General features: G+C 33.1%; 10 protein-coding genes and 3 pseudogenes across 21 annotated transcripts; 7 read left to right on the top strand and 6 right to left on the bottom strand.

Moving 5' to 3' along the window:
• Window positions 1-5,300: 5,300 nt before the first annotated feature.
• LOC146933111 (Remorin family protein) lies at window positions 5,301-9,448 on the bottom strand. Of its 3 annotated transcripts, none has more exons than XM_085704846.1 (4): window positions 8,772-9,448; window positions 7,372-8,197; window positions 6,880-6,961; window positions 5,301-5,640 (listed from the first exon to the last, which is right to left on the bottom strand). In XM_085704846.1, the coding sequence occupies exons 2-4, from the start codon at window positions 8,175-8,177 to the stop codon at window positions 5,425-5,427; spliced, it is 1,104 nt and encodes a 367-aa protein (XP_085560972.1). In that variant the 5' UTR covers window positions 8,178-8,197; window positions 8,772-9,448; the 3' UTR covers window positions 5,301-5,424. The 3 variants fall into 3 exon arrangements, with proteins under 3 accessions (XP_085560972.1, XP_085560974.1, XP_085560973.1); XM_085704848.1 differs by having other exon boundaries at window positions 8,580-8,835; XM_085704847.1 differs by lacking the exon at window positions 8,772-9,448 and having other exon boundaries at window positions 7,372-8,438.
• Window positions 9,449-12,160: 2,712 nt separating this feature from the next.
• LOC146933110 (DEAD/DEAH box RNA helicase family protein) lies at window positions 12,161-20,316 on the bottom strand. 4 transcript variants are annotated; one of them, XR_015007338.1, is made up of 20 exons: window positions 19,244-20,316; window positions 19,103-19,156; window positions 18,781-18,893; window positions 18,451-18,663; window positions 18,282-18,360; window positions 17,959-18,012; window positions 17,788-17,862; window positions 17,611-17,664; window positions 17,151-17,195; window positions 16,970-17,064; window positions 16,753-16,882; window positions 16,067-16,165; window positions 15,781-15,836; window positions 15,396-15,498; window positions 14,240-14,368; window positions 13,955-14,018; window positions 13,657-13,826; window positions 13,385-13,409; window positions 13,165-13,280; window positions 12,161-12,840 (listed from the first exon to the last, which is right to left on the bottom strand). XR_015007338.1 is itself a non-coding variant. In XM_085704845.1 (19 exons), exons 1-19 carry the CDS (start codon window positions 20,291-20,293, stop codon window positions 12,753-12,755), a joined length of 2,748 nt encoding a protein of 915 aa, XP_085560971.1. In that variant the 5' UTR covers window positions 20,294-20,316; the 3' UTR covers window positions 12,161-12,752. The 4 variants fall into 4 exon arrangements, 1 of the variants encoding a protein (XP_085560971.1); XR_015007337.1 differs by lacking the exon at window positions 13,955-14,018 and having other exon boundaries at window positions 12,161-12,345; window positions 12,430-12,840; XR_015007339.1 differs by lacking the exon at window positions 13,955-14,018 and having other exon boundaries at window positions 13,657-13,722.
• Window positions 20,317-21,681: 1,365 nt separating this feature from the next.
• Window positions 21,682-25,974, top strand: LOC146933109 (polynucleotide 5'-hydroxyl-kinase NOL9-like). Its single transcript, XM_085708384.1, has 8 exons — window positions 21,682-22,114; window positions 22,542-22,575; window positions 23,221-23,390; window positions 23,504-23,687; window positions 23,799-23,979; window positions 24,068-24,167; window positions 25,005-25,132; window positions 25,761-25,974. The coding sequence occupies exons 1-8, from the start codon at window positions 21,847-21,849 to the stop codon at window positions 25,764-25,766; spliced, it is 1,071 nt and encodes a 356-aa protein (XP_085564510.1). The 5' UTR covers window positions 21,682-21,846; the 3' UTR covers window positions 25,767-25,974.
• Window positions 25,975-31,855: 5,881 nt separating this feature from the next.
• Window positions 31,856-38,839, top strand: LOC146933108 (polynucleotide 5'-hydroxyl-kinase NOL9-like). 2 transcript variants are annotated; one of them, XM_085704843.1, is made up of 9 exons: window positions 31,856-32,161; window positions 32,296-32,574; window positions 32,678-32,711; window positions 33,334-33,503; window positions 33,651-33,831; window positions 33,939-34,119; window positions 34,504-34,603; window positions 36,539-36,666; window positions 38,562-38,839. In XM_085704843.1, the coding sequence occupies exons 2-9, from the start codon at window positions 32,310-32,312 to the stop codon at window positions 38,613-38,615; spliced, it is 1,113 nt and encodes a 370-aa protein (XP_085560969.1). In that variant the 5' UTR covers window positions 31,856-32,161; window positions 32,296-32,309; the 3' UTR covers window positions 38,616-38,839. The 2 variants fall into 2 exon arrangements, with proteins under 2 accessions (XP_085560969.1, XP_085560970.1); XM_085704844.1 differs by having other exon boundaries at window positions 32,024-32,161; window positions 32,300-32,574.
• Window positions 38,840-42,316: 3,477 nt separating this feature from the next.
• On the bottom strand, window positions 42,317-45,842 carry LOC146933107 (lysine histidine transporter 2-like). The gene is made up of 7 exons (XM_085704842.1): window positions 45,527-45,842; window positions 44,528-44,911; window positions 43,291-43,684; window positions 43,108-43,213; window positions 42,842-42,933; window positions 42,694-42,762; window positions 42,317-42,552 (listed from the first exon to the last, which is right to left on the bottom strand). The coding sequence occupies exons 1-7, from the start codon at window positions 45,691-45,693 to the stop codon at window positions 42,454-42,456; spliced, it is 1,311 nt and encodes a 436-aa protein (XP_085560968.1). The 5' UTR covers window positions 45,694-45,842; the 3' UTR covers window positions 42,317-42,453.
• Window positions 45,843-51,058: 5,216 nt separating this feature from the next.
• Window positions 51,059-54,730, bottom strand: LOC146933106 (uncharacterized; annotated as a pseudogene). The gene is made up of 2 exons (XR_015007336.1): window positions 53,838-54,730; window positions 51,059-51,341 (listed from the first exon to the last, which is right to left on the bottom strand). The product of XR_015007336.1 is annotated as an uncharacterized LOC146933106 (transcript).
• Window positions 54,731-62,632: 7,902 nt separating this feature from the next.
• LOC146933105 (uncharacterized) lies at window positions 62,633-66,243 on the bottom strand. The gene is made up of 2 exons (XM_085707810.1): window positions 63,234-66,243; window positions 62,633-62,955 (listed from the first exon to the last, which is right to left on the bottom strand). Exons 1-2 carry the CDS (start codon window positions 66,241-66,243, stop codon window positions 62,633-62,635), a joined length of 3,333 nt encoding a protein of 1,110 aa, XP_085563936.1.
• Window positions 66,244-68,488: 2,245 nt separating this feature from the next.
• LOC146933104 (akuammiline synthase 1-like) lies at window positions 68,489-70,105 on the top strand (annotated as a pseudogene). The gene has a single exon (XR_015007335.1). The product of XR_015007335.1 is annotated as an akuammiline synthase 1-like (transcript).
• Window positions 70,106-77,060: 6,955 nt separating this feature from the next.
• Window positions 77,061-78,621, top strand: LOC146933103 (akuammiline synthase 1-like). Its single transcript, XM_085704840.1, has one exon. It carries the CDS (start codon window positions 77,174-77,176, stop codon window positions 78,482-78,484), a length of 1,311 nt encoding a protein of 436 aa, XP_085560966.1. The 5' UTR covers window positions 77,061-77,173; the 3' UTR covers window positions 78,485-78,621.
• Window positions 78,622-96,918: 18,297 nt separating this feature from the next.
• Window positions 96,919-101,007, top strand: LOC146933102 (uncharacterized). The gene is made up of 6 exons (XM_085704839.1): window positions 96,919-97,149; window positions 97,241-97,377; window positions 98,340-98,692; window positions 99,240-99,336; window positions 99,427-99,708; window positions 99,856-101,007. Exons 1-6 carry the CDS (start codon window positions 97,020-97,022, stop codon window positions 100,849-100,851), a joined length of 1,995 nt encoding a protein of 664 aa, XP_085560965.1. The 5' UTR covers window positions 96,919-97,019; the 3' UTR covers window positions 100,852-101,007.
• Window positions 101,008-106,844: 5,837 nt separating this feature from the next.
• LOC146933101 (Ribonuclease inhibitor) lies at window positions 106,845-110,783 on the top strand. The gene is made up of 2 exons (XM_085704834.1): window positions 106,845-108,700; window positions 109,572-110,783. The coding sequence occupies exons 1-2, from the start codon at window positions 107,588-107,590 to the stop codon at window positions 110,184-110,186; spliced, it is 1,728 nt and encodes a 575-aa protein (XP_085560960.1). The 5' UTR covers window positions 106,845-107,587; the 3' UTR covers window positions 110,187-110,783.
• A 1,595-nt stretch (window positions 110,784-112,378) lies between these two features.
• Window positions 112,379-113,097, top strand: LOC146933100 (uncharacterized; annotated as a pseudogene).
• Window positions 113,098-116,103: 3,006 nt separating this feature from the next.
• LOC146933099 (Restriction endonuclease, type II-like superfamily protein) lies at window positions 116,104-117,606 on the bottom strand. 4 transcript variants are annotated; one of them, XM_085704836.1, is made up of 3 exons: window positions 117,445-117,595; window positions 117,307-117,360; window positions 116,104-117,200 (listed from the first exon to the last, which is right to left on the bottom strand). In XM_085704836.1, the coding sequence occupies exon 3, from the start codon at window positions 117,181-117,183 to the stop codon at window positions 116,251-116,253; it is 933 nt and encodes a 310-aa protein (XP_085560962.1). In that variant the 5' UTR covers window positions 117,184-117,200; window positions 117,307-117,360; window positions 117,445-117,595; the 3' UTR covers window positions 116,104-116,250. The 4 variants fall into 4 exon arrangements, with proteins under 4 accessions (XP_085560962.1, XP_085560963.1, XP_085560961.1 ...); XM_085704837.1 differs by having other exon boundaries at window positions 117,307-117,336; window positions 117,445-117,563; XM_085704835.1 differs by lacking the exon at window positions 117,307-117,360 and having other exon boundaries at window positions 117,445-117,606.
• Between the last annotated feature and the right edge of the window lie 3,957 nt (window positions 117,607-121,563).

The following is a 121,563-nucleotide window of genomic DNA, read 5'->3' as shown; positions in this document are numbered from 1 at the left end:
GAAAAAAAAATTAAAACACGCTAAAGTCAATAACTTTTTGCGGCTGAAGTTTTAAATTATCTGTCAATAATATTTTGCGGCTGAAGTTTTAAATTATCTCCTTGCATCATATTAGTTGAAGTTGTAACCAAAAAAAATATTAGTTGAAGTTTAGATGAGTTGAGTGTATGTGTTTAATAGGATCGAGACAAACTTATAACCTAAGAGAGTGCTAACAAATAACCTCTGTGTATCATATATTTTGTTGGACATGAACCAACTATTTACCAACACGATCAACATTTGTTGACTAAAGAGAGAATATGTTTGCAAAATTAGAAGTTTAACAATTAAATTAGAAGTTCTTAATATATGGAGTTGCGTGGATGATTTTGCAACATATGACATGGTCGTGAAGATAGGTAGCGATGGGATGACGTGGCTGATGGTGGTGTTGGGATGACGGTGGTCAGAGGCAGGTGTCAAAACGGAGGATGAAGGACGCAGAGTTTCGTTGTTTGATGTTTATACTCGTGTTTTGTTCTAATTCTCAATAAAAAAATTACAAGAATTGCCACATGTCACCATGTAATTATTTTAATTGATTGATATGATATAACAGGAAGCCTATCAACTATCATTAGGAACAGGAAGCCTATCAACTATCATATTTCTTCTTCAATCTGAAGAAGTGCTAAACACAAGCTTCCCATCATTCTTGACAACACATCTTGGCAGCTAGGTAATGGGGAGATGATCAACTTTTGGTGTGATACTTGGTGTGGAGATCCATTCACTTTTACCTTCAACATTCCTACTCATCTTCACAACTCTCTAAATTCACCAGTTTCTCAACTCATCATTAACAACAAGTGGTGTGTGCCTCAAGATGTTCTTCAGGCTTTTCCTAATATGCAACAAAAATTGAATTTGGTCACTATACCTTTGATTCACAAAGAGGACAGGTTGATTTGGAAAAAATCCCATGATGAGAATTGTAACACCCCAAACTGCTTTCAGGATTGCCGACTGACCCTACAAACCAACACGAGTCTTTTCTTGACAACACATCTTGGCAGCTAGGTAATGGGGAGATGATCAACTTTTGGTGTGATACTTGGTGTGGAGATCCATTCACTTCTACCTTCAACATTCCTACTCATCTTCACAACTCTCTAAATTCACCAGTTTCTCAATTCATCATTAACAACAAGTGGTGTGTGCCTCAAGATGTTCTTCAGGCTTTTCCTAATATGCAACAAAAATTGAATTTGGTCACTATACCTTTGATTCACAAAGAGGACAGGTTGATTTGGAAAAAATCCCATGATGAGAATTGTAACACCCCAAACTGCTTTCAGGATTGCCGACTGACCCTACAAACCAACACGAGTCTTTCCTTGACAACACATCTTGGCAGCTAGGTAATGGGGAGATGATCAACTTTTGGTGTGATACTTGGTGTGGAGATCCATTCACTTCTACCTTCAACATTCCTACTCATCTTCACAACTCTCTAAATTCACCAGTTTCTCAATTCATCATTAACAACAAGTGGTGTGTGCCTCAAGATGTTCTTCAGGCTTTTCCTAATATGCAACAAAAATTGAATTTGGTCACTATACCTTTGATTCACAAAGAGGATAGGTTGATTTGGAAAAAATCCCATGATGAGAATTGTAACACCCCAAACTGCTTTCAGGATTGCCGACTGACCCTACAAACCAACACGAGTCTTTTCAGCGTGTTTTGTCCTCACTCGCACGCTTATGCACGCTTATCGGGAAACTTCCCGGTAGGTCACCCATCCTAAAATTGCTCCAAGTCAATTTATTTTAACTGTGGAGTTCTAATGGAATGAGCTACCAAAAAGAAGATGCATCTTGTTGATATAGGTAGTACCAAACAATTCTTATAAGCCTTCCTTCAACCATGCAGTCCCATACCTGCACGACCTCAGGATCCCTCTCATTTCGATGTGATTCAATTTTGCCTAGAAGCATGCCAGGAGCCAGACCACTCCCCGCCCTCATCAGCCTCGGGCGTTACATGCCCACCAAGCGGAGGCGTCATAGGAATCTTTCTTTCAAAGATGCCTATCTTTTTCAAAGTGCTTCTTCTCATCAAAATCCGAGCTGGTCCAAATGTATCTGGAATGCAGCTATACCTCCTTCAAAATCTCTTCTCACATGGAGAATTCTTCATGAAAAGATGCCAACAGATAAGCACCTCATCCAAAGAGGTTGTCAAATCACGTCTATATGCAACCTTTGCTCTATGGCTGCTGAATCTTCTGTCCACCTCTTTTTGGAATGCAATTTTGCTCAACAAATTTGGAACTGGCTCCTTTCCATTCTCAATATCAATTTCAGTATTGCTACCTTTCTGGATCCTCTGAAAATTATTGAGAGAAGCTGGTATCCACAGTGTAAGGTAGTTCTTCTTGCTGCTATTATTAACTACTACAACACCATTTGGTTTTGCAGAAACCAAAGAAGATTTTAGGACAAGATCATTGACTTTAGAACAACAAAGAGTTTGATTATCTCCAACACTAGCTTATCTGGTAACATCACCACTCTCACCTCTAGATCCTCCATCTCTGAATTTGTCATTTTAAAGCACTTTGATGTTAAAATTAAACCGCCTAAGCTACAAATCATCAAAGAAATTATTTGGGCACCCCCCTTTGCAAACTGGGTGAAGTGTAACACTGATGGAGCTTCTTTAGGTAATCCAGGAACGGCAGCCCGTGGAGGGGTTTTTCGAAACTCCAGGTTAGATTTTTTGGGAGCTTTCGCTATTAATTTAGGTTTCTCTAATGCTTTATGTTCTGAACTTATTGGCGCTATGGTGGCCATTGAGATTGCGCACAAGAAGGATTGGCGCTACTTTTGGTTAGAAACGGATTCAATGCTTGTTTCTTTGGCTTTCAAATCTTCCAAAGTTGTGCCATGGCATCTTCAAAATAGATGGAACAACTGCATTCATCTCACTGCTTCCATGAATTTCTTTGTTACACATATTTATAGGGAAGGAAACAAATCTGTTGACACCCTTGCAAACACTGGATTACACCTTGCTTCTCATGTTTGGTTTTCTCAACCTCCTGATAGTATCAAGGCAGACTTAGTGCACAACAAACTAGGATTACCTAATTTCAGAATTTATTAACCTTGAGGGTTTTGGTTTTATGTCCCCCCCTCTTTTTTTGCTTTGTACCTTTCTTATCTTTATATATAGATATATTTTGGGATTAAAAAAAAAAGATTGATATGATATAACAAACAAATAATGATTGAATGGTAGAGCATCGTTCTCGACATATGTTGTTTAAGTGATAAGAGGTTAGCCTTATAATCTCGAGAGACATCGAAATTCAAATTCTCGTGATAACAGGTCTAAAATATTCATCAGCACCACTTTAATTTATAATAATTTTCTCCTTCCCTGTTTTTTTTTTTAAAAGAAATCAATTCATATATTGAAAATGTAAGTAAATGTGTACTTTTAATTTACACAACCATGAATATCTAAATTATCTAAAAAAAAGTCGGTGTTAATCCTCATGTTTCTAAAAGAAGAGTCATGATAACTCAGAGTTTGATCTAAAAATGAGTAAAGTTTGACTGAAAATTATTTCACTCAGAAATCGAACTCGACGGATAAATAGATATGGGGTCAATAATATCTATTTTATAATACATACTTTAGTCATCATTATAAACAAACAATCATTTTTGTATTCATTAAACAATTGTTGTATTTGATCAATATTAATAAACAAACAATCATTTTTGTATTCATTAAACAATTTGTTGTATTTGATCAAATATTATAGAACATATACAAAAGTTAATCAATGAATCTACAAACTTTATAACCGTGAATATAGAGGATATATTAAAGGATAGATCCATGGAAGCACCCATGGACTCCGGCCCCTCCTTCGTCCCACATACAATGCATACCGAAATAATTAAACCGTAGCATTCAGTCTTTTTGTTAATTATTGAGCATGTTAGATACAAAGGTTATGGCTATGGTTTAAAGGAATAACATTGACAATATTTTAATGCTATAACTATTGTTTCATGAAGAGCTGGAATGGAGATATGTATTATTTATATTTAATAAAAGTTTGAGTAATTATTTTGGTTCTTGAATGTACGAAACATCGTCACTATAGTTTTTAAATGTATTAAATTTGCAAAAACATCTTTAGTGCAAAAACATCGTCACTATAGTTTTTTTTTTTTGTAGTTTTCTTCTTGGGCTTTTGCCCTCTTTTGTACCACTATAGTTTTTAAATGTATTCAATTTGAAAAAACAAAAACATCTTTTTAAACATCGGCAGTCTTTTTAGAAAGATACACATTTATTTCCGTTAAAATCTCTCACCTACCTCATTCACTTGCTTATTTAAATGTTGAGATGTTTGCATGTACAACATCCTTCTATGAGAATCATCACTGCCTTCCTCCATCATGCTTCCATTAATTAATACAATACCTAACCTAGCTTGAGCTTATAGTTTGGTTCTCCATGTATATAATTTTGTTCGTATGGAAGACTATCCTCTAATTCTAAGCTCAAAGAATGATGCACATACCTACATCAATTTCAATTAAAAACAAATACTCCATCCGGTCCTATTTATAAGAGAAATTTGGGTCAACAAAAGTTAATGTATCTGGTTAAAAATTCAGTCCAGATACATTAAATTTTGTTGACCTAACTTTCTCTTATAAATAGGACCGGAGGGAGTAGTATTTTTAAAAGTGTCTTATTTTTTATTTTTTTTTTATCATAGGTTTACCTCTACCGATTGATTTTTTTTTTAACGATACTCTTTAAACAAAATTATATTATCCTACAAAAATCATATTAGGTGACTCTTTTTTTCCTTGTATTTTCGGTATGCCAGTATCAAATTTAGGTCAACAAGGTTGAAGAGTAAATTTTTAACCGTTTTAAAAACACAAGAGACAATTATTTAACTCCGACAATCAATTTATGAATGTGGTTAACATGGACCATCACGATAAGAGGTTCATAGTGGATAGTTTTGTTTTTGTTAGTATTTGCATAAATTAGTTATAGAGTACCACAAATCTTATCATACACCATCAAAATCAAACTTTATTCCCTTTCTTATGTAGCCGCCGGAAGTTGTTGACCGTTTTCTTGCTCAAGACCACCACGGCGCGCGCCAAAAGTGATAAATTTTCACTAACTACAAATGCTAAGAATGGCTATTACACGTTGAAAGTTAAAACTACTAATGAAAAAGAGTAATAATTTTGTTAAGACATACCAAGAGACCAAATATAAGCATCATATAATTTGCAAAACCATTTAGAAGTAGCATAAATATAATGGACTAGATTCAAAAGGTTTTATATTTCATACAACATATAAATTAAACATATGGATTGGTACTTTCTACCAGCAAATGGAAGGCAGCTTAAAAGTGAAAGAGAATGAAGAAGGCACATGCCCTGTCCTTCTTATATAGTCTACCCTTTCAGTAGTCCTCAAAGCATTGTCATTCAGCTTCACTTGTGCATTAGCCCTCTTCTCTTCAGCTATTCTCCTTGTTGCAGCCAGTTTATTTGTTAACTTTTCTTGTGCCGTAGCTTTCATTCTTTCAGCTTTCACCTTGTAACAATTAAATCAAATCCATTTATTTGATAGAGCTTTGATAACTTGAATTCAAAAAATATATTGATTTTGTTTTGTAATTTTTTTAAGCCTTAGATAAACAAACATACTTAAATAAAACTCTAACAACATACTCAAATAACTTTATTAGGAGCATCTATCAATTCAAAAAAAAAAAAATCTATGTTGCATAATCCTTCATTTCTACTTGCACAAAAGCTCTGCTGCTGAAAACTGTATTATATGCACGCACACTTTTCAAATTAGGACACATATAATTATACTAAATTATGTTATATTTTTAAATTATTATTGATGTTAGCGAGTCGGTGTTTGTGTCGGGCATCCGTGTCAGTGCTTCATCTATGCTAGTACGATTGTAGGTAATGTAAAGAAACTAGTACTCATTAAATTGAGCACCTGGTGCCAACTCATGAAAGCAACGCATGTCTGTTGATTAGGCTAGATTCTCACATAGGATAGAGTATCACTATGAAATATGAATCAGTAATGTACTGTTATGGAGCTATCAAATAGGTTCTCTTGTTGTGACTGCATATTTCATTGGATTCATGATATCTATCTAAAGTGCTTTCCAAATATAAATAGTACTCCCTCCGTTCCGGAATAACTGACCCATTTTCTAAAAAAAAGTGTCCCAAAATAACTGACTCATTTCAATTTTCAATACAACTTTCATCATTCCCAATACAATATAACACTAAATAATACTACTTTTATCATTCCCAATACAATATATTCCACTTTCCCCTTTATTTATACATTTTTCTTAATATGTGTGAAAAACAAAATTGTGTCAATTAAATTGGGACGGAGGTAGTACTGTTTTGTATGCAGTACGTTGGGAAAGGTGCCTGCCATGTCTTAGAACTTTTCAGGAATAATTCTCTTTGTCAGTGTATTTTCACAGAACTTTCAACTCTATCCTTATGAACTCTGTCATCATAACATGAAAAGATGAGCCACCATCCAATGCCTTAGAAAAGGTTGGTATCATTGGCAATAATTGAAGGGAAACAATTGCACCACAAAAGCTACCACATGGATGTTTGGAAGAAATGGTGGTCACACCGTAATTTTGTTGAAGTTTTAAAGTGTAGTTTTTATCAAAATTACAGTGATACGTCGTGATTATGCTAAATTAACTGTGAATCCAAACTGTCGAGAATGTGAATTTCTTAACAATATATGTTGCTAAAAGAATCACAATAGTACCTCCATTTTCTTCATTTCCATTTCAGCTTTTCTTATCTGATGATTTTCCCAGGCTTGAATCTTCATTTCTTCACGCTTAAACCTATAAAATAAAGTTTTAACAAACAAATTTAATCAACAGTTTACATTTATTCAACGGCTTCTAAACATACGAGTACATCTTACCTAACATGAAATAAACTAACAAGTAACAAAATCTTTAATTAAGGTCATGTTTGAATAAACAACTTAATTAAGCGTTTATTACTTAAGTGCTTATGTATAAACCATATATTTACATAAAAAAAAAAGTTAAAACAAAGTCAAAATGTTTTCAAATAAGCTATAAGTTGTTTTTACAATGTATTATGAAGAGCTTACAGAAATAAGCTGAAAACAACTAATAGCATGTCATAAAGAAGCTGTTTTCATAAGCTCTTCCAAAGAGTATCGCAGGTGTTTCCATCAGCAAATAAGTCAATCCAAACATACACTAAGTATCAAGTTGATTACCTGGCCATATATTTGGCACGTTCTGCTTCATCCCAAGCCATTGCTCTAGATTCTAGAGGACTCAACTTTCTAGCTTGATCTTCAATCTTGTTCTTCTCAACCATCTTACAAGGGCTTGATTCGTCTCCACATTGTCTAGTTGTGCTGCCATTATTACCCGACGCAGCTTCCATTTGCAACAAACCATTTTGATTCCTCATTGGAGTTGAAGTTCCTGAATGAATTGGACTTCTAGTAGTAGGAGTTGTTGCTCTAATAGGTGTAGCAGTTCTTGAAGGCTCTTGACTTGCAATAGGTGTCATCTCAGTTCCCATGTCTCTAAAACATATTGATTGAACATGGATTGTGTTTTTGTTTTCTGCTAAAACCTTACTATTATTATTCATTCTCCAAATCGATTCATCGTCACATTCTACCTTCTTAGACTCTTCTGCTTCATATTCACTACTAGTTGTTGTCATGAAGTCGCGGCATCCATCATCGTCGTGTTCTTCCTCTTTTTGTGGCACAGGAGCTATCAATCTTAAATCATCTGCATTTGAGTTTCTTGGTTTGCTTTTTGACTGGCTTTTCTCTCCACCTTTTGATAAACCAACAAGCCATTTTTGCGCGTCGTCCCACTTAGAAGGTGTTGGTTTTCCCATATTTATTCGATGATGATTCGAAACACGAGTAGTAGCAGTAGTACTAGTAGTAGTATCTTTTCCTTTGTGAAACTCTGAATACATTATGGCACTGCTATTTGGAGTATCTTGTGCTGCTGATCCATTGTTACTATAGCATCCTTTGTCTTCCACAAATTTCATTCTCAAAGTTTTGCTTGTAACTAAGGAAAGGAGAGAGAAACAACAATGAAAATTTCAGGGTCTGTAAATTTTTGCTCCAGATCCTATCTATTCAAAGTCACTATGCTCTATTTTGTATATTGAAATCTTAGTTAACTTTCTATGTATTTTTTTTTGTCTGGGAAAAAGCCTTATCTAGATTGAAGTAATTTTTTTCAAATTGAGATCCTTACTTGCATGTAATGTAAATAGAACTTGTTTTTCTTTACATATATGAGAAACATAACAGAACTACAAAAACAGATGTATATATCAAAGGAGGAAGGAAGACATATATTAGATGAACACAGAATTAAACACTAAGTTCACAGAGTATATATTGCTTAATGCTTACTATTTAAGAGAATGAATGATGTGATGTACCTTATTAATACTTGAAAACCATGAAATTCTGAGAGTTGCAGAGAAATGAGTGAAATTGAGATCCATTCAATATTAAAATATACTACTAATAATTAAGAAAATATACTATGCATGGGTTCACAAAAAGGGAGGGGGGCCATTTAGGACAAGAATAGATAGATAAAAAAGAAGAAACATAGAATAACAATTTACCTTGGAAATTGATGAGATTTTTTATTACTAATATTATTACTACTAAGCAAGTAATGCAGGTGCCATGTGGGTTGGAATTGGAATCCACATTTCATATCTTCACTCTATAGAGTTAGCAAACAAAGGAATCATGGTGGAATTGAATTGGTTTATTGATTTATGTGTCAGAGACAAGTCCACTAGGTAGGAAAATACTAGTTAATAGTAACCATAGTACTACTGTTATATTTCTACTGTCTCCAATCCAAAGAGAAAAAAATGAGTTAAAAACTATGTTTGTACTTGTAACGGTTATACTAGATCTAGTGTAGATAAAATAGTATAACATGAGGTGTGATGGAAGGACACGTGGACGGTGGAAGATTAAGAAGAGCATAGAGGATCTGTGATACTTCTGAGCTGAGGGGTATGATAATGGAGGTTTCTTCTGACTTTTTCACGTGGCCATAAGATGCTCCAATCCAAGTTTGTGAATGATACAGACAGTTTCATAAATTTGATTGTTTTGTTTGGGGCCCAAATTGACCAAAACTGATACAATTGGACATTGATGAACTTAGGTACAGAATAAAGAGACTAGTTTCTCAACTCAAAAAAACTATAAGATATCAGTTCTAAAGTACTCCATAATTAGTTGCACTTTTTAAATAATCTGTATGATTCAGATACACACTTTCAAAAACTATAAAATGTATTTTTGTTTCTTATAAGTTTCTTCCGCAAGAAGTAATCTTACTTAAGACATTGTTCTCTATTAAATATAGACACCTCTCACAACCAAATATAAACATTAATTTGTTAAATTGTAAGAGACTAACTATTTCCGTTAGATCTAATATCCGCAGTAACACTATAAATATATATTTTGAATACTCCCTCAATCCTTAAGTATAATCACCAATAACAATTTTCACTATTATTAAGAAAAATAGATAGTGTAGTTAATGTATCTATTTTACTAGTAGACTTTTTATATTCCAAAACACTTTTTGTAAGGGATATTCCAAAACACTTGGTGATAGGATATTCCAAAACACTTGTATGAAATAGAAGTACTATTAAGTATGTTGTAATTTGAAAAATGACTTATATTTGGGAACACCTTTTTCATCAAATGACTGTTTATATTTATGTTTAGGGACAAATAGAGTAATAATGACAGAGAAAGGCGCGGCTACATAATAACATGTGAGAGTGATAAGTATTAAATGACATGGTACAGTGTTACTACTTAAGACATAAAAATGCATGGGGCCATCAATCTGAAAGACATTTGCCATACTGTGCCAAAAGCCAACTGACACAAATTGGCATACAGACAAATAATTGTTTCAAGCCAGAAGGGAAAAAAACAAGTTGGCATTGTTTTGTTCTTTACTTTGCTTGATTTATCTCCCAACCACCATCCCCACCAAAAAAGAACACTCACTCACCGGATAAAATTAGGTAAATGACTTTCCAAATCCTCATCTTGACTATTATTTTTTTTGTTTAATCGTAGTAATTTCATTGTTAAATTAGTTATTTATCTTTGTAAATGTTTACCTCAATAGGTTTAACTTTACTTGTTATCTAATGTCGTCAGTAACATGTTGATGTGTTTGTTAACTGTAGATGTTATACGCGACTGATAATATGATTGTTGTTGAGTTTTAAGAATCAAATTGAAACAAAATATTTTTTTTTGTCAAGTAGCTAGAAATTCACCTGTTAAGTGAATAAATATCATCTTTGATGTAAGGAACACTCACGTTTAGTATCCGAAGGTGTCTCGAATAGAATCATCTCTCGTGGAAGGAACCTATGAAAAATCAGCAAGCAATACTCATCATGATTATTCTAATCGTATTACTCTGAATTATAGATACCACTAGACACCATGTATTTGTAATACTAAAACTAAGTTGGGGCTAGGGCTGGCAATGAACCGAACCAACTCGAAAATAGTTCGATATTCGATTCGATAATTGGTTCGTTGAACTTGGTTCACGAACCTAATGAGTCGAACTTGAGTTGAAAATTAAACTCGTTAAATAAATGAGTTGAACTTGAACTAAGAATGGTTCCGATATATATATATATATATATATATATATATATATATATATATATATATATATATATATATATATATATATATAGGGTTTTGCTATAAGCCACCCATGAAGGTGTCTTTTAGCAACCCACACCTCAAGGTGTGATTTTCAATTTTTAGTTATAACTTTGCTAAAAGACACCTTCATAAAAGGTGTCTTCTAGCAAAACCCATATATATATATATATATATATATATATATATATATATATATATATATATATATATATAATTTATTACAAGCTTCTTCTAGTAATTATGCACTTCTTTCACAGGAGTTATTACTAATTTGAATAAAAATCAACGATAATTGTAATACTAGAAAGTGGAAAATTTACAAGGCTTTTTAAACAAACATATGCATAAAAATTGTCCCACATCGGGTAGTTTTGAAAGTACTGAGAGGAGGAGTGTATATATGAGCAGCGCATTTCGTTCACGATGTAAAACCTACAGTGGTAGTATATGCTACAATAGTAAATACAAAGTGCTACCTTACTAGTAGTTTTATTTAAATTATATTTTTGTTTTTGTAATGGTCAAAGACATATATTTTTGACACAAAAAAAGGACTTTTCAAAAAAAAAAAAAAAGCTCTTAAAATATGCATTTCGAGAAAACAAGTTCGAGCAAACTAGTTGAACCTAACGAGCCGAACCGAGTTGTTCGTGAACTTTAAACGAGCCGAACTCGAGTTAAAGAAAAAGTTCGTTTCGAACTCGAGTCGAGTTTCGAGCCGAACTAATTCTTATTGAGTCGAGTCGAGCTCAGACAGGTTCGACTCGACTCGACTCATTTTCAGCCCTAGTTGGGGCAGATGCCTACATACCTTTGTACATTGATCTGTTCATGCTTACATGACAATTGACTGAAATGATTATGCAATATATTTGAGAATAGAGAGACTAATTGATGACGCTTGCATTATTATCTGCCTTCAATTTCAAGCATGTCGGATGTGGTGATAATGTTTGGGGACGTAAGATTAATGATAGAAGAACTTTAAGAGTACATTTTTTTTATTGGTGACTTTGATTTTACTTGGAGTTCAAATATGCTACCCATTGCTACTCTTTCTACATTTGAAACTGAATAAGTTGCTGCTAGTTCTTGTCTCAAGTAAGTAGCGAGGAAAAGACTTGATGATGATAGGATAGTAATTAATACAGTTGTTATTTGAACATCAAAGTATAGACATCATATGCGACATTGTATGTGTTTATCTACATATTTGTCCTACGTTTTATCATCTAGAGCTTACATTTTAAAAATACACAGACAAAATAACACAATATTTTGATGTTCAAAAATCATTTCTCTAACTAATAAGTACAAATGTTTTCAACTTTGCAACACATCACTTTTCAACTCAAGTAAAATTTACACTTTAATCATGCACCTTATACTAACTGTTTTGCACATGGAAAAAATCTTCATACACTATACATCTGAGCTTGTTAATAAGTAGAATTATTCTCCCTAAAAAAAAAAAAGTAGAATCATTCATTATTGTATATGGGGAAAAATAAAAGAGGGGAAAATCATAAAGTTGAGTTCATCAACCTTTTCCTTTTGACCTGAGGGATTAGTTTCTACAACAAGGAGATAACAACAAAAATATACGACATAAAGATTGTAAATCCTTGATTCCTTCCATCTAGGTCGCACATATAATGAGGGAGAGCATTGAATTTTACTTTTGCTTGTCTTGACCTGGAGTAACAGACAGGCAGCGGCGGCACAATTTCAACAGTGAATAACATGGCGCGAAACAACTGCAGGTCACAAAAATTGAGCAACCCCCGCCCCACCTTCAATCAATGCACAGATGTCTTTACTGGTAAGGGACTCGGTGCAAATTTGGCAGATGGTAAAATCAATCATAATTAGAGTAAATCTTTTCCAATAAATTTTTTAAGTTCTTCCTTAGCTGCTTCCATCACCACCTTAAAGTCTATCTTGGTATACCTTCCCCTGCAATCCACAATTTAAATCTCAGTTTTAGCAACTTGCCTAGATGAATGATATAAAATATGTAGACAAATAACATCCAATAATACACATTCAATGTTAAACAAAAGTAGGAGTGGAAAAAAATGAAATGAATGGAAATACTAGAGTTTCCTCCCTTTGTTTCTCAAATCAAAGCTAAAACTTATGAAATAGAAAATCTGGAAAAGGTTTACTTATTGATATTATTGATGGAAGGTTTACTTATTGATATTACCTAAAAGTCACCCAATTTATTTCATACCAACAAGTATTTAAGGACATGGAATCAAAAGTTTTTCAACGTACCAGAAATGGGTTTTACCCCATATTGTATAAGGGTAGGCTGGGCTTGCAATTCCGTGCATTACCCTCGCAACAGCTCTTGGTGTAAAGCGAGCATGCGAATTGCTCTGTAGAAAAACCTGGTAATCCCCAGAGAAACAGGTAATTTTCAGAATTTCCTCTTCCAAACATGATATGCATCAAGTTAATATTAGATTCTCAGAATGCCTGTGTAACGACTCACCTTTATATCTGCCCGCAGGAAACGACTGCATATGTAAATAACAGCTATTTTAGTACAAGATCATGGCAGCATATAACATAAATATATCCTTATCATCATATAAGTAGGTTGCACTTACAATAATAATTTTGGGGCATAAACTAGGACAAATATATTTTCCAATTTTCAATACCCAAAAAAATTTAAGATCATATAGTTTGAAGTCATTTTAGAAGTCATTGATTAAATGTGTTATTTAGTACAGAACTTAGGTGACAGAAACTAGCAAGGACCTGCTTTGATCAATTTTCTTGCAGAAATCAGCATTATCAACTCCAGCAAAGTAATCCAATATTATCCTTTGCAAGCATGAAGTGTGATCAGAACTACTGCAACCGTTCATCTTATCACATAGATTTACTGCAAAATATGCAGCATTAAACATTGCATCCATTTTTCGTACCTACACAAGAAGCGGAACCATGAGAAAATAACACACAAAAATGCAATGAATTATCCACCCGGTTATAGTTCCTGATACAGAGTCAGGACTTATGAGTTGTGATGATTGAGAGAAATATGAGACAATACCATAATAACTACTTTTCAATCTTTGAATACCGTAAAAGGAAAACTGTTCATAGGATACAACGTCCTGAGTAAATATAAGAGAAATGGTAAGAACACTGACTTTCTAACACCCACTCCTTTATTGGGTGAAACCCATGTGGATCTCACCACTTTATATGGGATCCATTTCCAAGGTGTGGGACTCACATAGGACTTTCATCCAATAAGAGAGTGAATGTTAGAGAAAGTGTTATAGAGTATCCACAGCACTCCTCTAAATATAAATACTACAATGAACAAATATACCTTACAACTTTCAACTTCCGATAACCATCGTGTAATATCTGCTGATAGAGAAAAAAAGTCTGTCGGGACTTCCAGAATCCTATAACAGTAGGCCATGTCCTTCATTTCATAAGTTATTTCTCCCTTAAACTGAGAATTTTTCACAAATAACAAGGTTAGATTGCTTAGTCCAGAACACAATTATACTGTTTCCGATACCATACACAAGGGCAGAGTAGGCCAAATTGGCCAGGTGTCCCAAACTAGAAAGTCAAAATAGAAATATTTAATTCAAAAAATATCTCGCACTGCAAGGTTCTAACATGAGGGGTAACCTTGGCGCAACTGGTAAAGTTGTTGTCATGTGACTGAAAGGTCACGGGTTCAAGTCCTGGAAACAGCCTCTTGTGTAAAACAGGGTAAGGCTGCGTACAATACACCAAATGGTGGGACCCCTTCCCGGACCCTGCATATGCGGGGGCTCTAGTGCACCGGGTTGCCCTTTGCAAGGTTCTAACTCAATGCATGCAGACACACAAACACTACATACTTGGTTAAAAAAAAAATATACATCTTTAGTTTAACGATTATATGAAACTATTACCTATGATGCCAAAGATTTTAAGACAAGGAAATGCAGAAAAGTTTTATAAGATAACTACAACAATAAAGAGATAAGCCATGTTGCAAGTATTTATGGCTAAAGTTATAATGTAAATCTACAATGTTATCAATTCATTTTCTTTCAAACACGTAAATCAGTATTTTTAACAGGAGTAGTGAAGGCTAATCAGAGATTTGATGCAGGGTAACAAAGGGAAGCCCCTGTCGTTTGAATTACTATCAACAATCTAAATTAGTTAACAACCATGAATCAATAGCTTTATCCATTCTTAGTTTAATTTGAAAATTTTAAGGGTGACAAAGTGATATTAATTGTGTTAAGTCTAAAATTTTGAATGAATCTGCTAAACTATCTTCAGGCATGTATTATGTAAACCATGCGCTTAAACAAGCTGGATAGTATTTCTCTCACACTTCATTATTGGGAAGTAGTGAACTTAAATTAGTTAAAAATTAAGTTACTCAGAAGAAAAAAGACATCTCATCTGAGCATATTTTGTTAAGTCCACATACAAGCTTGAGAAAAAAAATCCAGTTATCGACTAATCCAAACCTTTAGGGCATACAACTGATTTGTTAATTCAACTGGTGTGACCCCCATGTCATTTGCCACAGTTGGAATATCAAAAGTATATTGTCCGTGCTTATTTTCAGATCTGAAAACACGTAACGATGGTTCAGTTAAACAAGAGATGCATGAGCATAAGTAAAATTGAACTGCTATTCTAGTGTGATCACGATAAGGAAGTCATGAAAAATGAAAAGAAGAAAAAGTGCCATTAGACGGTATGCGTTCCCTTTGTAGAAACAGAAAATTTGGATCAGATTCCATCTTGAGGTTGACAACATTAAAATAACTAATAACACAATAACCATCCATTTCAGGGGAAAATGGTTTGAACGAAAAGCCAAGAAATTTAATATATGTTTATTATTACCTTTTCAGAATCACAGCAATAGCAGAAACCTTTTGGGCAAGGGACACAGCCGGAGTCTGCATTAGTGCCAAAAATTAAAAATATAAGCCACTGAATAATCTCTCAAACAACATTTATCTTTCTAACTTTCAGTTAAAAATTAACAAACACAAGATGGGATTGTCGTATCTGAATCTCTTCAATCCGTAAATTATACTATGGTTTAAGCATACAGTTTAGATAAGTAGGTTACTGAATTTATCTTGTACGATATTGTACATGCAATTGAAGGTCTGTTTGCACGCACCATATGAAAACTCAGAACACACGTTGCATTTGTCTGTGGAAGCAAATGTAAGTACTGCACGTCACCCAGCTCCAAGCGTGTCAAAACTGTGAGAATCACCTAGTAAAGGAAATATTGGAGAAAAGTTTTAATCTGTAGACCTAGTCTGGAAAAGGTAACACGTGATTATCTAGAGTTTCCTTACAAGAGAAAGTTTTGTTACTAGCATGTGCATATTTATTTCATAAATGGATAAATGACTGGTGCCTATAAGTAGATGGTTGTCCATAAAAAATAAAACTCTATCACTTCCTAGAAACTGCAACTTAGCTTTATTTGGTCTCAAGTTAATCTGGACATGGGTTTTAAGCACTAAACAAGGAGATAGATTAGCCAAAAACCACATTTTTGTACAAAAACAAGGATCAATTACAAATTCCTAAAAATGGCTTTTAGTCAAAGTATGCATGCTGCACAGATAACTATGCTAATGATTTTCTATTCATTGAACTATATGCAAAATCTTTAAAGCTCCTGAGATGGTTATCATAAATTTGCACTTTTCCCCCTTCACCATCAATGTATCAGCATGGCCAACTCCCAACAGGATGTTATGAAAGTCTAATTTGTAACTGAAAACCACTCATCTGGTTTATCAAAGTCGATATAAATAAATGTATAGTGTATATTAGAATTGAGTAAAGGACCTCTTCTTTCATATCAAACCTGCGTGAAGCAGGTTCTTTGATTAACGAACATATTTTCCCACAGGAGCTTTTGTCAGCAGGAAACACTTCAGACAGAAATTTATTCACTGCATATTCATCGATTCCTTCACTGCGGATGAAAAATTGCACATACTGAAGAACAATTTGAAAGTTTGAAAGATAAAAGAAAAAGAATTATGTTAGTGTGTTATGTTACCTGTACATTAGACTACGAAGTTTGAAATACATCTCATCATCATAAAATAGGTGACAATAGGACAACCTCCCATCCCTTCCGGCACGTCCTATCTCCTACAATGCCCATTCTATTTAATAAGAAAAACAATTGAAAGAACATCTTGCAGTGCTACTATTAGAATTTAGAAGAAATCAAATACCTGTACATACTCTTCCAGACTTCCAGGTAAACTGTAATGAATTACCTAAACACAGTTATGACAATGGAGTTCAAAAATGTTACTGTAACATACAAGATCATTTATATTCCAAAGCAAATAAGTAGTGCGAATAACAAGATAAAAGTAACTATCGGAACATTATGCATGAACAGAGACCAAGTAAAGAGCTCAATTCTCCAATACCATTTACCCCCATTTTGCAATTTAAAATTTGTAACCATAAGTAAAATCTTTTGAGAGAAAAAATCAATTATTTCTGAATCAGCTAGTGCTCAAAACTCAAAAGTCTAAAACATAAGGCACAAGGAAAAGTGGATAACCATGCAACTAGAGCCCAATTAGAATCGGTGAATCACTTTTGAGATCATAGAGAACTTTTTTTATCAGAAACCAGTTCATGCAAATTAATGCAGAAAACAAAACATAGTATAAGCCTTACTGCTCCAACATCTCTTTTATCTAGTCCCATGCCAAATGCCACAGTTGCAACAACCTTCATAAAAAATTGCAAGGTATCAGTTGGACAAGACATGCTGTATTTTTCTTTTTATAAGCCCAGCAATGTTGTATTAGACGCATTGCATCATAAAATTCATAAATTGAGTGATTATCTCACCACTCTGATCTTGTTTGAACCAAACAACTCCTGTACGTAGCCACGTTCCTTTGCAGAAATACCACTATGATAACTCTAAATGATGATCATGTCAATTGAAAGATTTAACATTCAGTGTCAAGGGTTACACACAATGTCATGCAATGTCAAAAAGAGAAATATGAAGCTAACCTTTGCCTTGATGTTGTTATCATTCAAATATCTGCTAATTTGATCAGTTTCAGACTGAAAAGAAGAAGAAAAAAAAACACAATCAATTCCCACATATATATAAATATAGATATCCACTGCAGAATACAACATCACTTGCAAATTAAGTAATTAGCCACATACTAAACCTGAAACACATAATTTAATAACTTTTACTTTGCAAACAAGATTTTATTTCAAATACTGTAGGCAAGAAAAGAGAATTTAATGCAGATGACTATATGAAATCACATAACACCGAGACCCAATACCTTAAAATTGAAAAATGAAGTCCATATACGCACCTGAAATTTGCAGTATACTATGATGCTTTTAACTTCCGCAAAAGGAGAAGACTTCATAAGCACCAGTAGGTCTTTCATTCTATAATTGATGTATACATTAAAAAACTCAGATAAGGATAGTTAGAGGGGAATACAGTCAGAATCAGTAAAATAGAAGCTTCTAACTTGCCTATTTTTTATCAAAGACGCAGACAAACGCAAATTGTCCCTTAAGTGCGCATTTAGAATAAGATTTGTGCAAGGAATATCCAGGGCAGACATAATGGCATCTAAAGTCATGGTTGTAGCAGTTGCTGTCATTGCAAGAATAGAACCTACATTAAGACTCTTATGAAGTAGTGACGCTCTGAGTCTCATGAATGAAGGTCGGAAATTGTGAGACCTGTAAGAATTTCAAAATATAAAGATCAACACGGAGGCAGAAGCATATAGAGTGAGATATCCTTATTAACTCACAGAAATAATACACTTCATCAATTTGACATTGACATTCCCTCACCATTCAGATATACAATGTGCTTCATCAATAACAACAAGTGAGACGGCTAACCCACCAGAGATAACAGACAGAAATTCTTCATTCAAGAATCGCTCTGGTGAAACAAAAAGCACCTGTAAGAATTATAATTGCAATCAGTATCTTCACGTGAGAGTTCTAACATCATCGATACAATAAATTAACTCGCAATTCAAATGTGATATGTGAAAATGGCCTATAAATAATCAACATTCTCATGCATGCAATCAATCAGCAAGATTGCTACACATTTCTACAAAAGAAGATCCAAGGCAAAGCTGAATTCAGTTGTCGAAATTCTCACCTTTATTGTGCCTTGACGAAGCTGGTTGAGTGTTTCAGAGGATTCTTCAAATGACTAATACAATAAACAAAAAATGAGAAAGATTTGTAATTAAATGATCTATCATTAGACATAATTCGCATAAAAGACCGTAAAATCAACCTGAGCACTGCTTAGAAGAGCGCCCGAAATGAGCGGAGGCAATTGTCGAAGCTGATCAATCATCAAAGCTACCAAAGGACTAACAACAAGCGTAATCCCAGGCAAAATCAACGCACTCAACTGATAACACAACGACTTCCCAGCACCCGTCGGCAAAATAAGCATCGTCGATTTCCCAGCAAGCACATTCTTAATCGCCTCAAGCTGCCCCTCTCGAAAAGAATCAAAACCATGAATCAATTTCAACAACTTCACCAAATTCTCATCAGAAGCTTCATCTCTTGCTGCTAACACAGCCTCCTCCAACACTTTGCATTCATTTTCCCAACCATTCTTCTTTTCCTGTTGCTTTGCATTCTCAACACCCATACCATCCTCCTCCTCATCATCATCATCGCCTTCTTTGTGTTCCGATTTTATACGTTTACTTCTACTACTTCTACCACTATTGCTGCCATTACTATTTCTAAAATACCTTTTACCACTACCAAATTTTCCATTTTTCTTCCACCCTTTATTCAAAAACTTTTTCCTCTTCCCATTCAAATTCAATTTCACAAAATTTCCTTCTCTGGCGCCTTTTAGTGCCTTGACTATCGGCGTTACCACACTAGCACCTATCAAATTAGGATGTTTCTTCACAGATTTCGCTACAGTTTTTGCAGAATCAACAACCGGTTCGGCTTCGGAAGTTTCTAGATTGAGTAAGGGTTTACGAATTTTGGAGAATGAAATTGATTTGGAGAAGAATCCGGCAGGGAGGGTTTCGATAGAGTGAGAAGATGAAGTTGAAGGAGCGTCAGACGTTCGTTGTCGGATGTTGAAAGGAAGTGAGGGGATGGAAGGGAAGGGGAAAGATTCTTGTTCGGGAATAATTTCGGGGGGTTTAGGAAGGGGTTTATTGGATTTTGAGGGTTTGGTTTTGGATTTCCATTTTTTGTTTGAAACTGGAAGAGGTGGTTTTGGCGGTGATGGTGAACTTGGTTGTTGTCTTGGCGGAGTTGAAGAAATGTGAGATCCGTCGGAGTCTGAATCGGAATCAAACTGCATTTTTTGGATCGGAGAAGAAGAACAAAGGGAAAGGGTGGTTCTGAATTCTCAATTATGATGATGCAACACGTTCCCGCCAAATGTTTTCTTTTTTTTGCTTTTCGCGTTTGAGGATTGGGCTTCACTAAGCTTTCTCAACATCGTAGGTTACTATTTGCACCCTAAGTTTCTATTTGCACCCTGTTTCAATAAATCTCATCGTATTCCATTTAATATAATGGCTAGATTTATTGATCCAATGGTGAAAACTAAAAACAAACCGGTCCCATGGTGCAAAACTAATTATAATTCTACACCTTAGACTTGACCATAGATAAATAAAACTGTTTGTGTCTTGTTAACTTTGCCCTAAAGAGATGTGTAGAGAAAACCCCAAAGCAAAAAAAAATTCATGGAAGAAACAGTATTTTAACTTTTTAAAAGTTGAATGCAAGATTTTAAGACAATTTTTTTACATTTGGTTCTTTAACATGTTTTCAATTTTATAATATTTATGTTATCTAAACTTATTATTTTAATCTTTATGATATGTATATTTTTGTATTTAAATTTATAAAATAATTGTTGTTAAAGGTAAATTTATACAACAATTATCATATTTAAATTTATTTATTATTAAAAATCATTGTTAAGCATAAATGATGAATGTTTAAATAAAATTATTAATTATTAGTAATTAATTTTGAAAATTATATCATCAATACCATGCAATTTTGAAGATAACTACCGTGCAACTATTTTTTGGTAAGATAATTTTATGTATAAAATTATTCTTAGCTGTTAACCTGTTTTGCTAATTTAAATTTGAACTTACACAAAAATTATAAAAAAAAAAAAAATCAAAAACTAACTATTTTTTAATTAAATATCTTTTACTACCACAAATTTCACCTTGATAATAAATAAATTAAATTAAATTAAAATAATGTTTTACAATAAAATATAGTAGAAAAATACGGCCAGACCGACACATTTTTGCTAGTATTATTAATTTATTATGGTATGATCTAAATGGTAGAGAGATTGAAACAAAAAAAAAATATGGTTGACATGTACTTTTTATTTTTTTCGTTACTACGATACTAGTGCAAAGTTTTTATTGTCGTTTATCCGTAATTATTCTTGAGTCATAAATCGAACTCTAATCACAAGTTTAACATACTTAAATCTCTTACCGATTGGAACAATTCACTATTGGTGCCTATGATGTACTTATACCGAAAAATACCTATAATTGGTTTGAGATCATAATAATAAAGAAATTGATTTGAGATTGAAAAAAGAACAAACACTATACTAGAGAGTCCTCTAGTCAAAGAAGCAAAAAAACAAAATACTCAAACCATGTGGAGTTGGTTACAACTTACAAGGACACTCATCATATTTTTGGCTGCTACTCTGCTCTTGTAGTGCAGCAGAGCAAAACGTGACTGGAGTTGTACTTCTCACACTCTTTGAATGAACACTAACTGTTTACAAATATGAATGACTAAAAAGATTTGTAATTAAAGTGTATCGGTTTTGCAATTTCACATACAGAAAAAGAAAGAGCAATGGGTTCATCTGGTTTTGTCCTTCCAGACATTTACATCCCACAACAATGGTCACAAGCTGCTAACTCCATTACATCCAGTCCAACTCCTCCCATCACATTTGTTTGTGGAGCAAGTAACTGCGGCAAATCAACCTTCTCGCGAAATCTCCTCAATGTCCTATTAACTAGATGCGACCGAGTTGCTTATCTTGAAACTGATGTTGGCCAACCTGAGTTTACTCCTCCTGGTTTTATCTCTCTTACCATTGTTAATAAAGTTACTCCAGGTAGGTTTTCTAACATATACCTATTCTAACATTTACATGTAATAGAATCACAAGTTAAATAAGTTTTTCGTCGTACATAATTATCAGCTTTCGTTTTAATGTTCTCGTAAAAATTGTTGCATGTTTGTGTCTAATAAAATTCCCACATTTAGTTTTACTACGTGCTAAATTCAAATTTGTTTTTTAAATTTAAAAGTTTAAGGAAAATTAAACAAATTTGAATTTAACATGAATTGAAACCACGTGCTTGAAAATTTTAAACAGACGCAAACTTGTCACTTTTGTCATGGGAGGAAGAAACGAGATTTGATAATTATGTTGGGACAACAATCATATTTAACCCTATATTCATTGATTCAATAATTTTCTATAAAAATGTTCATTATGGATATTGACACGAGTTTTTTTTGTGTTTTTACTATGTTAGATTTGACGATTCCATGCCTGAAAACACCAGAGAGGTATAAACTATGAAATGTTATCTCATATCTTGATTAACTTTGTACTAATGATTAGTTAACTTTATACTAATGATGTAAATCAAATATTTTGAAACCACGAGAGATGTATAAACTATGAAATTTGATGTTGCCTCAACCTTAACTATTGTATCTTGTTAAATAATCAATTCTTGACTTGACCAATGGTCTCAGACTCAATTACTAGTTTAGATATTGTCAGATTCTTAATAGCATAGATTTGAGGCTTTTGCCACTCACATAGATAAAAGAATTGTGAATAGTTTACATGCCTTAAGATACTTTCGATCAGAAATTTTCGCAACAGTGCTAGTTTCAGTATCAATACCAGTTTGTATCAATGTCATTAACATGTGATACTGGCACTCATGATATCTCATCTCAATAATTTGGGAACTGAGACTGTCTTTTTGGTTTTTTATTTGTTGCTTTGAATTTGAGGTCCTATTTTGTCACATTGTTATGCAGTCTTCTACAAACAGTGAGTTGGATGAAATTTTGTCTGTTTGTAGTTTGTAGGATATATTTGATTCTTTTAGTGTCGGCCAATCCATGTCTTATTTGAATGAATGCGCTCACTTGTAATGGAGTTGCTTGACTCACTTTCTGTCGTTTATTGCGTAACAGATCCCTTTTTTTTGGTGATGTTTCTTCTCAGAAAGATCCGTCAACATACTTAAAATACATATGTTCTATTTATGATTATTATCATAAGGAGTATTGCACCTTTGATAAGAGACAAAATTCTTCTAAGATTCACTTGCCTCTTGTAGTGAATACCTCTGGCTGGGTTAAAGGTAAACTCGTATATTTTGTATTTTTACTCCAAATAAACTACTGCTTTTCTCGACCAATAACAATATATCAATTATTATGTTACTCACTCAATGTGTTTTGTCTTGCATTTCAGGTGATGGTTATAAGGTATTAGTGAACATGCTAAAATATATTGGTCCCACTCATATAGTTAAGATAGGCATATCCACTGATCTGAAGAATTTACCTGTTGGAAAGTTCGGGTCAAATGGGAAGAATAACAGAAGAGTTAAATTGATTGAGATATATCCAGCTCGTCAGGACTCATTAAATAAATCGTAAGCACAAATAATATAAGTTACCATTTTCAGCTGCTAGTTTAGTTCATTATATTTTAGACTTAATTTAAGTATTATAGAATAACAGAATATCCCTATTTGTTTCCCCAGGGTGCCTGCTCAAAAGGATGCTCGTCTTGTGCGCGATTCACGAATAATAGCTTATTTCAGACAGTGCTTTCCTAGTGATTCAGATATTTCAACAATCAAGGATCTTGCAAATTCCTTGACCTCTCACTGTCCTTATAATGTTCCCATCGCAAGCATAAAGATTCGACGTGTTCTTCACGAGGTTAGTTCTAATGCTACTTATCATCTCTTCTGGTTCTGTCTCATTCATTGATCAAAACATTTTACATGACTTATGAATATTTTTGTAGGTCCCAATCTCTGAAATACTCTCCAGCCTGAATGCTAGTATTGTTGGCTTAGCAGTTGAATCTGAAGGACCTAAAAAGTTACCCTGGTGCCTTGGTCTTGGTAGGTAACTTGGTTGACTTCCAAATTCCAAAATGTCTCGTCATAGGTTGATTTCTCAAAATTTAAAAGAATATGAATTATTTATTCATCCTAAACAAAACACCAATGAGTGTTCTATGTACATGAGACCCTAAGGCAGAACAAGAAACTAATTAATGAATAATGACTAAATCCGATGATGTTTGAGATTCCCTAAGCCACTAACGAGTCCTCCAAATGATTCAACTCTATGAATAAAGTTACAAAATAAAGGATATTAGTTACATACACAGGACTATATCTGTTATAGAAACAAACATGCTGACGATCCCCCTCAAGCTGATTAATAGGTATTTACTTTTCCCAGCTTGTATACAATATTCTGGAACATGGTCCTGCTTGGCCCTTTGGCAGTAATGTGGTCAACTAGTTGAAGGCCCCCTATTTTGCGGCCTTCGTGTAGAAGGCTTCCAATGCCTGTAAACAAAAAACAACATTTGGATTATAATGAAAAGATAAATTTAAATTTTGAACTTGATATCATTCAAACTTATGGTAGCAGTGAGGTACACTAAAAGGAATTTGCATTTGTAGGTTGACTTCATTATATCTCATATTTCTGTTGGCTGTAACAGGAGTATCATGAGTTGCAACACATCTTAATGGATAATTACCTTTTTAATGTATCAAACATCCACAAATAGAAAAGATAAAGAATAAATTCATATTCCTCTGGTCTTCTGATCTTGTAATGACGAGCACATGGATCATACAGCCATCTAATTTTCTGGCTGTCATGCATTTGAGTAATTCTTAGCATCATTACTGTTAAAGGCGTTTTGATTTCTTGTGATTCAGGTATTGTGAGGGGCATTGACACAGTTAAAGGCATGCTCTATCTGATTACACCTGTGCCATTTGGTTCTCTGAAAAAAGTCAACCTCTTGCTTCAGGGTAATATCCAAATTCCTACAAGTTTATTGCAGGTAAGAAATTGTTTTATGTACTTGCTCTTTCTTCTGAACATTAACTTGTAGAAATAATTCTTGTAAAAAAAGTTAACTTTATTACTTTGAGCTACCAAAGGAAAACTTTCTGTTGGTTTTTCCTTAGGTTACATGAGAGAAAAGAGAATAATTCTTGGGTGGATACAAGAATTTGGAAACTCTATTTGGTCACACACACAAAAGTGGACATGTTATAATCATTTAAAAATTAATGATTATTAATTGTTATTTTTTCTACTTTTTTCTTTTTATGTGTGTATGACTAAATAGAGGGTCCAAACTCTTGTGTCCACCCAAGAGTTGCTCGAGAAAAGAAACATAAAAGAAAACAAAGGAAAACTATGCCCTTAAAAAGGATACCTCTAAGGCATCAACTACTAACTGATGATAAGTTAGGAAGAGACTCGTAAACCATATATCAAGAGTTTCCAAATTATCTGTTCCCAATTTGCATGAGTCCATACCTTTATTTCTTAGCATCAATCTTATTAAAGTGTCATGAAATGATCAATTGTCAACCATGTTTCAAAACTTCAATCTGTTTTATGGATCATGATTAACAAATATATGTGCTAATGTAAAAAAAAAAAAAAAAACTTATTTTCAGGTCTAGGGCTGCATATCAGCTTACATGTCAGAGAATATATTGACTACAGCCAGTTATTTTCCATGAGTTAGCAAAAGAGAATACCTTTAATCTTTATAGTAACAGATTAAGACAGGGTAGGAAGCAACTCTATTGACAGTTTACTATTATGATACTTCCCTTTCATGGAAGCAGCAGCACATGGATTGTAATTTATATAGTATGCTTGATTGTATTTTTTTTTTTTCTCCTTTCTATATATGATTTGCGAATTTTCTCCCTAAATTTTACGGGTTATTACAAATTGGGTTGACTAGTAGTTATGTATTTTTCCCTGGCTGAAAATGGTATAAATACAACTTACAATAGCCATCAATCATCAATCTAATTCCTAATTCAAATTAGACATGGTGATTTTGTTTGTTTTTTAGGATGCGTTTGACCGAACTTTTTTCAGATATAGAAGCAGTTTTAAACTTAAAGTTAAAATTATGAGCTTTAAAAATGAAGTTAAAAGTTGTTTGGCAAATGTTTCTTTTTATTTCAAAAATTTTTTTTATGTTAAAGTGTTTGATACTGATAGTATTCTTTTTAAAGCAATAAGTTTTATGATTTATACCAAATGTGTTTGATAATATTTTCAAATAAAATGAAATTATTTAAGAAAGTTCATATATTTTTTTTTGTCAAGTAGTCTAGTGACTAGAATTCACATCTTTTAAGGTAAATAAGTGGGGTGTTCGGGGTTCAAAGTTCAAACCCCGGGCCCCTGCATATAATAATGCATGTCCTTGCCAACTAAGATATATGCTCACGGGGACATAAAGTTCATATTTTATTATATAGTAAAACAAATAAATACTTTTAAAATGAAACAGAATTTAGAAAAGAGAAATCATAATGAGAATGTAAATTATATCAAAAAGCCTGAATAAATAATTATTATTTACCTTAAAAAAAATTGAATAAGTATATAAATAATGGACCTTTAAATTTATATCATACTTTTTTTTTAAAAGTAATAATCAAATGTTAGTGACTGTGATAAAATCATTAGAAAATATGAGTCCAGGTATGCTCAATTTAGCATATGGTCCATTTAGTTCATTTAGTGTTTGGATGAAAGACATGTGGCAAAATAATAATTATGGGCTGAGATTTAAAACTTGAAAAGGAAAACACCGTAACAAATCTTTTTCTTCTTCACCTTGCCTCTCCCTGTCCACTACATCTCAATCTTCTTCTTCACTCTCCTCTTGTCGCCGCCCACTGCCACGGCGCCACCACCACCTTTGCCTGTCGCCGCGCTCTCTTCAATTACAACACCGTAACTTTTCTCCATTCCTCTCTTCTCTGTCTCGCCGCCGCCGTCATTAACAAATCCACCACCACTGTTATGGGTCACGAATACAAGAAACAAAAAGGCTCAAAGATGTATCATGCACCAGTAACAAAGCAATCGCTAGATCAATGCTAAAATTAACAAACAACTTTTATGTTCAAAGTGCTTGCTTCATACATAGAAGGGAGAGAAAAAGAAAATCAGGTCTTGGAAAAATTAGGCACTCTTGTAGCTTCTTCATGCATTTAACAATCAAATTGTTACTGATTAAGAGGTTAGGGACGGCCGGTGGTGGAGTCAGCGGCGAAGCTAGGAAATTTTTTACGCAGAGGCCAACTATAAAAAAAATAATTAAAACCAACGTATTAAATTTAAAGATAAAATATATTTTTAGTCTTATAAATTATAATTTTTTAGGTTTGGACCTTGCAAACAAATTTATTCAATTTTTGTCTCGATTTTTTAAATTTTACAAAAAAAAAAGGTGTTTTTAGTCATCGATTTCATCTTTATAACAAAAAATTAAAGACTAAAATTAAACAAAATTTTAGGAACTTAACTAAAAAAATCGCAAGTTTTGTAGATTAAAATCAAAATAATCTGAAAATTAACCAATACATTTTTTTTTTAAAGGAAAATTAACCAATACATGAAAGTTAACTCAAATGATAAAAATTGACAATAGCTATTTAAAAAGTTGGACAAAATGTGTTTCAAGAAGCCAATTTTATCTATAAATGACTATTTACAAAATAGATTAATAATATATTTTCCAATGTACACAAATAGGTTATGTTTAATTATGACTATTGTTGTGCTAGTTTTTTTTATTGTTGAAAAGGTTCTCTCTATAATTGTTATTGAGAGCGAAAGTACCAAACCGATACAAATAAATCTATCAATCATATAATAATTTTTTTTACTTTTTTATTTATGTTATTTTTCGGTAACTAAACTTGTTTGGGGTAGCTCAATGTTTATTATTTAGGGTAGCCGGATATAAATACATACAGGCTAATTAAAGAATAATAATTTTTTTGGGGTAGCCGAGGCTACCCCTTCATAATGAAAGGATACGCCCCTGGGTGAAGTGACGGTGGGCGGCGGTGGGAGAGAAGAGATCGTAACACTGTAACATGTAACAGGAGAGGGAAGGAGAATCACGGCAGAGAGATTTTTTTTATTATACAAATACTTATTTTTTTTAATTTTAAATCTGAACCCTTAATTGTTTTTTTGACACATGTCTTGCATCCAAACACTAAATGGATTAAATGGAGCATACCCGGACTCAGAAAATATTATTTAAATACTAATATAGCATTGCCAGTAAAAAGTACCAGGATACCAAATTTGAATAGTATTCTTTAGATGTTTAATAAAAAGATAACCAATTTTTTAAATAAACAAATTATAGAGATTAATTAATAAAAAATACGGTAAAAAAAGCAATACGTACATGTCAATGACATCAGCAAAACCAATTTAACAGCAAGAAACAACGTCAGAAAAATTGCTCTCAAAATAAAAAACGTCAGAAAAATTAAAATGAAACATATAATATATGCTCATTGGGATTCGAAGGGTGGAGCAGGGAAAATAAGTTGCGCGTGCCTGGTAGAAGTAGGTCTCATCAACTTATTTCAAAAGTCCTATTTTCTTATTTTTCTTCTTTATAAATAAGTCACTTTTTAATTGAGGAGCTTAATATAAATATTGTTTGGCCCTGCTTCTACTTTGAAGTATAAGATAAGTCAATAAAAAGGCAGGCCAAACGGGACCTAGTCTAACAAATTTCACCGGATAGAGGTATCCATATTTTGTGTCTGGAATAGAATTATCTCTAGTCAAATAGCATGAAAAACCTAAACATATGTTGTACCATTCGACTAAAAATATATAATTTCTTCGAGTTTATGTGATATTATAGCACCTACAAAAAAATATATTAATTTTCCTTGACATATTCTTATATACTTTTTTGGGGGAATTTTTTTTGTATACTTACAATGCAAACTATTCACCCACTTTCATATAATCCTCCTATTTTTAATCAATTCACCTACATTCAAATAATCGTCTTATTTTTTATCAACGAAAAACAATCTCCTATTTTTAAATGAATCAACAATATTAAACATATTAACATCACTATTTTTTAAAGGAAATTGCTACTTCTAGCGAAAATAATTTCCACAAAAACATCATCAAAGTTGATTTGCAACTACGCGGACCCCTTTACCATTTGTACTCTACCCTTGCCTCCCGGATCTAAATAGATCTAACGCTCCTCGATGCTTCACGTTGTGTTTGTGGTGATATTATTTGTGTTTATAGCATCACCGTTTTTAAAAACACGACCTGTCATTTTTTCCTCGATCCTTTGACATATGGATCAGGTTGAAAATGGGAGAGTGACCATGTTATCGTAACACTCAACTCGCATACAATGTGAGCTCCAATCACTCCTAATATCTCAAAAATTGCATGAAAGATCACAACCTACATGAAAATATACATATAAAAGTCATTATTTTCTCATGAACATAAATGTCATAAGCACATTAGCGTTGGGCGCTCCGTACCTGTCTGTTTGATCTTTTTATTGTGCTAGTGTGTATAAATTATGAACAATAATTTTTATGAAATTTTGATTTTGATTAATATTATAAGTATTTTGCACTTTTATATTGTAACAACCACTATGATTTTTCAATAGCTCTTACCATTTTTATTCTCTTCCTCATCCAACCTTCTGCCCAATTCCCCTTTTAATCTTCAACCTTCTAAGGTAACTCCCATGGTCTTTTTACTAACTGGCCTAGATTTTTTTTTAATTTTGGCGAGAACAAGCTAGAGTTGAAGATAGATGTGCAAATCTATCTCAACTCTATTTCATTTATGCTGTCATACTCCAATTTTATTTAATGTTGTTAGTTTTATGTGAGTATGTGTCCAAAATTGAAGTGTTCGGTATGTGCCCAACCAAGACTTTCTTCAAGCACGGTTAGCCATTTAAGTTTAAATCGACACTATAGATGCATGTGTTAGAAATCAAAACCATTAAATATGTTGTGCCTATATTGAGAAGACATAGAATTCACCGACAATTTTCTGGCTTGTGCTACAGATTTAGGATGAAATTATCGAGGTTCAAATATTTTGATTGTCAAGATATTTCCATTTTGGTTCAAAAATTCTAAAAATTAGGAAATTTATGGTATTTAAATTGTGTGATAAAAGTCACGGTTGATACCAACAAATAGAATGTTCAGTATTGAAAAATCAAAGGCTAAATACCTCCCTGCGTCCTTTAAGTTTCACGTTTGTAACAGATAGGTCATTTAAGTTTCAAAGGTTACAGATAGGTCCTTTAAGTTTCTAAGGTTTCAGATAGGTCCTTAACGGAGGTTGATAGAAAGGACCTATCTGAAACAAACTCGAAACTTAAAGGACCTATCTGAAACCTTAGAAACTTAAAGGATCTATCTGTAACCTTTGAAACTTAAAGGACCTATCTATTACAAACGTGAAACTTAAAAACCTATATGGAGGTATTTGGCCAAAATCAAACTATCATCAAGTTCTATCTTTACAATGCATGAACATTCTATGGACTAACCAATAGCGATGAAAAGGTTGCCGACTCATATATTGATGCAACTCTTATGAAATTCCTATGTAAAATTTAATTTTATCAACTTCATATTCAATTATAATAAAATATATATTGATTGTTATTTACTTCCAATGACAGCAACAAGCAGTGATAATTTTTGTACAAAAAACAATGATAATTTTGTGTGAAGACAAACTCGGGATATATGGATACCCTAATCATCAACAAAAAACTAAAACATGTAATTTAGTCTCGAGTTGACGTGATGAGAACCCACACAGTAAGTAACTTCTTTTTGGTGACTTTAACATTGTATCAATCAATCTGAAAAATTGGGTGAAAATCGATTTTGATTTTAATATTTCTTATCAATTTCAAAATAGTCTTAATTGTGACTTAAATGACCTGGGCTATCAAAGCTTTACTAACTTGGACTAATAACCAATCTAATTATAATTCCATTACCTCTAAAGTTAACAGGTTCTTTGCTAGTATAGGTTGGAAAAACCGGCTACTCCATTACAAAAACTCATGCATCCCCTTTTAAGAAAAAGTAAGTATAAATTTCTTTTTACTAAATCTTTTGGCAAGTTATTCGTTTATTGTCAATGAAAGTGGGTGATATGTAACTAAGAGTGAAAATAGGTCGGACTAAGTCGGATTTGTAAAGTTTAAGTGTGGCCTGTTGCAAGAAGTATAGGTCAGAGCCTGACCTATATATCATCCGTTACTGACTCGTTTTGAAGGTTTGACATGACATTTTTAAAGGTTTGGTTAAACATATTTAAAAGCCTATTTTATATTAAGGTCTAGCAACATCAATATATTCGCTAGTCAAATCTTATGAATGCCCATACACACTAACAAACCTCCTACTCAATAACTAAATTTTATGAAAGTCTAATCAGATCAATATGCCTCATACTAAATAACTAACCCTAATCATATCAATATGTCTCATACTAAATAACTAAATCATATGAAGACATGAATTTATAAAGAAAACTTCAACAATAATGGAAGATCCCTTAAAAAAACAATAATGAAAAATATCTTATATATAAATAGGCTGGTATAATAAACCTTGACCTAAATCTTTTCATTAACGAGCTATAGTGAATTAGATTTTAAATAGTTCAGGTCATAGACTCTTGCCTCTTCTCACTTGTAATGAAAATTCAAATTTTTTTGAACTCTCAGTTATGCTTTTACCATAGTGAACTTGGAAAGCCAACTCATCTCATCTTTTAGATTTTTTTTTTGAGGAAATTAGAAAAAAAATGTTAATTGTTTATTTAGGTTAACATTTTCCTTTATTTATTTATACAGTTTAACTAAGCAAAGTTGAAAACAAAAATTGAACCTAGCCTCGCCGTCATTAGTGTCCCTCACCGCCGTTGCTCCGCTGCCTACAGCTTCCCTCATCGCTGCCGCGCGCCGTCTCATCACCGTTCATCTGAGGTATACTCCTCTTCTTTTTCTTCACTTTGTTCGTATCTTTCATGTTTCTACTTTCTCTCATTCAACTCACTCTTTGATTGCACACCAACTGTTTGCAAATATGCCTAACTAAACTAGAAACCTTTTTTTGACAGACAGAGAGACAGCAATGGGTTCATTCCCTTCACCAGATATTTTCATCCCAGATGAATGGTCACAAGCTGCAAATTCCATTGTATCCAGTTCAACGCCTCCCGTCGTACTCGTTTGTGGACCTGGAAGTGTTGGCAAATCAACCTTCGCCCGCTATCTCCTTAATCTCCTATTAGCAACCAGATGCAAGAAAGTAGCTTATCTTGATACCGACGTTGGCCAAACTGAGTTTACTCCTCTTGGTTTAATCTCTCTAACTGTTGTTCACGAAGTTACTCCAGGTAGGTTTTCTAGCCATTACCTATCTTAATCTTCATTTTTACATGTAATGTAATAATGTATTCATTATTGATTCAAACTTTTTAATTTTTTTTGTTGTGTTAGATTTGAAGACTAAGTACTTGAAACCATCAAAAAGGTATAGACTATGAATTGATATCTCATCTCAATACTTTTATGTAGCTTTGAATTTGAAATATTTGACAAGGTTGCTCTACTTGTTAAGTTGTGATGGCACATAATCACTATTCATTAGGTACATGTAAAGTTTGGCATATTGTGTTATTCAATTGCTAGTTAGGTTAAGATAGTTGGTTACTATTGGGGGGTGTGTTTTTGGATTAAGTCGAACTGTCAAAACATTAGGGTATGTTATATATTTGAAATTTCAAAAGAACGGAAATGTTTTGCAGCTTTAATTTAGAAAAGAAAAATAAGTCATCCCCTCGCTCTGAAGTCTTCCATCCAAACATACCATAAATAACCAATCATTAAGAATGTCATATATCTTGACATTTTCATCTGATCTTGTTCTATACTTTGTTATTACTTGTTTTTGAAGATGCTGTAAGACTCTAAGGTCCTAGTCTATTTCATTGTTATTAAGTTTTCTATATACAGTGAAGTGGATGGTATTTATTGTCTGTTTGCAGGATATATTTGACTCTGTTAGGGTCGCCTGATCCAAGTCTTATTTGAACGAACATGTTTACTTGTTATGGAGTTGTTTGATTCATTTTCTGTCATTTATTCCATAACAGGTCTCTTTTCTTTGGTGATATTTCTCCTAAGATAGATCCATCAGTGTTTTTAGAGTATGTATGTTCCATTTATGATCATTATCAAAAGAAGTATCGCACCTTTGATAAGCGAAAAAATGCTTCTAAAATTCAGACGCCTCTTATAGTGAATACTTCTGGCTGGGTTAAAGGTGAGCTTGTGTCTTTTCAGTCACTAATTTGATTCCTTTTGAATCATACATTTTGTATTTTGACTTCACATAAACTACTGCTTTCCTGGACTAACAACATATCAATTATTATGTTACTCATTCAGTTGGTTTTGTCTTGCATTTCAGGTGTTGGTTATGAAGTATTAGTGGACATGCTAAAATATATTGGTCCCACACATGTTGTTAAGATAGGCTTATCCACTGAATTTTATAAATTTAAGAATTTACCTGCTGGAAAATTCTGGTTAGATGGGGAAGATGATGGAACAATTAAACTGATCGAGATAGATTCAGTTCTTAAGGACCGGTAAGCCCAAATCTTACGCGTTACCATCTTTAACTGCTAATTTGGTTCATTGTTTTTTATTTTTTAGACATAAAGTATTATAGAATAATAGAATATTGTTTCCCCAGGGAGTTTGTTCAAAAGGAGGCTCGTCTCCTGCGTGGCGAACGGATAGTGGCTTATTTCGAGCAGTGCTTTCCTAGTGATTCAGATATGTCATCGGACAAGGAAATTACACATTCCTTGACATCTCACTGTCCTTATCAAGTTCCCATTGCAAGCATAAAGATTCGACATGTTCATCGTGAGGTTGGTTCTCATGTTACTTATTATCTCTTCTAATTCTTTCTCATGACAACGAGTAAAAATAAAGTTGATGCTTGTAACTTGATGGTCACAGTTGTATCTACCTAAACAGCCTTATCACTCGAAAGTTGTGTGTGTCAAAGTCTATCCTTTCCTAAGTTCTCCACAGCGGAGTCTTGTGACTGAGCTACCCTTTATATGCTTGGTTTTATTGCATTTCATCCACTTTGAATTTCAAATATTTTTATTATAAATTTAAATATTGAATATATTATATTTTTCAATATAAATTTGAGTATTGAAATATACATTTCAAAATATTTCTTGTGTTTATTTTTATATAAAGGTGATTAAAACATCTTATATGACCTATGAATATTTTTGTAGGTCCCAAGCTCTGAAATATTCTACGGCCTGAATGCTAGTATTGTTGGCTTAGCAGTTGAATCTGAAGTACCTGGAGATTTACCCTGGTGCCTTGGTCTTGGTAGGTAACTTGACTGATTTCCAAATTCCAAAATGTGTCGTCATATCTTGCTCTCAAATAGAGGTTCATTTCTCAACATTGAAAAGATTAGGATCCAAAACAGAACACCTATGGGTTTTCTATATATACACAAGAATAAGGTAGAACTAGAAATTAGTTAACGAATAATGACTAAATCCGATGATGTTTGGGATTTACTAACTGACTAAGGAATACTCCAAACGAATTTAACTCAATGAATGAAGTCTGCATCATTTACAAAATAAGGTATATTAGTTACATGTACAGACTGTATCTGTTACAGAAACAAACATTCTTATGCTCCCCCTCAAGCTGATGAAGGTATTTACCATTCCCAGCATGTATACAATATTCCAGAACATGGTACTGCTTGGCCCTTTGGTAAGTACATCAGCAAGTTGACCCTGTGTGTTTACATAGGGAGTACAGACCAGTCCACTTTCCAAGTTTTCTTTGATAAAACGTTTATCAGCTTCAAAATGATTTGTTCTGTGACGCTGCATTGGATTATGAGCAATATTGTTTGTAGATTTGTTATCACGACAAAGTCTCATTGGCCCATCCTATGTGATCTTCCAATCTTCACGGATGATCTTTAGCCAAAGTAGTCCACATAGGCATTTTGTGCTGCGGTAGGTGCCCATGAATAGTCGGTACACGCGAGAGCCTAAGGCAGAACATGAAATTAATTAAAGACTTACTGACTTGTGATTATGTCTAAATGGATTTAGTTATACGAATACATTCTGTATCTGTTATAGAATAAACATTCTGACATCATTTTACTAAGATGCAAATACCGTTTGTATCTGTTACAAGTAAAGATTCTAACATTATCTACCAAAAATAAAAAGATAAAAATTCTAGCGCTCTGACATCATTTTACTAATTCCGTGGCAGTAGTGTTGCGAACTAGTTGAAGACCCTCTATTTTGTGGTTTTCGTGCCTAAAAGGCTTCCAATGCCTCGTAAACAAAAATCGACATTTGGATTCTAATAAAAGGATTCCTTACGCATGGTCTGGGAAGGGGTCCCACCATTTGGTGTATTGTACGCAGCCTTACCCTGTTTTTACACAAGAGGCTGTTTCCAGGACTTGAACCCGTGACCTTACAGTCACATGACAACAACTTTACCAGTTGCGCCAAGGTTACCCCTCCGACATTTGGATTCTAATGAAAAAATAAATTTAAACTTCGATCTGGATATCATTCAAACTCTCGGTATCATTGAGGCACACAAAAAACACCAAAAGGAATATACATTTGTGGGTTGGCTTCACTGTATCTCATACGTTTGTTGGCTTCACTGTATCTCATACGTTTGGATTCTAATGAAAAAATAAATTTAAACTTCGATCTGGATATCATTAAACACCAAAAGGAATATACATTTGTGGGTTGGCTTCACTGTATCTCATACTTTTGTTGGCTTTAACGGGTTTACAGAATTTCTTAGTTTTGCAATATCTTAAGTTGTAACACATCTTAAGGCATCACTACCTTTGCAAGGTATCAAACGTCCACAGATACAGAAGATAAAGAATAAAATGTCATATTCATCTGATCTTCCAATCTTTAAAGCCGATCACACAGATCATACAGCCATCTGATCTTCTAGTTATGCATTTGGGAAATTCTAAGTGTTGGAAATTCCGCCTTAATTGCGGTCTGCCCCTAGTCGCCTAAATTGCGACCTTTGGTTAGCCTTCATTGCAACCTCCAACACCTTCATTGTGTTGGCTTTGAGGGGGTGGATTTAGTCCCACATCGGATAGATAACACTCTTGAGAAGAGTTCATAAAGAGGAGGCACTCCTAACCTTACAAGCCGGTTTTGTAAGGATGAGTTAGGCCCCAAATTTCAACACTAAGCATCATTACTGATACAGACATCTTGATTTCTTGTGACACAGGAATTGTGAGGGGCATTGACACGGTCAAAGGCATGCTCTATGTGATTACACCTGTGCCATTTGTTTCTCTGAAAAAAGTCAACCTCTTGCTACAGGGTGATATCCAAATTCCTACTTGTTTATTGCAGGTAAGAAATTGTTTTTTTTTGTATCTGTTCCTTCTTCTCAACATTAACTTGTAGAAACAAAATGATACCTTGTTAAAAAAGTGTTACCAAACAGCTTTATTATGTTGTCTTGCAAATTTGATAATTTGTCATAAAATGCGTGGTGTCAAACATTAGAAAAGGATGTTAACATGTATGTGTGTTTGCGCGACTGCACATGAAAAAATCTATAATTTCATGTCATCTGCCATGGGTCTGTTGTTGGGACTACCTGCCCCTTTATAATTTTAGAGAATTCATCAGTGTTAGAGAATGTTTAAGACATATTTATATTTCTTTGAATATCTTTTTGATCTATTTCTTGATTTCAATAGGTTTTATCTTATTATTAGTGTGTTTGGGGTTTGTGTTAGAAGGAGTGGCACTTGACTTGATTATAGTATATATATGAGTATCAGGTCGAGGTATTGTAACACTATCTATCAATAAAATTCAGTTTATTACCTTGAGATGTCTTTGTTTCCTCTTCTCTAAGCCCAAAGATTATAACTCTTGATTGGGTATGTAAAATCTCAGCCATACAGAGACCACAATAGAATAGCGTTGACCACCACTACGCCGTTCACTTAATTTGGGCACTCTTTCCCTTCTATCAGTTCTGTTCATTCTTCTTGATGTGGTGTTAGCTAGAGTTACAGTCTTTGTGCATTATGTTACGTTTGAATCAGGAGAAAGGTCTGACTATGTTAGAGGCTAGTCTTTGTGTATTTGCATTATGATATTTTTAGCTAGTAGAGAAGGGCTGGCTATGTGAGAGGCTAGTTGCTCCGGTTGAACAGAGCTGTCCTGGTCGTTCGTTCATCTTAAGATTCTGATGAAGGTTGCTAGGTTCTTTACTATATGGGTGGTTTTTTTTTTTTAATTGAAGGAAGCACTGGTTGTTTAAGTTATCTGTCAGGTTAGACTATTGTTCTTTTTCTTATGCTCTTGGCTTATTACTTGTAATAAGGAAGGGGAGTCTTGGAGGATATTTGATGCAAAAGAATAGAGGGGTTTTAATTTGATATTTTTTTTTTGTTTTGTTTTTTGTTACAATATTTTATTTGATTAAGAGGGGGGGGGGGGGGGGGTTGAGTAAAGGGGAAATAACTTTTTATATGACAATTTATGGGTATATTTAGGAATAATATTTCAGTCAATGTATTTAAAATGTTTTAAACACATTTTTCCTCGAGTCAAAATTGAGTCAGGAGAGATTTTGGTGAGTTAGGATCCTTTCCATTTTCCCTCTCCATTACTATTACTATAGTTTTAAAGAATTTTGAAATGTACATTTAATAATTCGACCCACCAAAACTTGCATAATTGTGTTTATATTCTCAAAACATGGAGAAGGTTAAAAAATGAAGAGGATCTTAACTTGATCTTGGTCCCCCCTCTTTTCATTTTTTCTCAACCATACCCTATGCAGGACATAATTAGATTAGTTTAGAATATTTTGTCAGTTTGTTTATTTTTATACGTTTTAGTCTTACTTCTATTTGGTTTAGGTTTTTGCTAGTACCGGTAGTACTAATTATCAGTATAAGCATTAGCATTGAATAAGATTCTGTTGCACGTCACATAATTTTTTACTAATAATAAATTCAAGTTATTACCTTGAGTTGCACGTCTATTCTTCATTTCCTTCGTCTGTTACCCTAAACCTATACTTCTTAACATCAATCTTGTTCAATTGTCTTGAAATCAATCGAATCACCCATGTTTCAAACTTTCAATGTAATGTTCATTTTCTTATTTCATTTTTTAATCCAAGTAGGGAAAGGTAATGGTTTATTATTATTGTCTATGTTTTATAAATAATATCATGATTAACGAATGCATGTTCTCATGTAAAAAACATTACTTCTTTTCAGGTCCAAGGACGCTTATCACCTTACATATCAGAGAATGTATTGAGTATAACCTAGTTTTTTCTTTTTCATGGAAGCAGTAGCACATGGATTATAATTTATATATGCCTAATACTATTTTTATTTTCGTATTTATGATTATGCAAATTTGCCTCTGTATTGTTGCGGGTTTGTTACAAATTGGGTTTTGTGACTAGTAGCAGTTATGTATATTCTACTTCCTGCAAATGGTTCAAATACAACGTACAAGCTATCATCAATCTAATTCCTAATTTAAATTAGACACGGTGATTTGGTTCTTTCTTTTTGGTTACAGATATAGTGATTTGGTTTATTTTCAGTTTAATGGCTATGTGCTGTTAATATTAAAAGATATGCTTGTGCATCCAATATACTTCGTCAATGCGTCATGTCATAATATTTCATTCCATAGACATATGTACAAATGCTTTCAGTTTATATGTTGAGATTTATTTTTTTTATAAAAGTATGTTGAGATATAATTGAATCTTTGTATAAAACTCTTATTGCAAATGATTTAACAACTAAATTTTCCGTTAAAAAAGACTAATAACTGAATTTTAGTTATATACATTTGCACTTGTTTTTGCATACTCACGATTTTTTTTTTTGTGTGGAAACATACTCACGATGTGGTTGTGATGCATTACTGAAGTTCACGATGTTTTACTTAAGTTCACGATGTTTTTATTTCTTGGGAAATAGTTGTTAAAATAATAGAACAAATTGGTTATGTTTTTGAGGGAATAGAACAAATTAGTTATTATAAAAAGTTTTAACAAGTTTTTTTAGAGAGAGAAACTTCACATTCGCTGTAAATTTTCTTTTGGGTCATTTTTTGACTTATAATCATCTATCTTCATCTTTTTCTCTCTCATTATTTTAATCTAAATAAGTGATATCCACGTATATAAGTTTTTTTTTTTAGTTTTTTTTTCTTCTCTTGATTTCGTCTTCTCAGTGCGATGGTGTTGTGTTGTTTTTTGTCTTGTGCATCATTGTTTGATTTTCCGTCTTGTTGTGGTGTTCTTTTGATTTCTATTGAACGGAATGATTCTCTCATTTGAAATTCTCTTAATTTCTCTCAATTGTTGCATCTTAACCATCAATCATGAAAGGGAAAATGAGAAAAAATAATAAAGAAATGATTCATTTAATTTGATGGTTTAGATGTAACAATTAAGAAAAATTGAGAGGATACAAATTTAGAGATTTCATTCACCCTATTGATATATCGACTTCAGTCAATTACAAATTTAATCAATGATCTGAGCGTTGACGTTATAGATTCGGAGACACGAGTATTATGATCGCTTTGATTTTATCATATTATTTGTAAGCATTTTATAGTTGTATGCTATTAACTTAGGTGATGTATGTTTGGTTGTGAATTTATCTTTTACGATTTTAAGAATGTTAAATATAGGATAAATATATGGTTTCATTTGATGTACTAGTCTATCAATTTAAATGAATGAAATATGCAAGGTCCGGGGTTCAAACCCCGGCCACTACAAAAAAAAAAGAATGAATATCGTTTTGTTTTCGTAGAAAAATAAAAATAATTGTTGGACCATTCGAGTAAAATAATGACACATTTCTTCAATAGTGATATTATATGACCCCACAAAAAATAATTAATTTTCTTTGACATGTTTTTGCATACTCACAGCGCAAACAAATACCAATTCGCCTTCTTTCTTGGAAATTTATTTCAAATCCGAACGTGTTAATCATTCCACTACTCAAAGTTAAATATTTTTCTTTAGGTGATTATTTTAGTACAGGTCTTTGTCACAATCCAAGTTATGTTTGGCGTGGTCTCTGGGGTGTGAAGGATTATCTTCTGTGTGGATTTAAATCGAGCAAAAGTTCGGGTGAGAATATACCAATGTGGAATCAGCCATGGTTGCCTGATGCGGGGTCGTATATTTCCGGTTTCCCAACAACAATTAACATGGCCTAATATTACCTTGTCAGAGCTATTAGCATCACATGCTAAGCAATGAAATGTGGGGTTCGTCAATATTTTCTTTGATTATGTTATAGCTAACCGAATCCTCCAAACCCCTTTGTTTGAATGTGTTTTGTCTGATGCTCCAACTTGGAAGTTTGAAAAGGATGGTGATTATACAATGCGCAAAGTTTATCGTTAGACAATGAATGCAAATAATGATGCAATGCAACATAGGGTGGCATGACATTGGAATCTCGTATGAAATCTTAAGCTACCTCCTAAAGGTTAAGAATTTTCTGTGACTAGTCTGTCGCAGTTGTGTCCCTACACGGTTAAGATTGCAAAGTTGATGTGTTCCTTGTCAAGGTTCTTGTGTGAATCACTAATTAGACTCAACTTATTAGGATTTCTATCCCTAATTAGACTCATCACACTAAGATAGTTGCTAGCGCAAACCAAGTGCGAATCGCTTTAAATGTAATGTTGATGTCTCTTTTCTCTCATGCATTAAACAAAGATGACCCTCTTTCTCTCATGCGTTAAACAAAGTTGACATTCGTATGTGTATTCGGGATATGAAGGTTATTGTATCTCTCTTATTATGAAATGGATTAAATTTTATCTTGTAAAAAATAAAAACACTATCAGTCACATTTTTTCCTTATCCTTCGACATTAAGATGGGAGAGTGCATGCCCAGATCCGTAGACATTTTCTCTTTATCCTTATACAGACACTTGAGTTTCGTCGACTAACATAAAACGTGATATCCAACCACTAATGAAGGATCATAACAAACTAACGAAATTATACTTATTAAAGTCATTGTTTTCTACTTCCTAGAAAAAAAATCATTATTTTCTCATGAAAAAAAATAACATATGTATGTATCAAAATCATTATCTTATCATGACTTTTTCTTTTCTTCCAAACACACCTTTCATTGATCCGGTTTCAGTTTTATCCTTCTTTAATAATCTAACTTTCGATTTTCACATCGCTTTTACCCTTTTTACTCTCTTTCTCATCTCCTCTCCTTCCCAATTTCTCTCTTCTCTTCAAACTCCCATAATCTTTTTACTCATCAATCCATACACTTTTTTTGAGTTTCTAGCAAGAATGAGCTAGAGTTAAACATGAATGTGCATATTCATTTCCTAGATTTTTCTTCTTCTCTTAGTTTGTGATGTAAGTAGATCACCAATTGTAACAGCTTTTTTTATTTCACACTTACTTTCTTACATTTCAAATTTTAACAAGTTACATTTAAAGATTTCTTTTAGAAGCTTTCCTTTAAAGAATTATGTCATTATGATTGCCACTTGTTTTTTATTATTAATTTTTTTATATATATTCACCCATATCAAATATTTTGCATATGTTTGCTCATATTATTCGGATGATAATATGCACAATCTCTCTGATCTTGCTTGCCTCATAAATTTGTTTGATCGTGCACATATATGCTTTACAAAATTGTTTAGTTGTTCTTTCAAAAAAAAAAAAATTGTTTAGTTGTACTGTCCTAAAAAAAATTGTTCCATTTTCTTTAAAATCAACAACCTTATTAGCATCATTGGTTGTTCATGGTTGTAAAATATATATGTTAGAACTTTGATAATGTTTTTTGCTTCAATAAACTTAAAATACCAGCAACCCTGGTTGGCAATCTTTATGTCAATTATATATTATAAAATTCAGTCATGCATGACAAATTAAACATATAACCTTTTTTTTTTTTGGAGAATCTTAACAATAAATTATATGAAAAGAGAATAAAATATCTAAGCTTCTTTTAACTAAATTTAATTATAGTGTAACAAAATGCTGCATAATGACAGAGTTTCTTCCACATTTGCTGAGGCAAACAAAACTAGAAACTATGACTAACTATCGACTAATAACTTGAATTGATAGTTTATGAGAAGAACTTGTAATCCTTGAATTGAAGAATAATTTGTCTCAAAGAACCTATGGGGGCTAGTACCATCAACAAGACGCCAAGCACAATGCAGATCTGTAATGCAATAAAACGAGTTAAAACCTCAATAAATTACTTAAATATAAAAAAAGTAATCAAAGAACTTTCTCAATAAATTATTTAAATAGAAAAAGAGTAATCAAAGAACTTCCATGATATCAATTCACAATACCATACCCAATTTATTGTCCAAGACAAGCCAAATCTCTTAGGTTTGTAAAGTTTAAGCCATATGATACACGGAATCTGCAATCATAACAATACAAGGTTAAGCAACTTTATGCTCGTTAACTTGGTAAATAAATCAATCATTGCTTTTACTTACAAAATATGATGTTGGTGCAAAGGCAAAACCTCCTAGAAATCCTAGAAGAGAACCAAAGAATGGTATGCATATTCCAACCACCATGGTAAACGCTGAACCAATATATAGGATAAAAAAATCGGTGAATTGAACTATAAAGCAACTTACAATCCATAAGCATAAATAAAAGTTATATTTATTTTATTTTGTTCTGTGCATGTATCTTTCTAAACGAAAGTGTTCATTAAATGGACAAAATCTCAACTCAACCAAATATAATCACCTACCAACAAATGTGGTGCGAGCAACAAAGCGGAGTGTAAAACAAGGGGGAAAATTTAACTTCTTCACTAAAAAAGTTTCAAGCATATCAAAAACAGGCATCGAGAATACCTGTTGTTTCCAAAATATAACACATTAGACATGAAAAAAAATTCACACCGACATGAATTAAAAATTGAAATAGTCACCTGATAGCCACCAATAACATGAACAATAACAAAGATGTTAGCAGTAACAATGAGCCAAGTAGGGCGTTGTAGTGTGATTAAAATGTTATCATCAACTGTGTTTCCGAATATATAGTATCCAACAAATGCAACTGGAAGGTAGCAAAAGGCCACTCCTAAATATGCAACAACGACTCCTTTCCACATTGCTATCTTGGAAGGCTTCTCAGGAGTAGAAGGTATTGTTGCTTGGATTTCGAGAACTACATTGTGACCTGCATAAGAAAATGCTACTTCTCCCATTGCTAGCATGAAGTTGAACATACCATCTGGAATGCTATGAGCCTTGTAGCTATAGTCTACATTTGGTTGACGTCCTTTTTGAAGGGAAGCAACCCAAGCAATTGTTGAATATCTGTATTATATATTATCATGTCAACTACTTACTACTTATAAAAGGGTTGATTGCAATTAATGAGAGGTTGATTTATATACATAAAGTAAGTAATGACTATATAATATCATATCAAATTGTGCTCTACATATACAATAATCTAATTGGCTTGGCTAAAAATATATCTAATCTAATTGAGTAGAAAGAATAATTTTGGTGTGCATGTAAGAGTTTATTTACGCTTTAGCTGAATTTATCTAATGTTAGAAGCACTTAAATAAGTGTTTGAAGAAACTTATGAAAATAGTTTTTTTCAAGTGTGTAAAAATAGCTTATAACACATCAATAAATTGATATAATATTTATTTCAATTCTTTCTTTGATTGTAGAAATAGAGATATCTTTTATCACCAAAAATATAAAAGATATAGAAATAGCTTATATATAATTGATTTTAATTATAATAAACACCTAATCAAATTGTTAACTCAATCACAACGTTAGATATGTGAATTTATAATACAAAAATGGTTTAAATATTTTTTTGGGTCTTAAAATAATTGTTTTTAGTCTCTCCAATAAATATTTTTGTTTTTGATCCTTGCATATATATATATATATATATATATATATCCAATTTTTGTCTTGTTTTTCGTAATTGTAGTTTCTTTTTTTTTATTCTTCTCACATTCTCATACTCTCTTTTGATTCCTAATTGTAGTTTCCTTTACTCCTAAAAATTGTAAATTAAAAAAAAAAAGGTTAAATATGTTTTTAGTCCCTCCAAAATATATTTAACAGATAAAAAATACATCATTAGATATGTATATAACTTGTAATAGAAAGATAAATGAGATGAATTACGCAATAGACATGACAGCAGCAGCAAGAGAGACAGCAGAAATAGAGTTGAAGCTGGGGCACTGACAGAGAACAAAGTTTACAGATGCAAAGATAACAATCCAATATGAAGTTCTAATTTTTGTACATGTTGGGCATATAGTTTCTTGAACCTTCTTCAATGATTTGCCTCCAGTAACCATATAAGCAATACACGTACCAACCTCAACGAGTAGTTGTTGTGGAACAATGATATATAGACCCAATTTTGGTCCAAAAGCATGTTGACCAAGCTCATGATACCTGTCAAATCTTGTTCCTGGCACCATTTCATGCATTTCAACCATTTGCCATAGAGTGAACAACGTGATTATCCATGACAATATCAGGATAACTGAACCCGGACCCCTATTTTCCATATAGTCCAATAAGAGAAAAAATAGTAAACAAAATTTATCATCGTACATAACCGTCAACAAAATGTGCATCAGATTTCAAATATATAAACTATAAGGATTAATTGGACTTTTGGTCCCTCACACTAGTATTTGAACCCAAAAGTGGCAACATGACAAGTTTTTTCATTAACGTGGTATATGTATGTTTTATTTCACGTCAATAGTAAATTTGTCACATCACTACTTTTAGATCTCAACATTTGAATGAAGACATATAAAATGAATTTTAGAAAAAGGGATCAATTATGCGACGAATTAAAAATAGAGAATCAAAACTACACAGTCTACACTTAAACCAAATAAATATGAACATTATTTTCATTTCTTTTGATTGCATGAACTTATTCCAAAAACTGAATTTAACTTCTATAACTCATCCATTTTCTTGTAAAAAAAAAAATCATCTATCTTTGTAGTGTAACATATATGATTACAAGACATGCGTACATTCATGTCACACCAATTGCTACTTATATAATTAACATCGATCTATAGGTTAATTTCAAGACACACTCTCACACACAAATTTTTATAAATAAGCTAGCAAAAATAGATAAAAATGTACCATCCCATCTTAGACATGGCGTAAGGAAGGGTGAGAACACCAGCGCCAACCATAGCCGTGATATTGTGAAAAGCAGAGTACCACCATTTGGCTTTCCTCGAGGCAGTGACGGGAAGCCAATCATCGATGGCCTTCTGCCGGGCTGCAACATCATCCGACGACGACATGTTTCCGATCAATATATATTAATTTTTCCAATATGATATATCTTTGCTATGCAACAATGTGATGTAACCAATTACAACTTCTTCAAAGGTCTCGTAGCTTGCTTGTGTTCTGGTGTGTCTTTTCTAATTGCAATTTATCCTTAAGTGTCATAAGTTACACAAAGTGTGGAGATTATATGGAGGTTGGGAGTATACTATAAATAGAACTTTATCAATCCACAAGTGATAACACGATCTACTTTTTCGCTAAACATCACTCGGTCAACTATGCATTTAGTTAGTTATTACAGTTAGTGACAATTACACTATCCGGGAGAAACGAATGCTTCGGAGTTAGTTATTACAGTTAGTTATAATTACATGATTCGAGAGAAACATATGCTTCGGAGGGGTACTCTCTCCAGTCACTACTAAAACAAAAATCTACCTTTTGATTTCATTGAAAAATTGATGTATTTGGTCTATAACATTCACTAGATACATCAGTTATTCAATGAATCTAAAATATATTTTTTTCTTTTTTATAATAGTGATCGGAGGGTGTATGTATTATTACATTATTAGTTAATTAGATTTTTTTTACAGTAACAAATTGTATTATTTCATTCATCAAAGTAGAAAAGATACAAGATCGTATGTAATCAAATACATGGACACTAACATACAGTTTTAACGACCTTGCTAAAGAATAAGCTACAAATTTGCTTGCCGCCTAACAAAATTTATCTTAAAGTTTATATTTGGAAAGAAGCATCATACAATCTATTATAAGTTTGCCAAACTCATATTGATTTGTAGATTTATCTAATATGTCATCAACCACTAGCTTATGATTTAGTTAATTTGAGACATTTCACATATCCATTTCACCAAGGCAAAGAAAGCCTTTTTGGTCCACAATCTTTTACTTCATTCGTAAGTGGCACACCATCATATCTTGCAATTTTGGCCTTAAGAAAATGACCTCTAACATCTCTAAGACACATGCCCACACCAAATCAATGATTTTCTTTAAATAGTGCAGTATCAATATTGCATTTACCTTTCCCTCTAATTGTGGTAGCCATCGAACATGGGTGTTGCTATTATTACCTTCTGGTGGTGTGTCTTCCACCTTGCTTCCTCCCATTGCACCATGTAATCTCCTGCAAGTTGAATGGAACCACAAACATTCTTCTCGACATCCTCCCAAATCTTCTTATTTTGTCGTTTCCAAATGCACTACAAAATGATAGCAAAATCAATTAATTTATGTGGCCGCAAGTTTGACAAGATCATGAATAAATTAAAAGAGATACAAAGTCGTCAACGATTAACATCAAAGCAAGGTTTACAACTCGAGAGTTTACCTCAACTCGTTTTACTTAGGTAAACTCGACTCGTAAACTCGACTCGAGAACTCGTACGAGTTTACCTAAAATTAAAATTAAATAAAATTTATTACTTACATTTTACATGGCATATGTAAACTAATATAATATTGTAAATAGTCCAATAGTGCAAAATATGACTAAATTATAAAGGTTTTCAACGACCATAATAAAGCATTATGTTCAACTAAACATCAAAATACAAAATAAACTTGCAAACACCACCACCGCTGCGCAACCCTAACCGGCGTCGGAATCGGAATAGTTTTCCTTCCACCACCGTAATCCTAACTGGTATGTGCTCCCCTGTTCATGGTTTGAGAGCTCAGAGAAAAAAGAAAAAGAAACGTTTCATTTCAGGAAGCTAGACAACGTGTTACGTAAAGGAAATTATTCGGTCTTTGGGCTTGAAGAAAAGGAACTGGACTTTGAAATAAAATGAGTAAAAAAAATGGCCCATTTTTTCTTAATTTTTTTTTAGCCGTAAACTCGGTCGAGTCTACACGAGTTTACCGAGTTTGACCGAGTTAACTCGAGTCAAACTCGTCAAACATTCCGATTTTACCAGAAATCGAGTTTACCTCCGAGTTAACACGATTTTGGTATCTAAAAACGTAAACTCGGTGAGTTAACACTCGATTTGTGGAACATTGCATCAAAGATTTAATATGTGACCACAAACCAGTCGTCTCCCATACTTCCTTAGGCTTTCTACATCCGAGGAACAAATGCCATTCATTTTCGTAGTGATTTTTACAAAAAGGACATGCATATGTCCATTGAACACCTTTCCATTGTAGTCGGTCTCTTGTTGGAAGACATCCTCTCGCTACTCCACAAAAATCTTTTAACTCTTTGAGGTATTTTTAAGCTCTATAGTTTACTCCAATCACCTTAAATTCGATACTCCTCACTGTCAATGAGTGTTTCCATTGCGGACTAGTATGCAAACTTTATCATATAGATGCCTTTGTTGTTGTATTTCCACACCCTTGATATATTCTTCGCCTCGGTGCACCATAGTGATGTTACTAACAAGTCCACAACTCTCAAATTCTTGAAACCATGAGGTGGTGATGTAAGATTTTTCTTCGCACCACAACCATGGTTCTTTCTGGAGATTAACAAATTCTCCATTGCCAATGCACCATCTCATTCCACCTCTAACTATAACTTGTGAAACATAGATACTACGCGAAATAAAACCTAGATTATTGCCTAGACGGGTCTCCAAAAAATCATATTTAAGAAAATATCTAGCTTTGAAGAAGCGTGAAACAAGTTGGTTAAGAGACGCCAACCTGTTGCTTTCCGAGACGCCAACCTGTTGCTTTCCTAGCATAGCAAAATTGAAACCATAAAGATGACAAAAGCCCATAGCTCAATATTCCTTCCTCGTTCTTAATTATCCCAATTTAGCCATTTAATTCCTCTCCATTGACTGTCATTTGTTCCCCACCAAAGAATTGATCATCCGTTGAATTTCTTCTCATAGAGTGGCCGCCGCCGGTAGCAAAAAAGTGAGACCCTACCACTTTTTTAAACAATATATATTCAGTTTGAAGTAGATTTTTTTCCCTAAGATCCAACGAGCGGAATACTTTGGTAAAATAAATTTTGTCTTAATCATCATTATTAAGTGTTTATAGATTTCTTCAAAAAAAAAAAAAAAGTGTTTATAGATTTCGGAGTCATGTGGGAAAAACACGTGTCTTCACACAGTAAACAATTTCAATTATTAAGTTAAGATTAATCTAAGATTAGAAGATTTAGATTACACAATAACAAAATCAATTTTATTTAGAGGATATATACCTGCAACAAATCCGTATTTATGTGTGTATGAGATAATATTGTGAACAAATCCGTATTTATGTGTGTATGAGATAATATTGTGAACTCTTCTGAAATACTCATGGGAGCGCCAAATGAGTTTATTTTATTTATGAAAGAATTAAAAATGAGTTGAAATTTTCAACTCATACTGATAAGTGAAAATGAGTTTATTTTATTTATGAAAGAATTAAAAATGAGTTGAAATTTTCATATTTATTTATTCAAGAACAGTCTCTAAGGTCCACTTTGCATTGATTATAATGTTATTCTCCTAAACTAATATAAGAGATATTTAAATACTTTATATTAAAATAGACTAATGAACTGAATGAACATAAATAATGTGTGTATATATATATATGTGTGTGTGTGTTTTTTTTTAAATAGACTAATGAACCAAAAGACATATCATTAAACACTTATTTAATATTTAACATGACATTTTAGAAAATTTGACTATATATATAGCATCATATTTTAATTTTAGTTTATAATAATGCATTTAAATATGTAAACAATTAATGTAAACCGATAAACTTAAGTTATAGAATTGTTTTTTAGAACATTACTTAAGTACCCTCAATTTTATTTTATTTTACTTAAGTAGAAGCCTCAACGACTTTTTTTATGTCATCTAGCCTAGCCTTTTTAGTTAAAGATACTTCTAAAAAAACCTTAATCTTCTCCGTTTTAACTTCTTAAAAAAAAAACTTCAAAAATCTTGTCTATTTTTTTAAAAAAAAAAAAACATGGTGTTGACTCTTGTCTGAACCTAAGTAGGCTAGGCTATTTGCTCTCGGTCTAACCTATTCTCATTTGTACTTCCGATTATCTAAAATAATGGATATAACATATTGACATCAAACATTTTACTATAAAATTTGGGGTAAATTACACCCATCTTCCTTTAAGTTTCTTTAAACAACACACAAACCCCCTCTAAATAAAAAACACACATCTATCCTCCAAACTAACTATTTTTTTTTTTGAAAGGATCCTCTAAACTAACTATGTTAGTCTGAAACGTTTATAGTTTCTTTCTTAACAACTATGATTGATACCACTACAACTTAACATCTATCTTCGCCGTGGTGAACTCCGAATCAATTTCATTGTTGTCCTTTTTGATAAGACGAATCACTCTGAGTTGGACTTGGTGACGGAGTGTAATAGCAGTAATATTGTTGGTGTTAATGATGCTAGTGAAGGAAGTGGTTTTATTGATTCAATTGAACTTGAAAATGATAACAATTAAGGTCATTGATGAATAATTTGTGAGCTTCATTGGATAAAGGATTTGGTATCAATGGTGTATTTTTTTTGGTAGTTATATCAATGGTGTATTCGGTAGCGGTGAATCAATTTCCAACGCACAAAAAAAAAAACGATGCGTTAATTTGGTGTTACATGTTCCATTTATAATTCCTTTATTTTGTTGATTTTATATAATCTTTGTCCTGTTTATACCATTAATCAGTTCCCTGTAATATATTAAAGGAACATTTTTAGCAGCTACTTGACATTCATGCTTTCTTGTTGATTGATACGTTGTTTGAGTTCTATGGTTTGAATTCATTCATTTGTAGTCACGTTGTACGTCCCCAGTGTAATTTTTGTCGATTTGCAAGAGATGGGGATACCAATTTCACATGCAAGGATGCAAAATGCATCTAAGCTGACACAAGTTTCCATTGTAGCAAAGAAGTTAACAGAGTAGTAACAGTGTTAACTTACAAGAGAGGTGTATATTAGTTAGAGAAACAAATAAGGGAGGTCAGTGTTCATTTTTAAACTAGAGGGGGGTATGTGTGTTGTCTAAGGAAGTCTCAGGGGGGAGGTTATTGTAATGTTTCCCTAGAATTTAATATGTTTTGACAAAATACTCACCCCTTTGCCTGCCTCTTATGAAATGCGTTTAAGTTTGCAGTTAGCTGAGGTAGTTTGAATTTGATAGTCATACATAAAACTATGTAGATAAACATAGTAGTCAAATTACAATTTTTCATATAACCATTTTCAATGAATTGACATGGGAGTTAAACTCATAACGTAAAAATTAATCATGCAAATACCTAAATCATGCTCAGAACAGTGCAAAAATAAAAAGACTACTGAAGTAACAACGCCTAGATGATAATCATGTTATATAGCCCGAAATATTAAGAGACAGATCATGCCCTAAACTTAGAAATCAGTACAAAATTCAGCATTTTCCCAACAATCTACACAGTTGTTTTATAAGTCTAATATTCGAGTTGCAGTACAATAACTTCCTCCAAAACATGCCATTCTAATATAACATTTCCATCACGACATAAAAAATTCCCTAATACGGTAATAATTCAAGGTTATACAAGCAACAATTACTTCCACGGAACGAGCTGGATATTGAGTTGTGATAAGTCCAACGTCCATATCTTCAAAGCTCCAATAAGAAGAAACCTGAAACATTTTGAAGTTTTGAAATTAGAACACAACAAAAATGAGACATTTTTGTTACACACACAGGTCAATCAGGAAAAACTAAACCTGCTACAAGATGAAGTAAGATAAACATTTACAAGATGTTGAATTTAAAGACTCAAGGTATTCGGTACAGTTGTACTACTACAGCTAGAGTTTTACAAGTATGCAATCAAGTGCAGTCAAATTTGTTCATGAAAAAAATAGCATTCTTTACAGATTTCAAAGAATAAGATATTGTATTTATTAAGTACTTAGCAAGCCCAAAAGATGCACATTTCCAATCTGCCATAATTCTCCTGAAAATATATCCTAATATGATGCACTGGTATGGTTTCTAATAGCTAGTGACTATTGCAAGAGTTTCCAAGTCATAACATTTACAATTTAGATATACGAAATCATATCTAGCATAACATGGAACTTGGTAATCCCAACGGATGATCTAAAACCAAAGGAAAGAAGTTTCCTTAGCATCTGCTAGTAGCAGATGCATATGCAGCATGTTTGAAGAAGGAGCTTGAAGCAAAACCAAAAATTGGATCCCTTTGCACCTAGCTTTGCCAAGCGATCCACACAAATGTTACTTTTTCTGAAAGAGTGAGACATAGTAAAGGTCCACAACTTGGCCATATTATTTAGTGCTAGAGGGAATAATTTGTAGCAAAGACATCCTTTCATTTATATTTATATTTACTTTCAAGGGTTTCTCAAGATTAATCGAGTTCTAGTTGTTTCCTAACATTTTGATGTTATTCTCAACTCAATGCAGGAACACTGGGATGCAATAGATAGACTTTCACAAATGTCCACCTTTTAAAAAGTACAAGGATTATTTCAAAGAACCACCTAATCTCCACTCTCAAGTCCAACTTCTAGTTATTTGTCTGACTCTGAGCTATCTTAGATCACAACATATAATCATTGGATTTTCAAGATAAAATTTCGCTTTTTAGTCTAACTTCAGTCACCGATCAGATAACTTGACCAACAACAAATATAAACACAACACTCTTCTCATTTATAAATCTCAAGGTAAATTAAATTAGGGAAAGGCTAACTTGTGCCCTTACAGCACAAGTTAAGAAGCCAAATAAAGAAACATAATTTTTGAAATTGTGCATTCAATATCCTGAAAGTTTAAAAACTTATTTTTTTCAATACAAGACTTATGTTTTAATTCTTTTTTTAGATCCTTAACTTGTGCACAAATTAGCATGACCCGTTAAATTATTCTTGACAAAGTAGTTTGAAAATAAGGATAAGAGCATAAAAAGTTTTGTGGCTGATCTTATTTAGTCTTTTCACCTATTCTCAATTCTTCTCCACACCAATGACCATTTCTCACTGTCAAGGAGAAAGGATGTGAAATCCCTCACAATTTTCAATCTGACATAACCACAGTATTATACATTCAGGTACTAAAAAAGTGTTAAATAAGAAGTGAGACTCTTTTTAAGGGACATTTTTATGAGCCTTAAATCCTTGGACTATTAACACCAATCTAGCAATGACGAAACTAAATGAAAAACTCTGTGAATACTATTTCTTAAAGAGAAGGTGTACACCAACTCAACAATTGCTAAGAAATTCTCAAGACCATCAGGATATCATATTCAACTTAAAAAACATTATAGGTTTCAAATAATAAATTAATTTTGTATTCATGAGAATAAATTGTTATGAGGTAACATTGAGATTGATGTAACAAAAAAATCAGTTTGTAGTTGGATCCACGCTCATGTAACAACTTCAGTAGCCTATAATAATATAACTGAACTCCTCAAAAAGTCATATAATTGAAACCAGCAATTTCAGCCATCTCATAACTGATGCACAAAGGCCGCAAAAGTAAGGTCTATAAGTCAAAATATAAGAAAAACTAAAGCAAACCCATACATGTTTCCTAGAAAGTATCATTTTGTTAGAATCTCCAATTTTGAGCATTCTCTAATTGATGGTCTGAGTCTGAGCAACATTAAGGAATCTATATTAGCCCATCATTGATTTCCTATGTGAAATCAATCATCAATGTTTCTAGAAAAAAATAAATAAAAAAATAGACCAAACTACAACATCAAATTTAGCAGAACAGTATGCAGAGGAGGAATTGAAACAGGATTGAACTTATAGGTCTAAATCACTCAATGGAAAACAATCACTACTAACTGTTTAAGCAGCCAAGTGTATTCAAATTTTGAAGTTAATAATTCCTGATTTTTTTCCATTACCCACCATATCTTGCGTCCTTAAAATTGAAACCTTTACTTAGAAATTAAGAAAGATGCTCTTAAACTGTTCTAAAATCTAATGCCTGCATTTTTCTACTAGTCACAAGGTAGGATTGCACTATCAATGCTACACTCTTGGAAATTTATACTCATCAAAATACAGTCAAACACAATTAAGAACAAGAACTCAACGTACAAATCCAACTCAGTAACTCAAAGCATCAGCAAGAAAAGACAAACATACCAATCAATTCTACCATCATCACTGTTGTTGTTGCTGCTGATTTGGAGGAGGGGGCATGCCGGGACGAGGTGGACCAAAGACAGGAACACCACTACCAGGAGGAGGAGGCATTCCGGGACGAGGCGGCCCCTGCATTCCAGGATGAGGAGGAGGTCCTCTCATCATCTGTCCAGGAGGAGGTGGGCCCATAGGTCTCTGTCCATACTGAGGAGGCGGCATACCAAATTGCGGTGGAGGAGGACCACCAGGTCTCGGAGGAGCAAATTGCGGTGGCGGACCACCTGGTCTCGGAGGACCACCTGGCATACCGGGATATGGCATCTGACCAGGCGGTGGACGCATCACCGGAGGACCACCAGGATACGAAACCGGTGGACGCGAGATTTGCGGCTGCATCATACCAGGAGCAGGTCCACCAACACCACGAACAGGACCAGCAAGACCAGGCTGAGCTTGAATAACTGTCGCCGGAGGAGGAATACCTCTCCCAGCAGCACGACCAATTCCAGGACCAGCCATAGCAGCAGCATTAACAGCTTTGGAGCGAGATTCTTCAGGAGGAGGAGGACCTTCAACAGTCATGGAAACAACCTCTTCGCCGCGGAGGAGGAGAAGGCCGAGTGTGCGGCGGTCTTCACGGTCACCGTCGGTGGTTTTCTTACCTTTTACAGGTGGAAGTTTGCGAAACTCTTCGCAGTCGCCGAGAACGAGATTCATGTGGCGGTCGAAGGCCATGAACTTTCCGACGAGTTGACGACCGTCTTGAATTGTTACACGCATACGGTAGTTGATGTATTGAAGCATTTTGGAACTCTTTGACATCGACATTGTTGCTGTCTGGTGGATTCTCAAAACCCTAGAAACCCTTTTTCTCCCGTCGAAGAGAAGAAGAAGAACAAACGACTGTGTTATTTTAGGGTTTATAAAGGGGAAGCGAAATCTAGCATGTAAGTAAATTACTCTTCCGCCCCTAATTATAAGTACACATTGCAAAAAAATAATAATTGTAGGTGAAAAATTGAGAAAAACAGTTCTGCCCGAGCCTGTCAAACCGTCGCTCGCCTCGCGAGTAAGAACGCTCGCCACCGCGAGCAGGTAGTGAGAAGGAGGCCCAGGAGCTGGGTTTTGCTCGCCCTCGCGAGCAGGTGAGCTCGCCTCGCGAGCAAAGCAACTCGCCACCGCGAGTAACTAGTGCATTCTGCCCAATTTGTTTTCTTGCGATCCTTTCGCACGTGTAATTTTAAGAAGAACGTGGATTAGGAAATGAAGGTTGTTGGAATATTAGAGCTGTCCAGGAAGCCTAAGTTGAGATGACTAAGATTATTTAATGATGTGACATTGTTATTTAAGCACTATATGTGTTAATCATGATGTTTATGTTGATGCGATGCTTAAGATGCTATTGTTATCATTTGATACTGTTATGTTATGATGCTGATATGATATGACTTAATAAGTGCTGCATATGTTGCTGTTGATCTTTATTAAGATGTAAATGTCGGTCTAAGTCCAGAAGTTATAAGATGTTCATGAAGTTTCTAAGACGTAAGATGTTGAGTCCATGCATACTCATTTAAAGATGAGGGCTTGATGCCCTGGAGCTTTTGCTCAACCACGTTGGGGGCTTGATGCCCTGGAGCTTTTGCTCAATTATGTTGGGGGCTTGATGCCCTGGAGCCTTTTTACGCTCAATATGTTGGGGGATTGATGCCCTGTATTAGGACCACATGCATTTGCATTTTGTCAAGATGATTTAAGAAGTTGAAGTTGCATAGTCGAGTCGAAGTCGTCAAGTCGATTAAGTTAATTAAGAAGTTGATTATGATGTTTAAGTTGATGAATGATTATGATGCTATGAGTTCTACATAATTGTTATTATATATATTGATAATGTTTAAGTTGTTAAATGTAATTGATGATTTATATACTTAATATTATTGTTTGAGAAATCTCACCCCTTCTGCTTGAAAATGTTGCTCTTCGCATGGGTAACTTGCAGGTAATCAAGATTAGGCGTGGTCGTGAGTGGACTCCTCACAAGTGTGTCTTAGGTGCTCTGATACATAACGGGATGGGGACTTTGCTATCGTTTTCTACTCCTTACGTATTGTTTTACGAGATCTATGATTAAGTACTAGATTTGAACTAATGAATGTTTTAGACTATTATGAGACTTTTATGATGAGACCTTATGTGCCAAATACTATTCTTAGATGTCGAATAATTCCGCTGCAAGATATTAAGTACTTTGTTGATTGAATTTTGAAGAATAAATTATTATTTATTCATTTATCATTTTTATGAAATGTGACATTCCGTTTACAACGAATTACTTTGATTTTATTAAGAAATTTTTATGTTGGGAAAACGGGGTGTTTCACTTATCCTTATTATTTATTAATTTTATTAGGTCTGCAGCAACTTAACCTATTGTTTCTGTAGATTTTTTTTTTGACAAGTTGTTGTACCCTTATTTAATACGTTTACAAATTGAATACCCTAATTATAAATCAAGGTTTAAATGTGTAATTGGTCCCTGCACTTTCAACAAATTTTGGCATTGATCCCTGCACTTTTTTTTGTTTGGCATTGGTCCCTGCACTTTGTAAAAATATTGGCATTGGTCCTTGCACTTTTTTTTGTTTGGCATTGGTCCCTGCACTTTGTAAAAATATTGATATTGGTCCCTGCACTTTGGACAAATATTGGTATTGGTGCCACGTGGCATGAAATGATTGGGATCAATACCAAAATTTTTACAAAGTGCAGGGACTAATACCAATATTTTTACAAAGTGCAGGGACCAATGTCAAACAAAAAAAAGTGCAGGGACCAATGACAATATTTTTACAAAGTGCAGGGACCAATGCCAAACAAAAAAAAGTGCAGGGACCAATGCCAAAATTTGTTGAAAGTGCAAGGACCAATTACACATTTAAACCATAAATCAATATATCAATAATTTCCATAATATTTAAAAATTAAAAAATTTAAAAATTTTAATCAAAATTATACAAACAAACATAATAAAATAATCACATGTGTTAGCGCAGTAGAAAGAGCGAACAGACGGGCACGATAGTGCCCGTCTTTCCGTTAGTATAATATAAAAAGAAGTGGAATACTATAATATATAGTCCCATAAATTTTCACTTTTATCTCTTCAATCCTCATAACGTCTTCCGCCTTCTAGAAGATTTTGTGGCCAACTACCTTTCGCGTTTTAGCAGTTCCACAAGACTTACCATAATATCTTCAACCTCTGGAGTGCGCCTCTCCGTCCTCTTGAATATTTCTTTGTTCTCAACTAGAGCATAACACATAATGATTCTATAATTGTACCTTTGTGGTGCAAAGATTTGTCTACTCCAAGTCAATAGTGGAAGAAACTTACTAGTGAATGTTGATAAGAAACTTACTATCAAATCAACAGACCAAACTACTCTAGCTTTCTTTATGGAAGTTTGATCTCCAAATTCTCTGTCATCTTGACCACCCCCCATTCCAGCCAAGACATAACATGCCAAGGCTTTGGGTTAACAAGATGCAAGGGATTAGTTTTTAGTTTGTAAGTTGTTACTTGTGAGTGATTGTCAGTCACATTGTGGTTTATATTGAATTTGGCTTTCAAAAGAAAAATTAAACAGTATAATTAATTAACAAAAATGAATAGATTGAAAGTAAAGACAAATTAAAAAGAAACGAAACAGACTGAAATATAATACTCCCTCGGTTGTTCTAAAAAAAAAAAATAACTGCTTCGGTTCCTAAATACATGTCGCAATTTGATCACGTGCACTATTTACATAATCTACTTTTATCATAGTTTTTGTACTAATATATAAAGATAAATGTTATTATATAAAATGTTTTTTTTTTGCGGTGGCAAAATGTTTTTTTTTTGCAGTGGCCGGGGTTTGAACCTCTGACCTTGCATATTACCATGCATTGTCTCTGCCAACTGAGCTAAGTTCACGAGGACATATAAAATGTTGTTTGATTTCTCTTGATGAATATCCTTAAAATATCAATTTTTATTATTTTTTATTATAAATAATTAAATATATTAATGGTTAAAATTATTTTTTATTATTTTAACCATTAATATATTTAATTATTTATAATAAAAAATAATAAAAATTGATATTTTAAGGATATTCATCAAGAAAAATCAAACAACATTTTATATGTCCTCGTGAACTTAACTCAGTTGGCACAGACAATGCATGGTAATATGCAAGGTCAGAGGTTCAAACCCCGGCCACTGCAAAAAAAAAACATTTTGCCACCGCAAAAAAAAACATTTTATATAATAACATTTATCTTTATATATTAGTAAAAAAACTATGATAAAAGTAGATTATGTAAATAGTGCACGTGATCAAATTGCGACATGTATTTAGGAACCGAAGGAGTTATTTTTTTTTTAGAACAACCGAGGGAGTATTATATTTCAGTCTGTTTCGTTTCTTTTTAATTTGTCTTTACTTTCAATCTATTCATTTTTGTTAATTAATTATACTGTTTAATTTTTCTTTTGAAAGCCAAATTCAATATAAACCACAATGTGACTGACAATCACTCACAAGTAACAACTTACAAACTAAAAACTAATCCCTTGCATCTTGTTAACCCAAAGCCTTGGCATGTTATGTCTTGGCTGGAATGGGGGGTGGTCAAGATGACAGAGAATTTGGAGATCAAACTTCCATAAAGAAAGCTAGAGTAGTTTGGTCTGTTGATTTGATAGTAAGTTTCTTATCAACATTCACTAGTAAGTTTCTTCCACTATTGACTTGGAGTAGACAAATCTTTGCACCACAAAGGTACAATTATAGAATCATTATGTGTTATGCTCTAGTTGAGAACAAAGAAATATTCAAGAGGACGGAGAGGCGCACTCCATAGGTTGAAGATATTATGGTAAGTCCTGTGGAACTGCTAAAACGCGAAAGGTAGTTGGCCACAAAATCTTCTAGAAGGCGGAAGACGTTATGAGGATTGAAGAGATAAAAGTGAAAATTTATGGGACTATATATTATAGTATTCCACTTCTTTTTATATTATACTAACGGAAAGACGGGCACTATCGTGCCCGTCTGTTCGCTCTTTCTACTGCGCTAACACATGTGATTATTTTATTATGTTTGTTTGTATAATTTTGATTAAAATTTTTAAATTTTTAAATATTAAGGAAATTATTGATATATTGATTTATAAACAAAATGTTGTCAAAGCATATAACAAAATTATTTTTGAACTCTACATATTTTAGTTTGCCTGCATATAAAATTAAGGTAAAATGATGATCATTTATTGTTTATTCTAATAGTAATTAGTAACATCATAACATAAATGTGTGTGTTGTGTAAAAGAAACATCATAAATAAATGTATAAATGACATGTTATGTAAAAGAAACATTGCTATGATCGCGATAAAAGAATATCTTTAAAAACTACATTTTTCGTAAAGTCTCCATCTTCTCCTTCTATTTTCTCTTCTTTAATGAGAACTTTTGTTGAATTTTGAGAAACCCCTCTTGATAAAGCTACATATAATTGACCATGGCTGAAAACATGTCATGGAAGATAGATTCCGACATTGGAAATGGCCTGCCCTTGTGACTTATTTATGGTAATAGCAAAACTTAGTCTAACGGGAAACTGTTTTCTACTAAGCACAAAGGGAGGTCCTGAACTCGCAATTCATTTTAATTTAATTTTGGGCAAGAATGCTCTTTTTCCAACATTGCTTCCTGTTAGGATTTCCACATCCAACATATTCTTAAATAAACCACGACATAACAATCGTGTTCCATTACACATGCCATATCTAGGGTTTATATTTCGCAACAACATCAAAGGTGCACCTTTTTTTACCTTTAAAATATGTGGTGGGATACTTCCTTGAGCAGCTGAGTTTAGGAATTCATGTTGATATAAGTTATGAGTATCCCCTTCAACCTCGTTAAATGACAACAAATTATGTTATTCTCCTGGAAACTAATTGATAATTATGTCATTCAATTTTTAAACATCATCATTTGTAGGGGTAATTACGGCTCTTTCGACCATATATGAATTATGATATTACTCCTCGCCTATGAATCACATACACTCCTCATATTAGATGTGTCTGAACACGTGTTGCATCCGCATCCACAAATATAATTACCCTAAATTATGTGATTTTCTCAAATTATCAACGTTATTGGTGTGTCAGTATCCGTGTTGTATTTGGTGTCGGTGTTCGTATCCATACTTCTTAATGGTCCTCTCTTTTTATGGCCTCCGTGGTTTGAATGTAACTAAAAACAAAAGATGGTGGTTTGAAGCTTTCTACTGTTTCTGTTTTTAGTTGTTGGTAACATGAGTTTGATTATCGTTTAACAATTTTGAATTGTTTAAATGGTTTTAACACTTTGATTTCACTGTATTTTGTTGGATATTGGATGGAGGCCATGGGAGCAGTTTATCAATTGTATACATGCAGAACTTTTGGAATCACAAAGAAAAAAGCAATGCTTTTTTTCCTTTAAACGGCAATGGAAGAAGCATAATGGCAGGGGATGTTATTGCTTATTTTCTCTTTATTTAATAATTAAAAAAAACCACGGTTCTCTTTATATATATAAAAAAAAAAAATCACGCTATCATAATTTGTATAAGCAATTATAAACCTAAAAATTCAAATAATTCTTAAAATTAATAGTAGACAATTTAAATCATAATCGCTTATAAATTAGCAAAGTCAAATATATAGTCCATAAAATTAATCGACTTTGATTAGTTGTAACATGAAAGAAAAAAAAAACTAAACTGGTTAATTCTGAATTCTGATGTAGAGGGTTGAGAGAGGTTGAGAAAAACTAAACAATGTGGGAACGAACTATTAACTGTGAGAACTCTTCTTATTAATATTTAATATAGTGCTAACAAATCTTTTTCTAGAATATTTTGAGTCCTAGTCTTTTTTTGGAGGATTTAAAGTCAATCTTTAACATTATTTTTTGCTCATGTTTGTTACTAATCTTTTTTTTAGAGGATTTAAAGTTCAATCTTTAACATTATATTTTGCTCACGTTTGTTACTAATTTTTTTATCAGAAGATTTAAAGTCCAATGTTTAACATTATTTTTTGCTCACGTTTGTTACTAATCTTTTTTTTAGAGTATTTAAAGTCCAATATTTAACATTATTATTTTTTGCTCACGTTTGTTACTAATCTTTTTTTTAGAGGATTTAAAGCTCAATCTTTAACATTATTTTTTGTTCACGTTTGTTACTAATCTTTTTTCTAGAGGATTTAAAGTCCAATTTTAGCATTATTTTTTGCTCACGTTTGTTACTAATCTTTTTTTTAAAGGATTTAAAGTCCAATCTTTACCATTATTTTTTGCTTACGTTTGTTACAATTGATCAAAGGCTAAGGAAGAGTAACTTATATTAATAAAATAATATGGAAATATTGTTTTTTGTGGAAGTAATAAAATAATATGAAAATATTGTTTTTTGTGGAAGAGATATGAAAATACTTGGCAATCTTTGTCGGTTATATTGAGGGGAACAACACAGATGTACAACATAAAATCAGCTGATAAAAAAGTAACATGAGTTTTTGGTGTGCTAGTTTTTTGTGAGTTTGATTTGTGGTTAAAAGAGATAAAAGAGGATTAACGGGGACGATTAGTGACATAGATTTGTAATTCACGTGTTATTTTACAATTGGCTAACAGTTAGAACAGTTCATAAGGAATTGTGCATAAGTTTTCTCCTTAAATTAAATTTATTCTTATCTATTTGTTACATGTGTTATTTGTATATTTAAAATTAAAATTAACAATTAAGGGTATTTTTGAAAAGAAAAATTCAATCCAAAAATGTGCTGAAAGGGATAATTTTCTTTATATATATAGTATAGATTATATCCCTAATTCAGGATAAAACATAATATTCCACTTTAAAAACATTTACCAAAATATAATATTCAATATCTTGCTTTTTGTTCAAAAATGAAACTACCCTTTGTACCGTATCTATTTTTAGTAAAATAATTGATCAATAACATACCTGTGTTATCTTAACTAATTAACGTGACCAAACTTCTCTGCAAACTTCTCTGCGTATGTCTAATCACTTAGATGTGGGTTATCCAATGTAGAGTACAGCCCGGCCCGTTTAGTCCGATTAATTATAGAATTTTGCTCTCCACTCATCACATTTTACTCGCACCCTGCAGCCTTTCCAAATTTACCCTTGCGCATGTTAACTAACGCAAGTGAAAATCTACGCGTTACTTAACTAACGCCGCGTGAATTAAGATGCGCAAGTGTAAAACTATGCGTTAGTTAACTTGCGCATAATCACGTATAGTATAAAACACTACGTGAGTTAACTCACGCAATGTATTACACTTGCGCGAGTTAACTCACGCACTACTGATATATCAGAACAGCATTAAATGTTGTTCTGATGTGCATTGAATGCAGTTTGGGTCCAAACCTTAATATGCTCGTAATTGAACCTACTTACGCTAGTTTAACAATATTATAGGATAATACGACACAATCGATCAAAATTACGCTAAAACATCGTTTTTTTCACAATCACATAATCACACATAACGATCCAAACGGTCCTAATTACACAAATTCGCTGGTAATGACCCGTAATCATTTAAACACACTTAATGACACGTAAACGATCCAAATTACACAAATTTGTCCATAAATATATAAAATTACATAATCTCACATAAACGGTCAAACATTACACTATTAAACTTAAATAATGATTACACTTCAACGGATCGGACAAAAAGATACAAAGTATTATTCTCGACCATTACCCTAAACATGAAATCAACGTCGCTATCATCTTTGAGAAGTTGTGGATAATACACGGTCTTCCAGAAGTCCTCTTCCTTATCCTCCCCCAAGTCCAGGCCTGACACATTTACTATCACATCACATGTTCTATGATTTGAACCAATATGGATAAAGAAGTCGTCAAGCTTTGCCTTCAACTCGTCCAACTTGTCGGTGGGGTTTACAGTGAACCAAGCCCTCTTTTTCACATCTACATAACAGACTTCAAGTTTAACCGGATCTTGTGCATCTTCAGACATGTTTCACCTCACAAACTTTACAAAAATATAATGAAAAACAAATATGAGATAAATGAGATAAAATAAATAGTTGAATAATTAGAGACAAAGTAAGTAATGCAAGCAATAATTGGTGTGACATAACCGGCCACCAAAAAAATAATTCATTTCATTTAATATATATAATATTAGTTACATATTGGCCACAAATATACAAATTACATAACCGGCCACCAAAAAATATGTCGGGGTGTAATACCAGCAAAAAATAGGACGAACACCGACCAACCTATAATTGTCCTAACATATAATAACCTATCTAAGAGGTCTAGTGACATTCCTAAATTGTCGTCCTCTTCTATGTCTTCCGTCCATTCAAATTCTTGTTCCTTTTTTTGCGGGGTGGGAGTATCATCACAAACAATTGGATTGTGCTCATTTGTTGGTTTCTTTGGCGGCTTAGGATCCTTAGACATGAGTTCATTGAAAGCGTTTTGTCTATCCAAAAACGCAAAATGCCAATTCTTCGCCTCACCAATCTTGTTGTTCATCCACTCCTTACAACTCGGTGGTAACAGACAACCTTCCTTCAAAATCACATGAAGATAGTGGTCGGGAATTAAGCAAAGACACATGATGTTGGAATGTGAATTAAGTGGAGGAGCACTTCGGATTGGGAAATATGTCTCACATACACCACCCGTTCCGGGCAAAGTTAATAGAACAACGGGTCTTTTGTAGCAAGAAGCAATAATGTGACCCATATCTGGAGTGGTCATCCACTTATCTGGAGGCGCAACACCAATTGTCCGTTTAGAAGGGTATAAACCATTCAAGATTATGTTAGAACGCTCCTCCGTGTCATATATCGGCATGTAGTCACTCTTATGATTTCTCAACTCTTGAATAAGTGCTTGACGAACCAATACATGATCTTCCTCATCCATCCCCAAGTGCCTAGCTATCACCCGGAATCCACAATGACCATCCCCTTTAACATTCACAATTTCTTCAACAAAAGGCCTCATGATATTTGGAATTTGTGAAATGTATGGGATATTCCAAAACGGTTTTGAAGTAGAGGATGAAGCTTGTGAGCGGGAGTAAGTGCCAAGGCGTGCATCTTTCCTCTTTGGAAGTGACCTCTTTGGTTGTGAAGGTTGACTATCCGGATTTTGAGAATCAATGGTCTCCCACCTAGAGGGGATTCGACCCGTTGATGACACTTTGAGTGTAGTCCTCTTCCTTTTAGGTGCTCCCTTGGTTACCACCTTTTTTAAAGGCGGAGACAAAAATGTGGTTTCCGGAAATGCAATTTGACGTATCATCTCTTTGATGTGGAGCTTCATATTGTAAGGGCTTTTCTTGAGAAGTTCTTGAATGCCATTCCACTCCTCCATCACGGAAAAGTCATCATCAATCTTCTCTCCTTGTACACACAACCTTTTCCAATGAGGGTATATATCATCCAAGACAAGAGGCAATTTTTGCTTGCTCTTCATGGCAATAATACACGCACAAGGCAACCCGTAGGATGTCTTTTGAACACAACCACAATCTTCCTCACCAAATCTGAATGTGTTGGAGCGTTTCAATTCATCATAGATAAATCTCAATGCTTTTCTAGAAACATAACCCTCCAACTCTTTCATCATCTTGATCTTTTTGTATTTGTGCTCAAAGATCGTTTTGTTCCTCCCGAAACTACCTTGTATCTCACCAAATTGCACCACCAACATCTTGTGAATTTCATCCCAACATGATGCCAAATCACCCACACTACTCCTCAAATATTTTTTCAAAACTCCATGAGCGGATTCAACAATGTTGGTGGTTCTACACCCTAGATGCAACACTTTATCCGTCCATGCCCTCACAAATTTCTCCTTAAGGTTCAAAACCGTTTCTTCGACATATTTAATGAATTCCGGAAATGGCATGCATACCTCTTTGAATTTCAATAAATTACTTGCATATGATTCCTCCGTAGGAGATTCAACCAACTTTCTCCAAGCATTCACCACTTTCTCAACAACATCGCTATTCTTCATCTTGTTCTTCTTCAATTCTTTCTTGTCAAGTTTTGCACCCTTATGAGGCTTTGGCACCACTTTACAATCCGTAATGCACTTAGACCTTACATTCTTCCCAATATGAAAATAACAAAGCATGGTGTATGTTTCAGGGAAAACTGTGTCAACGGCCTTCATCAAAGCACCATCCCTATCGGTGACAATCACCTTAGGCATGTTGTCTTTTGAGTACAAGAGACCTTTCAACATGGTAAGTGCCCAAGCAAAGTTATTCTCTAGTTTAAAGTGAAGAAAGGCGAAACCAACGGAATACGTCATTTTTGTAGAGGTGCAACCAACTATCTCAAACAACGGCATTCGGTAGTTGTTGGTTTTGTATGTAGAGTCCATGACCAAAACGGTCGAAAAGGTGTTGAGCAATTTAATTGACTCCGGATGAGCAAAAAATATGTCTTCAAGAGTGGTTTCCTCACTATTGCATCTTGTGTAATAGACGTACTTATGCTCCACCAACTTCGAAATTAAGAATTGCAACTCCGTCTTGTCACCTCTTTCTCCCTTGCGCCATCTTGTTCGCACACTGTACACTTGCTTGATTGTTGTCACACTTTCGTTGTTGTTTTCCTTCAAATTGGTGAGAATATTCCGAGGCACCGTCAAGCTCTTTGTCATTTCGATAACTTTTTTCTTCTCCTCCGCACGAAGTCTACCCGCAATTAGGTGTCCTTGAAACTTTCCCACCTCCAAGTCATGGTTGTGCATTCCACAAAGCATTGCAAGCCACCAATCATTTGTATCTTTATCAAAGAAACCTTTCAACCTAAACGGACAATTACATTTCCTTGAGCCAATGCCTTCAAGGTTCGGTTTCTTCCTTGTCTTAGGTGGCTTGTATACCCCACTCCTTTCACATTGCATTGTCAAGTACGACCTTTTTATAACGGATTTATCTATACAAACACAAAATCCGGCCTTTACCCCTTGTCCGCGAACCCAAGTAAGTAACTCTTCTCGCTCTCTCCATCTTGCATTTGTTGTAAAAAATGAGGCGGTGCCACAAGCTTCACAAATAACACCAGTAGATACCGATTTAAGTTCTTCAATTTTACCAATTCGAGCTTGAATTGGAATTTGGACTTTAAATGGTTTCAAATTAAAGTTTGGTTTGACATCGCCGGAACCTACGCCGGAACCTTCACCAGAACCTTCTTTTTTGGCCGGTTTCGGTTCAACGTCATCATCCGCGACTTTGTCAACCATCTCCATATATATCTATTGAATAAAAAAATTTACAAAGGAAGAATAAATAAATTACTTGCGGAACAAGCTAACCAAGAACAAAAGTGGCGCTAAAAATTCAAAAAACACGACTGCACAGTGGCGTGACTTAAGTCACGCATGGCTTTAACACTTGCGACAGTTAAGTCGCGCAGCAAGTTAACTTGCATACCTAGCCCTAGTGCCTATGAAAACTAGACGAACCAAGCTCAAAAACCAGCAAAATGAGATGAGTTTAAATGGTACAATACCTGATATTTGATGCTTGATGAGCGTAGAAACTTGCTTCCTGACGATTTGCAATGATTTGGGATGATGATTTTGACCCAAAAAATCGCACTTTTTGGGTTTTTGAAGGTGGAGGGAAAGAAAATGGTGGTTGGAGTTCGGACTGATGGGTTTTGTTCGCAAACAGGAACATTGCGTGAGTTAACTTGCGCAGCGTGAGTTAACATGCGCAAGAGCAATTTTGGCATGGCTGCAGGGTGCGAGCAAAATGTGCTGGGTGGAGAGCAAAATTCTTAATTATAGGGCTTGGGCCTTAAATATTGAGCCCGAATTTTAATAGGGCTTTTTAGCCCAGCCCTAAAAAGCCCGGTACCCGTTAGGGCTAACCCGAACGGGCCGCGGGTAGCCCGTTAGCCCGCATAACAAAAAAATCCTATAAATTATATATATTTTTCAAATATTTCTTTACTTAGTTGATTATCAAAGTAAAAAATAAAAGTGAAAATTCAATGAATTAACACATATAAATGTAATATAAAATTATATTTACTCGTTTCGTTATTTATAATTTTAAAGATCGAATATATAAATATCTATAACCATAAGTAAAAAATAAAAGTGAAAATTCAATGAATTAACACATATAAATGTAATATAAAATTATATTTATTCGTTTCGTTATTTATAATTTTAAAGATCGAATATATAAATATCTATAACCATAACGTATCTAATTTATTTAAAATTGTTTTCCTCGCCGTTTTAGTTTACGACTAGTGTACGAAAATGTTTACAATTTATTTTTGTGCTAGACATTATTTAAACATATTAAAAATATTATTTATAAAAAAACACGAGGCCCAAAAGTGTAATTAAAATGGGGGTAGGAGTATTTTATACTAGTACTTATTTTTATATAAAAAAATATAATTTTTAATATGGGTCGGCTCGTTAGCCCGCGGCCTGTGTAGGATCGGGCTCAGGTAGTATATTTCAAGCCCGTTTTTCAACCGGGCTTTTTGGCCTGATCCGATAAAGCTCGAAGCCCGTTAGGGTGCGGCCCATTTAAGGCAGGGCCGCCCGTTTTAACAGCTCTAATCCAATGTGATATGTTATGTCGATGTAGTTACCTAAAAAAAAAAAAGAAAAAAACTTCGTAAGTGGCGCCCCATAACCTGGCCTACGTATAACCAGAGGTTCGTCTTAGATTTTAATATTACCCTGCATTATTGTGACACTGCCAGTCGCACAAAGCTTAACTAGTATTCTTTAATAATATTTCCTCTGCTTGTGTAATTTCCACAACCTAGTAACATCACAGATTTCTTAACTATTGCTTATTTGTAACATACACAATTATATCTTCACAATATTCATTCATTACATTCTACTTGTATTATTATGAAATCTAATGACTAAAGCATTTCGTTACTAACTATCTCCTTTCTACAATCAAATTAATTAAGGAGCTAATTAAGCAAATCCATGGCAAACCGAAGCCAAATAACTCACTAACATAAGTATTTCATAATTATTGTTAATCATATAATCTAACAAGTGTTAATCATGCTAATGAATCTATATTAGTATGTTGCAAATGTCATCAAGCATGTTAAGCTGAGATAGAGAAATTAAAGTATATAAAAATGGACACATGTGAAAATAAATTCTAATAATATATGCATGTTTCTAAAGCATTGTAATAAATAAATCATATAAACTCACATAAAAAAATCAAATAAACATGAACTAACGCACACTAAAGTTGAATGTATATATTTATTTATTTATAGTATAGTACTTTGTTTAACGTATCTTTTTTGTTCAAAATATCAACACGTTGGTGAAATGTGGTATACGCGTGTTCATAGCTTTGATACTATTTTTTTTTTAGGAAACACAGCTTCATACTATTGTTTATTGCAATAGCTTATAGCGTTCACAAACAAATTCATCCACTATATAAACACTTGTGCTAATGTCAAGCCAATGCATTCTTGATAGCTCAAACACTAGTGAGGATATTGAGAGACATTTTATTACCATGGAAATTGAATTAATTTCTAGAGAAACCATCAAACCTTCATCACCAACTCCTTCTCACCTCAAAATATACCCACTTTCTTTCATAGACAACATTTTGATGCGTAACTATGTGCCATTAGTTTACTTTTACAAACCAAACAAAGATAGTGACCAAAATGTCAAAATTTCACAATTACGAAATTCTTTATCTCAACTTTTATCCAAATATTATCCTTTTGCCGGAAGGTTGAAAGATAAAATTACCGTTGAATGTAATGATCAAGGTGTGCCGTTTCTAGTCACAAATATCAAAAACGGATTATCGGAAATCATCCAAAATCCTACAGAAAAGTTGTTGAACCCTTTGTTCCCTGATGATTTGCAATGGAAAGACATGGATTGGAGTGATACTTTAATAGCTATTCAAATCAATTGTTTTGCATGTGGAGGAATGGCGATAAGTATTTGCATGAGTCACAAAATTGGTGATGGTTCGACACTTTTCAACTTCATGAATGATTGGTTTGGTCCATTATGAACAAAAATTTACCAAAAGAAAAAGAAGGAGAAAAAGGGTTATTAGTACCATTTCATTTTCTTGATGGAGGAGCTTCAATGTTTCCACAAAGAGATTTACCTATTTTTCAAGAACTTGTTCTCAAGAGAGAAAACAATGTGGTGTGTAAAAGATTTGTGTTTCAACCTTCAATGATTAAGTCCCTCAAGGCAATGGTAACTTCTAGTTCCATGCATTCGCCCACACGTGTACAAGTTGTGACTGCATGGATTTACAAATGTGCGGTTTCAATAATGGGATTAAATTTCAAGACATCATTGTTTACCATGGCTGTTGATCTTCGCAAAAGAATGGTTCCTCCGTTGTTTGAAAAATATGTAGGGAACATATTTTGGTTCTCGTCAATGTTTGCAGATAAGAAGGAAATGGAACTAAAGGATTTGGTATGCAAAATAAAAGAAGGGTTATCTGAGTGTTGTGATGTTTATCCAAAAATATTTGGAGGGAAAAAGAATGATAATTTGTCAAAGATATCTGAATGCTTGAAACAAGTTACCGAGTCTTATTCTGAGAATGGAAATTTGATTAGTTTTAGTAGTTGGTGTAGGTTTCCAATGTATGAAGCTGATTTTGGGTGGGGAAAACCAATATGGGTGACAACTAGTGCTACTAACGTGAGGAATGGGATAATTTTGATGGATACGAGAGATGGGGATGGGATTGAAGCGGTTGTGAATATGGAAGAGAATGATATGATTAAGTTTGAGCATGAAGTGGAGCTTCTTCAATATGCCTCTCTTAATCCAACCAATGTTTAACATGATGACTATGTGGATCTATATATATATATATAATAATGTGTTGGTGTGGATAAGTGATTTTCAATAAGGATTGGATTTTGAATGTTGAAAGATAATTGAAATATTCAATCATGTAAGATTTTCTGTTTCCTAAAAAAATATTTTAAATTGGTTTCATTTAGTGAATTTCTCTCAAGATTGATACATACATGGCTCTTGAGACTTTGATACATGTACTTTTTTACACATTTCATTTAATAAAGTTATTAAATTTTGGTCATTTTCCTTTCTCCTTTGATTTTACTTTCAGTTTGTTTATTGTAGTTGATTAATTTACTGTTTTTTACAACCTATGTCAAATAGTATATATAAACCACAGAGAAAATCTTGTGTGGACTAGGACCAAGAATTTTGGTTTGGTCACACACACAAGATTTTCTCCTTCTCTTTCTTCTCTTATCTCTTCTACATTTTCTCTCTCTTCTCTCTTCTCTCTCCTCTCTCTTCTCTCTTTGTGTGTGACCAAATCAAAATTCTTGGTCTTGGTCCACACAAGTGTTTCTCATAAACCACATTGTGTTCATCACAAGTAACAACTTACAAACTAAAAACCAATTCTTAAATTGAGTTTTTATCTGGTTTCACATGTCAGTTACTACATAAAAACTCATATGTGATTTCTAGGAGAAGTGCTATATAGCACGACTCCTTACCAGAAAAAATTGATATAATAAATAATTAATAAAAAAAAAAAGTTTCATCAAACGTTTTGAAATGTCGTACGTACTCGTGCTTGGTAGACATGGCAAAACAACCCGGACCCGTCGGGTCCCCCACCCCCGCACCCGATTTTTAAGGGGGAAAAGCCGTATTAACTGGGTCTGGGTCCGGGTCCGGGGAAAACCCGTAGGCTAAATGCGGGGACGGGGACGGGGGATAGTCACACCCGCCCCGCCCCCGCCCCGTTCCCGTACCCGTACATGCAAATTTACTTTATTACCCTTATTTTCCTTAAATTAGAAGGGGTATATAAAGAGAATAAAGAAAGAAACCTTGTTTTCCTTATTTTCCTTTTCCTCTTCCATTCCATTTCCGCCGCTGTACTCTTCACTTTTCCACTTTCGGCACCTTCTCATACTTCAGTTTCCACTTCCACTTGCAGCAAAACATAGTTTAATTCTCTAAATATGGAAATAAACATGTCAACTAGCAACTAGGTTGGACAGATCCATGCTATTTCACACTTTTTCAGTGAAATTATAAGCCAATTATTTCACACTTTTTCATTTCAAGATCTGTTTCAACTGGTTTCGGAGTGTTGAGATTTCTGTGAATCTATTTGTTGTGTTTGGGACATTTGGGCTGTTCTATATTTGAAGGGTTGGAAAGTAGTTATGGTGTGCCAAGCAGCTAGTCAAACCAAATCTTTCGTAAGGTATATATATTGCATTTGTTAATTTCTTGTTCTTTCATTGAAATATGTTTATAACTTTACTTCCATTTTTTTTAATGTATATATGTTTTTAAATCGTGTAGGTGATTGTTTTGGTTGAATGGGAGAAAATTGTGGAACCTGGAGGCCTCACCCTCATGTGCAATTTAATTTACACTTTTCACGGGTGGGGGTGGGGGCGGGTCTGGGACACCCGTCCCCGTTGGGGGCGGGTCTGGGGGTAAAGATTCTATCCCCGTCGGGTCTGGGGGCGGGGGCGGGGCTGGGTAGTGTGAAACGGGGCCGGGGACGGGTGTGTCAAAACCCGCCCCCGCCCCGCCCCGTTGCCATGTCTAGTGCTTGGTACTTTGTCGTGCCATGAAGCATTTTTCTATTTCTAAACCAAATGATTTCTATCGAGCCAATTTGACCATAAAATAGAAAAACAAATAATTTGCAGTCATGGTGCAAATGTCAAATCCTCGTCCAGCTCATAAGTTCATCCAATGCATCCTATTAAAACTCTAAATTAAGGTCATCAAGATGCTGATTGGCTTCCCGGCCTATCTTAGTTTGTTTATACATTTCTAAATTACTCGGTATGTCAAATCGATGTACGTAGATACAACTAGTTTGAGACCCGTGCCCACACGGGAAATGTTTTACCGAAAAACTATTTTATATATTTTAAGTAATAAATTTTTTTAAATGAAAATATGTATTATAAACTATACTTAAATTTTTTTTTTTTGGCAAAAATGTAAACTAAATTAAAAACGTCATATTTTTATTTTGGAAAAAACTCAAATGCATTTCTTTAAATTCTCTTTACATGGTTCTTAACTAATTTTTGTGGTCATTATAACTGATTTGTCTGAGAACAGAGCTTATGGATGAATCGGTTACGATACTCGAGCGATGACCGGATACAGTGGAGGACATGCTGCGATGAATTTCCTAGTGATGGTTAGGGCGAACAATGATACTTGTAACACAGACACGTGCTCCGACACTCAGGTTATTATCTGAGAGAGAGAGAGAGAGAGAGAGAGAGAGAGAGAGAGAGAGGAGGGAGGGAGAGAGAGAGTTCAAAGTTTATTTTTGAGTTTGAATAGAGTGATTGTGTATCTGGTGTGGCAGAGGTGTCATGCTTATATAGACATCAGGGGCCAGTAATGATTGTTGGATCGTAAGATGATAGATGAGGTCGTCAAGAGATCTTGTTCGGTGTTGTGCTGAACCCATATTGTATTGTGCGTGCATCTTCAAAATGTGTTGTGCCCGTCTGTAGGTCTTGAATAGATGAGTCGTTGTAAGACATTTGATGAGTCATTGTTGGACCATTGAATTCAAAAGTCTGGTGCGAAACAATAACAAACTATAAGACATTTGTAGATTAAAAGAAATCATACATAGTAACATTAATAACTATATAAATGGACATTATTTATAACCTCAAATGACATGATTCGAATTACATCTAAGACAATTGTAATTTAGTCATTAGTGTCACTATTATTTGGTATAAAATTCCCCCTTCTGATTTTTTTAATCACTATACAAAAAAAAAAACCTAAATAAATGCACATGAGGTCCTTTTTTTTTGGTTACAAACATGAGGTCCTTTAAAAAAACCTAAGTTTTATTTTTAGGTTTAAATGTGTCATTGGTCCCTGCACTTTCATCAGATTTTGGCATTGGTCCCTGCACTTTTTTTTTTGTTTGTCATTGGTCCCTGCACTTTGTAAAAATATTGGTATTGGTCCCTCTGTTAACTTTTTGTTAAAAAAAAACACAAAACTAACGGAGTGCCACGTGGCCCAATCATTTCATGCCACATGGCCCAATTATTTTTATTTTTATTTAATTGTATGCTAATATAAAAAACATAGAAATAGACTCAAACATCTCTCTTTATTGGAAAACCGTACTCTTTGTACATATGAAAGAAAAAAAATTAATGCTAAACCATGCGTATTTTTTGGGCAGAAGTTTTAAAGCAAATTCAAATTTACAATTATTGCCATTAATTTCTATTTATTAAAAGGAAAGTCTATGGTTGTATGGACACCCGTGTCAATCAATAGTAGAAATTCGTCTAATTATTTGTTTGGCAAATTTATCTAATGTTGTATCATTTTTTTTTATTTTTTTATTTTAAAAGTAATGAATATTTTAGAAATGAAAAATATAAGGTTCGAACTTGCGTCACACACCACTTAGCAAAAGAGAGAATACTAATGTAACAATAAATTACCAACATTTAACCATTAAAAAAAAACATCAAAATGCTTGTTCCATATGTTATAATTAACATAGCTTCCTTTTTATTATAGTTGAAAATTCACAATTGGCATGTTACCCGTAAATTTCATCCTATATCCTATATCCTCAATTGTAAATCTCCAATTAGGTTAGTGGTCTCTTTGAACTTGCATATATAAGAGGTATCATTTCTTTTCTTCAAAAAAAAAAAAAAAGAGGTATCATTTCTGCATACATAAAGCGTGCCTTCCTAAATCTGTTTTATTTCTTTTTTAGTCAAAAATATATTTTAACAATATATAGCTTTTATTTATAAGCCCCCCCTCGAAAAAAAAAATCTTATTTTTTGCACTTGTACATATAAAAAGTCATATTTTCTTTCAAAAAATAAAAGAGGATTAGTATATTTGCAGTGTTGAAAATCTCAAAAATTAACTTATAAATAAGTCGACCCGTTGCACAATAATTATTTTATTTTCATTAACAAATTTTAAAATCCATAAAGATTTTATTATTATATGAAATATATTATACAAAAGCATCAATAGTTTATTATTTTCATTTCGAGATAAACTATGGAAAATACAAACAATAGGTTGGCGCAAGTAGTAAGAGATTTGGAATCTTTATTAAGCAAGTGGTTAACGTACAATCTCTAGCTTTTGCATATGAATAAGATTATTCACCACTAAACAAAGGTAGAAAATTTGTACCAAATGCATGGTAAAAACACACTGCAAACAGGTGGATTTGCTAGCAAAAAACTACCTTCGTATGACAGTGGTGTTTTCTTGTAAATCATCCCTTACACCATCAGACAGAACTAATAATAACGTATATCAAATATTTGACTTATAAATTGTTAGGAAAAATTACCAACCAACCATTTTTCTGGCCCATTTTATGCACATTGTTGGGAATAAAAAATTCAGTTGTTGCATATTGCATGTTAAATGCAAAAACAACATTTATGTCATAATTATGAAGATTTTTTTTTTTAAGGATGGAGATAATTATGTTCACGTGTTCTTTTAGAGATATTGTGCGCGAGCTTCTTGAAGACAAAGGGAATGGATGAGACCCGTCAGAGCAACCCATAACATTGTCATATGGCCAAATAATAAAATAGAACCAAAAACAATGTTTCTACAAAACAACTTCAAAATTCGATTGGTAACGATGATCATAATCATAATAAAAAAATATGATTTTAAAGCTTGTTTTTTAGGATAATCCTATTTAATGTGGCAAAAAGTGATTGAAGAATCATCCTATTTATAGGATAATTGGGGACATAGTTTTGTTAAGTATATAAATTTTTGTAATTATCATCATTATTAATGAAAATGAATACACATTAAAATTATTTCTTGTAGCAGTTGACTTTTTGTGATTTGTGTTGAAAATATGTGAAATAAAGCATTATGAGGACATCGTAGTATGTGGAGTCAATTCAAACATATTTGCTTTCTTTCCATTTTATATTAACATAATGAGAATCAACTAATTCTAATATTTTAATATCCCAATAAATTAAAATTATGGGTCAGTATTATTGTCTTTCATATGAATTTACTGTACAAATTTTCAACCCCATTAATTTAGGCGTGTAATGCCAAATTAATACCATAAAAAAAAAAATTTTGAAGGATAATTTTTTTTTTTGTTATTTGATAATGAGGATAATATAATTCACTTTTTTCAACCTGATTCGAAATCAGCTAATAAGCTTTAATTAGTATTTTAATTCAAATGTTAATGTCATATTTGTTAGAGAAGACAATTTATATTATATTTTTGTTTGACCAATCAGAATTATTTTTAAATATCTAGAGTGTTTAATCATGATTTTTTTTTCCCTTTGTGCGGGTCAGATATTAAAATTTTCAATCACATGTAGAACAAATTTGATTCTGGTTGTGAGAAAGTATGCGAATGTGTAATTTACGAATCAACAATAATTTAATTCTTTCTAAATTTTGTCCGTCATTTTCAACAAAATTTGGTACCTGTATTTTCCACGCTAATATTTTTTTTGCATAGTAAATTACTTTTAAGGTTTTTTATCACATAATATTATTCTTTTTTTTTGTCAATCACATAATATTATTCTACATGTAATAATTTATACGGTTGTTTTCACCATATATTAACAATATTATTTTTTTGACATTAAAATTATGTTTAAGGTCGTTTTTCACACGGTATTTTCCTAAGTGTAAATATTTATAGGGCCTTTTTTTTTTTCAAGTGACTCTCAACGATTGTTAAAATTACGACTATATGTCTTTTTATGATTGTTGCCTTTTATAAATATTGTCATAAAAATTTGAATAAGACAATGGTAAGATCATTCTCAATTGCCATGTGGCAAAATGTTTATGTGGATGGCTAAGAGAAGTGTAGCATTTAATTTTGGTCATTGTAAATCATTCTCAATTGTATATAATATAGATTGGACGTTAATTAATTGGTTGTTTCAATAATAACCTACTTGTTTTTTTCAACGAAAATAACCAACTTGTGTTCATTATAAACTTGGATCAATAACTATAATTAAAATTTTCAAAAAAAAAAAAACTATAATTAAAGTTTCTTTCAGAAATACACCAAAAACACTCTGTACAAACATGATTGGTCCAATTATTTTTAATAGTAAATTAAATCTAAAACGAGTTTTGATATATGGAGTTTTTTTCGATGAGCTTAGCTCAGTTGGCATAGACAATGCATAATATATGTAAGGTCTGGGGTTTGAATCACGGCCACCACAAAAAAAAATATATACAAGGAGTTTTTTTCTTACATGGGGTTTTTGGTTTATAAATAACATGAAAATATATATTTTATCAGGGATCGGTCCTCTTATTATTATCAATAAACAATGTATGAGGTAAGATCTCTCCAAAAAAAAAAATTGTATGGGGTAAGATAACATTGTTTTGATGTGCTCAACGATAAATTTGCTCTAATCGTTAATCGGCCGATTGTCGATTTTAGTTATGCTCTATATGAAATGAATGAATTATTAAATCCAAGTAGCTTAGTTTTTTTTAATCAATTGACTTATCTAGCAAAAAAAAAATGACTTAATCAATGACTGAATAATGAAGAGTGCTACCATGATATCATCGTACATACTTACACACACGGGAGAGGATTCCCTCTTGTCTTTTTTTCTCTCATGTTCGCTGGAGGTATCTCCATCATTTAACCCACTTGTTCCTTAATGAAAAATGTTATTAAGTGTTTAAAAAACTAAAATAAATAATGATTACATCGATAATGATGGAGATACCTCATTATTGGTTAAATTTAACATAAATCTCACTAAATTTAAGTTGACTAATATGTTAGAAAATGCGTGTCCTAGAGTGTGATGTTCTCAAAAAAATAGTAGTAATTGATTTTATTAATGAGAGTACAAGGAAAAATTACAAACACAAACTAAGCAAAAAAAAAAATTAAGGAACCTAACTTCATCGATATTATTTTTCTATTTCTCCCAATTGGAGTTTGTCTAAAAAATATTGTAAACAAAATTCAGTTGCACTACTATATATCAAGTGTTAGAATACTGGTTAGGAACAGAGGATCAGAAGCAGAGTGAGATTGCTTTAAAAAAACAAAGGAACAGAAACCTAGTGAGATATGGAAATGGAAATAATATCAAGAGAATTCATCAAACCCTCATCACCAACTCCACCCCACCTTAGAAATTTCCCTATCTCTTTCATAGATCACATTTCTTTCCGTAACTATGTGCCCCTACTTTTCTTTTACGATGATATCAAAGTTTGTGATCAAACATCCAAAATCTCACACCTCAAGAATTCTTTATCTCAAATTCTATCCATATACTACCCCTTTGCAGGCAGGTTCAAAGATCAACTTTCCATCGAATGTAACGATCAAGGTGCGTCATTTCTAGTTGCAAATATCGCAGGAACAAAACTATCAACAATCCTCAAAAACCCCACCGAAAATTTGCTTAACCCTTTGTTCCCTGATGAATTACAATGGAAGAACATGGATTGGAATGAAAGTATTTTAGTCATTCAAATCAATTGTTTTGCATGTGGAGGAATTGTAATAAGTGTGTGTGCATGTCACAAAATTATAGACGCTGCAACGGCTTTCAACTTCATGAATGATTGGGCCAAATTGAATAGCGAAGGAGAATCAAACTCAAAGTCGACGTTATCATTACCCTACAATTTACTTCATGCAGGAGATACAATATTCCCACGAGGGAGTTTGCCAAATTTCCCAGAATGTGAGTTTGTAATAGACAAAACAATAGTGTCCAAAAGATTTGTGTTTGAAGCTTCTAAGGTAAAGTTACTTAAGTCCATGATGGTAAATCTGGATTCACATGAGGTGAAAAATCCCACACGTGTAGAAGTTGTCACTGCAATGATTTATAAGTGTGTGGTTTCTGCATTGGAATTAAATTTCAAAACGACATCGCTTCGCATGGCTGTGGATCTTCGTAGAAGAATGGTTCCTCCACTGTCTGATAAGTGTGTAGGGAACATAGTTTGGTTCTTGTTTGTTATCAACCCGGAACTACATGACTTGGTATTCAAAATTAGACAAGGGTTGTGTGAGTTTTGTGAGGTTTATCCAAAGAAATTTGCAGGGAAAGAAAAGGACTTGTCATTTATTTTTGAATGCTTAAAACAAGTTACTACACCGGTTTCGGAGAGTGATTATAATCAGAGTTTGATTGTTTATGCTAGTTGGTGTAAGTTTCCAATGTATGAAGCTGATTTTGGATGGGGAAAACCGATATGGGTGACAACGAGTACTTGTCCTGTGAAGAATGCAATAGTTTTGATGGATACAAGAAATGGAGATGGAATTGAAGCGATTGTGAATATGAAAGAGAGTGACATGGTTAGATTTGAACGAGAAGTGGAGCTCCTTCAGTATGCCTCTCTTAATCCGAGTATTGTTTGATATGATGTAGCTAATGAGCTCTAACTCAGACATATGTTTCTTTGCATCTTGCTAAAATAAAGATATACTTAATTTAGCATTATTTGTATCAAATTTTCATTTCAAGCAATTATGATACCTTTAATTCTAGGTGTTTACCTTATGAGTCAACTCAATTAATCTAAACACTCAAATCAATCCAGTTTTAAGTCTTGGGTTCAGATTTGTTTTCTATTTAGATCAAACTCGAATCAACGCGACAAAACTTAAAGTGGTTTGGTTCCGGTAAAATTTTATCATATGATTTCAAACGTGCAGATCTGTGAACCTTTTTTATAAAAGCAAAATAATCTGTGAACCTCCCAAATGATTACAATACACTATCGTGAGACTTTTTTCGGAAAATTTAACATTTTTCTAAATTGACACACTTTATATATTTTAGAGATTACACAGAGATATGTTAAGAATGTATGATGTATGTGCAAGTAAATTTGCTAGGAAGTTTCAAGAACATGTTAACCACAATGTTGGATGTTAGATTGTCAGATAAAGTAACAATTTGATTTCACTCCCTGTGTAAAGCTATATGAGATACACATGAGTTCGGGTGCGATAAGATGCAATGAGATTGCAATGAAATTGGAAGATTTCTCAAGGCTCTGGAAAAAGATAAGAGATTCGTGGAATCGTCTATACAAGTAAAGAATGTAAGAGGCATAAGTCGCAAAATGCGGTAAGAAAGATTATGTATGCATGAAAAGATGTTTTAAAGTTACAAGTAAGCACTGCAGGGCAAACCTGGTTTTCGGTAGGATTCCAGTTAAAAGGCAAATCCTGAGTGTTCATGTTTATGATAAGATATCTTTGTGAATGGTTCATGCTAAGCGGGTAAGATACGAGTCCGAGATAATAATACGTTTATGTGTAGCAAGGAAAGTTCTAAATCATGATGTATTAAATGCCTTCAAGTTTAAGTGATATTAAGATCAAGAAAGCTATATGCTTAAGTATGTGGATCGAGAAACAGAACGAAACACAAGCAATGACGAACTTCTTGAGAATCTGTGTTTTGAATATGTATGGTTCAGACCAAAGATGGTAAATTTTGTCATGATGATTGGTAGTCGATATCTAAATTTCGAGGACGAAATTTTTTTAAGGGGGTAGAATGTAATATCCCGCCTGACAGTATCGGTATATTACCCTTTGACCGTGTCAGATGAATTTAATTCATGGAAAGTAAGTTAAGGTTAATATTTTATGAGATGTCAGCTTTTTACGGAAAAGTATCAGAGTCGTTTTAAACACGCTTGAGGCAAGGGCATAATGGTAATTTCACGGAAAAAGGATATTTATATGTTTTTGGATGGAAAATATCTTATTTTCCCTTATCCTTTCTCTCTCTAAGTTGGGAAAACATTTCCTCTTCCTTCTCTCTTCTCCCACACGCCCATCTCTTCCTCTCTCCACCAAATCTTCCTTCCTTCATGGCAAGTGAATCAATCTTGTTCCCTCATGATCTCTTGTACAAGTAGAAGCTTGATTAAGGTTTGATTTCCCTTTTTCCACCTCTCATGAAGCTCATCCCATCTCTTTTTCCTCTCCACCAATCTTTCATGAAACTTCATCCTCTCATGGTAAGTTTCCAAACTTGTTCCCTTATGATCATTTAAGCTTAAGGAAGTATGGATTATGTTTGATTTCTTCTATTCCTCTTCTTGAAGAAGTGATTGGAAACTAGGGTTTGGTGTATGGTGAAGATGGATTATAAATTGGTACAAGGTATGGTCTCCACTTGACCAAGGTAATAATATTAAGTTTGAATGGATTAATATCTCTATTCTTCCTCACCAAGAATTCCTTTTGATTTTAAGTTTTGAATATGTGTTTTGAGGGTAATGTTGGAGTATGGTTTTGAGCTTGAAATGGTGTCTTGGTTTGCAAGATAAGGACAACAAGTTTGAAAGGCATGAGCTAAGGTTGCAAGGAAATCAAGTTAGGGTTTTTGATTCTTGAGCTTATAAGCTTGGAGATGTTTCAAGAAAATTTACTAGGTGAGTTCCATAGCTAGTTTTCCTACCCTTTGGGATCATGTTTATGCCATGTTAGTTTATTATGAAAACTATGAAAAGTCTAGGATTATCTATTGTGATAGTTGCCCCTTTTCTTGCCATGCATGCAAAACATGTTTATACTTGCCAAATGAATGTTTTATAAGTTTCCAATGATCAAATATGTTCCAAAACACATAGAGACACTTGGTTTGAGGTTTTTGGGTCAAAAATACCATTTTTAAGTGTTCTGGACTGTTCTAACTCGCCACGGCGAGCTACCACTCGCCTCCCCAGTGAAATCACTCGCCTAGGAGAGTAAGACAGTGAGAAATCTCACTGTTTTGCTTGCTTCAGGCAGGCATGGGGATTCGCGACGCGGTTTTCTCCGTGGTGTCTTTTTACGAATGTAAACCCCTCAAACCAAGGTCCCAATTGATGATCAAGGAAAGCAAGATTCTTATGTTAAAGAGGCAAGTATTATGCATGTTAGTAAGGCATCGTATACGAAAGAATCATGTCATGAATCGGGTAGTAAGTTACTCATTAAGCAAGGGAAAACTAGAGCCTCGACATAGTTGTCGAGAACTAGCTAGTTAGCATGAATTCTTAGAATGACAAGACGCGAAGTATAAGCTCTTCGCATATGTTTAAGAGTGTTTAGCAAGCATGATAAGTTGTGGGTTGATTAGTTAATCACTCCACCATGTTTAGGAATTTACAAGCATGAACAAGTATAAGTTTACAGTTAATCGGATCGATTCAAGGGTCCGAGGTAATAAGCAAGCAAGTATGAATATGTTTAAGTATACGTACGACAAGACTATGATTATTAAGTAGGTGGCATGTCTCTTGCTATCCACATCAGAGGGATACAAGAGGTTCTCGATCTAAGGGGAACGATTCAAGCCGTAAGGGACCCGCATGTCACTGAAATTAACAAGACGTAGGTGCTCGTGTCTCTTGTTATCCACGCCAGGGGGATACGGGAGGTTATCGACCTAAGGGGAACAGTTCAAGCCGCAAGGGACCCGCACGACACCGAGGGAGTCCGATGTACGTACATCGGTCATGTATGGGATTGATCTCGGGGTTACTCCACCCGGGACTATCCGTAAAATGAATCAAGATAATAATTGTTTGTTCAACGCTAACATAATGAATGAACTTAGATACGATTATGTTTCTCATCATAATGATTATGTTGTGGTATGCTAGAATGATTCCATGCACTATTATGTTCAAGAACAAGAGCACTAGATGCTATAAGACAAGTATAAGACATGGAATAGAGCAAGTAAAGATTATGATACCGATGACGATCTTAGGTTTCCCTAATCGTCCGGTTTAGACTCGTGTCATGATATGTTATGTTAGGCCTCGATACGTAGAGCGTATTCTTGGCATTGCGGTCCTAGTTTCCCTCTTGGCCGCCAAGACACGTATAGGAAGTGAAGCCTATAACAAGTGAGATAAGACTATGACGGCTCTAGTATGCACTACCGTCTAGTATGCAAGTCCCCACACACGTATAATCAACCGTCAGGTTGTAATGTAGACACGTGGTGACCGTAGGTTTCCCCTGAGGTTACCTATAGCCTAGGATTTAGGGGAAGTCACTGAGACATTATGTCTCATCCCAATCCTTATTTGTTTCAGATAAACAGGTTGGATGGCAAGCTGGTAGCCGAATGGATGTTTCAACAAGTGATCGTTCGTACCCGCAGCATGATGTTATGGACTTCAAGGATGTATTTTATTATACTTTAGAAAAGATGAGTAGTATATCTTTGTACGAACGCATGTTGTTGTAAATAATATTCATTCGAAAATTTATTGTTGTATATTTTAATGTATCCAGTACTAAATTCAACGCACGTGCTAGACTTTCTAGATACGTCTAGTATGGGTGTCATGTATCTATTCGTTCCAAGAACCCGAATACCAAAGCTTAAGAAAATTTTTACAAGAAAGATTCTAGAACACGTATCATTATCATTTAACAAGAGGTGACACTTGAAAGTATGCACATGTTATGGAAATGACAATGTTAGTATGAAGCCAATATCCCACGGGATACACGGAATTGTGTTAAGAATATTCAACGTATGTGCAAGTGGAATTACTAAAAAGTTTCAAGAGCATGTGAAACACGATGTTGGTTATTAGATTGACAGATGAAGTAACAATTTAATTTCACTCCTTTATGTCAAACTATATGAGATACCCATTAGTTCGGGTGCAATAAGATGCAATGAGATTGCAATGAAATCGGGAGATTTCCTAAGGCTCTATGAGTAATGCAAGTAAGAGGCATGTCTCTCGAAAGGGACAATAAGTAAATTGATGAATGAAGTATATGTTTAACCGATAAGATTATGTATGCATGAAAAGATGTTTTAATGTTGCAAGTAAGCACTGCAGGGCAAACCTGGTTTCCGGTAGGATTACAGTTAAAAGGCAAATCCTGAGTGTTCATGTTTATGATGAGATACTGTTATGAATGGTTTATGTTAAGCGGGTAAGTTATGAGTCCGAGACAATAAGTCCTTGTATAACAAGGAAAGTTCCAAGTCATGATGTGTTAAGTTAACTCTAAATTTAGAGTGATATTAAGATCAAGAAGGTTATGTTCAGTTGCATGTGAGTTAAGAAACAAGATGAGGACATGATAAGACGAGCCCTTTGAATATGTATGAATAGAAAATGTATGGCTCAGACCCTGGATAGTAAGTTTTTGTCATGAGGATTGGTAGTCGATCTCTAAATTTCGAGGACGAAATTTTTTTAAGGGGGGTAGAATGTAATATCCCGCCTGACAGTATTGGTATATTACTCGTTGACCGTGTCAGATGAACTAATTCATGGAGAATAAGTTAATGGAAAATATTTTATGACATGTCAGCTTAATACGGATAAAGTATCAAGGATATTTGTAAACATAATGATTATGATTACAAATACGAACTTAGATAATGAATGAACTTAGATACGTTTATGTATGATACGTTTATGTATGATATGATTACGAATACGAATATGATTATGATTATGTTCACGAATGCAATCACGTATGATTAAGTTAAGTACAAGAGCATCAGATGATATAAGACAAATACAAGTTATGTATAGAATAAGTAAAGAACATGATGTCGATGACGATCTTAGGTTTCCCCTAATCATCCGGTTTAGAATCGTGCCATGATTATGTTATGTTTAGGCCTTGATACGTAAGCGTATTCTTGGCAATGCGGTCCTAGGTTCCCTCGGCCGCCATGACACGTATAGGAAGCGAAGCCTATAACAAGTTAAGATGAGACTATGACGGCCCTAGTATGCACGACCGTCAGGTTGTAATGTAGACACGTGGTGACCGTAGGTTTCCCTTAGGTTACCTATAACCTAGGATTTAAGGGAACTCACTGAGACATTATGTCTCATCCCAATCCTTATTTGTTTCAGATAAGCAGGATGATATGCAAGCTTGAAGTCGGATGGATATTTCAGCAAGTGTGCGTTCATGTCGCTGCAGGATGCTTTGGATTTAAGGATGAAATCATATATGTATGGTCGAGATGTTTATGTGATTTATGTATGAACGCAATTTGTTGTATAAATATTCATTCGTATATAATTTATGTTGTAAATTTTAATGTATCCAGTACTAATATTAACACACGTGCTAGACTTTCTAGATACGTCTGGTATGGGTGTCCTGAGTGGTGATACACATATCACCTTATGTGGCATACCTCTTGTATACACCCCCCCATTTGTCAAAAAAATGCATAAAATATTCAAAAGACTGCCAGCTCATAAACAGGAAAAAAAATCTGCCTTCTCATCCAATCAGTCCCTCTCCATCTCTCCGGCCACCGTTGACGGCAGAGGGCAACTTCCATACACTCCGACCACCTTATTTTTCTCCGGTCATCCTCTCTTCACTTCCGTTCAACTATTTTTTTATCAACCATTCTCCGGCGTAGTCTCTACCACCGGCCACCGCAAATCTCGTTGTCTTTCACCAACACAGTAGATGTGAAAACTCATCTCTCCGGCAAACCTCTCATCTCTCCGGCCACCGCAAACCTCTCCATCTCTCCTGCCACCGTCGTTTTCCTCTCACCAGTATCAAAACTCATCTCCACCACCATAACGAACTCATCTCATCAGATCTGTTGTTTTTGGATCTCTTCTTCTCAGAGAAAATGAATTAAAATGAAGAAGGGGAAAAAAGGTCAGTTACAGAGAGAGAGAGAGAGAGAGAGAGAGAGAGTTGCAGAGAAATAGAGGTGGCGGCGACGGCAACGGCGGCCGGTGGTGGCGGCGGGGGAGTGAGAGGCAGAGTGTGAGAGAGAAGAAAGGGTGGTCTCCGAGAGAGAAGATGGTGAAAACAATAAAGCTGTGTGAAATTACCAAATTAGCCTTGCCACATGGGGGGTGTACATTGGGGTGTACATGGAAGGGTGTACATGTATCTTTTTCCATTCTACTCGTAGATCCCACATGCGTTGCCTCAAAAATCAAAACAGAACATAAACTAGTAGCGTGTTGTTTAAAAAAAGTTTAACTATATTCATTTGATGTAAAAAAGTTTTACACATGTTGTTATATCATTTTACAAATTAAAAACATATGACTTATTATACCTCGTTAATTGTTGTGACACATTATTGTATACATGTGTAATTTTTTTTTACAATAACAGTATTTATAAATTAAATTAAAAAAGTCTGCAAAGTCATTTTTTTTTTTACATGCACGAGTCAACTATAACCAACACCAATCTCACATGACATTAAGTCAATATGTAATAAGTCTACGGTGAATATATAAAGGGTCTTGTTAACCAGTGCTCCCGGGGCACTAGTTAAGCAGCTAAAAGTGGAAAGAAAAAACAAAGTCAACAATAAAGGCAACACTTTTTCAAGTTTCAAAAAGTAAAATATACAATTTTCAAGAAAACATTTCCTTTTATATTTCCTTAACTAGTGCTCCGGGGGCACTGGTTAACATTTCCCATATATAAATTAGACCATTGCATCCTTTTAAAACTCTAATTAGATCATCAAAAGCTGATTGGTTGCCTGTCTCAATTTGTTCATACATTTCTAAATTATTACTTGCTGAACACGATTAATTAATTAGTTGTTGTTGTATGCGGATGACTGAAGGATCACAACCTGCAAAACAAGAAAATAAAACGTAAAACCTGAGGCGTGACTATGTCACTGAACTAAGGAATTATCCGCAGAATTGCGCAACTCCCCCAGAGTACAACAGGTTCATCTCGGCGATAATCATACCGAGGCTATCAGAACACGAGAAAAATACACAGACTTAATGACTCAGGCTCTTAGTATTTTGTAACACTGAAAGAAGTAGCTTTTAAGAAAATGGTTTGTAGTAGTGTATCTTAAGTAAAAGTTGTTTTATTTATATAGTGTACCATATTGAGAAAACCTTAAGCACGTTTTTGTTTCACTCAAATGCAATTGGGTGCTATTATTTAGGTAAGTGGAGATTGACCAAAAGCAGTTGCTAAAATGATGGGAAGACTCTTAGTAATATCTCAGTAGCTAGTAAATAGGTAACAAAAATTTTTGACTGTTAAACAAATTTAATTTAAATGTGAGAAATTGTGGTCAACATGGTAACTTACCTTGAGATAAAATAGGAGTAAAAATTCAACAGTACAATCACGTTTCTTTTCCTTCTCTTTAATAGCTAATCATAATAATAATAATAATTATAAAAATAATAATAATAATAACTTTTGAAATAATTTCATATATACAACAATCCCCCACATATTTCAAAAGTTTTAAATTAAGAAAATATATAGCCCGAGTCACCTTTGAGTGTAATGCATCGGAACGGTGTAGCAAGCTCTGGAACCCGTCCTAGACTAATGAAGCTTAACACACAGTGAATTGGTTTAGCAAGCTATGGAACCCAATGCACTTGATGTATGTTAGAGGTCTCACAGTCGCATTACACCCCCACAATTCTCGTGTAATCGTTGTGTTGCGCATTTAGGCCGTGCGCGTGTCTGGTTTTCATAAGTGCTCTAGAGACCCGCCACGGTCTCATGCAAGCGGCCCCACTTGACACTCATATAGGTGATTCCATCTAGTGCATGCTACAACCACACACCACCCTAAAGGCTTATGGTAATCATTAAAGGCATTAAAAGCCTAACCCTCAAATTTTAATTTAATTAGCACTTCTCATTGGTATAACACTATAGGAAAAAGACAACTTTTTAGTGCTAACATAACTAACAAGTGACTTGTTTTTCCCATTGAACCTTTTTCATGGGATCTCCAATCATAAAGGTTGGGTTCCCATCACTTGTCGTTTTCGGGTGGCATAGTCTTATTTCCTTCTTTTTCTTCCCGGGGTTTTTGTCTACGAATTCGTTAAGTTCTCAAATATTGATTAAGACGTCTCTTAATCAATTAATATGTATTTCATCAAGTTTATATTATAGACTTGGTTTTCACACAAATTTGCTTAGATAAACTAAGCAAGACATCAATAAAATAAATCGTTTTATTTTATTGGTTCATATTCAATTGTCATCATTGTATTATTTTAATACAATGGCCCTTTTGAACAATGTTTCTTTAATATGCTTCATAGAATATAGTGTACTGTTGACATAACTTTATCAAGTCAGAAAATTACCATATGCATGCATGTCGAAATAAACAATTAGATCAACATTAATTTACCCCCACATTGGAATGCATTTCATACAGGTCGAAGCAATTTACCTATCATCAGAAACTATACTTATAGAATTTAAACTTTAGAAGGCATAACTCAATTCTATATGTTTAACTCAATTCATTGCATTTATGTAGCAAAGAAAATTAGCAAGTACGTATACACAGATTTTAAAGTATCTCATATTTACAAATGTGACTATTAATCATGAACATTTTAATCACCTTCCCACTATTAATTCATAACAGAACTTGTACAGATACTTGTATTCAACTCAGAGGCATACAAATGTTTCATACAAGCTGTTGTAGTTCAGCCTATTAGCATACACATAATTTTTAACTTAGATGGCATAACTCACTCCTAAACACTTACCTAAATTCATTACATTCATCAAAGAGAATTTACATGTACTTATACAATTTTTAAAGTCATTTTTCCATATCTGGTTTACATATGTATATAGTAAGCATAAAATTTTGATCACTTTAACCACTAATTAAATATAGGTATACTGAGATGTAAAAACATATTATATAGACCATAACAGAATTTTCTATACCACATGTATACATTAATTACTGAGATAATATTTCATGATGTTCAATCATAACATACAGGATGACACAATTTCGTTTTCAGCTACACAGGGATATAACGAAAACATCATTTTTTTTTCAGTAGCATTGATCATAAGGGATATTCATCTCACTTTTCAAAATACAAACTTCATAAGAAGCTTTTCAAAACAATATTCTTGTGTAGTGTATTATACTATCACACATCCTTATGATCTTAGACCACAAATCAAACTTGATTGTCTTATACCTTACACATTAATATAAAGGTCTTCTTCTTATGTAAATAAAAAAAAATTAGCTTCATAAGAGATATTCAAGCAAGCTGAAGACATACCTCATCTCCTTGCTCAACTAAGTAAAGGCTGCTTGCCTTTCCATGCCCACTAAATAGTATAGTAAATCTTCATCACAGTATACAAACTTCACACCATAAAGAAATAGTTATGCAGTGCATTATCTTCCAAATTAATATACTCCTATGCAAGAGAATTCATTAAGTTCAGCCGTCAAAATCATTCCACCATGTGATCCTGTAAAATTCTTTGGATGTGCATTCGATAAGTGCATCTAATTTGATGCATATCCATTTTGACAATGCTAAAAGTTGAATTGTTAGAAGAATGTACCAACCTTCATAATAAAATCCATAACTTTTCCAATGTCTATCAATTTAATATATTTGAATTCAAGATGAATCAAAATAGACATTATATATTGCTTTAAGGTGCTCTTTTAATTTCTCAAATTTATTTCCAATTATAAAAAAAACATCTACCCAAGTTTTCAAAATAAGAACACGCCTAAACAATTTTATAAACATTGAGTAAATTTCAATAAGATGTATTCAAATTTCTAGTAAGATAAATTGAATACTCACTTAAAGGTTTTAATAGGCTAGATCACAAATCATATTCGCTTGAGGCAGATTAGTTAAGGAGACTTACCTGAATCTTTAGCATACAAATAGTATGTAAACCCCCACATTTGTACATACCGGTAACAGCAAAGCCTGAGCGCCCATAACTGCGGAAGAAGTGAAATCATCATACTTGTTACCATTGTCATAATCGTCTCCAGCGATAATTCCTTAGATTGTTGTATGCGGATGATTGAAGGATCACAACCTGCAAAACAAGAAAATAAAACGTAAAACCTGAGGCGTGACTATGTCACTGAACTAAGGAATTATCCGCAGAATTGCGCAACTCCCCCAGAGTACAACAGGTTCATCTCGGCGATAATCATACCGAGGCTATCAGAACACGAGAAAAATACACAGACTTAATGACTCAGGCTCTTAGTATTTTGTAACACTGAAAGAAGTAGCTTTTAAGAAAATGGTTTGTAGTAGTGTATCTTAAGTAAAAGTTGTTTTATTTATACAGCGTACCATATTGAGAAAACCTTAAGCACGTTTTTGTTTCACTCAAATGCAATTGGGTGCTATTATTTAGGTAAGTGGAGATTGACCAAAAGCAGTTGCTAAAATGATGGGAAGACTCTTAGTAATATCTCAGTAGCTAGTAAATAGGTAACAAAATTTTTTGACTGTTAAACAAATTTAATTTAAATGTGAGAAATTGTGGTCAACATGGTAACTTACCTTGAGATAAAATAGGAGTAAAAATTCAACAGTACAATCACGTTTCTTTTCCTTCTCTTTAATAGCTAATCATAATAATAATAATTATAAAAATAATAATAATAACTTTTGAAATAATTTCATATATACAACAGTTGTTTCAATAAATTAATGAACTTGCATCTTGACCAAAATACAAATTAAAACTAGACCGAAAAAAATCAACTTGCATCAATTATAAACTGATTGAACAGTGGTATAGTCTAATATTCAATAGGCTTAAACGCACTTTTCACCCCTTAACTTTGCATAAGTTGCAATTTTGGCCCCCTATTAAAAAAAATGGCAAAATTGGCCCCCTTCGTCCAAAAACTGCTGAGAAGACGCCACGTGTCCCAAAAAAGGGGCCATAATCGCAATTTTTTCTAAAGATAAGGGGTCAAAAAGCATATTTCCCTTATGTTATGGGGTCAAAAGAGCATATTTCCCTAAACATAGGGGGTCGCTTTTGCCATTTTTTTTAATAGGGGGCCAAAATTGCAACTTATGCAAAGTTAAGGGGTGAAAAGTGCGTTTAAGCCTATTCAATATGGAATCCTGTGTTATAGATTTTCGTCTGTTTAAAAAAAAAAACTAAATTATTTAGTATCTAATCACATTTTTGTATAAAATGTAATAAGCAAACCCCTTATTATTCAACTCATTTTCACAAGAATATATCTAATAGAAATCATTTTACTTTAAACTCACTTTTAGTAGAGATTATTTCAATCAAAATTCATTTTCGCGACCCTGTAGAACTAAACACATCTAGTTTTTCTATTTCTCATGAAATAAAATTACACTTAATTATATAGTATTTTTGGAAATTTAAAATGCTACTATATGTTATGACTTGTAGCTTCCAAACCAACAACAACAATTTTTTTTTTTTTGAGGAAACAACAAAATATATTATTAATAGACTCAAAATCGACCGCAAGAAAATATCAACGATATACAACCCTTTGCAAAATACAAAAAACTTTAAATAGTCGTCTAGAAAATACAATACATAATATTTCACCAAGCCAATAATACAATATCCTCAAAGATCACTTTTTTTTTCGACAACCTCAAAGATCACTTGAATCATACCACATCTTGCTGCAAACACAAGCACGGCACCAAATAACCATTAGAAGAAAACAAAACTCTTAGAATAACCATGACCATTCCCAACCAAATGCATATCCCCGTATACCATACCGCAAAAATGAAGTAACACTCACACCTATAAGTGCATGTTTGTATTCGCGGTACCTTCGACGGTATAATTAAGTATTATATAAAAATAGGCTTAATTACACCACAAGTCCTTTAAGTTTGACGTTTGTAACATATAGGTCCTTTAAGTTTGTTTTGTAACAGATAGGTCCTTTAAGTTTGACGTTTGTAACATATAGGTCCTTTAAGTTTGTTTTGTAACAGATAGGTCCTTTAACTTTGTAACAGTGTGCAACTAAGTCATTCTGTTAACTCACCGTAAAAAAAAACGCTGACGTGGCTGTGAAGTCTGTCAATTTCGTCTCCTTTACCCTTACATTTCCCCAATTCTCAAACCCTGACTCCATTTTTATTCATACCAAAGCTTGAATTTGTCAAATCAATGGCTTCCAAGTGTAATACCAGCATTATTGCAGGGGAAGAACGCAGGATAGATGATAACAATTTCTTATATAGAGAGTTGAGTATATTTATCATCGGTTTCATCATCTCAGTTATTGCCTTTGCAATGTACTTGGTAATCTTGGACAAGAACTTATAAAGTCCAACAATTAGATTTCGTGTGGTAGAACTGTTGTCTTCTTTCCTTCGGTTATCTTCTCCTGATTCTTCAAAAAAAAAAAAAAAACTGGGTGTAGTAAAGGAGATGAAATTGACAGACTTCACAGTCACGTCAGCGTTTTTTTTACGGTGAGTTAACAGAAGGACTTAGTTGCACACTGTTACAGAGTTAAAGGACCTATCTGTTACAAAACAAACTTAAAGGACCTATATGTTACAAACATCAAACTTAAAGGACCTATCTGTTACAAAACAAACTTAAAGGACCTATATGTTACAAACGTCAAACTTAAAGGACCTGTGGTGTAATTAAGCCTATAAAAATAATAAAAAGTTAATAAAAGAAAAAATTAAAAAGAAGAGCACATGCAATGCAATGAAATCGTGTAGACGATAGTCCGCGTGAGCTTAGCTCAGTTGGTTTGGACAATGCATAATATATGCAAGGTCCGGGGTTCAAACTCCTGCCACTACAAAAAAAAAAAAAAATCGTGTAGATAGATTTTAAAAAGGAAAAAGGGAGATTTTTTTGACAAAGGAGATATTGAGTAAAAAAATATAAAAAATAATATAAACAGTAAAAAATTGAAAAATGAGAAATTTATTATTGTAAAATTATTTTCGATATATATGAGTAACTTTTCCAGAAATCGCAAGAAATTCATGGAAAGGTGCATTTGTAGATGTGTACGCTGAGAATAATGTTCTAAACTTTTTTCTTACAGATAATGTTCTAAACTTCCCCTCAAAAAAATGTTCTAAACTTATGTACAAGCCATGAGAATAGCATTATTTTATTTTATATCACGAGAATATGATTATGAATGAATTAATGAATAATGATAACGAATTTAAATATAAAGCATGTCAGCAATTAATAATTTTTTTAGGAGAACAATTAATAATTTTATTCTGTCAAAAAAAATTAATAGTTTTATCTCTGTAAATTTTTTTTTATCAAATCTCTATTATAGGAACTAATCTTGTGAGTATAAGCATGTAAAAAAATAATTGACAATCAATCATATATTAAAATCGACCATAGCTGGATGCATTGATATTTGATACTGCACCACGGAGAACAATATTTAAAGTTGTGTATTTAGCTTCTTAAGCATAGTTTATTTTTGAGAAAGAGATATGTCCGATTGGACAAGAATTGATTCATAAGGGTGTGAGTTGAACTCTAGATGTGATGGCTCAATATATAATGGGTAATTTATGAGCAACTCTGTTAGCGCCCTCTAAGCACGGCCCTCGTGAGCTCCTGAGATCAAACTCACATAAACTTTTTTATTCCATTTTTCTTTCACTCAAACAAAGCTCATGATATTTCATTCATTATAATATTATTGTTATATGCAAATTTTGATTGAACATTTCGAGTTAGTTGATCATATATCTATAAAGGAATATAACCAAAAGGAAGATAATGACTTCAATTATTCTCTGGAGTTGAAGAGCATGTAAGTCTTTCCTTAAAAATCAACATTCAAAGCGAAGGTGCCCTACTCAAGTGCAAGAATTCAAAGACCATCTTGAAAAATCAGGATAGACGAACTTGAAATAAGTATTTTTTAAAATCATTCGAAAATTTAAATTGTGTAAACTTCTCAAAACAACCGCCATATCAAAAGTGTGCAAAAGAAGTTTTAGAGAAGCATTTAGACTTAAGAAACCTTTCGCGTTCATAATTAAAAAATCTAGAAGAAACTTGCAGAGAAAGTTTTGAAGTTAGTTAGAAAACATTTGACATTCATACCGTATGTGTTAGTTTATTTCTTTTTCTATAAATAATATAATCAAACCTCATGCAAAAAGAGTTCATTTTTGTTTTGTAAATGGCCTACTAGATAAACATCTTATTGGATGATTGATCGAACAATATATTTAACTCACTTTATATAATAATATCATTATATTTTACTTTTATTTCTTGTTTTTCCTGCACTTTTAGGTGTGGTCTAATGGTAGACGTTTAGGGATTGAGTATCGTTTGACAGTATCATTAGTAAGAAGTTGATTCATTGTAAGTGAACTCAAGTCACATTATGGACTGAGTGTTGTTTGAAGATGATATTGATAAACACCGGGGGGGTTATTGTGTTAGAATTGGAACTGACAGTGAGATTGAGGTATTGAGGAGTAGGAATGTCTCAGAAGAAAAGTGAGCCACCACTGAGGTGTTCCGTATATTTTACTAATACTTGTATTGACTAAAATCTTCTTTTTGTTGGGCAAAAGGTGGATCATCTGCTTGCATTAACTCATAGTAGAATGGATCCGTGTGTTGGAGTAGATTGTTATGTTGTGTAAGTCATGATCTTGCGTATCATATATTGGGCAGTGTTAACTTGTGCCCTAAGGGCACAAGTTAAGAATTTAAAAATGGAATTAAATCCTAAATTATGTCTTGGAAAGATAAGATTTTAAATTTCTAGAATGTTGAATGCGCAATTTTCAACAAAATATTTCTATCTTTGGTTTCTTAACTAGTGCCCTTAGGGCACATGTTAAGGAATCCAAAAAAAGAAACTTTGCATTGGAAAACATGATATTTTAACTTTTTAGAAGTTGACTACACGACTTTTGATGCGTATATTTCTTTAAGGGTAAACAGTGTTTTTAGCCCCTGTAATATAGGGCACTTTTGGGTTTAGCCCCTGTAAAAATTTTTTTTTAGATTCCACCCTCATAAATTTTTTTTGTTTTGGTTTTGGCCCCTGACCCCTGTGACTCAGCAGAATCTATGAGGTGGCGCTGACGTGACATTTTTTTATTTTTCAATTTTTTTGAATGCCACGTGTGTAAATGAATGTCCACGTGGCATTTCTAATTTTTTTAATTAAAAAAATTTTAAAATATTTTTTTTTATTTTTTTTTAAAAAAATAAAAAAACGAAAAAAATTCTTAAAAAATAAAAAAAAATTCTGAAATCTGAAACTAATAAAAATGAAAACAAAAATTTGGAAAATTTTAAAAATAAAAAATAAAATATGGTAATATTAAAAAAATGAAAAAATTCTCGAAAAAATTAATAAATTTCGAAAAATTCATATTTCCAAATTTTTCTCAATACCGGAAAAATGAAAGAAATTCATATTTTTTTTCGGAAAGTACTTGTCATTCAACCGTATAACGGAAAAAAATTCATATTTTTTTTTTCGGAAAGTACTTGTCATTCAACCTAAGCTCGGAATACACAAAAATTCCCGGAAAAAATATTAATGAAAATTTCGAAATTTCAAAAAATACACAAAAAACCTAAACTCGGTTTATAAATACACATATTTTTTCCCTTATTCTCGGTTTATAAATACACAAAAATTCCCAAAAATTTTTTTGGAAATAAATACACTGAAAAAACCTAAGCTCGACATATATACTAATGAAAATTTTGAAATTTCAAGAAATACTAATGAAGATTTCAAAAATTTCATTTTTAATCTTCAAGAAAATTTCGAAATTTTTTTAAATATTTTCCAGAATTTTTTCACAATTTTTATTTTTCGTTAAAATTTTAATTAGAATTTTTCCAGAATTTTAATTAAAATTTCGAAAATTTCATTTTTCCAGAATTTTAATTTTTTTCAGAAAATTTCGAAATTTTATTTTTTCAGAATTTTTCATTATTTTTCATTTTATTAGATTATTTTATTTTTTTAATCATTTTTTATTTTTATTAATTTTTCCAGAATTTTTAAACTTTTTTCCATATTTTTTAAATTTTTTTCATTTTTATTAATTTTTCAATTTTTTAATATTTTTTCAATTTTTTTATTAATTTTTCATTTTTCCAGAATTTTTTTATTAATTTTCAGATTTTTTTTTTCAATTTTTTAATTATTTTAAATTTTTCCAGAATTTTTATTTTTTTTTTAAAAAAAATAAAAAATGCCACGTGTATCAAAAAAAATAAAAAATAAAATTAATTATACAGTCAGCGTGACACGTCATCAAAAAAGGTGACGCAGCATGGCATGTCAAAGATTCTGCTGACTCAAGGGGGTCAGGGGCCAAAACCAAAACAAAAAAATTTTATGAGGGTGGAATCTAAAAAAAAAAAATTTACAGGGGCTAAACCCAAAAGTGGCATATATTACAGGGGCTAAAAGCACTGTTTACCCTTTCTTTAATGAGTTCCTTAACATGTGCCCTTAGGGCACAAGTTAACATTGGCCTATCTATTATCATCATGTCATAATTATTATGTGCTTGTGTGATAACTGTTGATTGTTACGTGTGTTTAATGTATAATTATTCTCATTCAATTCTATTCTCAAAATGATGTTTTGTTCGTAAGTTTCCTTTGTGGCTACTTGCACAAACCTTTTTTGTGAGTAGATGATGAGATGATGATGCTTGAAGATGACACTAAAGACCATGTACCCTCCTTACTTTTTTAGTTCCTCGAAGGTATCAAACGGTCTATGTGCCAACATATCAGAGAATGAATCTCAAGTCCTCCATTTATGTGTGTTTGTAAACTTTTAATGATTATTGTCATTTCATCTATCTATAATTTTTTCAATTTCTTGTGAATAGTCTCATATTAATAAACAAGTCAAAAATTATAAATAACAACATAACTAAACAAAGAGTTTAATTGTCATTGCATATAAATATTGTACGATCTTTATTAGAGACAAGGATTACAACTATCAGAAATTTTGTTTTGTTGATAAGTAACCTAGTGGCAAAAAATTCATAACAAACCCGATGTTCGAATCTTGGTCCCAAGCTGCCGCGTTATTTTTTATACAAACTGCCGCGATTTTTTTTTGTTACCAAACCGCCGGGTTTATGCCAACCGAACTTAGTCGTTATCTTTTTTTTATTTTTTAAATTGTCTTTAATTTATTTATAGTTTTAACCAACGAAAATAGCTTATGCTAATTGTACCCTCCTTATTTTTATAGTTCCTCGAAGGTATCAAACGGTCTATGTGCCAACATATCAGAGAATGAATCTCAAGTTCTTCACATATGTGTGTTTGTGAACTTTTAATGATTATTGTCATTTCATCTATCTATAATTTTTTTTTTCCAGTTTCTTGTGAATAGTCTAATATTAATAAACAAGTCAAAAATTATACTCCCTCCGTCCCGTTTTATCTGATCCAGTTTGATTTTTCACACAGATCAAGAAAAATGTATAAATAAAAGGGAAAGTGAAATATATTGTATTGGAAATGATGAAAGTAGTATTAATTAGAGTTATATTGTATTGAGAATGATGAAAGTTGTGTTGAAAATTGAAATGACTCAGTTATTTTGGGACATTTTTTTTAGAAAATGGGTCAGATATTCCGGAACGGAGGGAGTAAATAACAACATAACTAAACAAAGAGTTTAATTGTCATTGCATACAAATATTGTACGGTCTTTATTAGAGACAAGGATTACAACTATCGGAAATTTTGTTTTGTTGATAAGTAACTTGGTGGCAAAAAATTCAAACAAACCCGATGTTCGAATCTTGGTCTCAAACTGCCGCATTTTTTTTTGTTACCAAACTGCAGCGTTTATGCCAACTGAACTTAGCCGTTATCTTTTTTTTTTTTTTTTTTTTTAAATTGTCTTTAATTTGTTTATGTTTTTTTTTTTAAGGAAATTTATTTATGTTCGCCTGAGTAAAAATAAATATAAAACCACATATCTTCCACTTCGGCGTTTCTCTATTCTAACCCCAGAATCGCGTTTATGCGAAACGATTGAAGAAAACCCTCAGCAACAACCACTGTTACGGTGATACTGATTCATTTCCACAGCTGAAACCTAATGGCTCCGAAGCCCAAACCGACGCAGTCGCAGCCTCCCGCTCCACCTCCACTCGAAGATCTATTCACCACTCTCAACAAACACATCCAAGCTTCCGCATTCACCAATGCCGTTAAACTTACAGATCAGAGTTCGTTAATTCTTCTTAATCTCCTTTTAATTTCAATTCATTGATTAATTAGATTTATCATCGTGTTAACAATTTCGTTATCTCATCGCAGTTCTCGCAATTGCACCTGGCGATGAAGACGCACTCCGATGCAAGATCGTTGCGTTGATCAAAGATGATCGATTTGGTGATGCTGTTTCGGCAATTCAATCTTCTCGGTCTCCTCCTGAGGATTTTCATTTTTTTAAGGTTCGTCAATTAAATCTGAGTTTCGTTGTTTTCTGATTGATTGATTCGTGAAATTCAGAATTAGAGCTAGGATAGGGTAATTGATGGAATGTATTTACTTGATGAATTGCTTATTATATTTATATAAGGCCCGTTCCGATTGACTTATTTTAGAGCTTATTAAAAATAGCTTATGCAAAAAAAAAAAAGTGTTTATGCTAATTTAAAAGTTTTAACCAACGGAAATTGTATCTTCATAACCTGTTTTGTCATAAACTATATTGACAAGCTTATAAATGATACAAAAAAGCTCATTTATTTGCACAAGCTGCTTTGCATAAGCTCAAAATAAGCCTTATACAAACGGTTGGACTAAATTGGAGAGAGAAGGTGATAGTTTAGGGACTAAATTGATTGTTTATTCATCGAATTATGAAATGGAAGCATGGGGAGAAGTGTTTGTGAACTCTAGTAGTAGATATTAGGTCCATGTGCATGAACTAATTTTGTATATGAGTTCAATTTTGATACACTGTCCGTGTAAAAAATGTTACATTGTCAACGAATGACAACAAATCATGTGTGACTTTAAAAGTAGTTATGATTAAAGTGAAACGTTTTTAATCATTTGATGTTTGTGATTGATTGACTGTGTAAAAAATCTTTACGCAGATAGTGCATTAATTAAGCATATAAATCATTTGTATATACGGAAGTGGTTTCTGTCATGTTGAAAAAAAAATGAGCGCCATGTTTATAATATTAACCATTCAATCCTCGATGTCTATTTTTTAACACACACTCTCTTTCATCCAAAAGATGCATGACCAAAATTGAACATGGGGGAATTCATTCCCTGTATGTACATATATAATATGCGCTGAAACATTGCATACATGTCATAGAAAACTTTGTTGGAGTTTATGGTATAAGTGAGAAAATGCTTACCATCGATTATTTTTTACTTTGTTGTTTTTAAATAGGCATACTGCTTATACAAACAAAACAAGTTGAATGAAGCTTTGGAGTCTTTGGAAAAACATGAGAGAAATGATGAAACTATGCTTTTGGAATCTCAAATTTTGTATCGTCTTGGAAAAATGGATGCTTGCCTGGATATCTACCAGAAGCTTCAAAAGTCCAAGATTGATATGTTGGAAATTAATTCTGTTGCTGCCTTAGTTATGGCAGGGAGATCATCTGAAGTTCAAGGATGGCTGGATTCATTTCGGGTTAAAGCAACAAGCAGCTTTGAATTGGCATACAATACTGCTTGTTCTTTAATTCAAAGGAACAAGTACACAGAAGCTGAGCAGCTCTTGTTGTCCGCCCGAAGGTGATGTGATATTTTGATTGTGGGAATCATGAAATTGCCTAAATTTACTTCAGATATTTTCATGGGTAACATATAACATTATAGTCTAGCAATATTCAATTTATTATAGTCCAACACTATTCAAATATTCAATTTTAGTGTTTGTGACGTGTATAGAGCATACTATATATCATTCACACAAAAATAGTATATCATGTATCTGTCTTATCAGTTGCTAGATGTGATATCTATCTACCAAACTTCACGAGTATGTGTTTAGTTCTAGAGCTTTGTTTATAGTTTTTTTGTACTTATGAGTCATGATAAAAACTCATTTTAATATTTGACCATTAGTAATAGATGCTTCGTGTTTGCAAGTCAAGTGTGATTGGTCTGAGTAAAAGTTCCTTATTGTAAAACATGGACAAAGCTATAATTGCTACAATCAAATGTTGTTTGTCGGTTAGTTGTTTTGACTTCAATTAGTTAACCTATTAAGTCATAAATTTATTTCCTGGGAGGTTATACATGAATGGCATATACTTATTATTTATATTTTTTCTATCAGAATTGGTCAAGAGAGCCTGATGGAAGATAACTGGCCTGATGAAGATATAGAAAATGAATTGTCTCCTATTGCTGTACAATTGGGCTATGTCCAACAGGTAGGAGTTCTGATTTCTCAAAATTATATATCTTATGCAAATTTTACTTATTTCAAGAGACTGTAGTTTTAATCAATCATTGATTGGCAGCTTCTTGGGCGTAAACAAGATGCTATTGAAGCTTATGTGGACATGATTAAACGAGATATGGCCGATGAATCGTCCATTGCAGTTGCAGTCAATAATCTTGTTTCCCTGAAAGGTCCAAAAGATGTTTCTGATAGTCTGAAGAAACTTGATCGGCTAAAAGAGAAAGAGATACAAAGCTTTCGCCTAGCTCATGGATTGGACTTGAAACTTTCAGCAAAAGAAAGGGAAGCAATATATGCAAATAGGGTTCTTTTGCTTCTTCATGCTAACAGGATTGACCAGGTCTTTTATCTGTCTTCTTGTCCTTAAATCATCAGTCATATATCATTATTATTATTATTATTATTATTATGATTATGATTGTTGTTGTTGTTATTATTATTATTATTATTATTATTATTAATTATATGGTTACATCGCAATCTGTAGGCTCGAGAACTTGTTTCTGCATTACCAGACATGTTTCCTGATAGTGTTGTACCAGTATTGCTGCAAGCTGCCCTCTTGGTTAGAGAGAACAAAGCTGGAAGGGCTGAGGAAATACTGGCACAGTTTGCTGGAAAGTTGCCTGAGAAGTCCCAGGTTCTTTACTTAGCCAGGGCTCAGGTTGCGGCGGCGGCTGGCCACCCACATATTGCAGCCGATTCTCTAACAAAGATACCAGATATTCAACACATGCCGGCTACTGTTGCCACCCTTGTGTCTTTAAAAGAACGAGCCAACGACGTTGAGGGTGCAGCTGCTGTGCTTGATTCTGCAACCAAGTGGTGGTCTAATGCTATGACTGAGGACAATAAGCTTAATATTATAATGCAAGAGGCTGCCTCATTCAAGTTAAGGCATGGAAGGGAAGAGCATGCTGCTAAACTCTATGAGGAGCTCGTTAAAAGTCAGGGAAGCATAGAAGCGCTAGTTGGGCTGATAACAACAGTTGCCCGTCTTGATGTTATTAAGGCAGAGCTATATGAAAAGAAACTAAAGACCTTGCCTGGATTGAAGGGAATTGATGTGGACAGCTTGGAGCGTACTTCTGGAGTTAAACAAGTTGAGGGTCCTCTTCATGCAGGTGTTGCCGAAACGAACGACGAAGGAAAGAATAAGACAAAAACTAAGAAAAAGAGAAAGAGAAAGCCAAGGTATCCTAAAGGGTTTAACCCTGCAAACCCAGGTCCTCCACCAGATCCAGAAAGGTGGCTTCCCAAGCGAGAGAGGTCAACTTTTAGGCCCAAGAGGAAGGACAAACGAGCTGCTCAAGTTAGAGGCTCACAGGGTGCTGTAGTTAGAGATAAGCAGGAAGCTGGTGCTTCTTCCAGTCATTCCAATCCAAAATCAAACCAGGCAACTTCCTCCAAAGGTGCTACTCAGAGTGCAGTTTCTGAGCAAACCAAGCCTTCATCCAAGTCTAGAAAGAAGTCTAGGAAGTAATAAGGATTTGTGATTTCTGATAAACATTTTGTATTACTAACATTTTGTTGCTGCTTTCAATTACTGAGGGTCCCTATACACTATGCGAGTTCAATCTCAAAACCATCAATTTTGGTTCAATTCAAGCGAATGAGTATATTTGTCTATTGGATGCAAGTGTTAATGTGCGTGTTTGGTGCATTACGTGCATGCATATTTTTGATAGATTCTTGATCTAGCAACTCACTTCCCCTCATTAAGCAGTTAGAACAATTGGTTTACCATTAATTCATTGGTTTGTTTTTGTTTACTTATACTTTGTTTTTTCATTAGTACAATATTCCCTTATGCGATATTTATGAACCTCCAATGTAAATTTACTCCCATAAACGGATGCTTAAGAAACCTTGAGAAGGAAGAGAAAACTCTCATTGGCATTCTTCAAGGCTAAGCTTGAATATTTGCATAGCATATAATATAGGTCTCAGAATATTTGTTAGTTGTTGGCTGCGCTTAAACACCATTGTAGTAGTAAGTTTTATGTATTTCGTTCTGAGAATATTATTATCCATGTTGTTAACAAGTGCTGTTATTTCTTAAGGGTGAATGAACGAGGAGAATTACATAGTTGAGACTAATTTACTCTGTCAAATCCTAGTCTGACATTTTTGTATCACAATCTGAGAATAGATATATGCTTTCCTTGTGTGATTTCCTATTTGATTGAACTTTGATATTTGAACATCAAAATACCGATATTATATGTGTATCTCTATCTCTTATTTTTCATCTTCTGCAACGTACATGTATTTCATAAATACACAAATTAAATGACACCGTGTATAAATGGAAGAGATCCTTTTATATAGAAAGATAAATAATACTTCTTACATTTTAAAATGAATGTCGTTTAAATGACACCGTGTATAAATGGAAGAGATCCTTTTATGAAGAAAAAATAATATTTTGGAAGTAGTGTATATTTTTTGGTGGTGGCCGGGATTTGAACCCCGGACCTTGCATATATTATGCATTGTCCCAGAGGCGGATCTGGACTTTCAATACTAGTGGGGCACATTTTTTTTTGGTTAAATAATCAAATAATATTAAATTTAATAAGTAGTTATATTTAAAATAGTTGTAACAACCAAAATTACAAAGAAAATTATCTACTTTCCATTTGTTGAAAATGAAATAAAATCATATTATTACTGATTGTTCTAAGAACATCACTTTCTATATAGGTTACATGGGATGTCAAATGCTCGAGCAGGATGACTGTACATACGGACGAATGAGCGTGTTGCGCTCTTTTTTTAAAAGCAGGTCGCAATTGCATAGAAATTATAAAAAAAAGTCTCTATATTGATATATAAATAAAAATAGACATGTGTATAAATTAAAAAAATCGGTCCCCGTATCAATATATAAGTTTAAATATAAACGCATGTATATTAAAAAAAAATAGGTTCTCTTATATGAGTAAAAATATAGACACGTATATAAATTATACAAATAAATATGTTCCCGTATTAATATATGGGTAAAAATATAGACGCGTGTATAAACATAAAAAAAATTTAGGTGTTTGTATTAATATATAAATAAAAATATACAACGAGTTGATAAAAAAAATTAAAAATAAAAAGTATTGGACCTGAACTGGTGTGGCCCCTGCCACACCATGCCTTGTTCGGGTCCGCCCATGATTGTCCCTACCAACTGAGCTAAGCTCACGAGGACTGGAAATAGTGTATATAGTATTAATTGAATGGTACAATTGAAAAGAAAAGTTCTTTCAAAAAAAAAATTGAAAAGAAAAAGTTATTATTGCATTGAAAACTTAAATTGACATTCATTTTGAAACTTTTTTTTTATAAAACAACACTCATTTTAAAACTGAGAGAATATCTTAACATAAAAAATATTTATGTTAACATATTATTTCTCTTTCTACTTAAAAGGATCTCTTTCATTTATACAGCGCGTCGTTTAATAATAGTATAGTATAATCTTAGAGGTAGTTTTTATTGAAGTCAAATTGCAATCCTTACTTAGTAGGAAAACAATTGTTATGATTGCTTCATTTATGCATAGAGCAATGTTATATCTCTAGAAAAATAACATCAAGAATTCTTCAAGAATAAAGAGCAGTCAATCGCAGTGCACTATTTGCCACAATTCAAGGAGGTGTGGCTGAAAAATAGGAAGTAAACAAATAAATCATGCAATTAAAACTTGCCAGTCGTGTCTTGAAAAATAACATTTTACTTATGCATATTGGTTAGCGTATCCATATATATCTTGTTTGTAATAAATTTGCTTTGTTTATAATTTTTAACTAGCTTTTCAAGGAGGCCAAACACTTAAAACGGTATGTCATCGTGAGCTTAAATCAATTGATATGAACAATGCATAAAATATGTAAGGTCTGAGGTTCAAATCTCGGCCACCATAAAAAAGGGTCTAAGTTAAACCTTAAAAAATGTCAATGTAAGACACACTCGTATGATTTATGCTTGGGAGAAAGGTAGGCTCAAACCTTAACAAGACAATCTTAGCCTAACATAATTTAAACCATATATATAAATGGAACTATTAACAACTAATTTTTTTTTGGTACAAACTATTAACAACTAATTATTGATTGCAGAACAGTAGTTGCTTGGGATTTGCTTCATTTAAGCTCGATCGAATTGAGTATGGAAAGGAACAAAATAAAGATTGGTTTTTGATTAAGGATATGAAAATAGAAAAAATTACACTAGTAAATTGGAAATGAAAATATTATATAATAAAATGAAATATAATTTCAAGTTTGTGGACAAAAAACGGACCAAGAATTTATTTAGAAACTAGGTTGTAGCACTTTCTATAATCAATTCGAAAACTGAAATGATAATGACCAAACAACATTGTGGGAGGAGAAGAAGGTATGAGACAAACTCTAATCAACTCCTCGTGAGCCTCATGGTTCACCCTCGTGCCATTGATTGCACACCAACATTATCTCTTAACCATGCAACCATCCTAACACCTTGTGCCATCATAGTTCTAACATAAAACATTATTATATGAGTTACATTAATGGAGGACGAAATGATTTTTTTTTATTGTTTTAAATTTTAGTAATTTAAGTCGTTTACATTAATTATAATTTAAAAAATTTAAGTTATATTAACACTTTCAAAATTAAACATGTTTAAACAATTTATAAATTCATCAACCTGTATTTTTTTAACAATTTATAAAAGTTTGTTTAAACATTTGAATATAATTATATATTTTTTTCTGAAATAAAACTAATCAAAATTTTGGATAAATCGCTTTTAACATTTTCATAGGTTAAAAAGTGAAATTTACTAAGGAAAAACAAATTAAAAATTGTAAGATTTATTATGTTTTTATTGTTTTATAATATTTGCATCAATTATAATTAAAAAAACATTTCAAGTAATATAAACATTTTTTTGAAGAAAAGTAATATAAACATTTAAAAGTTGAATATGTTTGACTGAATCATAGGTTGATTAAATATGTTTTGGAAGACCCCTAAAAAAAATATGATTTACGATTTATTAAAATTTATATAAAAAATTATCAAAGAGTTGGAGAGGTTGAGTTTGTTCGACCCTAGTTTGGGTCTCTTCATTGTATTTTTTTTTTTCCTTCCCCTTTTGTTAAAACTTTTTCTACAACACATTGTTGAAAAAAAAACACAACTAATGTTCAATTTATCTTGTAATGGGAAAAAAATATTAATAACTCTAACTTACAAAGGTGAAGTATAATACATATATCTTTCATACAAAAATAATAATAATGAGCTTTTATCGACAAAAAAAAAAAAGCCTAGAGAGTTTTTTTAGAGAGAGGTCTCTGATAATTCAAAATTTAGTTGTGAGATATATAGTCTAACTAATGATTTTATTTTTTTTACTATAGATGCGTTCTCCTAAACGGTAAATATTATTTTGGAATTAATATTATAAAATCTCCTACAATATTCTTTGTATTAGAATATCTTAAGTTATATTCAAGAGTGTTTAGATGATACGACGCGAGTTTCTTCTACCTTAATTAAGGTTATGAGTTCGAATACAGTTTTGGGTATGCATTATCGTTAAAATTCTTAGGAAGAGTTTGCCATTTATATGAATCTCATATGACTCAAGGAATTAGTCTTTAGTAGTTGTGTGAGGAGAATACCTAGTTTACGAAAAAAATAAAAAAATATTTTTTTTTGAAGGAAAAAAAAATAAAAAAATAAAAAAAAAAAAATAAAAAAATGTTAAGTTATTTCTTACCACAATTTATTATTTTAGAATATCTCTTAGGAATTAGGATTATATTTGATATTACTTTTTTTTAAGAAAAGATACTCTATATTATTTATTCTTATAATTTTTTTTGAGGGAATTTATTCTTATAACTTGTTATTTTATTTTTTGAAGGATCTTATAACTTGTTATTAATTACGACTGATTCTATCTATTACTATAAATAATATTTATTATTTAATCTTTTCTATCACATTATCAATAACATTTAAGATTCTCCGGTCAAAAGAGTATATTCAAGATTCTATTTTCTATCTCGCTTTTATTTTCCTTAAAAAAAAAAAAAGAAATCTCGCTTTTGTTAATAAAAAATTTAAGGTGAGGGGATGGTGCAACATTTATAAAAACGATCTACGTTTATTCTCCGGTCAAAAAAGGTATATTCAAGATTTTATTTTCTATATCGCTTTTATTTATTTATTTTGTATTTTTGTTAATAAAAATCTACATTTATCTTCTTTTAAAGACATTAATTAATGAGACTTAAACATGAGACCTCTCAAATCAACAACTTCAATAAAAAGAACAATACATATAACTTTACTAGTGAAATATATATCAATATATGCAAATAAAACTATTTAATAATTAAAAGTTTTTGTGAAAGGAAAAATTAAAAGTTATGAGTCAAAAAAATAATCAGAAGTTATCGTAAAGTGGGAATGGAATGATCAAACTTTGTTTTTTTGTGTGAGGTAATAATCAAACTTCGTTGAAACCTGTCTTTTGGCACATATTATTACTTTGACTATGTTTTAAGTTTTAATGTCAAAATTTTGTAAAGAAAAAACTTTTAAGGTCAAATTATTAGCTTATAAGAAAAAGTTTATTTTCTTAAAATGAAAAAATACAAATAGTTTCTTTTTGAAGCAAAAGATAAAAAAACAAATAGTTTGTCAATCCAATAATATTAATAGATTCATATTATAGTTGTACTTTTTATAATAAATATATATTTAAGAAATAAATGAAAATAATATTTATGATAGTATTTTATCTTTTTAAAAGAATTTCAATGATAATACATAAATACTCCCTCCGTCCCGGAATATCTGACCCATTTTCTAAAAAAAAGTGTCCCAAAATAACTGAGTCATTTCAATTTTCAATACAACTTTCATCATTCCCAATACAATATAACACTAAATAATACTACTTTTATCATTCCCAATACAATATATTTGACTTTCCCCTTTATTTATACATTTTTCTTAATCTGTGTGAAATGAGCCAAGGGGTCAAATAAATTGGGACGGAGGGAGTAACTTTTTAATCATATATGATATGCAATTGGTAATATGAGCTTTACAATTACTACATCATTAGCAATGAATTAATTTTGGTCAAATAGAATCTTTGTAGTATTTTACATGACGTAATATGTGATCTAAGGTATACAAATGTTAACAAAAAGCACACACACGATAAGAAAATGAAGAGATAAACTATTTGATGATGAAAGAATCCTTTACCTTACCGCTATTCACATTTTGGATGCGAAAAAACTGTATCAACATATTCGGTTGTTTCACCACGTGGCTCACACCCTTGAATATATTCACCGTTACATTACCCTTTCTCTCTCTTAGCCCAATAATAAATAATAAATTAAAATTAAAAATTTAGATATATTAATAAATAATATTAAATAAAATTGTCCTATAGTTTCTCTCTATCCAACACATATTTTCCGCGAACTCGATCGGCATCGGCAGAACCCACTCGAGGGGGAAGAAAAGAAAGAAAAGAAAAACCCACCACGACACCAATTCCCTCCGATTTTTCCTTCTCTCTTCCTAACCACATATTTTCCCTTCTCATTCGCTTTTCCCATTTCCTTCTCATTTCCATCGCCCAATTAATCAATTAGGGTTTTGATTCTTCAATTCCTTCCTCATTCTCTCTTATCGCTCTTATCAATTCTTTCTTTCATTCCTCATAGATATCCTTTCTTTCTTTGATCCTTTATCATCATCCTTTCCTTTCATTCCCAGAAGAAAAAAAAAAACACCAAAAAAAAAGAGATTCTATTTTTCTTCATCCGATTCGATTTTAGCTGTTTCTTTTTTATTTTAATTGTCGTTTATTGTTTGTTATTATAATTTGGTTCTTAAGATTCAAGAAACTCTGTGAAGTTTTTGGTGCGTTGTTTTAGTTTGCTATCAATAATCGAGGGTTTTCTTGTTAGATCTATTCCACTTTCTTTTTTTTCTCCATTTTTATTTTATTTTTCGTTTTCCTTGTTAGAATCTAAAAACAAAAAAAAAATTGTTGATTTGATCGGAATTGATCAAATTCACCTCCCCCAAAAATTAGGGTTTGTTGTGGCTGATTGATTTAGTTAGGTTCTGTGGCTGATTGATTTGGTTAGGGTTTGTTGTATATAGATAGATAGAAACAAAGAGGAAATTTATGTGATGGCATTGAATTTCTCTCATCGACCGATATTTTCGGCTGGTTTGTCTGAGGATAATTTGAGAATGGGAAATGGGTATAGAGTGGAGGGTATTTCTGAGACTGGTGGTGGTGCTGGCGGTAGTGGTAGTAGTGGTGATGGATTTGGGAATGGGTGGCATAATGTTGATAATTGTTTTGATTATGGTGGTAGTGATAGATGTGATAGAGGGGGTGGTGTAAGTGGTGCTACTCAGGATTCTGTTTCGAAGGATATTCTTGATCTTTTGCCTTCGGATCCTTTTGGTATGGATATCAGTACGACGTTCACAGCCATCACTGGATGGCTAGAGGATTTGGATTTTGATTATGGTGGATATCATGTAAAGGATGAGATTGGGACGAGTGGTGAGAATTACCCTTTGTTTGCTGGGTTGAATTTCATTTGGAATAATGCTGTTAGGTTCCACACTTTTCCTCAAGGGGGGAATGTGTGCATTGAAGAGAAGGATTTTCGTGGGGTGAGTGGATTCAGCGAGTTTTCTCGTAGAGAAGCTGGAGAAGTATCCTGCAGCGAGAAATTTTTCCATGGGGTGAGTGGATTCGGTGAGTTTTCTCGGAGAGAAGTTGGAGAGGCGTCATGCAGCGAGAAGAATTTTCAAGGGATGAGTGGATTTGGTGAATTTTCTAGGAGAGAAGTTGGAGAAGCATCCTGCAGCTTTGGGGCTGGATCTTCTTGTGACATGGATGCCGTTTTAGATTTTAGATGTGATTATAAAGATGTGGCTATTGCTAGCGTGTCGGGTGACACGGACATGGATGATGTGAATTTCCTTGAAGGAGATGAGCGCATTCTTCATTCAGTTATAAATTCGTCTCTTAGGTATCTGGGTTTGTCTGATCTTCTTGTTCTTGAGAGAGTATGTAAATCTCTGCATTCTACTGTTCGTGATCCGCAAATGTGGACAAGTATCCACATTGACCAGCCTTTAAATGAAAGGATCACTGACGACATTCTTTTGGAATTAACCAATAGGGCTCAAGGTCTTCTTCAGTGTCTGAGCCTGGTGGAGTGCACTAGGATAACCGATGATGGTCTGAGGCGTGTTCTTGAATTTAATCCCAAATTAAGCAAGGTGAGCATGCATTAGCTTATTATACTTTATCATTCTGGATTTAAAATGAAGCATGTATTGTGGAATTGTATACAACTGTTTAGTCTTTAATATGGTACTGCCGTTGCTTTATTTTTAGTAAGTGGTGAATAAGTGAATTGGAGACAGAATTAGTTTAAACACTGTTGGTTGACACTTTTTAAAACTTAGAAGTCAGCACAGCAGATCCTGTTTTGAGCATGTGTCCTTTGCATCATCTCTGCTTTTAGTTTTTTCTTTCATTATAGAAGTTGATTTAAGGTTATTCTAGATTTTGCTCTAGGATACTATCATTTGTTGGTTGAGACGCATGCCGATTTATATGTAGGAAGTGGTTGATTCTTATGCTTGATTCTTATTCAAAATGATTGAGCATATCCTTCACTGCAACTGTGTATTTCTGTTGCTGTTTGTTTTCCAACATGCATTAGTAAGAAATGCACCATATTTATCTCATTGTAGCTTTAGGTATTAAATCCCTATTTGAAGAGAAGGTCTGAAAGAAAAATAGATTGTGGACCAAGTAGTTGAGGCACATTATTAACTGTTTCAACTGTCAACTTTGATTCAGGCAAATTTTTTTTTACTGTCCAGATGCGTTTGGGTTAAATGATTCTTTTACCTTTGATAGATCCTGGCACTTTGAAATAAGTTTACGTATATTATTGGTAGTTTCATATGTAATGTGATTTAGTGTTGGTACGCTTGGTAATTCCTGACATTGTCTAACTGTTATTGTATTCACTTCTTTGAGCTTTGAATACTTTCATTCTCATTGTAAATCCAGAGTTTTTCACATCCATATCTTTTTGCAAACAATGATGTTAATTTTTTCTTTGGTTAACCTTTGCAGTTGAGTGTTCCTGGATGCACAAGACTTAGTATTGAAGGTATTGTGGGTATGTTAAAAGCTTACAACTCTATGGGTACACAGAAGGTGAAGCATTTACACATAGGTGGCCTTTATGGCGTTACACAAAAGCATTTTGAACAAATAAAGCTCTTGTTGGGCACTGACAAGAAACGACAGGAGAATGCTCTTGACATTCAACCACATGAGAATGCTCGTGACAGTCAACCACAAGAGAATGCTCCTGACAGTCAACTACTGGAGCATTCTCACAAACCGCACTTCTATTGCCGCTGGAACTTGTATCTGCCCTGCGATGATGATCGGGACCTGGATATTGAAGTTTGTCCTCGATGTCAGAATTTAAGGCTTGTATATGATTGTCCTGCAGAAGGCTGTCAAGGGGTTGGGGGGCATGCCACTCAGTTGTGCAGGGCGTGCACTCTCTGCATACCGCGATGTAGTCAGTGTGGCCGCTGCATCAATGACAGCGAGTACGAAGAAACATTTTGTCTGGAATTGCTTTGCTCTCATTGTTCTCAGCATTTGGTCAAACCGTTAGAAGGGACAGTTGGAAAGATTGGACTAGTCAGCTCAGTTCTCCCTGAACAAAGTTAGGGCATGTGTTGTGTCGTACATTATCATACCGAAGAAGTCTTTATGAGGAATTTGGTCCCCTTTTGAAGTCATAGAAATGCTAGGTGCTGCTTGACTTGTTTGGCATTCTTTGTATTTGGTGGGAATCTTCCTGTTGTAGAGAAGGTGGAAATTGATCTCGACTTTGTTTCTCTGCTGCTACTTGAGTAACCTGCAGGAGCCGAATCAATTGCTGTGATTATGAATTGCCTACTGCATAGTTGCACTGTGATCATCGGGGCTGCAGCTGGAGCGACATGCTTTGCAATGAAACCTTTCATTGGGTCACTTTCAGATAATATTTGTGATATAGTTCTACTGCTTTACCAGTTTGAATGATCTGATTTCTGGACTTAAGGTCACTTCAATAACTGCACTAGTAATTCACTATTTCCGTGTTGGAGTCCATGTAACCTGTTTATTCTTGTTCCCATCTTTGGATAAGACAGAAAAAAATAAAAAAATAAGTGGATAGTATTGTGATGTCTTTGGATCTTCACGTGTTATTTTAGCTTGTATCAAGTGGAACTCATTTTACTGTGGAGCATAAAATGATTATCTTGGGATTTTTTAGCGAAATAATTGTGTTACATATTTATATCCTCTTGCAAATTTGAAGAGGTTTGGTTGTTGTTATGTTGGCCTTATGATGTCTCTTCCAAATAAATTATTTAATATTTTGATCATAAATGTAAGTGTTGGCCATCTTTATTTAAAGGAAAATGCTAAAAGGCATGAGGGAGAATTATTTCAACAGGATAAACTTTATTTTCAACCCACTGTTGTATGGTCAAGCTGGCCACTCATTGGTTGGTAATCTAGCCTTGCTTGAATACATAGATCAGATTAGATACGTTAGCTGATTGTGGAAGGATTGCAATATGAGGTGGATAACTTCCATTACATTTGATATGTCATGTCTAAGATGTGTGCATAAAAAAATCATTTAAAATAGGAAATGTAGTTTGGTGCAGTGTCACAATGGTGGGTTTCAGCTAATGTCTGCTACGGCAGTCAATGTTACACGAATGTCTTGGCAGCCAAGTTATTCTTCGCTGCTTGGTTAAATTTAGGAATATGTTACTCTGCTTCAAGCATGTGAAAACTAGTAGAAAGCTCTTGAAAAGCAAATTGCTTTCTGTTGCCCGAGGTAATGGAGAAACTAAGGCATAAGTAACATAGATGAAATGGTAAAACCCGCAGATTACGCTTTCGTTGCCTTGCCTTGTTTGATTGTAGGCTTTTCGGATGATGCAATATACTTGACACCAAGGAAGAAAGAGAAAAAAAAAATTTTAAATATTTAAACAAACATACAAAATGTGAAGTTGTGCGTTGCATTCTATTCTGCTTTTGGATATACAGTGTGGATTGTGTTTGGAAAACAAGTTTATTTCATTTGTTTATGGTATTGTTTAAAAGCTACTTCAGTTTGAGTTTGCAGCTTATTACCTTTCTCTTAATTTTAAATAATAAACTCTTTGTCTTGGCTAACATTAAAAATAGAGCCATTGATATAATGTAAAACTAAAATTTATTATATTAAAATAGAGCCATTGCGTATGAGGGGCGGTTTCACCGCCCGGCGACCCCGGGCGGTCGCCCGTGCTCGATCGGTAGTTTTTGCACATTAGGCTCAATCCAAAAGCTGATTAACACAGTTACAAAAAGAATTATTGGGCAAACATTCCAGGAAAAGAAAAGTGAAATGAATAAAAGGAAAAACGCGTGAAGCGAACGAGAATAGAAAGAAATTGATAACACATTACCTATTATGAAAGAAGCAGATCCGAGAGAGAATAGTTGATAGGGAATAATATTATTAAAATATTGGGAATTGAATGTGATGGCAATGGGTTAAGGGAAAAAGAAAAGGGATAGAGTTGGATTGAGTGAAGAAACAGAGACCAAAGAAAGGAACGAAAAAAAACAGAGACTACGAGAGAGTGACGGCCGCATACAATCCGTGAAACACCGTGTGGGGGGTCGCTAAATAAATAAAGACCTAAACTGCATTGATTTCGCTTCCTTTAAGACCTTCAAAATATCTGTGAACTAAATTAACAAATAATTTTCTCTTATTTTCTTCTATACTCGTATAACAGTATATTTTCTTTTTTCCCTATTATTTATAGATCCTATTTGTTAATGAAATAATTATCATTTTTATAATAAAATAAAAATAATTATGAAGCTTACAAAAAGGAGGACTCTCACTAATCTTCACCATTACCGGACCGAGATTTTTCATGTTGCTATTGACAAAATATGTGTGGAGATGGATCATCGCTTTAGTGAAGGAAGTAACATTGTGCTTGATTGCTTCTCATGTCTTGACCCCGAGAACTCTTTCTTCAAGTTTGATGTTGATAAGCTTGCTCGTCTTGCTGATATTTATCATGCAGACTTTTTTGATGATGACCGTTATGGGAGCAACTTGACACTTATGTAATTTAAGTGAAAAGGCATGCTTCCTTTTCTTCTTGTGAAAGATGTTCAAAATTTGGCTATGAAGATGGTTCAAACAGAGAAACATTTGGTATTTCCATTGGTCTACAAACTCAGTGAGTTGGCTTTGATATTGCCGGTGTCGACAGCATCCGTTGAAAGAGCTTTTTCAGCAATGAAGATTATCAAGACTAAATTGCGCACCAAGATCAACAATGTGGGGCTAAATGACTTGATGATATGTTACACCGAGCGGGAGATATTCAAGTCACTTGATAATGTTGATATTATTCGAACATTCATCGGAAAGAAGTCTCAGAAAGGGCATTTACCTCTTAATTTTATTTAGCACGTTATTGACAGATTATATTTCATCTCTCTTATTTCAAACTGTACTTTTGTAGAAAAAATGACGATCCTCTTTTATTTTGATTTATGACTATTTATATATATTATGTCACATGCGAATTTGCGATAAATTTTCCGCCCAGGCTCTATGAAATTTCTAGCTCCGCCACTATGAACAATGAACATCACAAACAAAATAATATAAATTTTACTACAATACCTTTGAATTTTGATGCACGATTGGGAATAATTTGCATGCGGTGATTTTGGAGAGGTTTTGACACCAATTTTATGTCTTTTAGAAATGGTTTCTTTAGAACTGAATCATTTGGTATCTTCTTACGGTTGCGCTTTGCTTACCAGCTTAACATCGAGCTCAAACTTTTCAACAGTTATTTTTTTGGCTACAACTTTTAATTGCTTATTCAATCAAAGAATGTGATGAATTAAGTTAATTTCATTCAATTAATTAACAAAAGAATTCAATTTTCAATACTACTAATTATGCCCTTGGCCTCCACACACTTAACCAAATCATAATTTGCAACCAATACAATTCAAGACCTGTATTCTCTGGAATGTAATACAGAGAGACATTCATTTACTATAAATGACCAAAACTCAATGAAAAAAATATGATTATAACCAAAACGATCAATGCAAGATCGAAGTCTCTACTCAACTAGACTGCCACTCTCAACTTGAAGAACATTTCATTTGAAAAAAGAAAGAAACAACTAATTAGTAATTACATTCACACACACACAGGTGCAATAAATTAATTAAGAATATAATTCTGTCTTGGAGGCATGCAAACCTTTGTCCATATAATTAACAAATGAAGACAAATGCATAATCAATGGTTTTCCATTTGTTAATTACTAACAACTTATGCTATATCATTTATCATTTCTTTTTTTTGGTACAATATCATTTATCATTTCTATTCATTCCTTTTTTTTTTTTTTTTGTAGAATCTATTCATTCGTTCTATAACAATCAATTGGTCAACCTTAAATATTTAAAACCATGGCGCCCACACTACCTTAATTTTGTCCAAAAAAAAATTTCACACGCAAAGCCAAATTTATTTCATTCACTATAATTTAAGGTAATCATTAGTTCTATAAATTGGAGTTCTATGGAGCCAATTTTATTCCATGCAAAACAATTACTAGTATATCAATAAGAAGAAAACAAAAATATACTCATTCATAATTTCATATCACTATGGCAAAAACCATTGCTTCACTTGTTCTAGTTCTCCTAGTTGTTGCAATGCTGAATGGCTATGGTGCTGAGGGTGCAGGAAGAGATAATCAACATAAGAAAGATGATGGTGTTTATAAATCTCAAAAGATCACACTTGCGTGTGTGTTTATGTGTAAGATGTGTGATTTTGGTTATCGCCCCTCTTGTGATGAGTACGATAGGTTCTGTACTCGTTATGGGTTGTGTACTCCTCAGTCTCCTCCTACTTCTAATACTTATGTCCAAACAACCCCAGCTCAAAGTGGTTATCCTGAAGTTCAAAACCCAAATCCATGATCAGAGACCGTTGTCATGCATGGTTTGTGTTAATGATATCTATATACTATTATATAATTATATAATGTTGTGTGAGTGTGACTGTGAGAGTATATTACAATATAAGAATTATATATAGATAAATAATTAATCACGTTTATGTGCTAAATATACGAGTCTTGAGTTGTGTGTTATTGATTCCTCTTCTTTGATGTTAGTTGAGGAATATGCATATATATATTGTATTATGGTGCCATCTATGTTATATGGAATGAAATATTGAAAAAAAATTAATTTCTCTGGTGTACTTTCTTAAGATCAAGGGGTAGTCTTGGAACATCACATTTAACATCTCCACGATTTGTTTGTTAAAGATTTTCAATAATTGTTATATAGTCTACAAATTGGTAGGAAAAGAAAAGGAAAAAAAACTAAGAAAATTGCTTTTTTGACAAAGAATACTTCCAATTGACACAAGTAAATGACGTTAATGCCCCTGACGGTAGTTAACTACCGCTAAAAGATCCGCCGGTAGTTAACTACCGCCGGTCCCAACGGTAGTTAACTACCGCTGAATTCATTATTTATGCCTGTACATCCTATTCCTTTCTCTGTCTTCTTTTCTTCTTCCTTTTCCACTAGCTTGGACTCAAGGGAAAGGCAAATAATAATCCTAAGATTCGGCCTTAATGATGATCACCAACCCAAATCTCTTGAATATATAGGGAAGATTTTCAAAGTTAGCAAAGAGTGGATAAGGAAAATAGAGAAAAAAGCTCTCACAAAATTAAGGAATGAGACAAACATCTCAAAGTTGAATTATTATTTGGATCTGTAGTTTATCATTTCAGTGACATCTATTTTCATCTGTATATGAGAGTATCCGAGTTCGAATTCTGATTTGAATAAAATCTTTGAAAGAAATATGTAAATGTAATGGGTCATTAGAGGTAAAGAATGAACGGTTTATATCTCTGTTGTCTCATTCTTGTTTTTATTATTCAAGTAGCTGAACCATTACACACAACACAAAGTACTGCTCTGCTCCACTCACTCATAGTCATAGCCCACCGCTCTTCATCTATTTCTCAATTCCAAAATCAATGTTAACAACCAGCTTTCAGCAATTATTTGAATTAGTACAAACTCTTGGTCCAAAATTTACTGAATGCTGTGTTTGAAATGGAGCTATATTTTTTTTACAAGAAAGAAGAAAAGGAACAAGAAAAGAAGACTGAGAAAATGAGTAGTCTGTATAGACAAAACCCAAAAAAATCAATATACATGCTCCACGGTAGTTAACTACCGCTGGAGCAATTTTTTTTTTTTTTTTGTGTGTTGTATACATGGAACGGTAGTTAACTACCGCCGGATGAATCCAACGGTAGTTAACTACCGCCGGGAGTAAAAACGTCATTTACATGTGTCATTGTGAAGTTTTGAATGTCAGAAAAGCAATTTTCAAAAACTAAATGCAGAAATTTTAACTTTGTGGATGGAATATTTATACCCACTTTGTGGATGGAATATTTATACGTTTTAACTTTCTATGCTAACAATATCAACTTGACCAGTCTTCTTGCAAGATAGATATTCTTCATTAAAAGTATAGCTTGTATCTACGATACAAGAATGCCAAAGGCAGTGCAAAAAATTAGAACCAGGTTAAAAAATTGAATCAATCCAATTGCTCAACTTACAAGTTACAACATGTAGACAAGAATCATGTAAAAAATTCAACATGACCTGCAATTTCTCTGCATAATAGCTTTGATTCACTAGCTAACTTGATACTTTTCGCAATTGCTAATCCAGTCAATTTATGTGTAGAGGCAGGCTTGTAAGACTCTACCTGATCTTTAGACCCCAACAACAAAGCTTCCCTTGCCGGAATCACGTTTTCCCACCAAAACTCTCTGAGAATCCCATGTATTATATCCCAATATTCACGATTTCTAACAACACGAAATATAGTACTTCCATTTGGCGTCCAACAATACAAATCAACCCATTCAAAATCCATAATCTCCATTTGACCCTGAACTTGAGGCATGTAATAGAATGGCATAGTTTTCCATGGCAAACCTGTCTCAGGCTTACCCTTATTATAAGGACACTTAACTTCCAATATTCCGGTACCAAGAACACCGTCAGGCGACGCGCCAAGCCAATCATAAGACTGTTTCGAATGAACTGCAAAACCCATCGAAGTCACCTCCCTCCCAGTAATTTTTGTATACTTTTCAACAGCTACCGCCTCATTAAGCACTCCCCAATTCATAGCATTTCTTTGAACAGATTCAACGATTTGAGACTCTGATGCAAATACTTTATCATGCCACAACTCAGCACGACGACCACCTTTCCAAAACCCTAATGCAGTACTAAATGTGCTCGTCGTTAGTCTGTCCTTACGAAGAGCGAACCATTCTTCCGAACGTTGCGGAACATCAGCCGGTGCCGGTGAAGCAAATGCTGTAAATGATGGAGGCTTAATAATCAAAGAAGTTGTTGGTGAGGTAGTAGTACATATGGATAGATTTCTAAAATGATCTTTTCCATATGGCTTAATTCTGCTAGGAAATACTTTCTGAAGAATGCCACTGAATCTAATCAAGCTAGAGTTGGTAGTCGCCGATGAAATTCTCATATCCATTCAAAATTAGTTACGCCCTGTTTGAATAACCAATCAACCTATAAGCACAACTATTTTTATAACAAAAGATAAAATGAAGTTAAATTATTTTCCTATAAGCTATAAGCCAAATAAAACCATAACTGATTGCAGGGAACCGCACACCACTGGCACCTAAATAGCACACGCAGGCATCCCCTATCAAAAACTCCCTCTCAGCCGCATACAAGAGAGTAAATGTGAAATATTAAAATTAAAATTGTAAAATGAAAAGAGGAAAACCTGGAAGAACTTTTTCGCTGATTCCGGCGGAAGAGAACCAGCTCCGTTCGCGTTTTCCGGCAGGTTGAAATCGGTGCGTCTCCAATCAAATAGCGAAGATGGGTTTCTTCAAAATGAAATGGATTTTGGGATTGAGGTTGGGGTTTAGAATGTTTATTTTTTGGTTTAAATGTGTAATTGGTCCCTGCACTTTCAACAAATTTTGGCATTGGTCCCTGCACTTTTTTTTGTTTGGCACTGGTCCCTGCACTTTGTAAAAATATTGGCATTGGTCCCTGTACTTTTTTTTGTTTGGCATTGGTCCCTGCACTTTGTAAAAATATTGGTATTGGTCCCTGCACTTTGGAAAAATATTGGTATTGGTCCCAATCATTTCATGCCACGTGGCACCAATACCAATATTTTTTCAAAGTGCAGGGACCAATACCAATATTTTTACAAAGTGCAGGGGCCAATGCCAAACAAAAAAAAGTGCAGGGACCAATGCCAATATTTTTACAAAGTGCAGGGACCAATGCCAAACAAAAAAAAGTGCAGGGACCAATGCCAAAATCTGTTGAAAGTGCAGGGACCAATTACACTTTTAAACCTTATTTTTTTTTTATTTTTAAAATCCCAAACAAATATAAGTAGCTTCTTTTGTAAAATAAAGGCTTAAATATGGTATTGCTCCCTGCAAAATAGGTCAGTTTTGTTTTTAATCCCTGCAAAATTTTTTTATAGTTTTTGGTCCCTGCAAAATTTTTGTTTTTGGAAATAGTCTCTGACCCCTGCAAAAATATTAAAAAATTCTGGAAAAATGAAAAATTAATAAAAAAAATTGAAAAAAAATATTAAAAAATTCTGGAAAAATGAAAAATTAATAAAATATTAAAAAAAATATATTAAAAAATTCTGCAAAAATGAAAAATTAATAAAAAAATTGAAAAAAAATATTAAAAAATTCTGGAAAAATGAAAAATTAATAAAAAAATTAAAAAATCTGGAAAAATGAAAAATTAATAAAAAAATTGAAAAAAATATTAAAAAATTCTGGAAAATTGAAAAATTAATAAAAATTAAAAAAAATAAGGAAAAAATTTAAAAATTCTGGAAAAATTAATAAAAATAAAAAATGATTAAAAAAATAAAATAATCTAATAAAATGAAAAATAATGATAAATTCTGAAAAAAATAAAAAGATTAAAAAATTCTGAAAAAATAAAATTTCGAAATTTTCTGGAAAAATGAAATTTTCGGAATTTTAAAAAAAATTATGGAAAATTTCATTAGTATATATGTCGAGCTTAAGTTTTTTCAGTGTATTTATTTCCAAAAAAATTTCCGGGAATTTTGTGTATTTATAAACCGAGAATAAGGGAAAAAATATGTGTATTTATAACCCGAGCTTAGGTTTTTTGTGTATTTTTCGAAATTTCGAAATTTTCATTAGTATTTTTTCCAGGAATTTTTGTGTATTTATAAACCGGGAACTTTTGTGTATTTATAAATCGAGAATAAGGGAATTTGGAATATATACTAATCAAAATTTCGAAAAATACTAATGAAAATTTCAAAAATTTCATTTTTTAAAAAATGATTAATCTTTTTAATTTTTTTCGAAAATTTCGAAATTTTTTAGATATTTTCCAGAATTTTTTCAGAATTTTTATTTTTCATTAAAATTTTATTTAGAATTTTTTCAGAATTTAGCATTATTTTTCATTTTATTAGATTATTTTATTTTTTAATCGTTTTTTATTTTTATTAATTTTTCCTGAATTTTTTTTTTTTTTTTCATTTTTATTAATTTTTAAATTTTCCAGAATTTTTTAATTTTTATTAATTTTTTTTTATTAATTTTTCAATTTTCCAGAATTTTTCAATTTTTTTTATTAATTTTCCAGTTTTTTTTATTTTTTTGAATTTTTTTTATTAATTTTTCAATTTTCCAGAATTTTTTAATATTTTTTAATTAATTTTTCATTTTTCCAGATTTTTTTTAATTTTTTTATTAATTTTTCATTTTTCGAGAATTTTTGCAGGGACCAAAAACTATAAAAAAAAGGCTTAAATATGGTATTGGTCCCTGCAAAATAGGTCAGTTTTGGTTTTAGTCCCTGCAAAATTTTTTTTATAGTTTTTGGTCCCTGCAAAATAGGTCAGTTTTGGTTTTAGTCCCTGCAAATTTTTTTTATAGTTTTTGATCCTTGCAAAAATAGGTCAGTTTTGGTTTTAGTCCCTGCAATTTTTTTTTTTATAGTTTTTGGTCCCTGCAAAAATAGGTCAGTTTTGGTTTTAGTCCCTGCAATTTTTTCCTTATTTTTTTTAATTTTTATTAATTTTTCAATTTTCCAGAATTTTTTAATATTTTTTTCAATTTTTTTATTAATTTTTCATATTTCCAGATTTTTTAATTTTTTATTAATTTTTCATTTTTCCAGAATTTTTTAATATTTTTTTTCAATTTTTTTATTAATTTTTCATTTTTGCAGAATTTTTTAATATATTTTTTTAATATTTTATTATTTTTTCAATTTTCCAGAATTTTTTAATATTTTTTTCAATTTTTTTATTAATTTTTCATTTTTCCAGAATTTTTTAATATTTTGTTCAATTTTTTTATTAATTTTTCATTTTTCCAGAATTTTTTAATATTTTTGCAGGGGTCAGGGACTATTTCCAAAAACAAAAATTTTGCAGGGACTAAAACCAAAACTGGCCTATTTTGCAGGGACCAAAAACTATAAAAAAAATTTGCAGGGACTAAAACCAAAACTGACCTATTTTGCAGGGACCAATACCATATTTAAGCCAAAAAAAAATTTGCAGGGACTAAAACCAAAACTGACCTATTTTTGCAGGGATCAAAATCTATAAAAAAAATTTGCAGGGACTAAAACCAAAACTGGCCTATTTTGCAGGGACCAAAAGCTATAAAAAAAATTTGCAGGGACTGAAACCAAAACTGGCCTATTTTGCAGGGACCAATACCATATTTAAGCCTAAAATAAAAATAAAAAATTTATCATGTCAAACATAAGTAGGTTTTTGTATTATATCAAACAAATATAAGGGATTAATTTTTGTATGTTAACTTAATATTGGTGAAAAGTTTCTACCACCGCTTAAAAGTGACAATCTTTGTCAAGAAATCTATATGATATGTAAGGTGGATTTTCATATGCAGAAAGCAGAAATTGAACCTTAACAACTTGATTAAAAAGCTTAAGTAATTTATCATTTGGACCAACTCATTATTGATATTTAATTCATATGCTTAAACACTTGAGTTTTAGAATCGCCGGAGTACTAATTAAAGTTTCATCTTAAAAATGAAATTGCAATTTTCTTCAAAAAAAAAAAAAAACTTATTACTTTTTTCACTTTGTGCATTTCTGACGCGTTCTATCTTTTTCTCAAAATATTTTTTGTTTGGATTTTAAAATCCGAACACAGTTTGAATTATTGAATAACACAGACATGTAATATGAAAAAAACATAACTCAAAATGACAAAAAAATGAATCAAATTCTCATTTTGTTAATAGATAATGTCTTTCATGGTATATTTATATTAATATTGAAGCTTATGGAGGGGGAAGGAGGTTGGGGTAAGGTTTATTTTCTTTCTTGGAAGACATTTCATTTCATCATCACTTATCTTAAACACAATCTGAGACGGTTCAAATTTTATAAATTAAATTATTTCTGACGATTTCAGATTTTATAATCTAAAAACCCAATATAACATGGCATGTTTTTTGTTTTTTCCGGATAATAAAATACACTCCGTATACACCATTCTTGTGTCACAAATTCAGGATTATATAATTTGAATTATATCAGCACAAAGACTGAGCATATTTGTAACATGGATAAAATTATATTTCAATGCTATTTTGTAAATTTGGGCAATACGAGATTTCAGATTCTATAATCGAAACTATGCTCGGATTCTAGAATCCAAACAAAAAGTAAAAAATAGGGTGCATGAGAAACAAATAGGGTGCGAAAAGTATTAAGCAACTATTTCTTGTCATAAATGTTCCCAAGCCCAAAGTAAATAACACTACGAGTTTAGGCCTCAATTGTTTGGCCCTTGAATCAAACTCCAAATTTATTTCATAATACTATATTT

This window comes from Medicago sativa, chromosome 4 (genome assembly GCF_051527215.1).
Source record: "Medicago sativa cultivar Bolivia chromosome 4, Bolivia_mono, whole genome shotgun sequence".
Taxonomy (NCBI): Eukaryota; Viridiplantae; Streptophyta; class Magnoliopsida; order Fabales; family Fabaceae; genus Medicago; species Medicago sativa.
The sequence above is the reverse complement of the archived record's forward strand: the minus strand, read 5'-3'. Positions and strand labels throughout refer to the sequence as shown.

Coding starts and splice junctions, on each gene's coding strand:
- LOC146933102 (XM_085704839.1), top strand. CDS start 97,020: ATGGCTCCGAAGCCCAAACCGACGCAGTCGCAGCCTCCCGCTCCACCT. Junction 98,693..99,239: donor CTCTTGTTGTCCGCCCGAAG/GTGATGTGATAT, acceptor TTTTTCTATCAG/AATTGGTCAAGAGAGCCTGA. Junction 99,337..99,426: donor AATTGGGCTATGTCCAACAG/GTAGGAGTTCTG, acceptor ATTGATTGGCAG/CTTCTTGGGCGTAAACAAGA.
- LOC146933101 (XM_085704834.1), top strand. CDS start 107,588: ATGGCATTGAATTTCTCTCATCGACCGATATTTTCGGCTGGTTTGTCT. Junction 108,701..109,571: donor TTAATCCCAAATTAAGCAAG/GTGAGCATGCAT, acceptor TAACCTTTGCAG/TTGAGTGTTCCTGGATGCAC.
- LOC146933111 (XM_085704846.1), bottom strand. CDS start 8,177: ATGAAATTTGTGGAAGACAAAGGATGCTATAGTAACAATGGATCAGCA. Junction 6,962..7,371: donor CGTGCCAAATATATGGCCAG/GTAATCAACTTG, acceptor TTTATTTTATAG/GTTTAAGCGTGAAGAAATGA. Junction 5,641..6,879: donor TGGAAATGAAGAAAATGGAG/GTACTATTGTGA, acceptor AATTGTTACAAG/GTGAAAGCTGAAAGAATGAA.
- LOC146933109 (XM_085708384.1), top strand. CDS start 21,847: ATGGGTTCATCTGGTTTTGTCCTTCCAGACATTTACATCCCACAACAA. Junction 22,115..22,541: donor TGTTAATAAAGTTACTCCAG/GTAGGTTTTCTA, acceptor TTACTATGTTAG/ATTTGACGATTCCATGCCTG. Junction 24,168..25,004: donor ACCCTGGTGCCTTGGTCTTG/GTAGGTAACTTG, acceptor CTTGTGATTCAG/GTATTGTGAGGGGCATTGAC.
- LOC146933107 (XM_085704842.1), bottom strand. CDS start 45,693: ATGTCGTCGTCGGATGATGTTGCAGCCCGGCAGAAGGCCATCGATGAT. Junction 43,685..44,527: donor GCTGCTGTCATGTCTATTGC/GTAATTCATCTC, acceptor TATATAATACAG/ATATTCAACAATTGCTTGGG. Junction 42,763..42,841: donor TTGCACCAACATCATATTTT/GTAAGTAAAAGC, acceptor TTATGATTGCAG/ATTCCGTGTATCATATGGCT.
- LOC146933108 (XM_085704843.1), top strand. CDS start 32,310: ATGGGTTCATTCCCTTCACCAGATATTTTCATCCCAGATGAATGGTCA. Junction 34,120..34,503: donor TTCGACATGTTCATCGTGAG/GTTGGTTCTCAT, acceptor ATATTTTTGTAG/GTCCCAAGCTCTGAAATATT. Junction 36,667..38,561: donor TTCCTACTTGTTTATTGCAG/GTAAGAAATTGT, acceptor ACTTCTTTTCAG/GTCCAAGGACGCTTATCACC.
- LOC146933110 (XM_085704845.1), bottom strand. CDS start 20,293: ATGCAGTTTGATTCCGATTCAGACTCCGACGGATCTCACATTTCTTCA. Junction 17,196..17,610: donor ATAAAAGAGATGTTGGAGCA/GTAAGGCTTATA, acceptor AACTGTGTTTAG/GTAATTCATTACAGTTTACC. Junction 13,827..14,239: donor CGGAAGTTGAAAGTTGTAAG/GTATATTTGTTC, acceptor CTTCTTGTGTAG/GTACGAAAAATGGATGCAAT.
- LOC146933103 (XM_085704840.1), top strand. CDS start 77,174: ATGGAAATGGAAATAATATCAAGAGAATTCATCAAACCCTCATCACCA.
- LOC146933099 (XM_085704835.1), bottom strand. CDS start 117,183: ATGGATATGAGAATTTCATCGGCGACTACCAACTCTAGCTTGATTAGA.
- LOC146933105 (XM_085707810.1), bottom strand. CDS start 66,243: ATGGAGATGGTTGACAAAGTCGCGGATGATGACGTTGAACCGAAACCG. Junction 62,956..63,233: donor ATATGTTAGGACAATTATAG/GTTGGTCGGTGT, acceptor ACATGTCTGAAG/ATGCACAAGATCCGGTTAAA.